We start from the raw sequence: 143,362 nt of genomic DNA on the forward strand, positions 1-143,362 counted from the left end.
CTAAGAGTAAACACCTCCTACCCAAGCCAGCACATGGACATTCAAAATCAGAGGCCCATCCAGTGCCTGATGCTCTTTGCCCCCAAAATGAGACTTTAAAATAAAAGAGCAGGAACCTAAGAGAAGCAGCCAGGATGCAAACGTTGCTCAAAAGCAGGATGGTGATCAACAGCAAAATCTAAAATTCTTAAAATCACTTAAAATCAGCAGCAACCACCTGAGATGCGCTAAATTTCTGGGATTAAATGCATGTTCTTTCTTTTCTTAAGCTTAATACTGTCTAAGCCTCCTGTGTCCAGCAAGAAATTAATGAGGATTGACAGAAATCAAAGGGTCTTCTCAATGTAACTATCTTTCAGCACTTGATCGTAGATTAATAATTTATTAATTATGAACAGAACACAGAAGGATTATCTTAATTATGTTTTGAATTTAGAGGCCCTTTCACATAAGTAACAGCAGGAAATTGCTTGTTGCCTCCTTAATTTCTTTTAACTTCACAGCTAAAAGGACTTTGGAATGTCCTCACTTCCAAACCACAACGTTTCTGCTGGCTCCTGATTGATAAATGTGCAGAACACATACAAAACATGACAAAGCAGGACAGAAAACATTTATCACTCAAAATTGCTCCTTAAGCATATAAACCATAATTCAAACACTTGCTTTCAAATGCTGAACTGATGTGTCCTGCTAACTCAGTATTTACATCCATCCACTTTTCTAACTGAAATAGCTGTTTTCCTTCAAAGCTGCTCTGAAGTGGGTTGGATAGAGTACAGAAAGATCCACAACCCCAGCCTGAAGCCCAGCAAAAGAGTAACACACACAGAACTCCAACCACAACAGTCCTGAACTGTATAATTTGGTTCTTTAACTGTATTATATTCTGTAATATATAACTTGGAAGAAACGCCATATTTTAACAAAAAGCCTACAAAAAAAGACCAGTTTAGAAAGAACCGTCTTACCAAGAAGATGGACAGGCTATTAGCCTTTGGAAAGCTGGGCAATGATTCTACACAAAACAAGCTGTAGAGAACCAAAAGGAGATGGTAGAGATCTGTAAGGCTTTCTACACTTTTATTCTTCTTCTGGTCCAACACATCTTCTTATCTCATTCAGCTTCAAGGTCATGTCAAAACAGTCACAAATTCATCTCCAGTATGTGCAAAATTCAAAAATATTTACATAGATAAAACTGCAAAGGTAAAACCAAAATTAACAGCCAGGGTCATGGGTTAAAATATTTCTTCAGAACCAAAGAGACAACAGTTTGGATGTATTTGAAAGCATATTCCAACCTTTTAAACCGAAGAAGTTTGTTTCCACTGATAAAAAGGTTTTTTTGTTGAGGAAAATTAAAAGAGGATCTTTCTTGTGAACATCAACTTTTTCCTTTCCACTACAGTCCCATTCGCTGACTTGTTCACACAGTGACTTTCTGTATCTCCTCTCCCTCTCTCCCATGGTCACTCACTCTGTTACAGCAAAAAAACACCTTGACTCTCACCCTGTATTTGACAGCAACCTGACATGGATATGAGATACAGTAACTCCAGTATCAAAGACACCACCCTGAGTCACTAGGTAACAGTAGTGACAAGGCAGAGGCCAGTAAAAGGAGACATCTCCATGACTTTGAAAAGCCACTGAATAACCCCTTCCAAGCAACTTGCCCTGCTTAATGAAGATCCAGGATAACTGCTTTGTCTACAGCTGAAAATGCACAGGAACTGTATCTGCCAAAAGTCCTCTGGACGCAAAAAGAACAAAGAATGGTAAGACATTTCTTAAATCATCAATTCCAAAGAACATGAATTTACACATCTGGATTGAAACATTTTGTTTTGAAGGTACAGCATGTTTTTTTTTCTGTGGAATTTCTACCCAGACATTGCAGTGCTGACCCTGGAGAAGCAAGGGCAGAACCCAGTCCAATCCCAAGCCATGGCTGGGGTTAGGCAGCCTCAGGTGGTTGGCTGGATGGAGGATGACAACAGGCTCTGGGAAGTTGTAAGAAAGTGATCCATGTTGAAAATAGTGTTCACAGCTGATCCTGTGTCTGCTTTGGAGACGGAGCTGTTGTCACAACCACAGTGGACACAGCTTTAGTAGAGCCAGAGACTGTTCCCTGCTGGAGATGGGAGGCTGGAACTGTTTGAATTCGTACCTGTGTGAAACGAAAAGAAAGAAACCTGGTCTCAAGAACAAGCTCGTGACACAATGACTGCACCTGCACTGTGCACTGGTAAAGTACCTGCTCCTGCTGCCAACAAAAACTCAGTTATCGGAACAACACCAAGCACCAAAAACACTGCCAGAACAGAACCTGTTATAAGATGACCATTCCATCCACTGCCCACATGAGATGGTGACAGGAGATTTCCAGAACAGAGAGGAAGGCCTGAAAACTAGTTTGAATAAAAGCCTGTATGTCAGCTGCTTTTACACATTTTCAGAAAGACTTGGATCCATTGGATACCTCACTTCTACAGACTTGTTACTATCAACTGTCAGTGTAGATTAATTATTTGGAATTATGGAACACTAAGCTTCCAGACAGAAAGATGGACATGCAAAGCAGTTATGTGATTTCTTCCAGAAAAAGTGACTCACAGAAGTGAATGTACAAAGCACTACAAAGATGGCTGAGTGTACACAAAAATCTTGAATGAACCTTTGGTTTTACATTCACTAATTATACTGGCAGTGCTCCAAAAACATTTTAAAACTTTATTTGGATAGAGAAAAGGTAATGATAGATTCCCATGTCCTTAATGCAGACACTACAACCAAGCTGTTCTTTTTGTAACCCCATGCATCCAGTGTAAAGTTCTCATGGAGATGTTACGTCATCAAAAAGCAAATAGATTGAACATTCTAGGTGCCCTTACCTGTGTGGCTTGGCCTTGCTGCTGCAGCTGCTGCAGTTGCTGTGCAGTCAGGAAACTCACAGGCTTGTTCCCAGCAATCAGTTTAGTGCCCGCTGGCATTGTAGTCAGGATGATATTTCTGCCTAATCCACTGATGCTATGGAAAAAATAATTGTTGGAAGATTAGTATACAGCACAGCAGGTTTAATCATTCCAACTCCAAACCACTCTTCAATGACTAGTAGATTATAGTTCTACCACATGTACTAACCATTTTAAGTAGTGGGTTTTTTCCCTCCATAAAACTGGCAAATACACTAGCAACAAATTTATGTCAAATTTATATATTTATAACTGATGGAGAATTAATTTAGCACACAAAATCACACCCATTAACTCTGGACCATGCACATCACTGGGTTAGCCTGATCAGATCTGAACACTTCTCAATGCAGAAAACAGCTGAGCACTTGAAATATTAACCAAGGGAGACACCATCATAATTTATGGAAGAATAATAAAAAAAACCCCTTCAATATCTGAATGTCAGAAGAATTCTCACTAAGGCATTTAACTTCTTTTGAATAAAGGGATGGCTTCAGATCACAGATATATTTCAGTGCGTTAATTCTTGCTCAAACACAGAGAACTAATAGAACAGCTGGTTTCAAGGCACAGAATGTTTTTTCTTTGGTGTATTTGCTAAATACAAATCTGTGTCTCAAATTACATAACTAAAACTTACAATCTCATTGCAGACAAGATACCCACTCAGTTTCTTGCACCTGATGGACCTGTTAAGACTGTAATCATATTCCAGTCTCTGCTTGCTTGCTCCCCAGGAACCCACTGAATGCAAACATTCCTCGGCTGATTTCTAAAGAACTATGAGATGCAAAGCACTCACTTGGCACCGAGGTTGCCCTTGATGATGGGAGCAGTGACCACGCTCTTGCCCTTCACTGGCTGGCTGATCACTGACAGGGGCACTGTGATCCGTGCTGGAAGTTTGCCCTGGGGAATGGGAAGAACATGAGAAGCCATGGGGAGCTCAGCAGAGTAACTGCCCGAGAACCCTGGCTGCTTTGTGGGAGTCCTGTGAGCAGAAACCAGCAGCAGCATTACTGGTGAAATCTGTGCTCCAGTTCAGGCTCCTTAAAATTCACCACCCTCTCATTCACTACACAGTTGCCTGAACCCCGAAAATCCACATCATCTTTGCACCACAGGATCCATGATTTTTATCCTTAGGAAAATACCATAGTGTCATTTAGCTTATGTAACCACAATAAAGTTTATGGTGCCTTCAGATTTGGGCATTAAAATAGCATTAAAGGGGGAAATCAGTAAAAAAGTTAATACAAGTAACAAGCACTTCTAGTTTTGCATGTTCTATGGCACCATTCCAAGAGAAATTATTGCCAAGGTACAGGGCAAGACAGAGCTGCACGAGGCAGGACTTCAGATATGCAAAGTTTATTTCATTCGCTTGCAAGAAGAGATAAGGAAGTATCTGACTTTTTGGGGGCATTTAGCTGTGATTTGAATACCATAAAATGAGTTGCAGACCTATACCCAGAACACAAGTTGTGGCTGCCCCATCCCCAGAAGTGTTTAAGGCCAGGTTGGATGAGGCTTGGAGCAACCTGATCTAGTGGAAGGTATCCCTGCCCATGACAAAGGGTGGACTGACGGACCCTTAATGTCCTTTACAACCTAAATCATTGTACGACTCTGCCATAATAATTTGAGTCTCTGTGGATGCAAAGAACAGTTTTCAGCCATAAAACATCAGTGTACTTTGGTACCCCCCTTCTTTCCCCTTCCCCAGTGAGAGCTCAGCATTACTCACTGCCTGGGACGTAGATACCACTGTGGTGCTGACGGGCACCTGGCGCACAGCCGTGGCTCCTGTGCCAATGGTTATGGGGGTCCCTGCAGCTCCTGAGGCCACAGCAACTGCTTTGGACACTGTGGCACTCACGGTGGGTAAGGAAGTGTGGCCTGTGCCAGCAACACTCACTGCCGAGGACGATGGCACCTGCTTAGCATGAGTGGCTACAGTGATGGTCTGCCCAGCTTTTGGGGGTATCACTCCCAGTCCCTGCACAATTCTGATCGTGGCGGCTGGCTTGGCCTCTGGGGATGCCACCGTGCTTATGGCTTTGCTGTTCTGATCTGCCACAGTCATGCCCAGGGCAGGCATCAGGCGGAAAGCAGAGCTTGTTGGCTCTGCAGTCTTTAAGTCAGGAGTCACTTTAACCATGGTGCTTCCAGCTGGGCTGGAAGAGGCAGGAGACACCGTGCTTGTCTTGGCTGGAGACTCAGCAGTCTGGATAGGGTTGGATGTCATGTGCAAAGTTGCGGAGATGCCTTTCCCACCAGCACTGCTTCCCGCAGCTGCTGTGAAGAGGTCCTGAGTCAGTTTGACAGTAGTGACTTGAGACTTGGCCAGAGTGGCCATCATGTCTGGAGTAATGCGCAGCACCGTTTGTCCCTTCGCATCTGTGGTGATGGAGGATGGGGGCAGGCGCAACACGTCCTTTCCTTGGATCCGAAAATTGGTCGCTGTGAGTGGGATGCCACTTCCAGCCTGGGTCTTCACACCAAGCTGTCCTGTAATAGCCACCTAGAAGAGATCAGAAAAACGGTTCTGTCAAACTAAGACGAGGTTCAAGGCACACTCAAAGCAGAACTTTCTGACAGGATGGTATTTTTCTCCCACTGGAATGCAAGTGGAATAAGACTAGCACTCAGTAGACTACTGAAAGTGGTTCTGGTTGTGTATGAGATGGCATTCCCAATTCCATGTGAAATAGGAAATACTTGTGGGGCTGGTTTCTTTTCCAAACAAAATGAAGGAGAGATCACTAAAGACCCTGCACAAACACATCTTGCACCTATGTGGAAATGGGGCTCAAACACACAAAACCAGCACTGCCCATCAACTCATAACATTACAGCTCCCAAGTGTTCACATCTGCACAACAAACAGGAAACAATCAGGTCAGTGAAGCCCAATTCCTTTTCTCTCCCTCCCTCTCACCTGCTTGATAATGTTCTGGCCAGCCACATTCTGAATAACAGTGGTGGAGGACGTGCTGGCAGTAGAACTGCCTGGAGAGCTGGTCACTGGCTTCACAGCAGTGCTGGGCACAGCAGGCAGCCCCGTCACAGTGATACCCGCCTGGCTGGCCATGGAGCATCCTGCTCTCGGCACCTGCACAGGGCTACTTTGAGCTTTTACAGGCAGAGTCATCACAGCCTACAGAAGAGAGGAGGAAGACTATAAGCAGACTATCACAGTAGGAACAGTCTAGTGATTCTTTTTTGTATTGTGTTAGCTTGCAAGTTCAGGAGAGGTCACAAGAATTCCCTTGCAAGGATTCCAATTGTATGGAATTGAAGTGAGGTGGGTGCCTGTCTCTTCTTCCTGGTAACAAATGACAGGACAAGAGGAATTGGCCTTAGGTTGTACCAGGGAGGTAAACTTGGATAGCAGGACATTTTTTTCACCAAAAGGATTGTAAGGCACTGGAACAGACTGCCCAGGGCAGTGGTGAAGTCACCATCCTTGGAAGCATTCAAAAAAATGTGTGGATGATGCATGTGAGGATATGGTTTAGTAGAGAGCATGGTGGTGTTGCTGTGTTCATGGCTGGACTTGATGATTTTGACAGTCTTTCCAAGCTTAACAATTCTGCAATACTAAGTTCTATGGACATTTTATGTAATGAACAATTTAATGACGTCAGGTAAATAAGTGAAAAACAGAGCATTGAACAGTATTGCATATGTAAATCTATTTCTGTGCTCTTGCCTGCAACTAGTGCATGCTCCAAATGAGCACAGAATGTCTGTGCATCACACCAAAACACCACAAGTCAGATCAGCTGCCAGAGCTACTCTACACCTTCCAACTCACCTGAGGGAGCACTTTGGTTTGTGTGGCTGTAGCTGGAACACGAATTTGAGGCACTGATGTGGGCTGCTGCTGCTGGGTAACCACGGGGGCTTGCTGGGAGATGGCCGGGAGGCTGGACTGGGCAGTGACCATGCGGACCTGTGGCAGGCCTGAGGAGCTGCTGTGACTGACCACACGTGGGGTGGGCGCTGGCCCTGGCTGCGCCTGTGAGCTCTGAGCTGGGGACAGTAACGTCCCCAGCTGGGGCATGGTGGGGGAAGACACCAGGAGAACACTATGGAAAAGACAGAGCCAGTAGGTCAGCAAAAATGTAGGAAATTCACACAATCACAGAATCACTGAGGCTGGAAAAGACCTCTCAGATCATCGAGTCCAATCTGTGACTGATCCCCATCTTGTCACCCAGCCCAGAATACCAAGTGCCATGTCCACTTGCTCCTTGGACACCTCCAGGGAGGGGGACTCAACCACCTCCCTGGGCAACCTCTTTCAATGTCTAATCACGCTTTCTGTGAAGAAATTTCTCTTGATGCCCAACCTGAACCTCCCCTGGCACAGCCTGGGACTGTGCTCTCTTGTCCTGTTGCTGTTTCCTGGGTAAAGACTCCAACTCTCACCAGCCTCCAACCTCCCTTCAGAGAATTGTAGAGAGTGATAAGGTCACCCCTGAGCCTCCTCTTCTCCAGGCTAAATAATCCTAACTTCCTCATTACTGAATTATACAAATTATTGAAAAACAGCAGCATTTCCAAGAGACATAGGGGACAGAAGCAGTACCTCTGGCTGGGTTTTGCTGGCTCTGACCCAGCACCAGATACACTCTTGGTGACAACAGACCCAGGTGGGGATGAGATGGCCGTTGCTGGCAATGCAGGTGCAGTCGGTGTCACAGGAGTCACAGGAGTTGGTGGCATGCTGGAGTCACTGAGGCTCAGCTGACTAGGCTCTGCTGCACTGGTAGGGAAGGCTTTCACAGCACCCTCCTTGCTACTTGACTTCTACAAAGAAATCATATCCAGCATCACAAAATTTGGGGTTGATTGCTGCACCCTACAGTAGGCTGAGCACTTCAATCTGAGTTCTGTTTGGTGGTGAATAATGCCCTGCTGCTACATCCTGAAATCAAACACGACTGCCTTTCCCCAGCTGCAGCCATGGATGAATTGGTATGTTTGGCTGCTCCTGCTCTCAGGGAAAAGTGCACCTCAGTTGTGACAAACATTTCCACCTTGGTTAATGTGCCAACAGACAAGTACTTCAAACATATTTAATTCAGACATCCAAACCCTGATGGCTTCAGCACAGCAAAGGGGAGAACAGAGGTGTTCCACACACTCTGTTACAAATTAACCTCAAAACTAGATCTGAAAGAACATCCCTTTGATAGGGAGCACAAATGAGAGGAGAGCCTTGGAAAATGGGTAGAGGAAAATTTCTCTCTCTCCCTGTTCATTTTGTGCATTGACATTTATATACATTATGAACTGCTAACTCACACATGGTAATTTTCATCACCTGCTATGGACGCAGAATTTATGGATTAAATTAAGACTAATCTCCTTCTCAATCCCAAAAGCAGCTGTGCAACCCTGAGCAAAGAAATCTACCATTTTAGCTGGAGGTTTTGGCTTCTGAAGAGCTTTCTTGGCCTTTGCTGCAGCAGCTTGAGCATGATGGATCCGTTCTGCAAGGACAAATTAATGGTTAGAGCTCCTGAACACAAGCAAATAGATTTAAGGAAGAGGCTAAGTAAGAGCTGCAGATTCTTCTTCAGACATGGAATTAAACAGATACAGTATGCTTAACAGTGCAAAGAAAAACATCAAGTAAATTAGCTAAAAAGGCTGAAAATATGACCCATAAGAACATACACCTGCAGTTGTTGCACGTGGGATGGTATTTTTCAAACAAATGCTTCAAGATGACACACTGCCTCCTAAGACTGGGTTTAAGTGCTTGAAGGACTAACATGAACAAACTGACTAGAAAAAAAGCTAGAATGACAAACTAATGTTCATTATCCATCTTTATAAACATTTTTGATTCTTAAGATATCACCAACCCGGGCTTACCAAATTCTTCCTCACTCCTGTCCCGGTGCAGGTATATCCACAACTTCCGCCCAATATCGTATTTCACACAGGGATCTTTCTCATAATGCAATCGGTCCAGAGCACCACTAACAACAGTGTTTACCTGAAGTTTAGAATTCACAGATTACAAGATATCCCTCGCTGGACTAGCCAAAACTGATGAATACAAAAGTGATCCTATTTGGTATAAAACCTGAGTAAGCTTTGAGGACTCTCCAGCTGAGTGAGAACTGACTGAAGGCAGATGTTGCAGCACAGGATGGTGTTTGCCACCTTGGGTTAAATGGAGCTTCCACCAAAGCTCTGAAAATTGACTGTTCCTCAATCTAAAATGTGAGCAGCTCTATAACAGTGTTAACTGTGGCTTTTCTAGATGCTTTTTCATCATCCAAAGTTGGTGCAGATTTGCAGCAGCTTGCCTCAGTAGTACACAGCTCCCTTTTGCTCATCACAGAAGCATAAAAACTATTGGGCCTTTGCCACTGAATATTGCCTGGTTCCATGCAGTGTATTTTTATGAGAATCTGAGGCCAGCAGGATATCCAACTTACCTGAGCACTTGTGACATCTGGAGCTAGGAACTGGGAATCTTTGAGCAGCTCACAGATTTCAGCTCGAGTTCCTTCTCCGTTAGGAAGGCGAGCAGCAGCATCACGAACTAAAATAAAAAACCAGAGCTTAAGTTTCCAGCTGTTACTGGGCAGTGGTACTCAGGTGCTCCATCAGATACATTTTGGGATTGCTCTATTACCCTTGCTCTGACAGTGCCTACTTGCTCACTAAAATCCAGCCCCTAAAATCCCACAAAAACATGAGTAGAGATTATAAAGGACCATTTTAACGTACATCAACTGTGCTAACTTTGTACTAATAGTGATGAACTTCGGGAACAGCATTCAACCCCAATATAGGTTCCTAACGTTGTTGTTTGAGGGGTCAATGAGAGTAATGTTTTTCTTCTTTGAAAAAGTTATTTTGGCTATGACCTTACCAAGGGACAAAATGGTGACATATGCTGGTCTGTCCGAGCGCAGGAGAGAATGTTCCCGGGCTTTGTTCAAGGAGGTTTCCTTGTCAAACACTCCCTTCACGGGACCAACAACTGACTCGAAGCCGTGCATCCGGAAGGTAAAGGCTTTGTGGGGCTGGCTGTAACGGTAACGCTCCTGGAGGTGGACACAAGAGCACTGACTTTACCAGGAAACACATAGCAAAGCCTTATGCTATATTATGAGGTAAGTTGTTATCATTCTCTAGAGAAAGCCTTTTTAAACTAAAGGCTCAAACAGTGCTGTATAAACTTAGTCTAGATCAAGAAAATCACAAACTACTTCATGCTCCACCTAAGCACGGTGTGCAGGTGCAATGCATTCACTGTCAAGCAGTTGCACAGACTAGAGAAGTGCCAGAAATACAAGTGATATACTTTCTGTCCCCTTCCCCTTCCTCCCTTTACCTGGCTAAAGAGTGATTTACAAAGTTTAACTTATAAATTCTGTCCTGCAGACAGCACATGGAGAGAAAGGGAAGAAATCTGCATGATGTGTTTTCCCTCTAATTTCCACTTGCATCTACTACAGGTAACTAAGTGGATGGGTGCACTTATTGACATTTTTTGCTTGCACACATACATTCCCAAAAAACATAGAGACAAGTTATCCACTGATGGTGGGGGATGGCAAAGGAGACAGCGGGGTTGGCACAATCAACCAACACTATCAATTTTGTTAATTTTTATCCAATTACTTTTTACCAAATTAATTTTACCCACTGGAAATACTGATGGTTTTGAAATAAGCAGCTAGGCTATGTCATTACCAAGTTTTATGCAAGGCCAAGATACTGACTTCAAGGCAGAAGCAACATATCAATTCTTCACATTAAGTACATTTGTGTTGAGTATAAAACTGCCATCCCACATAAATTCTCCTGGTTTAGTGGCCAACTGTTTCAGCAAGTGCCTTTAAAATGAAGATTCTCTTCCTACCTGTTCTTGAAACACTCGTTTCTCCTCTCCAGTGCTAGGCCGGACTACATAGTCAGTCCTTCTGAAACAAAGGGCACCATCAGTTCTGAGCACAAAAAAGCCCACAACAGTCCCAAAGGATGAATCCCCTCATCCTTCTGAACTCTTCGGAACAAATTCTGAAAGCATTTATGGTAACAAAAGAAAGCCCTGCAGAGACCTTAAAATATGTTGCATGCACTACCTGAAGGCAAGCAAGGACTATAAATAATCTCATTAGCAAACCTAAGATAGATTGCAGCTTTGCTCTGATAATATATGTGAACTTGGATAAAATCAGTTGACTTTATGAAGTCCAGTTACTGCATTTATAAAATCAATCTATCAAATTTTCTCCTGCCCCACGTACAATTGTTTTATTTTAAGATCCAGAGGTACAAGGCCCAAACCTCACAGCTTCAGCAGCACTACAAAGGTCTTCAAGCAGTGTTACACACTTACACTCTGGGCAGTGGCATGGCATCGGAACTGTCTTCATTTTCCTATTGAGAAAGAAATGTCAGTGTTGGGTAGAACACAGTCAGGTTTTGTGCTCCTAGAAGATGATTTTTGTCTGACTCACTTTGAAAAAAGTCTGGTCTTTGGTCTCCAGCCAGAGATGAAACAGTGCTGCCAGTTCCTTCTCATGATCTTGGTAACTACCTAGGAAGAAATCATGAAAATGTAAAAATGTTAAGTCTTTTAATAGTTAGGAAGCCAGCTGCTTGCAACTCCCAGTCCTCTCCTGTTTCCTTCCCTCCTTGCTGCATCACCAATCACAGATGTTCAAACTGCAATATTTGAACACCTCCAGGTTTAGGAATTGCTAAATCCCAGTGATTCCCCTGCACTGGTACAAAGGATGGTGCTTCAACTCCTTGCAAAGAAGGCAAGATGCTGTTTGGGACACGTCCCCTGTTCCCACTCTCCAAAGTAAACCCAGTTACTAAATCCATGAGCAGAAATACTTGCCTACACAACCTCCACCAAAAACTGAAAGGGATCACAGGATAAGCTTCCTTACTCCAAATCTCTGCCAGTTTAAGTGTGCAAATATGATCCCTAGAATCACCATAGTTAAGAATGGAAAATTCTGTGTAATAACTAAAGGAATGAACATAAACACATAACATCTGTAATTAAAACATTATGAGCCTGAGCACATTGATCACCAATTTGCTCTTTGGTTCCCACTTTTAAAAATGAGAATAGTATCAGTTTGCCCTACAGAGAAGCTTAATTCCTTTGCAATTGTAATAATTACTAATTACTCTGAATCAAGAGAAGGTATGCTCTACAGAAGGGAAAATATGAAAGTGTTCAGACAAATTTGAAGGCTGACAAACTGGTTAAGTCAGCAACAGAAAGAAATACAGCCCAGCGTATTTGTTTCATTTATTTTTATGTCTGCTGCCGATACTGATGTCTTGTGAACACCTCAAATCCAAAACACATATTAGCTCAGCTAAAAGAAAAGAAAATGCCTAACCATGGAATTAACAGTTCTGTTTGTGTTTCTCTCCAGGCTGCAGCAAGATGAAAAGTAAAGTCCTGGAGAAAACAACAAACCTTCACTATAGTACACATCATAGAAGAACACAAGATACTCACCAAGCAATTTCCACTGCTGAGTTTTTTCCTTGAATTCAACAAAAGGTGAGAAGCTGGAAGGAGCATCTACAGTGACAAATGTGCATGTCAGGGTCATACAATTGTCCAACCTCAAAATCCTACTGTGGTAATGCAAACTGTCAAGTTAGAGACTCACAGTGACAGAGCATTTTAAATGATTATGTAAATACATTTCTAAATTTATCCTCTCCCAAAGGGAAGCTGAGCATCTGAAAGTATAAGGGCAAACACAAGGAAAGAACACAACAGGACAATGAGCCTTCCAACAACAGGCTGTCAGCTGTTCACCACGTTCAGACCAGCTATTAATGCACTGGGATGAGAGAATTGCCAGCTGAGAACTTTATCTTCAAGCTGAAGAGGAAAAAGAAATATGAGGCCCCAGGGACTGTTATTGTACAGTGAAAATTCATGGGGTTGTGGGAAGAGAACTTGGGATTTACAGTATTCACCAGCACTATAGATAGAATGCTGCAAGGCCACCACAATCTACTCTGTCTCTGCCTTTAAAACTTCCCACTAAGCAAATCAGAACCACAGCATAATTCAATTTGAAAGGAATGGCTGAAACTCAGCTAGCCCAAGCCCAAGGTGGGCCAACATCATGTTTCAGTGGATTGCTCAGGGCATCATCTAGTTAATTTCTTATTATCTCCAAAGACAGCTACAACTTCACACTGTGGGGGAAGAGACTAAGTCCTTCCTGCTTCAAACACCCTGCCTGAAGCCACAATCTGAACACGAGAAATTCTCTGTCTAGAGGCAACTTCACAGACATTTTCACATACTTGGGAATCACACTGGGTCTCATGTAGATAATACCACATGTATCCACATACAAAACAAGTGGACAACCACAACCAAATGTATCAGACAAACAGTCCATCACAGAAACACTGCCAGCAATATAAGAAATATTGTGGCGATGAATGAAAAGTTGATTGCAGCTATAATGCAAACCAGCACTGACTAGACAGAGGAACAAGCACCATTAGTATTTTTAACAACTCTTCTTACCTCTGCTGTCACCTGCCATATACTGCAAGGCAGGTAAAACCAATTCGGACCAATTAGGGGCAAAGGAGAACCAGTTATTTAGTGCACTGGCATGAGAAGATTGCCAGTCGAGAACTTTGTCTTCAAGCTGAAGAGGAAAAAGAATTATTTTATTAATGATCTTACTCTTTAAACTACTACTGTTTTCACAGAAGACAAACCGGCTGAATATATGCAGGGGACAAAAAGGCTTTTAGGCATGTGAAATAATCGCCTGACTTTTTCAAGTAACCACAGCACCAAAGAAGGGGAGAACACTTTCCCATCTCTGCCCTTAATATATAAAATATATCTAACTATGATCTATAGAATGGGTATGGAAAGACTCACAGATTCAACTCACTAAACTCATGAAACATGTTAAAACCAGAATGTGGTAGCACTTCCACTGGATTTAATTTCTTTAATATGTAATCTAAATGTTATTATAATTTACAGCAGAGAAAGTCTGGAGAAAAATCACTATTACAAAGCTACAAGCTCCTCTATTCTTTGATTTTGTTTCCTGCAAAGATTCCTAGATATATGGATGGTTCCTTACCACAGAGAGAGTAGCAGGTCCTTCCAGAAACAGTATCTCCAAAAGAAGGAAAAAGAAGCTGGATGATATTTCATTTATTTCAAGACATGGTTTCATGTCTTCAAAAGGTCTTCAGATGAAAGAGAACACAAGCAGAGTAAATACCCTGAGGAAATATTCATCTCCACATACAAAGATGGACACCACACATTTCACACATCCCAAACCGAATAAAAACACAGCCTGCAACAGTCCCACAAAACTGTGAGGTGAAGCATGTTGCTTTTTCCATCCATGCAAGGTATTCAGGACCCTCTGAAGCACTTACTCCTCTTTGACAGACGACAGAGGAAGGGGGGAAAAATCCTGAGACATTGATGGGAGTCCATCTGCATTGCCAAGAGAGTCAGCCAAATCTTCCACCTCAGATTTAATAATCTTCGGCTTCTTTTTTTTCTTATCTTCCTTGTCCTTCACCTTTTTCTTGAGGGTTGCAAGGTCAAATAAGGCTTTAGATATGATAAAAGTTAAAAAGAAAATTAGACAGCTTCCTCCTATACCTTAATGAGAATTATAAACTATTTAAGTATGTATCTAGAAATATATGTTGTGCACACTCATTCACACCTCAATCATTCCACCTTCCAGATCCTGTCATAGATCTTTACCTTTCCCCTCAACAGAAAACCCCTAGTTTTTAGACCTGCATATATGAAATTAAAAAGGCAAAGGATCCACTGACTTGCTAAGGAACCTTTCCTGCCAGCATTCACTCGAGTCATGATGTCCTCAAGGGTCAGGTCTGTCGTGACTAGATCAGGGTGATCCTACACAGGACAGTGGGAGAGAAATTAAACTGAGAAAGGACAAAGCGTTAAGACAGCAACAAGGTGAAGAAGTACCCAAGTACTAAAATGCACCAAACTCAATCAGGATCACCTTATTAAATTATTGACTGCAATAAAAGTTGGAAGGTCTTCTAAGCTTGAAATCAAAAATTCTGTCTCCCCAAAACACATAACCAAAATTACAAAAAACCCTCTATCCAGATAAACACCGCCAGGAGATGCATCTATACACTGACAATTAAACCCAGGTTACCATAAAGGGTTGATGGGTGGGTGCACACAAAAAATAGCAATCATTTTGTCACCCAGAATTACCATGATCTTTAAGTCAAATAGATAAAAACACCAAAGACAAAATGTGATCCCACCCCCCAAGACTTTTTGACATCTTACAGGCTGACGTTTTCGTTTCTCATGGTGTTTCTTCAACATCACCTTTAAATCATTTTCCCCAAGTTCTATCTTGTCTGGAATGAAAATAATTATTTGCAGTTTTTCACTACTGTTACCTTCCACACTTCTTAGAATGCCATTTTCTATCCATTTAGAATTCCAGCAATCTCCAAATTTCAGTAACTAATTTCTACATATATGAATTTCATTCATTTGAATGCTTCATCAGATTTTACTGCTGATGCAAGCATGTAAGAGAAAAGAAGCCAGAAGCAGCTCAAAAGAGTTTGCAGAATTGATTACAGTCACTTTAAAAGAGATTCTCAAGTATTTTGTACAGGACTATGCTAATGCTTCAACCACTAATGGCAAAAAACAACAGAGGAATCAGTAGCATTACAAAAACTATGACTCTTGTGTTCAAATGCTGGCCTTGCAAAAAGAAAAAGATTAAACTGTGAAAAAAGCCAACTGCTGTGAAGACTGCAAAAATGAAGCATTACAAGATTTCCCATCAACCAACAAATTTTAAAGGTGATTTCTTGCAAGGTCTCCAGGTAATTCTCCCCCTTCTATTCATACTGACCCCTTTTTTGGTCCTCACCTGCAGTTTTCATGTCCAAGGTTGACAGTGTGGGGATCACTCTCAGGGGAACTGGTGGACTTGAACAACGTGCTGGAGAACTTGGAGGCCAAGAGATTAGATCTAAAACAGAGATATAAATTTACTTCTGCAAGACTCATCACCAATCTGTGTAACTGTTACCATGTGTTCATTAGATCCCAGCCAGTGGAAGTAGAGCCCAGAATCCAATCTTATCAAAGGCTCTGTCCCCACATCAAAAATATGTCTTTTTCCATTCATGCCTTGAGTCTTTAGCTCAGCCCAGGGCATTACCTTCTTCATCAGAAGACAAGGTAGTGTCTCCACATTCCTCTTTCACTTCCCTCAGGATCTTCAAGTAGCGTCGATGTGTCCGTCTGTCTCGTTCTTCCGAGTCATATGATGGTGGGAAGTGCTTTCTCCTTAGGGTCATGTCAGGGCCTCCTTTCCTAGCCAATTCCAGCAAGTGCTAAAAGGAGAGATTCATGTGACATTAGCTATGTCAGCTACAGTGCTGTAAGCCAGGAGAGGCAAGCCGACCTCAGATACTTCCCAGCAAGGTTACCATGCGGCGCCATCAGCACCTCAGATCTGTGCGAGAAAAACCTTAGGAAGGATTACTATCTGCCACACAGGGTTTTCAACCTAGCATTTTAGACCATCATTTAAAGGGGAGAAAAAAACCCAAGTGAAATTTCTGCACCTTCTGCACACATAATCTATCATTTTATGTGGACTGTTGAGAAGAACTTAAATCATTGGTGTGAGGTGTAGTTTCCACAAAAATATTTAACAACAACAAGGAACACTGTCTCTTTTGAAAAACCCATTTTACCTCTCATGGCTACAGAGGAAATAACTTTCTACGTATTCCTACGTATTCCATATTGCTGCCCAATGAAGTTGTGGATGTCCCATCCCTGGAAGTGTTCAAGACCATGAGCAACCTGGTCTAGTGAAGGGTGCTCTTGCCCATGCCACGGGATTGGAATGAGACGAACTTAATGTTTCTTCCTACCCAAACCATTTTGTGATTCTTTATTCCCCACAACATTGTAGAGCATTTTAAAATGACAGACTTCATAGACAGACTTCTTCATCCCTACATGCCATATGTTTCAATGTCTAAGTGTAAGGAAAAATAAATGAACAGCAAACACATTTCAGTTGGCAACAATTTACTCACAGAAGCATCGATAGAGGAAGACTTTACCTGGGATTTGCAGGCATGAGAATCAGAGGTTTGGATCCACGTATTTTCTAACTGTATTTAGCAACCATGCTTGTTTCAGAAATGGTAAACAAAGGCAGAATGACTTATTAACAAAACAGTAAGTTGTTAAGGGACAAATGCAAGAAATGGGTACAAGGCGTACATTAAAAGAAGACAGGTACACACAAGTGAGAATCACACTACTGAAATCTGCAAATATGGCAACAGGTCTGGAGTTCTCTTTGGGCCACTGGAAAATCCAGAAGCATTACTCGTTCAGCTCATTAAAGGAAAGGCCTCAGAGAACTGTGACTGCACCAAGACACTTTTTATAAAGACAAGTTATTCATCCCAGAATAACTCACATTGCGGGAAGCGAGGATCTGCTTGAGCAGCCTGTAGAAGTACTGCTGCTGGGCACTCAGGTAGCGCTTGTACTGGGACTTGTAACAGAGCTGCCGGTACTTCACCACCTCGGGATTGAAGTGTCCATCTGTAACAATGACAAAACACACACCTGGGTTTTCAGCTGCTAGCTGAGAACTTGCTCCAAACCCACAGGGAAGCTCATGAGGCTGACTGACCACGGAAGAGTTTCTGGGCAATGTGTAACGGGTTCCCAAACCGAAAGTTCTCCCCACTGAACAGCGCTGAGATGAGTTTGTTCTGATGCTCTCGATTGTTCTCAGGGAAGTGAGGCAGGAATTTCTTTAGGTGCTCTTGCTGCTCATCTGTCAGTACCTCCTGCCACGTTGACAAGCTAACAACCTCAAAGAAGACCTCAGGCTGAAGAAAGCAAGAAATAACAGTAAAGAAAATGCAGCCACGCCCTTGACCATTTTCTAGCCCTTGATGCTTTTTAAGTAACACCAGTCATGAGATAGTATTCTGTGAAACACAGGAAACAACAGAGCATAAAAAGGAAGGGTCAAGAAATTGACACTACTAACAAAAAAATAAATTCAAAGCTTGTAGCAATCTTCTTAAAGGCAATTTAAAGATAATAAGAACATAAGAGAATTGATTTAAAAGATATTGTCCTAAGACAATCAAAGGCCTTCCAAAGACCTTTCTGACACTTTTTCCAAGGCAGTCAGGAACACCTCCCCTCTTCAGTTTGCTCTGAAAGCCCCAAAAAGGGACTTAAACATGCTGTTTATATAGAGGTTGTGATAAGGTGAAATGTCTCAGAACTACTCACATCCTCCAGGAGGTCCTCAGGCAGACTGACCCGGGTGGTGCCCAGCATGCAGTCCTCCATGATCCGTGTGCAATTGCCCTCCAGATCCAGGGGGTCTGTGAGCATGTGATCCAGGGAATCCATCCTCCACCCCTCCCGCTCCTGGACAAGGACAGCAAAACCCTCAACAAACAAAAATTCCAAACACAGATACATCCATCCTGATGCAAGGAGTGACGGAGGAGCCACCTCGGATGGGTGGTTGTTTAAATGGAAGCTATAGCGTTTGCCTGCAATATCTATATACATATATAGCAAGGCTATACATATATATATATATATATGTATATATACATGCATACGTGTATATATACACATATGACCCATACATAAACACATATATATATATATATATGCATATATATATATATACACACATATATATAAAACACACATACAGAAGCATTTACTCTTCAATTACAACACACGTCATGCCAATGGAGAAGTGCGTTTCCAGACAGGTAGACTGGGAAGTACAGCTGACCCATCTAACTTTCCTTCCCACCTGCAGGAACTGTTTTCAACTCCAGGACAGAATACATTTAAATACTGAAGGTGGTTTTAAGGTGCAGAACCGAAGGTCAGGTCTAAGGTGGGGTTTGTCTCAGATTGAACGTGTGACAGGGCCAGGAGCCCCGTCCCCTCCAGCGCGACACAGCCGGGCCGCTCTATGCTGCGAAGAAACGCATGAAACACGCGAAATAAGAAAAGGGCAATAAAAACCCCCTAAAAACCGGGTGGGATAGCGAAGAAAACAGAGAAAACAGGTTTATTTCATACCCCTCACGCGGCCCGGCCGAAAGCGGAAAGTGGCGGCGCTACCGCGCCTGCGCGAACGCCCCACCCCGCCGTACTGCGCCTGCGCGTGACCCCCGAGTGGCGACAAGCCGTGGTAGTGCCCTGAACTCCGAGAGGAGCCCTGAAAATACGATATTGTGGAATGCTGAAGCCACCTTTCAGTTCCAGATTTATAGAGTTTGACTGCATCCTGTGGAAGGGAGTAGTCATTGAGATGCTGTGCAGATACTACAGTGAAGTGGTGAAAGGCTGAGCATTTTGAATTTTAATGCAGCAAATTCTCATACAGCAAACGGAGGTTCTTCCTGGCTCTCCTCGCCTTTACCCACTGCCAGCCCCCTCCAAGGGACTCACATGAGCAGTTTCCGGAGTAACACTTATTTAATAAAATCTTGGCAGGTTAGTGTTCAGGATTGCAAGTGACAGTAAAGCAAGGTACAGACAAGCTCAAATCCATGACAAAATCTGGCCCACTATAAATCAGAGTGCAGGCCTGATCCAATGAGCAAGAGACAGATTCAGTGCAGAACTTACAATGGACTCTTCCTTAACTTCTCTGTGTTTTTAAACTTGTTCTTACACTTCCTTTACACAGGGCATGCCAATGGAGAAGTGGAGTGTTCAGGTGGAGCTTGAGTCACTTGAATCATACATCTTAGTGATGGTCATACCTTGGGAGTGCACAGGTCAGGATAGTACCTGAGATAACCTTGGGATGGGGACTTGAGTAACTCCTAGAGGAATTTTTTCATGGTTTGCTATCCAATGGACCTCATCTTTATCTCCCTCAGTTTTCAGATGTTGTGCAGCTGATCAGCTAGAAAGTACTACCTTTTAAATTTAAAAATAGGTTTAAAAAATCCTTACTTTGCAAGGGTTTCAACAGACAGAGGCTCCACTCCACTCTCCATTTACCCTCCCCTGGCTTGTGTTGTGGAAGGTCAGATACTCTGTGTTCCATCCAGACAGTAGCATATGTGTTTTCCCCTGTAACTTCTATACTGTTATCATTCCACTTATGCACACCCCACTTCACTCACCCTCCACTGAATACCTTACCCCAGTAAACAGACTGGTCATCACAAGTGATTAAAAAAAAAAAAAAAAAAAAAAAAAAAAAAGAGAGAGAGAAAAACAGATTTATTTTCAGGTTGGTTCGATTTTTTTTTTTTAAACCTGCCAGGTTGCACGAGACTCTGAAAACAACAACAGTTATCAAATGTACAATAAACATACACAGTTAAATAATAGATGGGGCCCAAGCAGTCCAAGAGGTGCAAGATCAGGGTGCGCGGGCTAGGGTGGTTTTCTTTTTCCTCCAAGAAAATACAGAATCTGACCCAAAACGCCTCCAAGAGACAGCATCTCCAAACAAACATGGACCTTACAGGCAACTGAGAGGACTCTGGATTTACACTTACTTCTGTGGGACATGACTTAGAGAGAGAGAGATATCTTTGGGCTGCTCTGGTTTAAAACAGTAATAATACATCCTTCTGCGCTGCAGAAATGGAGGAAAAAAATCCATGCAATCTTTGCCATCTGTCCAATCACTTTAGTTCGTTAATTTTGGAAGGAAAATCTGTGGTACTTCCATTTCCAGACATGCTTCTTTCAGAGGCAATTCCTTCAACTTGGGACACTAAATTTACTTTACCTGGAGTCAGGCCAATAGCCCAAGTGTGCTGCTACTACAGGGCAGAGAAATTGTGATTAAGACGCTTTGAGTTCAAAAAGGCTGTTTTAAAGTGGTTTTCTATTTTAAATAGTTTTCAATTAAATAACTGGTACAACTGTCCTCATTTCATGAACCGCTCCAACAAAGGTGAACAGAGCAAAATAGTTTTTAAGCCACTCATCTGCAACATCATTAATGGGACTGTATTTGATGTTCATCTATTGTCAAACTTTTAAGACTCTTAAAATTGATCCTACAGGGCAGTATCCCAGTCTCCCATTTCCAAGTCTGTTATTTTCCTACTGCTTCTAGCATTTCTGGCTTGTTATTAAATCGGCAGCAGCTTGAAAAAAGCCAAGACAAAATTCTCCCTACTCTCTTCCCACATGAGTAACATTTCAAGGCCTAACATTGTAATTCTAAAGTCCTCAGCAATATGAATTTGAGTTGCTTACTAGGCATTGTGGTTGCTTGCCCATGCTGCCACAGTGGGTGGGCTGCCAAAGCCACAGAATTCAATGTCACTCATCTCTGCACTTGACCAAATAGGAGCTCTGGTCCACATTAATTCTACCTGGCTCATTAGTGTCCCAGTATGGTGGTACAGCAAGAGAAGAGAAATCCCAGAAACAAAGTAATCCACATTTTAACAAGTTACTTCGAAGCTACCTCAGAGCACTTCTGAGCTGGCCAGTATTTGCCAACTGATTTATCTCAATACTATTTCCATGCCACAGTAACAGATATGTTAATTACCAAAGCAATATGTGCTACAAGGCTTTGCCCACAAGGAACCAGATTTGCTCTTGTGTAGCCTGAGCGTGGAGTTCCCTTATGCCAAAGAGCTTTAACTCCATAAAACCTGATACCACAACTTGTAGTTCTTATTGACGTGGGTAATCCACACCTGAATCCACAGGAATACCTATGGAAGAGTCCCACATACACACTCAGTGCAGTACAGGAGAAAACAAATCAAAAAAACCCTCTCAAGTTGTCCTGTCCCAAGGGCCTCTAAGACACAGCACCCTTCTTTGCATTTGTTTTATAAATAAATGTATCCTGTTATGCACAGATGTTCTGGGATGAGTTTTCCAGCAATGAATGGGAATTCAGACATACATGGTATATCCCATCAGGAGTCAATGGAGTTCTTAGTCATATTCTTGCAATCACCAGAATGCCTTAAACAACCAAGACGACCTGTGAAGAACTATGTAAGGAAAAACATATTACATGGCCTAAAAAGATAAACCTTCTCTTTCCCTTTCTCCTGGTCCCTAAATGCAATATGGATTCTGTGTGTAGACCAGGTTGATCACATCAGGCAACCCTCATGGATGCCTTTCCATGACCCATAAATAGTGGTCCACTAGCATGTTTCTTCTGTGTTTTCTGAGTCCAGGGCTAGTTGTTTTCTGGAACTGTCCAAAGGAATTACAGTGCATTGTTAACAAGGTTATTTGGGGGGGGGAGGGGGTCAAAGTAACCAACTGTCCATCTAGTCTTGAAGAGGAAAAATATGTTACTTTGAGGTGGCCACAGAGATAATGACCCTGTCCCTTCAGAGGAGTGCTCTGTATCCTTGTTTTCTCCTGGCACAACTACCTTGGATCACAGCAGAAGCTGCTGTGCAGGTTTAGCTGAGCCCTTTTTTTTTTTTGTTTTGTTTACAGGCAAAAAAGAAATTTTCCCTGCAAACACTGGAGGGAAAAGAAGTAACAGTGGCTCTGTACTACCCTTAGGTGCTCCTAGTATTTCAGTCAGTTTCTTCCAAACAACATGGGTTTAAGACTGTGCTTTTCCTGCTTTCTGCACTGCTGGGTAAAACAGGGCAGAGCAGACAGCATGTAAACAGTTCTGGAGGGCTGCAAAAATAATTTAATGGACTGCTTCAGCACATCTTCACAGCTTCATTGTTCAATCCATCCCCATACAGGGACATCAGGAGCCACTGCTTGGCTACTGCTGCTGCTCCTTTCTGCAAGCAGTCTGCTCCTATAGCACAGGGACACTCCCCTTCACCTTGACTGCTAAAAGCCACAGGAAGCAGTTCTGCTATATTGTAGCAATTTACATGATGCTCTCCTGTTTAATGGCTCCTGTTAAAAATATAAATACAACAATCTGCCAGGAAGCCTTCAGTTAGGCAATTATTTTTCCCATACAGTTGAAATAAAATTGTTTGCTGGACACACTTCCAAAAAGGAAAAATAAGGGTCAGCAGACATGCTAAAAATTAAGTCCAGGGCCAACAGAGGTTTCACTTCTCTTGTCCTTTTTCTTAAAAGCTGCATAAAAAGCATCCCAGAAGGATTTTGAGGGTATTTCATAGTCACTGTGAATTAAACCCTCTTAAAGCATTAACAAGAGCTCCAGGATTTTAGTGGAAGGTAAGTGAGCATATACATTAAAACATATAGAGCCCCAGGGTACCCCCACATCTGGGCTGTCAGGGAGGTGATAAGGACAAGAAAATGGCACCATGAGGCTCTTTCACTCATGCTCTGCTGAGAAAGTCCTGGGTTTGGAGATGTGTACTTCACTCCCACCACTCCCGTTGGTAGTGGTCGTGATGATGTACTGGGTGGTTTGCTGCTGGTTGCTCGTCTGGGATTCCAAGGGATCCGTGTGGGCTGTGGGCTGGGAAACGCCCACCTGAACCTCGCTGGAGAGTGAGGAGTTTTGTTTACCATCCAGATCAGGCTGACCTTCAGATATCACATAGTGAGTCTGCATGGGGAATACAGATAATAATAATTAACCACTGTATCTTCTGTAACTTCTCTGTTCTAGTAGTCTGCTGACAGACATTTTGGTGTGAACAAGGAACTTTTAAATTAAGCTCTGTTTCATTTAAATGTATTCAAGAGCAACATAACACCCATCTTTTGATTTGAAGGACATTAGACTTACTTGGCTTTTGGCTAATATACAAATGGTTAAACTCATTACACAATTAGACCATCATTACAGATTAAAATAGCAATTTTCAATTCAACTATTTTGAAAGGTGTTTTCCTGTATTACATATGTTCTAGCAGAAGTTGCGCTCCCAGTGACCAAGATCAACACAGGCCAATGACCTGTCTCCTTAGGCTGGATTGCTTACAAGGAATAGCAGGAACTCTTCTTATTTTCTGAATGCTACAGATAACAGAAAGCTACTGAAATGTTTCCAGAAGTTGTTCTGGAATTTGGTTTAATGGATATTCTTAATCATAAATGTTTTTAAGACTAAGCAGTACCACTAAATAATTTTGTTCTGCAAATATGATTAAGTGAAGATTTTAAATTGGAAGGAGTCATATATACAAGAGCCAGACAACGTGAGCCTTTTAAATGGTCACATGCAGCCTATACTGTGCAGTCTGCACCTCTTTAGGTACCTCCACTCTGTGCCGCAGTCAGGATTTTGGCATTCTTTAAACCTTCAAGCTGAAGAGCTTTATGCCTGATAATATTCTGGATGAAAAAAGCCATGATGATTTTCCTTCCTTACCTGAGTAACTGCTTTCACTTGCCCTGTGTTGACAGTGGTGACTGGGGTACCCACAGCAGTCTCTGTGATTACGTACTGCCCTTGGGGGATGGTCATCATCTGAATCTCTGATGCTAAAAAAAATCGCAAATTGGATATTCAAAACCTCAAGTAAAACTCAATTACAACCTTCAAAGATCATATCTTATGTCAGAAAGATTTAAATTCTGAAACAGTGTGTATTGAATAGAAATTCAGGTGATACAAGGCCTTATAGAACCCTACAGGCCTCAGCAGAATTATGCCAGTTAACATCAGCTGCCAGTTAACATCAGCTGGAGATTTTGCAATTCATGCAGAGAAAACACATCCTGTTCGCACTCAAATCATCACAGAATTACCATCCAGAACTGCATGGACATGAGAAATGATCCTCATGTCACGCTCCTCTTCCACACAATTCTTTCAAGCATGCATCCAAATTTGAACAAGTAGCTGTCCAACACATGGATTCTTGCTGTATGCAAGTTCCTTGGAATAAAGGAGCCCAGTGTGCCTGCCCAAACCATATACTGGATCAGTGTGGATGATAGTGGAAAAGTTGGTACAATCATTCACATTTGTTTGAAGCTTTATCTTCTTGATATCTATGAATATTAGCCACAAAGCTGAATGAACTCTGAAAACACTGTCCTATTTGGTAGCTAGAGACATGAGGCACATGTTAAAGTAAGACACACTTGCCAGACAAGTAGTTAGAGCCACTGCTGACACTTACAGTAGCTCCGAAATGAGTTCCAGTTGCTGGGGAGATATGTGTGCTGGACTGAGGAGCTTTGCTGCTGCTGGAGGGCTTGGTTTGGGGTCGATGTAGTTGTCTGCATCTGTGAGGGGCTGAGTTCCTGCTGAGGTTGTTGCGAGGAGGGACTCAAAGTCTGACCCCCAACCTACATTAAAAAAAATGGTGCAAGTGCTCTTGGTGTAATAAAGATTGCACAGCTCTGTGCTGTCACAAACACAACCCTCTCATTAAGGGAAAACACAGGACAGGTTATAAAGAATATCAAGCACACAAACTCTCTTCTCTCTCCTCCAGCTTGCTTCACTCTATGGTCTGTAAGCTCAGACCAGGAAACTGAAATAGTGATACTATTGCTTGCCAAAGTGAGTCTGTGGCAGAGACCTGAGATTAGAGGATCTATTGTACCCAAGACCACGAAGAACTGCACTTCAAATATTTGAGGAATGCCAGTTTCCATTTGCATTGTCCGACTGACAAACTTCATTTAGCTGCCAATGTGTCTATTTCCAATCATTTCTCTCTCCTTTGCACATACTGCTGGGGGGAAAAAAACCCACACCAAAAAACCCACACAACAAATACCCAAACAACCCCACAAGAAAAGAGTCATAAACCCCAAGACACTTGGGCACTGCTTGATGATCTCAATGGGAGAGTCATTTCATGTGCAGTCCTTTAAATGATAAAGAAAGCACTATCCCGTGCATCAGCATATACAACATGCCAGCTGAGCAGGCTGGTAGGGAATGCATTTTCCAAAGAGAAGAGGGAAATACCTGTGATGATGACTGAGTTGCTGGTGATGGCTCTGTGACCTGGATGTGCTGCACCTGGATGGCATGTTGGGTGTATGTCTGGGAGTCATGGAGCTGCCCAACATCCACTGTGGAGTGCTGGGACTGGTGAGGTGAGGTAGCCTGGGAAAAGAATTAAGCAGAGGTCTATACCTCAAATTCTTTACAAAAGCAGTCATGTAAACCTCTTCTGGGACACAAGGTCTGGAATAATGAAGTAGAAGCCTTAGTTGGAGCCAACAGGAGCACACCTGTTGAACCTTTTTGAGTTTCTTTGCACCCTGGGAGATAAGTACACTTAACAGATGTAATGGCACGGAGATGGTTCTACCTCAGTGATACCAATGGAAAGGACTTGCCTAACATCATACAAGCTGTTTGTGGCAGTGGCTAGACTAAACCAAAGGGTTCAAAAGCCAGCATTAGTGTTAACCACTTCTCTGTAAGCATCTTTCTCTACAATGTATACATACTTGAGGTCTGCATATCCAATTCTGTAGCTTGACACAGCTCTGCATCAAGACAAGTGCCCAGAGGTTTTTAAAGGTTTTTTTTGAGCAACACTTGCTAATGATGTCAATTGCAGTAATTGAATTACAAGTCTTGGATATTTATAAAATTAAGATCTTGCTATATATTACCTGCAGGAATCACAGTTTATGCTCTTGTATCGTTACAACAGCCATGGTCACTGTCAACTGGGGCCATAGCTTAGGCCTTTATTAACCAAATTCATAACCTGATTTGTAATAAGGGGCCAGAGAGAACACAGAATTTCAGATTAAAATATAAACACATGGTAGTTTCAGCTTCCTCTAGTGGGTATCAGATTTCTTACAGCTGCCTGAGATATCTTCCTCAGACCAGTAACTCTAGTTATACTCTGGTTTCATATTTAGGAGGCTGTTGAGCATCAAGAGAATGAATATTCTAATAGATGCTATGAAGGGAACAAGCAACTACTCTCTGTACTCCCAGATTTTGGCTCTGACTCACTGAGGACAAGGAAATACAAATCAGTCTTGAACTGCAGAAAATGGATCACCCAGTGGTGCACATTCCTAGAGCAGACTTGAGCAAGGCTGCCCAGATGGGTAGAATTAAGACTGTCAATGTCTCTCCAGCAAGCTGACCAAGGCTTGCAGGGCTATTTATGCCCAGTACAAGTGCTTAAGAAGGGAACCCTAAGCCTTGTCAGTTGATTTATCTGTAAAAAGTAGCTCAGCACTTTTTGTAAGTACTCTTTACCACACTTCTGTGTGCTAGAGCCCAAGGAACACACAAGCTTGGTAGGGAAGGGGTCAAAAGCACAGCAAGATACCCACCAGGTTACTCACCTGAGCCACTTGAACAACCTGCAGCTGTATGTGCTGAGGCTGCTGCAAGCCAGTTGTGGATTGAGACACAGGGATGTACTGGATGCGCTGGTAATCTCCCTGGGGAGTCCGGTAGTCTGTAGTGAGGGTCTGGGATATCTCTGTCATTGCTTGGGTCAGTAAATCTGTTGTCTGAGCAGGGGGAGAGAGAGAGAGATACAGAGACACAGATGATCATCATACTGATATACTACTTCAGGGCTGTAGTTCTTTTATCTACACTTCAGTGGGTCTGGTCATTTATTTACAGGATCCTAATGTGTACAGAGGTTGGGGTCACAAGTAGTCACCAGGGATCATCAACTACAATTGCTGTCTTCTGCCCAAATCCTAGTCAGGACCATTAATGGCTAACTTATCATAATAAAAATAACTTTCATCTTGTGATGCACCAGTATTCTGTTAAACAATGGAAGTCCTGTATTTGTGAAAAGCTGACTTGGTTTCTAAGTAAAAAAAGTGATTCATGGACGTAATCCACCTTTCTTCCTCCCCTATCAGAGTGACAACTGTATTTCTAATATGTAAAGACATTTAGTACATAGCTTAATCATGTTTATGAAGCTTAATCAGGTTCAGCATCCTGATTGAACCTCTCAATTTTCAAGCAAAACTATCTTTTATCCAATTAGTCTTTAGATAGGAAGTTTTAAACTGATCAATAGGACTTTTAAAACTACATGGTATCCTGCAACACTGAAGGGGACATTTTCTAGTCTCAGCTTTCACTTCTGTGGCAGCTGATCTATTAACAGAGAGAGCCACTGGATATTCATCTTGCTCAGTGCTGTGCTGTCCAAAGGATGACAAAAAGATCTGAATCCCTGAACACAGTTTGATCCAGTCCCCAGATACTGTTAAACTTGTCCTCTTGATGCCAGGAACTGCATCTCCCAGTTCAGGAGAAAATTCCCTGCGAAAAACTAAGAGATGTGTATCCCCAATTTCATTATGTGGAGTCAGTAGGTCTGAATGAAACAAAGAAATTGATTTGCAGATAAAAGACAAATCCTTAACAATCCAGAAAGAAATTAACAGCTCCTGACAGTGGAACACTGGACAACGCAGGCTCAAAGAGAGAAGTGATCTCAAATAACAGGTTTTAAAGCGATGTCTGCCAAACAAACCAGAAGGCTCCTTTCAGTGTGTTTCCCTGCACTGCCCTTGTGAGCCTCCAGCCCTTACCACAACAGTTTCTCCGGTTGTGCTGTCAGTGGTGAGAACAGCCGGTGTGGAACTGATGACAGCTGTCGCCAGTGGTGCATGGATTGTGTTCGGGAGCTGAGCAAACTCTGGGTGCTTCTTGCGGATGTGCTGCACCATCTTCGTCTGCAGAGAGAAGCAAAGGAGCATTGGATGCATGGTCAGTAACTCTGCTCAGCGCCATATGAAATCCAACAGCCTGGCCAACAGCTTTTAGGTTTCTCTCAGTAAAGCAGTATCAAGAAACACACTGTGAGATCCTTTGGTTAACAAAGTTGAAAATAAGGATCACAAACCTGCTGCTGATTAGAGCTGACACTGAAGTATTGTCAACAGCTTTTTACCCCAACATAGCCAAGTGTTTTATGACTTTTTTCAAAGGTCATCTTTTCTGTGTTTTGTTTCCCTGCTCATCTCCACTGTAACTATCAGAGAGCAGTTTCCAAGCCCTTCCATTCATGATCGTGCTCTGGTAACTTTTCAGCACAAACCCTCTATTCATGGCATCTTTTGGCCCTAAAACAACCAGACTGTGCCTGCACAGTCAGCACACAGCATAAAACTAGCACTCTGACTGAGAAGAGAGCTCTGCTTGTAGACAGACAGGTGACAGAGACCATGGTGAAAATGCATGCCCAGGAGAGGCTGTCTGAGGCCAGAACCCCCCATACCTTACTGCTGTATTGCTTGGAGCAGTGAGGACAGCACACTGGAGGAGTGGCAATGGTGCCTGTCAGCTGGGTGTGGGTACTCAGCATGGGATCTGGCTCTCCTGGGCCTGCAGGACGCAGTTTCCGGATGCTTGGAGGTAGCTCAGCACCAGGATGGTTTTTCAGGATGTGTGCTTTGCGCTTGCTGGCACTTTTGTACACCTGCAGGGCAAAGATTTGGAAATAAAATGGTGCAACCCTAGTGTCTGCACAGGAAACAGCTACTGGTTATCTTGATCTGGAAAGTCTGCATGTAGCTGGATAACAGTATTCAACTTTTCCAATGCCAAACACAGTAGAAAGGGGAAAACTGCAGCTTTCAATTAGCATTTCACTACCTTGGCCTAAGTGCATTTTTTTTTCTTTTTTTGTTTTGTTTTGGAAAGTACTGCAGGACTGTTGCTGGCAAGCACCTCAGAAAAGCTACAAGCCCCACCAGAGATTTCTATGCAGAGACAAACTGATTGCATCCAGGACCGGGACTGAGCTATCCTCCAATGGGTGACTTCCCACACACCTTATCGCAGTATTGACAGAAGTAATCTCTGTTGGGTTTTATGATGGGCAACGTGAGCTCTGGCACCTCTTCTATTTTCATGTCTGGATGTCTCTTTGATAAATGATTCACCTTAGAAGAAACAGAGAACAAGAACATTATTACAGCTGGAAGCCAAATGATTGGTGATGCTTCTTCCAGACATGGGTAACAGCCAAACCAAAACTCAACAATGCAAGCCAGCAGCACTGGAAGCATTTGCTGCTGCAAGGGTTATTGTGCACTCACATTTAACTGCTGAAGGTAAATGTGGTCTTGCTAGGTCTCCTTTACAGTTTCTCTAACCAAAATTAGATAGGAAGGGGGGAAATAGCTTGCCAGAACTGTTTTGTAGCTGATACCTGCAAATGAGGTAGTGAGGTAAAGTAGCCTCTGCCTAGATGAGAATGCCCACAAAACCTTTGCAAATAATTTCTTGCTGCAGAACAGCAAGGCAAACAGAACAGCATTTACCCAGAGGCAGTGACAAGACACGGCCAGAAGAGTCCCTCGAGAAGGGGGAGAAACAAAAACCAGGGAAGAGTCAAAAACTAAGGCAGTAAGGCAGAACAAGGCAGTATTTTCATCTCACGTCCAGTTAAATACAGTACACATCAGTCAGCATTACTTAGTGTTGAAATGTGGTACTGACAACCAGATGTACAGAGAAGGCAGTAAAAATGTGCAAATTCACTGAAGAGGTAAAACACACAGGTTTAAAAAAAAGACTAATCACCTCAACTCAGCTAAAATTTGCCAAAATTTGTTTCCCAGCATCCTGGCTGGATAAGACCAGATTGGATGGGGCTTGGAACAACCTGGTGTAGTGGAAAGTGTCCCTGCCCATGGCAGGCAGGCAAAACAAGATGAGCTCTAAGGTCCCTTCCAGCCAAACCCTTTTTCGATCCTTGTGTTCTAACGCTGGAATTCCATCTTTATTCCTTATCTATTCATCAGAATAGAGTAAAAAGGCTGTAACAGCACCCAGCACTCACCAACATGCCCCTGCGGCGGAAGCCCATCATGCAGAGGCGGCACTTGAACATGAAGCTCTCATAGTCAGTGGATGCAATCCGGGGCTTGAAGGTTTTGGAGCGGCTGATCCGATCAGCCTTCTTGGCCTCCCTCTCTGGGTTGTGCATCCTCTGCATGTGCTCTCGCAGCTTGTCCTTCCTCTGGGAAGGAGAAATTGGAGAAAAAAATTTCAGCAACATCACAGAAACTGCCATACTGCCTGATATGTGTAAGAGCCACAGTTAGAGTTGTTCAGGGATGTCTCTCCAGAGAGAGAAATTTTGCTTTCAGAAAAATGTATTCCTTCACTCAGAAGTATCCAGTCCCTCAGTGTCCCATTACAAACTCACTGACAGGGAGCAGGCTGCTGCCACCACGGTTTACCTGGCTCACAGTCTGCTCCATGTTCCAGTGGGATTTGGAAAGGCATCTGGATGACATTTACTGACAAGATGGATGCCATGGACACAGGCATCTTGGCCAGGAACATTATTAATTCACTAGTATCAGAAAGAAGTTTCATAACTGAACTGATATAAACAATGTAACCCAAACACCTGGCAATGGAGGTGTATGATGTCCCAGTTCTTAATGAGCAGATAGAAAGTTAAATTATTAGAAATAAGATCTGTTTGAATAAGATGCTGAGGTGACCTTGCCCCTTGTCCTTCAGAAATGGATGTCAAAGCTTACACAGGACACCAAGCAATGCATACAGCTCACAGGCAAGTCTAGCATGTTTACATGTGTTATTTTCTTTCACCTTTGAGAACATGAGCTTATCTCCTTGAAGGAGGGTAAGGAATAGATGTTTTTGTACTAGTAATGATCCAGCCAAGAGCCACCTCACTTTGAACTGCTTGCCACAAGTGGAGCACAGGAAGTCTTTGCGGTCTGAGTGCCGCAGCATGTGGAGTCGCAGCTTGTCAGGGCGGCAGAAAGCCTTGTCACACTCTGTACACTGGTAAATCTTCTCAGAATGGAAACTGCGCACATGTTTCTTGACCTAAAATGGGAGATCACAGAAAAATTAAGTTTATTTAAGAGAAAAGTGAGTGGTAACACAGTCTACGACACTCTTTGCAATATGAAAGAAAAGGAAAAGGTTTTGAAGGTGTCTAATCTGCTTTGGTTTAAGAATTATTTGATCAGAACAGATCGTATCTCAGTAATAGTTTCTATAAAGCCATAACATCTTTGTTATTCATCTGGATGGGTGATTTGATCTCCTTAAGGCTGATTCTTGAAGGTATCAGCTATTGCACAGTTGCACTTAATAGGCAGCAAAAGTCCACAATGTACCATTTGCACAGAACCATCCTCAAGTTAACACATTCATCTGAGGTTCAGTATCTTCCTTTCATTTATAAGAAACCAAAACATGGGGACTAATTCCTTTCAATCAGATACAATGAGCTTGCAATTACAATTCGCAAAGGAAAAAAAAAAACTTAATCAGAAGAACATTTGCACACCATTCCTCAATAGCAATTACTTTTCCATACTCTGGGACTATCTTTCACCTCTTCAAACATTTAGCAGGCTTTTTTTTTTCTTCCCTCCAATAAAGGAACTAATGAGGTTTGACATTTGAAATGCAAGCACTACTCAAGAAATGGATCTCTAATTAAATCCTTACCATCTTATAACACTGTACACAGAACAACTTGGCATCTCTACCTGTTCCACCTAGAAGTATTTCAGTAGGCAGCAGTCACTAGTCATAATTATTCACGTGGCAAGAAGAGACAAAAAAATCATTGTTAAATGTCAAAACTACAACTGAGTAGTTGGAAAAAAGCCTTGGGATTTTCAATTGTTTGCATGGGAAAGTTTACAGGGAATTAAGTTGCAGCACAGCATTTCTGAATCATCAACATTCTTTCTTGTTGAACATTCACAGAAGATAAAGGACTTCTGCCAGGATGGAATTGTATTAGTAAATCACTTTTGCCCATCCTCTCCTTTTTAGTCTAGTGGATAGTCTATCTGTTCCTATTACTGATCTAAACTGGATTTCTACATTACAATTTCAGTCAGGCAGCTCAGTAAGACACATCAATTGCTTTGTCCCTAGGAAAGATAATGAATATGTGCATGGTCCATCTCAGTTTTTTTCTGACTGGACATGGAAATAGAATCTTTAAATTCTACTAATGACCTTGTCCAAGTGCTCAAGCATAGTGCAGAGTAGCTGCATTACTCACTGCTCCAGTGCAGTGTGCAGGGAAGGAGAATAAAGTGCCCAGCTGAAGCCCAGGGGGGAAGTCAGGAAGCAGAGTATCCTGATCTGTTCTGGCATTTCTTCAAGCTGTTCAAATGAATTATCCTGACAGAAAACAGGCAAGGGATTAAAGATGTAAAACCACTCATTTTTTTTGTTCAGAGTTTTAATGACAAAGGGTAAGGTGTGCTCAAGTACAAGCTGAATACAGCAAAAGACAATTCCTTTTTGTGTCATGGAGATGATGTAGTCAGGATCTCTGCTTCAGGCATTTTTCTGGGAATAAGGAACCCATCCTTTTGCACTACAGTGCCTTCTAATGCCAGATTGAAGCATCACATCTGATGATAGTGGACAGAGCACTTCAGTGTCTTAAGACACCAACATGCCTAGCAGTGTCTAGCGTGCTTGGTCACTCTTCAATTTCTGACTGTGGTAGACTCCCTGCAGCTTCTGAGAATGAACTGCTGTGCAGTTACACAGGGAGAGCACTGAGAAACCCACAGCCTTTTGAGAGACCCCCCCCAAAGCAGTTGCTTCAAATCAGTACAACATCTCACCTGGATAAAATCTGGGAATCGTTTCTTGCAGGTGGGGCAGGTGAAATAGCCATCATTGACATGGATGGCCACATGATCCTTAAGCAGATCCAAGCGGTCAAAGGACTCAGGGCAGAAAATGCAGGAGTATGTTTTCTGGTCCATGTGGAACTTCATGTGGCTCTCGAGGGCACTGCTGTTGATGAAGCCCTTGTTGCAGATGTCACAGGTCAAAGGGCAGTTCCCTTCCCGCCCATGGAACCGCAGGTGCTGGTCCAGCTTGTCCTTCTCCCGGAAGGCCTTCCCACACTGCAGGCATTTGAATGGACGGAAGGATTTTCGGATGAACAGGTGCTGCAGAGCTGCATTCTGAAAGAACCATCCAAGAGACCACTGGCTTTCATTACCATGTACAGATGCCACATCCATATATATTCAGGATAAAATATATTGGATGATCAGTGAACCTAAACTTCAAGAAATTATTTTCCATCATATGCTGCCTCCAATTTACAGCAGGGGAGGCTGTGACAGGCAGAAGTTGGGGAACATACCTGCAGTTACCCCCTGAATTAGCAGAACACAGTGCAGGAGTTTTTTCCATCCCTGATTTTTTCTGATTTAGCCAACTTGTCTTTAAGCATGCCATTTTGCTGTAAAATAAAACTAAGCCCTCCCTGAAGCACAGATCTGGGCCTGAGAAAAGCTGCAACTCCAGCTGAGTATTGGGCATCACATCATAAGATCAGTAACCACACAAAGGAATGGTGAGCCACCACCCTGTGTTTCCCTCAGAAGCAGGGAAATACAAAATTCTACAGCCCTTTACAAGAACGCCTTCTGCATCAAAAATCACCACAGAGATGTGCAGCAGTGGTTTAGCACTGGCTGGAGAACTTCTACTGGAACATAAATTCAAGAAATGCTTTTTTACTATTGCCAAAAGGAAGAACAGAGTTTCAAAACATGATGGCAATGGCAGAATGGCAGCTTTATGAGCAGTAGGTAAGAACTTGTGAGCAATTCTCCACTCCTACTGTGCACAATGTCTCTTCTCAACCCCTATTTTGTTTTGGTGTGTGTTTGCCTTCACTCTGCCTTTTCTGTAGCATTTCATGATCGTTCTGTCTTCGTTTTCTCCCCTTACCCTTCAGATAAATGTTATAGAGCCATCCCAGTCCTGACCCAGCACTCTCTGCTGGAGGAACAGATGCTGCTGGATGTACTGCCTGTAGAAAGAGAAAAGAGGGTCCTCCACCTGCATGTCAATATTGGATGAGAATTTCATGCTGGATAGTTGCAAAGCTAGAATTGAGTCCTATGAAATTCCACAGCACATTGTCACCCATACTGCACTCAAACTACACTGTAATGTTCCATTCCTCTTCAAGTCTAAGCAATATCCACTCTTCTCTCAAATACTTCTATAAACCATTATTTATTGATGGTTTATTGATCTTCTAAAGAGATCATGTCACACACAAAATCTACATTATGATAGGTAGAGAAATATTGCGGAAAAGCGTCAGTTTAGGTTGCTTATTAGGAAGAAATTCTCAGCTGTGGGGGTGGTGAGGCTTGACACAGGTTGCCCAGAGAAGCCGCAGCTGCCCCATCCCTGGAAGTGTTCAAGGCTAGGTTGGACGGAGCCTGGAGCAACCTGGGATAGTGGAAGGTGTCCCTGTCCATAGCAGAGGGGTGGAACTGGATGAGTTTTAAGGTCCTTCTCAACCCAAACCACATGGATTCCACTAGAATACTGCTGATACTTCTGCTCACATATGTTCCATATGACCCACTTCTCCATGAGACACATTCAAGACTTCTGCAAACAAATTTCCCTGGTTTCCTGTCTCCTTTGCTTGTGGGAACATGGTAGCTGATACAACTGACATTTGCTATGTTCCTTAAGTGCAGGCCAACAGCTGACACTGATTCAGCAAAGTTAGGAGCTCTTTTGCTGGAATGAGGGAACAGCTTGGGAATACTGTGAAATGCTGTACCAAGAATTAAATTGGTGAACCTGAAAAATCATTTTCACCATCTGAACTGCAGAGGGAAAACTAGACTTTCATTCCAGGGTAGAACAGGAGAGCAAATGTTTTGCTACTGAAAAAAAAAAATTTACACTTTAATACAGGAGTTCCAAATAGGACTTCCCAGGAGCTGTCATCATCACTATTTTACAAGTGGAGACAATGGGAGACACAGGGATCTTCTGTAATTCACACTGGGAATTGGAAAGACAGCCACTGTGCAAAAACTGATGCGCTGCTTAAGAGTCCAAAGGATATAATTACCCCCTTAATCACAGGAGATGATAATAAAACATAGGTGAAAAGATGTATTTCAAATCCTGAACTGCACTATTAATTTGAGTTTTGATCACTGGTACCTTAGCAGGGAGCTGACCACTAATACAGCAGGCCAGACTCAACATAGCCCTGTTGTTATCTCAAGGGCTACAGAAGATGAAATGTTTTACTGCTCTTTGCCTAGGTAATTTATTGACTACAAAAACAGAACAAAAAAAACTAAGTGCTGTCTCATTAACTTGTAATATTGATCTGGCACAAACAATTGCACAAACAAATCCTCCAAAACTTTAGAACTGACATTCCCGCTCTTCATCCAAGCAATTTACTCCTGTAAAATCCACCTTAAATCTACAAGGAACTGGTATGAAAAGAACTAGAAAAATGCAAATTGTTATTCAGGTAACACTTAGTTTTGGACAGTGGTTACCTAAAGAACAATGGATATGACGATTTATGGTGCAGGGTCAATCAGGAAACACTAAACAGGAGCTGGACAAAACAACATGGTGGTGTTGATACGTTCCATTGGATTAGATACAGCAAAAACCCAATGAAACAAAAACCCAAACCTACCTGCAGCTCCAGCTGAGCAGGCAGCATTGAGAGAGAGAGAAATACTTATGTTATGCAATGGACTTGAAAAAAACAGAAGCCTTGACTTCTGCAGGTCACTACAAGGGCTCTTCCAACTAAAGTTTACTGCTTTAAGGTTTTTGCTTCAGGAAACACTAAACAGATCTTCAAGGTTTACTCTGTAGTTAGTAAATGCTTAAGAGGAGAGTTAAAGTGCAATGATAAAAATCACGGATAATCTTATAGTTGTTTTGTGACCTTTCCTGTTTTCCTAGGGCTCATTAACAAGGATGCAATGTGCACTGCAGAACCACAGTGACAACAGAATGCTTTCAGCAGAAGGGAATAATTAGGGCAGGATGACAACAGGGTAGGGATAGGGAGAGTAAAACAGTTAAGGAGAAGGGACTTTTTCTAACCTCATTTTACTGGCTGTGCTCCTTGTTACACAACCAGTTGCATTTCTTTCACCATGAAGGAAGTGACTGTTTTCCAAATCATATTCCTATCCCTCCTGTTTCTGGCATTAGCACAAAGACACCCTACATACTGCCCAAAACTGAACTAAAACCAAATATTCATTCCTCTAATTTTCTACAAGAGTTCTTGAAGGGTGGGTGTATCTCTTTTCAATAGTAAGGATACAACTGCCATAGTTAAGGTCTAATCTCCAAGGAAACCCCACAGGCTCTAAAGTGAGGCTGAAAAATCAACTGATCATATCGGGACTTGAATCCTGGAGCAGGACAGATCAGTACTTCCAGCTAGCATGAAGAGAGTCTCACAGTACCACTGTCTTCTGCCTTAGAAATTCCGAAGCAATTCACAAAGAACAACTGGTTTTGAAAACTAAATCCTATCTAAGTAATAAGAAATAATTAGAGCTACACTGGTTTCAGAATCATAACCAGAAGTCAAGACTTTCTATCTGTTTTTTGGAAGTGAATAATGTACCACATACCTAAAAATGAAATGTTTGCTTGCTTTTATTATGAAGTGCACATGATTGTAGGCAGGTGCTGTGTTAGTGATTATTCAGACGGTGGTTTCTCAGTGTTTAAAAAGTGATGCTTGCTGGTTTAGTCTTATCTCAAGTGCTCATTGCTCTCAATCTGATGCAATATGGAAAAGCCTGTGCAACCTTCCATCTGCCATTCTGTCAATGCTCCTGGCTTGAAACATCTCCAGGACTCTTCTGAACACAAGCTGTCAGATACAGGGAAAGTTCAGAAGACTCGAGATACAAACGTATCACTGAACCACCACTGCACTCCTCTGAGTTGCCATCCATTTCTGATGAATTTACAGAGAACAAAAGCTAAGTCACAAGAGAAACAAGTGACTTCAGAACTTCTGTCCTTTTCTTCATACATTCATTATTTTAGAGGACCCTAAGTTCACTTACTGGGTTCATAAGTTCAGGGAAATGGCCAGCACTTTTCTTACTGAGGATGCTGTAGCACACTGTAAGCTGAACACCCCCATGTTCTGTCAAAACTTCAGCATCTCTCTGCATTCTATCATACAACCTTCAATACACTCAGCAAAAAATTCCCCAAGTTTTTAACATATGAAAATAAAATCAGTGGTAGAAACTTGCCATTCAGACACTGCAAGCATTTCTTATTGTTAAAAACTGTGCAGTCTTAATGCGCCCAAGCTAAACTCTTCCTTCAAGACATGCCACAGCATTTTTGGGGTAACACCACCATTGGTCTTGCATATATATTTCTGTAAATTGGAAGCAAAATTTGGCTTAACATATTCCTATACAGAATAGTTACTCAACTCTTTTCTAATTCTTCCTCATCCCCTAAACATGAGCCCTTACCCCCACTGCAGCTGTTTCTTTCCTTAATCCAAAGTTAACACATGTAAGAAAAAGATTTTAAGCTAAATAAACTGATCTCCCAGTTACAAAGCTCCAAGGATTATCTGCTTGAATCATTTCCCACACACAGTAGAGAAGAAACAGCTCAGCCAGTTGACACAGAGCTCAGGCTCAAAGTGTTTGCTCTTAACATATGTTTTACTCACAAAGGCAGGGTTTTCTACCCCAAAAAAGGACTTTATCACTAAGTATCATAATCATCTAAGTGGATCCAAACTGAGGTTGTGGTTTTTCTTTGGCAATTATTTGCAAGAGAGTTCTGAGAGACACAGATGGTACTGTGAGCAAGTAATTATTTTGTGCCACAGCACCACAAGTCTGCCAGCTCTTTTGAAGCACCCCTGCTTGCCAGCTTGGAGGGACTGTGTTTCCATGCAAGAATTACTGTGATAGAATTCAATCAGCTCCAGCTCCTGACCAGTTCTCACTAGCAGCTATGACATACTGGTCCTTTAGGTGAGATCTGTCGTCTTCTCAGAGCAAAGAAAACTGTTAGGAACTAGATGTTTTATTAGGGATTTGGAAATGGATATGACAGTGAAAGGAGGACCAGCTGGCCCTGGCAGGCAGGCCCGGTGTTCCCTGGTTTTACAGTGGATGTCATACCCTGTGATCTCTATGCTTACCCTGATGCGCTTTGCTCGTCTCATGTCATCTGCTGTCATGGTGCTCTGTGTGGCCACCGTGCTCCCCTCGTGCTGTGGCTGTATGTTAAGCACGTGGTTTTCCTGCTGCTCCAGTGCTGCCTGAGGCTCTGGTGGCACTGGAGTCTGTTCCTGCTGCTCCAACCCATTCAATGGGGTTTGTCTGGCCTCATCAAACTGCCCCTTGCTGGAAAAATGCAGCAAGTCCTGAAATTGCAAATCATACAACCAGTGATTATTCTCCCCACCCACTGAAAAAAACACTTTAATGATAACAAAGTTGGGGGTTTTTTTCAGCAGAAAATGAGATTTGTATATACTTTTCACAAGCTATAAACAACACAGCGTAGTTTAGTGTCTATACTAACTCCTTGTCCTGGTTTACAATACAAGATGTCTTCTATTACCATCTGATAAGGGTGATCATTCTTATCTCTGTGGGAAGTATCTTCTGTTAATGGGCCATTGAGTCCCACTGTATAACTGATAATATTACATCATCCCATTGGGAGATGCTCCAGCCAGGAGGACAAGCACAAGCCTTTCCTACCTAGATAAAAACTGAGGTTTAGAACGCCAAAGGCAGCCTTTTTCCACTGGATTCCAGAGGAAGAACTAGGTTTTTATCCACATCATCGCTGGACCCTTTGGAGGAAAACTGCACCAGCACCCTGACTGACAGGGTATCAGGTTGTATTCTGACTCTGTCAGTCGTTTTATTTTTATTATTGCATGTATTTTGTTTTTCTCCTTTTTTTTTTCTCTTTCCTATTAAAAATTGTATTACTGACTTGAAGTCTCACTGGTTTTGCTTTTCAAACCAGTACACTCCTACAGTTCTCCTGCTGTGTCCACTACTGCATTCAGCACATCACCTTCACCTATAGCAGCATCACCCAGAGAACCAGGCAGACAGTGATGCAGGTAAGCGACTCTCCATGGGGCATCCCTTTGTCTGACCAGCCACAGACAGTCAGCATTATCCGGCTGTTAACAGCCATCTTGCCTTGCAAAGCAGGATGTAACTAAAAGTATGTATTCTATCACCATCTGTTGAAACCAGGTGGGGCAGTGATCTTTCTTTTCCACAACCCATCCTTCCTCCAGGAGATATCTCCTGTTAATGGGCCATTGAGTCCCACTGCATGACTGAAAATTCCATCATCCCATTGGGAGATGCTCCACCCAGGGGAAGGAGCCAAGCATTTCCTACCCAGAAAAAAATCTGAGATTCGGAACATCAGAGCAGCCTTTTTCCACTGGATTCCAGAGGAAAACCAGACCTTTCCACATCATCACTGGACCTTCAGAGGAAAACTGCACCCTTCTACAGGATCACTGCTTCAACAGAACCACATCTGTCACTGCAGGAGGACTGCAGCCACCATTTAATGGGACTGCTGCCAACACCCTGACTGACAGGGTGTCAGCTTGGATTCTGACTCTGCCAATATTTTGGGTTTGGGGTTTTTTTCATATTTTATTTTTATTTTAATTTTTTTCCTAGTAAAGAACTGTTATTCCTATTGCCATATATTTGCCTGAGAGCTCTTTAATTTCAAAATCATAATAATTTGGAGAGAGGGGGTTTACACTGTCCATTTCAAGAGAGACTTCTGCCTTTCTTAACAAACACCTGTCTTTCAAACCAAGACAATAGCCAAGAAGGCTCTTCTGCACTCAGGACTATTTCTGCTTTTACCAAAGTGACTAATGCAGTCCCAGAAAAGAAGAGAATTTCTGTCTCATGGAAACTGTTGTCACTTTGAAACATTGTGTCATTTTGCAGTGTCTTCTCCTTTCTAACAAACTATCTGGAGTGCTGAACTGGAGAGTGACAAACCAAGTGATCACGCTGGACACCATGTGGTTTTTGAATCCAGTTTCCAGCTCTGCACACATCACTTCCACGTATCACACAAAGCTGTTTTTCCTCTCCTTTTGCATTAGCATAAAAAGGGAGGTGGTATGAGCAGGAAGCACATGCCAAAAAATCTGCATTCTCTCCCTGTACATCCCAATAACTGTTCTGGAATGGAATAATCTTCCATTACATGAAAAACACACATAGATCCTCATTTGACGTAATGCAACTGATGAAACTTAAAAGCACAAGCTAGGGACACAGAGCACCAGAATTTATCTTGAGTTATGTCAGCTGAAGGCTGGCGCTATCAAAACACAAAAACAGGTGTGGGAGAAGGAAAATCAAAGAATGAGGCCCTTACAGACTGAGTGCTTAGAGCACTTTAGTAAAAAATACACCACCTCAGTGTCCAGCCCAGGTGTGGATGGCAAGTTTCCACCTTGTTTACACTCAGCTGTGCTCTCAGCATCCTGACTCTCCAGTTGCCAGGCAGAACTCATAGCCCAGCTTTAGTGAGGTCAGCAGACCTCCAACAGCTTGGGACATCACCCTGTTCCACTGCACAGACACACATGAGCCGGCCCTGGGCCATGCTTCAAACTGGCAGGACACAAGCCACCCCCAGTCCAGATGCCACTCACACATTGGACTGCACCATCTCCCCAGAGTGAAGGGTTTGGATCCAGCATTAGGTTTATTTGTCTAAATGAGGCTGGCATGTGTCAAGTCAGCCTGAAGAAAGGGTGAGCTCACCACTGCCTGCACCTAAAGCAGCATTTAGGGCATTGCAGCAGGAATTCACAGGCAGAGTACACATTGCTTCCTCTGAGTCAGCATAGAGCCATGACCCAGTGAGGTGCCAGAGGAAAATTACCACTACAGATATTAGGTTTCAGCTAAGTCAGGAACTGGAACACTGATCCCTTCTGTCATTCTCATAAAATGACTTAGTGGTAACCCAAACATAGTCAGCACCAGAGAATTTAGCTTTTTACTTAAATGCATTATATAAATGCAGACTATAACCAACAGCTACAAGCAAAAGAATATTTTGCAATAAGCCTGCCTACAGGCAGCCCTTCTGTTAATATTAAAACACCATAGAGAATCATATCTCAAACTGATTTAATTCCACCAATAACAGTTGTAAGAGCAGGCTGATCTCACATTCCAGAAAGGACAAATAGGAACCTAAATCCCTTCACAGTTTTACTGTCTAAATTACTTCTGGGAGGCTGCTAGACTGCCACAATAACCCACCTCACTGCTAAGTGCTTTGGAGTGAAACTTACTGCAGAAATCCAAGTAATTTTACAGGGGTTTTATAGAAGGGAAGTACTGTGCTCTCCTGACACAGCTAGAAATCATGTGTAAGTTCAAAGCATACCCCCAGTATGCACTGATGCCCCACATTCTTTTAGTCAAGAGTTTACATTCCATGTGCTATTTTTTCCTCCTCCATCTCCAAAAATATACCTGTGTCCCTTCTCCACACTTTTCACCATTTTCACTGGTTACTTCCATGCGCATGAATTTAGGAGGGCGCCCAGGGCGTCTGCCAGGTCCAAATCTCCTCTTTCCTCGCCCACGACCACGGCCTCTGGCTCTGCAGAATATAAGAGTGCTCCAGGTTAGACACAAAGATGCATTTGGATTCTCCACTGATTTTATACTTTCTCTCTCAGCACCTAGTCACACCATTCAACTCAGTAACAATGATGCAGTAAATAATAAAATGCAGTAAATAATACAACTGAAGAAATTCTGGCAGCAAAAACAAAGGGTTTCTGACTGGTATCAATTTATTTTGTGCTTTATGAGAAACCAAGGTTCAGAGTACATTAACATTTCTATCAGTAATCATGGGACCAAGAGGACTACTTGCTTCCATCCAGCCCTCTGCCACACCAAGTCTCCCACTTCTAACACTCCAGTTTATGGTGTGCTGGAAGCATTTTCAGCATGATGTAACAAGTGCACACAGAAACCCATTTAAAATCTGAAGCCGTAACATTGGTCCCCAAAAAGCACTCAGCCACTGATGTCAGGCACTAAGGAAAAGGGAACAATTTTGTGGCAAAAAGGCAAAAATAAAACAGTCACTTGCTACATTTCAGGAGAAAGACAGCACCAATGTCTTCTGTGACAAGTATTTGTAGATTCAGTTTTTAATAAGTCACGATAAACCATCTTACCAGGCCAATGAGGCACTAGAAGCCTTGTTTTCCAAGCTCTGTACTTCCATATGAGAAACACAGTATTTCAATAACTGTGATACTGAAACATTGCAATTATTTAAAGTCATTGTCAAAAAAAAAAGGCAAAACAAAAAAACCTCACCAATTTCAACAGAGTATTTATTTCTCTCAAGCAACTTCTTTCACAGAATCTCTTATACCAGTCAGCCTTCTGCTGCCATGATTTTTCCTTCTGGTGCTGAGCTGATCTCTCCTGAGCTGATCACTAAGATTTACAGGACAAAGCCCCTCCTTTATCCACGTTTGGGGAAGCACCACAGTGATCCACAAGTGAAGCTAAGGCTCAGTACCTGCTGAAGAAGTCCAGCTTCTCGTCATGGGAGTTGAGGTGCTGCTGGAGCTGCTCTGAGCTCACGAAACGCCGATTGCACTCGTAACACGGCCAGTTCTTTTCCTGTTCCCTGAGCACTATCAGAAATGTTAATAACACCATTTCAGTCATCACCAATTAAGCACCTAATCTTTTTGCCCCCAGCCTCTCTTTCCTCTGTGGGCCATATTTCTCCCCTGAAGGTTAGACAGGCTGCACAATACCCAGCCCTGCTCCACAGGTCTTTGCTTTTATGTCCTCTGCACTTTGCCATGACCATAACTCATCACAGAGACACAGAAAGATCACTAGAGGCAATTCCCATGGACTATCAATTCCCATGGACTATCAACACTGTTAGAAATTCAGGGGGATTCTGAAATTCACTCTTGTATGGAAGAGCCTACAGGGTTGTGCCACTGGCTTAAGTTAAGGGAGACCAAGGGAAATTTCTATATCTAAAGCAGTCACACCTCAGTTTATAACACACAGTAGACACTGAGTACAGAAACAGATCTCTTCCTGGGAGGAAGCAATCTTATGCTTCCTGGAAACTGAAGTAAATGCTTAAATTAAAGTATCATTCTCATGAGAAGAGCTATTGAAAATAAGCCCCAATAACACCATCTAGATCTGTTTTAACTTTTCACAACCCAGCAAGAATTTGGGAGCGCTATACAGGCCATATACTTTTAAGTAAGGAGTACAACTCGCAACCACCACCACAATGAAAGCAGAAGATCCCAAGTTACCCTTCCTTTCCTCCTCAGTTATGTCATGGATCTTCTGGTTCACAAACTCAGCATAGGAGGCAGCATACCACACCTGCAGCAGGAGCACAAGGTAATAGGACACTTAGGTGGAGCCAAAACTAACGGAAATTTATTTGAAAATGGGTTTTAAGCAACACATTTACTTCACTTGCCTCAACCACTAACTCTTATTGTTCCTTTTACCCTTGATAACAAATGTTGATAAAATCAAAGTGCCCCCACTGAGGAATGAAAGAGCTTTGCTCAGGAAGTATTTAATTTTAAGGTTTAGCTTCCTAACACAAATGCTAATCTCACACATGGCTACCAGTAGCTGTAAAGGAAATGAGATGAATCTCTTCAAACCCAGCTACATGACTGTAAAGGAAGGATGTCAGCAGATTCCTGATACTTGTACCAAGAGGAATGGAAATGTTATTATCTATGGGGATTTCCCCTTTCTTTCCTCGTCTCCTTACACAGACAATAGGCAGCACCACCCACATAGAGTAATTTAAAATGCTTCTGAAGGATTAGAGCAATATAGTCCTGCATCCCAAAACAAAGATCAGCTAGGCACCAGCATGATGGACCTACTTTTGTCAAACAAGGAATTCAAGTCTTTAGCAAAGACTACCACAAGAGTCAGGAAGACAAAGTTTATTAAAAAGCAGATGCTCACATTTAGCTCAGAATTCTTCCATAATTTCATTTGTTTGATGAAAAAGAGTTGATTTTAGAAGAGATTTCTCAAAGAACACATCAGCATTTTCAAGATTTTCAGCATAAAAAACTCAAATTTTGAGTTTGAACTTGCAGGGGGCCACAGGCAGCCGTGAGTAGGATTTCAAGGACTCTCCAGTAGGTGTGTCACTCTGCAGGAATCTCACCAGCTGGACAAAGACAAAAGCCTGGAGCTCCTGGACTACACACCTGGCAGGCAAATTGGAACTTCCCAGCTTCAACTAGCTCAACCTCTGGACAAAATGTACATGAATGCTCTACAGCCACTTGGGAGGAAATCCTATTACCAAGCCTTTCATTTAGCAAACCATTTGACCCCAAAAGACACTACTAACACAAAGTAAGCAAAATGATGCTCCCACAGGGAGGTCTGTACAGATTTAAAGTCAAATTTCAAATTGTTTCAAAAACTTGAGAAAATGATGTTTGACTACCCTTAAAATGGATTTGTAAGATTTCTAATAATCCAGCTTAAAAAAAAATATCAAGGATTGATTTCAGATAGTCCTGCTCTTAAAAGCTATTAAGTAGGCTTTTGCCCTGATTTAGTAAGTACACTTATTAAACAATTCTTTCTCCAGACAAATTGTTGAAATCTACATGCAATAAGAAATTTGAAGAACAACAAAATTTCCTGATATCAAAGTTTTTTGGTGCTTCCCCCAGTGCCCCAAAAAATGTTGAATATTAAGGCCATCTCCGCCAGCCACGCTGCCTTGAGCTCAAGGTAAACAACACATTTTTAGAGGGAAGAAAAAGCAAACCACAGGGAAGTCACAATTTTCTTCATCATTTTTCACATGCAAAGTTTCAAAAGCTCCAGGGAAGCCAGGAAAAAGGAGAGACCATATTCACTTAAGGCACCAGAAAACAAGCCAGGAACACACAAGTATAACTGGAAAGGGCATCCAGAATTAAAAAAAAAAAAAAATGATGGCTGCAATACAAATTAGATTGTATCATCAAAATGTATGTTCTATAAAGCATGACAGGGAGAGACAAATAATTTACATATTTTTATTTTAAACTTCCTCATGATCCAAAGCTCATTAAAATACCTATGTTGGTCACTACCTACTTACTGACTTCAGTGATATTCAATTCAGGCCATCAGCAGAAAAAAGCTCTAAAACTATTCATAGCAGTAGTTTCTGGCACTTATTAGGCAGCAACTTTTGAGGTACTATTTAATCAGCAGAAAAAGAGAATCCTGACACACAAGCAATACCATACCTTGAGTTCCTGCTTGGGCTCCACGTTTTTAATGGTGGTGTAATAAATGTGGTGGCCATACTGATAGGCCACCAGGTTCTGCTCCAGGTGGTTTTGAGCTGGACGCACAAACATCATCCAGTTACACAGAGCCTCACTGGAAAGTTCAAACCACAGGTCCTCTTGCAAGTCCCTGTCTTTTCTGTCACCCTTATCAAGAGAAACCTGTAGCAAAATCCAATTACATGTGACTATAACTGTCTGGCAGCACATTCAAAAGAATTTGAGTTACTAGGAAAACTACTGTGCCCATGCAACTGTTCCATTAAGGGAGCAATGAAGGCATAGCTAGTTTTCTCTCTTTACTGACATGGATCCAGAAACAGGTAGAAAAAATATTTAGCAACAGGTAAAGATTAACTAGGGATGCACAATGGATCCTTCCAAGGCTTTCAGGGACAAGAATCATTCATTAAAGGGGTCAGGCACAGTATGAACATGTGACTATAACAAATGACACACAAGTAGCTGTAGCTTTCGTAGGCTACAAAAACATCTGTCAGAAGTTTCTAACTGGCAGACCCACTTTTCCTTTCATTTCTTGACTCATGACATTGCCTCAAGCAGGAAGCAGCACTTCTTTAGCTGAACTTCTCTTGGTTGCTGAATCTGCCTATAGTCACAATTTGCTTGTCAGACACTGACCATCAGAGCCCTCCTAAGACTGTGGATCTAAACCCCAACAAATAAAGGACCAATTTTTTATAGTGAAACCAGTAAATAAATGAATAAAAGTCACTCAAATCCATTTTGCCACATGCCAATTACTTGGCAAGAGGAAGGGAATAAAATATCTCCTCTCCCCTACATCTTATGGACAGAAAGGTAAGAAAAATATTTTGAACTGAGGTTACAACATGACACAAAAGAATGGCTGCAGAACATCCTCAGAAGGGGCTGCTATTTTTATGTCCAGATGCTGCTTCAGCTCATGTGAGAGTGATTCACAGCCTTCCATGTTATGCACCCTACATATACATATATATATATCCTACCACCATAACACCAGAACATTCACCAGGATTAGTATGTCACCCTGAGTAACAGCAGATTCAAAGTCAAAGAAATCTGGGTATTTCTTAGTTACCTTCAGAGATGGAAGTAACGAAATGTCTAGTGAATTGATCAAGGTAGAATGACAAATTAATGAAAAACAAATCTTAGGCACAAATCAATTGCCCCTTTTCTCACCCTTACCTTCAAATGGATATAGCAGTCTTTGAGCTCAGTCTGTCTGACCAGGGGTCCTTCCACAGGCCCAAACTGTGTACGCTTTGGGATACGCCTTTTGGAGAACACACCTCCCAGAAACCTGTCTATATAGAGCACCAGGGGAAGGCTGGCCCTCGCCCTTGTCAGCACAGGCCGGTTTGGGATGGGATGCAAAGGTCCATGTTTTGGACACACTGAGGGATGTGCATTATTACACTCTTCACACCCTGCAACACAAAGGCAGAGAGGATGTGACTTTCAGGCAGACACACACCTCAGAGACAGCCTTATCTCTCTCTAAACATCTCTGGCTCAGCTGTGGGAACACTTATGCCAATAGTCTGTCTACATTTCAAAATATTAGTCAGGCCAGTGTCCAGCAATATAGGAACAAAGCAGCTTGGAGACTTCACTAAGGATAGTCTTTTCAGTAAAGCAGCCCAATTTTGAGTTTACATTTCCAGGAATAAAGACTCACATTTACTCCTTACTGTTAAAATCTGAATGGTTTTTGCCTCTCTTTACTGAAGGGCTGGTGGAGAGGGAAGAGGTAGTACACTACATATTACTGCACATGCTTACACAAATCATTGGGATCAAAGGGTCGAGGTGGATCTGGATCCCATTCATCCATGTCAGTGTCTTCCCCTTCTTCATCCTCATCTTCATCATCTTCCTCTTTTGTTTCTATCCTTTCCATTTGATTCTGCAGAGGTGCTAAAGGATCAGAATCATCCACAGCCTCCATGGGAGGCAATACCTGGTTATGCACCGGTAATGATGCCTGAGGAGAGAATTCATCAACAATTCAAGCTGATTAATGAAGAAAACTACAAGGAAAAGCAATGAAGGTCCTTGCTAGTCTACCCTTCCTGCTGCCTTTGGTAATGGAGAGGAGGACAAGGGAAGGTGCTAAATGTTTGCCAAGGGATGTTTTGCATGAGTCACTGCTACTGATGCCCTCACTCAAAACACTTGTATTACACCCTGGCTCTACCCTGCCAAGGACACAGTTCTCAGAAGAAACTGAACTCAGAGGAAGTACTGGACCTTTGCAGAAAGTTCAAAACAAAGTCCAGGCTCTGTGAATATTGCCTAGAGCCTAAAGCTGTATTTTAACTTCTTTTGTAAAAGTGAGAGAATCCTGAACTTTGGCACATGATCTTTTCTTTACAATCCAACAAAACCAATCTCCAGAGTACAAAGGCAGAGGCCAATAAGGGGTGAGGTAACGTGGAGACTAGATATAAACAACAGGACAAAAAAACAGTTCAGGGCATTGCATTCTTCCACTAATTTTCAAGTTTAGCCCCCTTTCTTTCCTTAAAAAAAACCCACAACATTTGAAGTTTGGCACATATTCCATCAACCACACAGATTTCTCAGGTAGAGAACAAGAAATACTAAACCCAGCAGAGCTGTCTGGAAACAATAGCGAGCAAATCCAGTAGATGTTGCTGTGACAGTCAGCACTACACTTTCTATGAACTTCACTTTTCAGCACTGACAGAATTTTAAGGTGGCCAATCCTTTAATATACAGGCTTCCCTACATATTAAATACATGATCTCCTAAGCCCCCATACATTCTATGATGAGACTATAGAAGACGGTACAAATCTGCACTACAGCTTTCTCACATTTCCTCCCAGATCACTCAGCTACATTTCATACCCAGAGATGATGGAGCAACGGAATCAGTGAATTTGTACATGGAAAAGGAAAGGGTGCCTGGCAACTTACTCTAGCTGCTTGTGGCCCCTGCTCCAGAGCCACTGGCTGGGGGGCTTCAGCAACGCTGCTGAGCACGGACAGGTTGGTGGGATTCATGCTCTGAGCAGCAGCAGGCAAGAGCACAGTTACCTAAAAATCACAGGCACTGATTTAGCACTGCAGCATTTCCATCAGTCACTTAGCACATGGGCATGGCCCAGCATGCACAGCTCCCATGAGCCTTGCACTCACTCTAAAACTGCAGCATTCCCGTCATTTTGGGGGGATAGGGATGATGGGCTTAGACAGAACCTGCAGCTCCTGGGACAAAGGGAAAGGCTTCAAATCTATGGATTTCGCAAATTGTGAATAACCTACTACACATTTTTAAATTAAGGTCCTACCCAGTCTGGGCTCAAATTGCATTAAAAACCAATGTTAGGAGCTCTTTAGCTCTTGGCAAAACCAGTGATTTGTGGTCTCTTTTCCTCTATGCCCAAATTTATTTTCATTTTCAAGGGAAAAGGTAGAGAAGGACTACAAAACATTTCCTCTTTTTCTGACTTTTTTTTCTCAAGCAAACCCTGCCAATGGCTGAGGGGATGGAACTAGATATGCTTTAAGGTCCCTTCCAATCCAAATCATTCAGTGATTCTATGATCCAGGATCCATTAAAATATCAAGATGGTGTACTGACCTCATGCGAAGATCAAGCTCTCAAGAGGATCACAATTACTTTTCTTTACATTTGGTCACACTGCACATTTTGTTTACATACACATTTTTTGTGCTGTAACAACTGAATTAATGCATATTACCACACTGTTCTCATCCACTCAACAATAAAACAAAGCACAACTAAGACACTAGGAATCACCTTTCCTGCCTTTTGTTTCCTGTTTATCTATACAGGAATTTGCACCATTAGTGCACATGACTTTTCATCCTTCTCTACAGCTGACATCATGTGGCTTCTAGTTTGTGCCTCTGACTGTTAAGCAGCTTTTATGCTAAAATCCAAGCTCTTGCCTCTCTGCAGAGTGCTTAATAAATATCAGATAAAACTGAGAACAGTGAATTGGGCCAGTAGTGAGGGAGCAGACAAAATCCATAATGTAAGCACTTGGTCTTAGAACACCTAACTAGCTGCTTTGTTTAAAGTTGTTTTAAGAATAATTTATGAAATTCCTGAAAAACAACAACAAAAAGACTTCAAGGAGTGGTGTGACAGCAAGGAGGAAACCACCATGACAGTGTGGTATTGACACTTCTGATGCCAATGGAAGAGGCATCATTATTCCTCCAGCAAGGAGGAATTACTGTGCTAGCAAGGAGAGGGTCACACAGACTTGGATCTATTTGTACCTCCTATTAGTATTGCCTACTACTAATCATACCAAACATACCCTTACTTGCACTTCCATGTTAGGCACTGCATGGATTATGGGCATTATTTTTATAAACCTCTCACTTTCTTTCTACAGTGGAGTTTCTTCTGAAAGACAAGAGGAGCTTTAACTACTATTTTATCATTAGTTGTGAGTTCAGGGATATCCCATATGAAATGCTGATGTAAAAACAGCTGCAAAGGCAGGAGTTTATATAATGAGGGATTAACCGTTCACCAAAAAATTAACATGTGCTCGGACTGCTGTCAGAAAGTGTTGGAAGGGAGGACAGGCTGAGGACACACAGACAAGTGCTTCTGGGATAATAACAGCAGATCACCTCTGTTGTCACCGCTATCTGCACTGCACACAAGTAATCTCTATTTTTTATTAATCATATATTTGTTAAATGAGCTTTAAGACAATTAAATAGGAATTTCTGGCTTCTAAATGCAGGGAAATTGATGAAGCAAAAAATCCCAGAACAAAACTCCGGGGAAAGAGAAGAATGCGAAGACAGATAACACCTTTATTGTGCCAGTCATTGCTTCCCATTTGTGCCTCAACCATTTAGAAGGTCTTTTAGCAAGAAAATTTGTTTCCAGCACACATTCAATCCCTCACTTTGCCTCAAGACTGCCAGTAAACACACATTTTAATGATGGCTCTCCTGATGATTTGGATCTAACACATCCATTCACACGTCATTAAAGATCCACCAAGCAGTAAGGATTTTAAGTCTATGACAGAGAATTCCAACCAGAGAGATTTGAAAGCACCTGTCTACAGCTGATCTGACCTGTCTACTGACTGCACAGTGTAGTGCCCAAAGACACCAGAGAGTTAACAACAAAACCTCCCCATCCATGGATGTAAAAAATAATAAGGAAAAATCATCATATCCTTATAAACACAGGCTGCAGTTTTATTCTCTTCCCAGCCCACCTCACACTAGCAAGCCCAGCACCTGATAAGGGAGCCAGTCACTGAACTTCTTCAAGTTCTGCACCTAATTTCCTGTGATGTTTCTAGTAAACCTAGAATTTAATCCAATTTTTCTATTGCTCGATAGAAGGATATCGAAGTCCCATTGCAGACTTAAAGGTACTTGGACCAGAAGCTGTATGAGGACATGAAAAGGCTGGAAATCTAGCCTTTCCAAAAAGGGCACATTCAGATGACATCAGCCACATCTGCTGCAGGGTCACTGTTGAAAGACTCTGCACACTACCTGGGGCAATAAATTACAGTTCTTGTTGAATATGAATTAGAGAATAAACCCAAAATCATTTGTAACTTTTATGGTCATTCATGCTCAACCTGGCCATTGGTCTTGATCAGGGTGACAGCACAAGATTGTCACTGGACAACTTCAGAGACAGCTCATTACCCTCGATCACCACATGAATGTCCCTTTACCTTTCCTAACTGTTCCCTCACAGTTTTAGGCCCAAAATGAGTAATATCTCTTCCTTACCTGCTGGGTGGTAGCATCCTGTTGCACGTAAGCCACTTGGGATGGATCTGTAAACAGAGTCTAGACAAAGTGAAAAAGGCTTATCAAACCAGCCCCTGGGGGCTTTTACTCCCAACTCACATAAAAGTTACCCTGCCACCATGAAAAAACCCACATTTGAGCCTTTGTCAGCTTCTAACCTGCCTGTTATCACTGCAAATTAAACTTACCCAAGCAGACCTATACACATAGAAAACAAAAATTAGGTAATGCTCCATAAAGAGTTAATATATTTATGCACTTCACATCTGTACAGCGAAAGTGTTTCACAGGGTTCATTTTTTTTTATTTACCAGAATCACTTTGTCAGTTGTTAATTTGATAAAATCTACAGCATGAAATTCAATAGCTCTATCTATGCCCTTAATATGTAACATTTAAGGGGCACAGCTTAAGGATAACACTTAAGGATAGAAGGTAACTGTGAGCTTTTTCTTCCTGAAAATTCACAAGCCTGCTGCAAGCTTTCTTTTGAGGAACTATCATGCACACCCTATATGGGACTTTGATATGGTAAGGATGCTGTTTAATTTCATAGAAGCCATGCCAACTTCAATATTCTGCAAGAACAGGGACAGAATCCCAGGAAAAGCAAGACTAAGGACTGACTGAAGCTAGCCTTACTTAGCCGAAACTTGAAATGTCTGACCTTGTAGCAGCCTGGCTACAACAAAATAAAGCATGGTATAATACAAATTCCTTCAGCATTGTGATAATTTCATCTTAGATGCAGAAGAGTGTCAGAATATTACACATCTTTTGACACAATGACAGCATTCAGAGTTTTGGAGTTAGTTGGCCAGTAAATTCCTGGGAGATATCCTCTCAGGACATGCCCCCACACAGAAGCTGGTTTTCTGGGACAGCTGAGAGCTGCACAAGACACACTGTGCCACATGAAGCCCCACCAGTGTGACGGGAGTATCAGGTACATGCACTCTGCAGCACAGCTAATCTGTCCTGTCAGCAAAGGTATTATAAAACACTCTCGACAAAGCAAGCCCATTCCTTTTTAATCTGTCCACACAGAGGCAGAGATGCATAGCATATTGACCCCATACAAACATGCGCTGCAAGGGAATAAAGGCGACTTGCTATGATTATGCAGAAGAATATAAAAGGTCTATAAAATTAGCAACTCTGCAGAGACTACAAAATTACATTGAATAAACAAAGATGCTCTTCAAAAAGACACAACTGTTCCTGTAACTTATCAGTTATGACAACTGTACTACACAAAACACAGACTCTTCCAGAAGGAACATAGACAGCTCTTAGCTTTTTATTGGATACAAGAGGCAGAATTTCTGGTGAGATTATCCTTTTTCTGGAAAACACCTTTGAGTAAATTATAATCTCATCCACCTTCAGTGAAGTAACCAGCACTTCATAATTCATAGCCTCACCAGCCTTTGATAAGCGGATTTGCACATGAGACAAATGAGCAGCATGAAGTCCCTGCTCAGCAGTGGGCAGAGAAAACTGCTGAGAGCGACTGCCTGCTATCTTCCAGTCATACCACTTGGCTGGTAACTGGCTTTCATCCCAAACAAGACTGTTGTGTTTTCTAGGTGCCAAAACCAGGGTGGGCTCAGAACCACACATGCCTGCGTAGCTTCCACGGGGTGGATGTAAACGAGGGTGTGCTCCGAGGTGTCCACAGAGGTGTAGGAGGTGCCATCAGCCGTGTAAACCACCTGCTGTGTGGGGCCGCGCTCCTGCTCGTCACTGTACATGATCTGGGCCACTGCTCCCCCCTCGGGGACAAAGCGCACCTGGGGAACAAACAGATCCTGGACTCGCACCAAAACAAGCCAGTGGGACCAGAGTCACGGGGTGCCTTGGGAAGCAGAGAGAACTTGCGTCCCAATTAATCTGAATGCATTGGAAAACACATATTTCAAATCTCAGTTATTCTACCAATAGAAATCTGGACATAACTCCCATCAGTGTCTGGTTTTACTCTGCACTGCAACTCAAGACGTGACTGCAACAAAGGACATCCACCCATACTTAGTTCTTGCACGATAGAAAATTTGTAAGGGAACAAGCTCATATTTGAACTGATGTATCTACTAAATTTATTGGAATATTGTTTCCATTCATGCTTATATCCCTTTCAAGATTTATGCTAATGACTTCATTCAGCTTGTTCTGTAGATGGAGGTAATTTTTGCTGTCTGATGAGAGGCTAACAGAACTTATTAACTCTCATACTCCTCAAGTTATAGCACAGTAGTTCTCAGAGGCAGCAGTAGGGCATATTAGACTGGTTCTCTGTAGTGTGTATGTGCAGCACCAGTAGAAAATTCAAATATTTGAAACAGACAAACCCATACCTGAAAACATTAGGCAAAAAATCCAAGGACTACTGGAAAAAGTTATGTTTAGGGCAGCATTTTTAAATTGAAACAAGTCAATGTTACCAGAACATCATGATCATAACTGATGATCAGAGGCCTATATCAAATGAACCAGAATACGCAATTCCAGTGAAAACAGGAACATGCTTAGTTTTGCCATCCTTTACATGCTGAAAAGCATTTTCAGTGTAAGGGAAAAACAGGACAGTGAGCAGGAAACCTACTTGAGTACAAGTACTTACAGTCACATAAAATTCTTTCACATAGAATGATGCCACAGTTACATATTTTATTTTGTTTCACTTTATAGCTTATGCTTCAGAAGACACCTGGTACTTCCCCATGGATGCTCAGTGCTAATTCTGTACAATAAATCCTCTCACAAACACTACAATTTCACATTTGAAGAGCACTCTGCAAATACTCATTAAGCCTAAAATTGCCGAGTGCAAACAGCAGCATGGTTATTCAATTGTAGAAAGAAGGGAACACAGGCCCTTGAAAATTGCCTTTCTTTGCAAATTTCAAAGCTAGAAATTACTAAGAGAGGCAGAATTTCTCAGCTTATGGGTCAAATACCATGCAGCACCTTTTTCCTACAATACTTAACATAATAAATCAATTTAAAGAATTCTAGAAATTCCCAGCTGCGTTGTCTCAGAGGCAGAGGGACAAACTGCATACAGCAGAACCTGACTGCATTAGTCACTTACAATTAACATTTCTCCATTCCTCACTACCCAGATGTCTGGCTGGAAAAAATTGCTGGTATTACTTTCCCCAAGGTCCACCCACAGTTCCAACTGATTTGAATTATGCCATCAAAAGCAGCTGCCACAGAGCACAGATTTTGTTCATGTTCATTACTCTGAACACCCTTTACTCTCCCACATGGTTAGAAATATATTTGGACACTGAAACTTCTACAGCCACTGCCTGACTTCGTTCATCTCATTTCAGAACTCTCTGCAGTTTGCACAGCTCAGTTTCTGAGGTTTTAATCCCAAATCACCACAGAAATGTTTGTATTTCTGCTCAAATGAAAGCTGAGCTTCTAGACTAAATCAGGGCCAAACAGGAACTAACCCTCCTCACCAATCCCAATCTAGCCTGAGCAGAGGTAGAGGTCTGGCTAATCACCTGAGCAGTGTTCTGTTCCTGTGCTGCAGACTCAGTCCACACCTGAGGACTTTCCTCTTTCAAGTCCATCTCCTCCCTGCCTGGGTGCTCCATGAGGAGAAAGATCTACTGGAGGAATGTCTGGCTGAAAGGATTCATCTGCTCATTGTGTTTCTGCTTCCAGAAGACAAGGTGATCTTCAGCAACATGGCTGTAAAAAAAACAGAAGAGAGACATTAAAACCAGCATGACACATGGCATGGACCTATGAGGGATTTATCATCAGCTACCACTCTTCAGTAACACAAAGTAAAGCAGGTTTGGCTTTACAAACACTTCCTGCAAGACCCAAACACCTTAAGTTATGGGAATAAGGGAACAGAAATCTTATCTCACTGAGCAAGGTCAAGTCTTGCTGTTCACCACTTTCCATGTCCCATTAAGGAGGAAACAAATCAACCATTGCATTAATTGCACTGAAAGATTACATTGAATTCTTTCTGCATATCTTTCCTTGGCCACAGGCCATCCACACCACCTTCTCATTGTTCTTTAGGCACCTAAAGGCCTAGGAATCAGTAAATAATGCAAAAAATGGACCTGAGGCTTCCAGCTGGGAAACAACTATGCACAGAGATGCATCACCAGTTCCTCAGTTTGCCTGAATGAAGTTTTGTTTGAGCACCAACTGGTTTTCCATGTTCAGACAGATCTGACCTTAGACAAACCCCCAGTCCCAGGTTAGTACAGTGTTAGAATAGCCAACTACTAAAAAGGAACAATGAAACTTAAACTCTCAAAGATCCTGACAAGCTGTTCCAAGCTCGGTTTTATTCACCTCTTGCAATTTTATTGGGGCTTCTCAATCTGCCATTGCAATCCCAGAAGGGTAATTTACAGCTTTGGTGATTGGTTTAGTTGGTGGTTCAGCACCTTCCCAATCCTTCGTCTCTAATGTCATATTAAATCACAGGCCAGGAACTAGCATGATGCTGAGCCCATTTCATTTCTCAGCTACTCCAATTAACTTTAGATCTAGTGCCTTGCTGGGCTGATCCAATGCCAGTATCCATCTCTGCACCAGGAAGGAAGCAGAGGGCTCCTTGCTGATGCTTTCATTTTAAATGCAAATTATTTTAGTAGCAATTTATCCCTATAAATGCTAGCACTTGGCTTGTCATTGACAAACTGAAAAATAATGAGAGGCAAAAAAAGCAGCAGGCACTTTCTGTCTCCTCCTAATTTTGCCAGCAAGGACTAATCTGTGCAAACCTGAGCACTGGCTGTTCCACTGGGCCTGGCAAGCATGGATAAATCACAAGGGCAGGGAAGTCTCGGGTTAACATCACTGAACTGCGTGGTGGAGCAAAAAAAAAAAAAAAAAAAAAAAAAAAACATGCTGAGCAACCCAGCACACGTGAGGCCCACAAAAGCAGACACTGAGGAACTCTAACTTTCTCTTATAACCAAACATCTCCAGTTATGGGAATACAGAGACAGAAATCTCATCTCCATTAATATTGCTTGATACAAAACATCCCCAAAAAAGCACTTAGGATAAAAATTAAAATGAAATCCATGTACTAGCATTCAATGCCTAAGCTTAGTATGAACAAATTAACTGCAGCAAACATTCTGGAGTGACACCAGTCTTGTTCTCCAAGTGTGGAAAGTCAGGGCAATTTACAGATAAATATTATTTATTTATATATCCAAGTGCACACATGTGCTGATCTATTAATAAATACCATCCATCCCTACACAGAACCATTCTCCTAGCTACTTGTTATGTTATTAAGTATTAAATTAAGGATTTTCTCCTATCTAATCCTACCTCATTCACTGACCTCCTTCACTCCTTTTATCAGGTTCTTTATTCAGAATATATAGCTATATAAGTACATCAGGTATATGATCATATCTACCCATGCAAAATATGACTGCATTTATGTCAGTAACACATTGTGAACAACTTCTTTGCAAAATTTAACACTTATCCTGTTGATATTCTTCAGCTAGTTTATCCACAATAGCTCTTCTCCTAGACTGCCATTATTAATCAAAAGCCAATTCAGGTAATTCCACTAACAGTAGCCAGACGTTTAATCAATTACCTAACTACTTGGAAAACAAAAAATAAAAACAAACACTAGAGGTTTCAATATGCAGTGGTTTGATTTTTTTTAAAAAAATGTAATTACCTGCTAAAAAGAATGCAACTACATTAACTAAGGGAAAGGCACAGCTCCAGCTAATTCCACATGGTGCAACAAGTAGCAGAAATTCTGGCTGATCTTCACCACCTGCAGACATTGAAGGTCTGAAGGAAGATGCTGACTCACTCCTGCAGAGTCATTTTGGCACAGATAACTTACAACTTGAGTACAAAGGAGATGGAAAGGTTCAGGCAGGGCCTTTAAAAGACAAAACTGGATATTAAGATTCATCTCTGAAAAAAAGATGTACCATAAAGCTGGAAAGGAAAGCAAAAGACAGTCATTTCATCATTCTGAAAGTTAGCACTAACTTAAAATCTTGGGGGGGGAAAAAAAGCAAGACTGAGCCAAACTCAGTGGCCCAGTGCTGCAGATTCTATAAACAGTCCGGCTATTGCTGTTCTTGACAGAAATAAAAATAATAAACAACTCAGGCAAGCCAACCATGCAGCAGTAAGGGACAATAGTAGGAATTGCAGGATTTGCTGATGCTTTCAAATTCTGTACTTCCAAATTCATCCTAGGATTTGCCTCTGGCATGCATTTCCTCAGTATGTCTAATCATGAAAACACACTTTCCCTGGAAAATGGAATAATGAAAAGCACATTTCCCTGGAATAATAGATGTGCTGAGAGCAAAGACAATGCAGGAGAAGACAGGCCACACCCCAGAGAGGTCCCAGGGATGAGCAATAAACAAGGTGGGAGGCAGGAGCAAGTGTTGAAATTCAGCTGTGAAACAAGCCCTGCAGTCAAGGCCAGGCACTGCAAAACTCTTATCCAAAGCCATTGACAACAGAACTGCCACAAAACACCAACACCTGAGCAAGTTTTCAGACACTGTCGACAAGACCAAGCTAACTTTGCTCACTGGTCCTCCATGGGATGCTGCAGCTCGTTAATCCTGCACCATCTTATTTCCTTCCCTAGATCCCACTCTCAATACCCATTACAGCCCTGACACTGACAGCCACAGTGTCTTGAAATTTTAACCACTTCCCTGTGGTATTCTCTCAGCTTCGGTAGTTTTCTAGCAGAAATAAATGTGAAACTTTGTTCATAAGCATTGTCAAATCACTGGCATGCAGAGAGTGCTCTCTGCTTGTTCTTCACACTGTTTAAACGCCCATGGATTATCCTTTGCAACTGTTGATTTTTCTCACTGTACTGAACACATCAGACATTTTCAGACAAGCTAAATAAACACCAAGACATGCACCTCAACGGGAAGCTCTGCTATGTCCAAGTGATTACCATAAAAATCTGTGTAAAACAAATTGAAACTCCATTGTAGAAATTCTAAAAGAAAAAAAAGATAATTAAAGATAAAAGGCATCAGGATAGGATAAACTCAGGTTTTTTTCTCAGTATGAAGAAAGTAGGCTATATTTTGAAATAAAAATCCATACAGAGGTTTAGTAAAACAGTAATCCAAACAGCTTGCTTAAACCTATGTTAAATTTACGTGTTATGTTTGTCACAACTATATTCTCTCCACTACAAAATATAAGAAGCCTGGCTAAAATATTACTCAATATAACATCTTTTTTTTTTTTTTTTTGCTTTTGTATGCTCATAGCATGTACCTCAGTAACTTGAAGATGGTGAAATTTCACTTTTCTGGAAGTTGAAAGATTAGTCAATTATGACATATCACCCATTAGTCATCCAAAATTCTGCCAGCACGCTAATGCTTTCATACAACACAATGAGCATCACAAATATGAGCAAGAAGCAATGCCAGCAGGAGATATTAAAGCAGTTACAGTAACTGCAGATGTAGCATTTTCCTCCCCAAATAACAGGCATGCCTCACCCCGTCTGTGCTGGGTGATGTCACAAGCTGAAACAGTAACAGGCATAATCAGAGAGTACAAATATAGTCCAGTACCACTCCAGTATGGCAGTGGTGAAGCAGTGACTGTCTTCACTATACATTGTACAAATCACAACACAACAGGACCCAAAAAACCAGCACAGCTCCTTTGACTTCGAAATATCTCTTCTAGTGAAACATTAGCTCATTCTGAGTTGTGCAAGTAAATTAACCATCCCCTCAAGACAACATAGATTTGTCTCAGAATACCATTCACATTCACCTTCCTTTTCTAAATGCCTTCTGGGACCTACTGCTGTCACAGACCTACAGCCATCTCTCTTTAGTTTTTGCATTTTACATCCAATCCAGAAAACGTCATTAATGACTTATCATTAACTCCTCTACTGCTCCTGATAGCTGGAAAGCACCTCGGTGTCACTGTCTGACATCTTTTTTTTTTTCTTTAAATCTTACTTAAAACCTCCTTTTGACCTCTGCGGCACTCTCCAACTCCTCCCTCCTGTTCCTGTGGGATGCTGTTTTCTCTGGAGCTGTGTGACTAAATCAGCAGCTTCCCTGTGCAATGCATTCAGCTCCAGAGGATAGGAAAGCACTGCTCAGAAGGGCAAAGTGCCTTATTGTCTATCCAACACCAATGTTAGCTTTGCTGCCTCAGCATTAGACACCCTGAGCCACCACAGCTCCACGTGCGGCCCCTCACAGATGCAACCATGATCCCCCCACAAACAGGCAGGAGTGAATGGTGATGCAAGAGAAAATCAATAACAGCTAAGTCATTGCTGGTTTTTGTTTGGTGTCTTAATTGTTTTAAACTCAAGTTAAACCCAGTGAACTCACCTAGGGCTTCAAGGGTAAGCTCTGAAAGTCAGAAAAATGCACCACCAAAAAAATTAAAATCAACAATAACCATATTTTCTTCGCAAACCTGATATTAAAGAACGACGATTTCTTGCAACGCTGCGACTACACAAGAAAATACAGAGACAAGCTCTGAGGACTTCATCTGCAGCAACCTCTGCGAGGCTCACTAAGGGCATTCTACAGAAAAATCCAAGCCAGTGGCTGCCAAACACTAATTTTTGTCCCTTCTCCAAATGAGAAAGGGGGAATACTAAAGCTGAGCAAGGGGAAAAGACCACCTCCCTGCTCAGAGAGCAATAAAGCCAGTCAGTACCTCAAACAAGAACCCACTTTGAAATAATGGTGCATAAACTAGCTAATGTGATTTATTCCCCAGTGTAAAAGAGCCTTGCCATAGCCTGAGGTTCCCTGCAGCAGTAACGGCAGGGACTACTGGATAATCCTCCCACAGCTGAGCTCACTGACATCTGTATGTCACCCCAGCCATGTACAAGGGCAGTAAGATCGGCACAAAATGGGTTTTACAACTCTGAGTCTTCCTCCACCTTTTAATAAGAAAATTATTTATTATGCTCAAAAGGAACATCACATGTGCCTGCAAAAAGCTTTATCCCACACTTAAAAGTTAATTATCCCAGTTTGCCTAGAAGGCAGAGCCAGTGCATTTCCTGAAATCCTTTAGTAGGAACATGCTTTCATTGCAGCAAGAAGGTCTCTAACCTCATCTAGGAGTGAGTCAGGACCTCAGTCTCATCACCTCCTCTGCATTCCCATCCATCACAGGCACATACCGTTTCAAGGAACTCTGGCCCTGGTGCATTTTGTGTGAATGTTAACAATTAGGTCATGTAAACCACAATATTTATGTTTTACTGGTGAGTTAAAAATGGAAATCATACTAGGGCAGGGACAGCAAGAATGACTTATTTCCACAAAGGTAAAAATGGCTTCAATTTATTTTGTCGTACAATTAATAGAAGAGCTCAGCCAAACAACTCACTCTTTACTGCCATTGTGCATAATGAATCTATGTATATCCATATCTTTCTGGCATATCCATCATCAAAGCAACAATGAGCTGGAAAAGGTCTTAGACAAAGGCCAGTCCTCTGCTGCTGTGCCCATCACATGTTACAGTCCTTATCCTAAAAGGACAGTGCCCTGGTACTGAAGGTACTGAAGGTACAACAGTCCAATGTAACTATTCTCTCACAATTTATCAGGTAAGTAGCTGAAAATCCATTTCTACCACAGAATAAAGGAGAGAATCCAGCCTGAGCAGAGGTTAACATCCTCCTAGGGACTATGAAGGCTGGGTTTAGACACCTACTCAGAGATGCTCCAAGGACATCTCTCTTGAGTCCTAATTCTTGTAAAATAAAATGTTTATCATATGGGCCTCTCTCAGTGGGCAAAGACTCAACTTCATTACTGTCTATATATGCAGATCTCGTCTTTAGTCACTTCTCTTCCCATTTGCTTAACATCTATATACCCACTCCAGCAACTGACTTCTTCCTCCCACTCTCAGCTTCTTTAATCTATGGCCACATTTTAATCTATGTTCCTCATGTTATCGTCTCAATGTTTCATCCTCTGAGGCACCTGTGATATCACAGGCTGTTGAATCACATACTGCAGTTCTTGGGCTCCAGCTGCTTGAGGGAGTGACCCTGCCTTCCTAAAGGATTTGGTTTATAAATCACAGAGAGAGAGGTCTGATAAAGCAAGGAAGCAGGGAACACATGCATTTAAAGTACAGGATGACACAAAAGGAAAATAAATGTCTGTATCAGTGTCTTCTACAGTTCTGCCCACACAACTGTCACGATGGCTTTGTTAGGGGTTACTGAAAGTAAACAAACCATTCCCCTTCAGCTTCTTTCTGCCAATTTTTTGTCTCACATCCATTCTCCTCCTCCAGTAAACTCTTCCCAAAAGAACTGTCAGTTGCAGGGGATTCTTCCCCTCTTACTTGTGGGTAGTGCTGTTTCCTCTCTCCCTCTCCCACCCTCCTCCATCTTTCCTCTGAATTTCCATCACCTGCCATATAACTCAAAAAACCATAACTACCTTGTTTCTGCACATAAAAACACATACCTGAGATGGCTACTTCAGAATAGCTGCTGCTGCTCTGCACTACCGCAGAGAACAAATGGACTATCTGCACCTTCAAACATGTGGGGACTGACATATAGAGCCATTTCAGGGCTACAATACAAATACATGTTTTACTAGCTGGAGATAAAAGTGACAAATAGACCCAATCTCATGTTCAAGTCCAAACAAAATTTGCCACACAAAACTAGTCCCCTTAATTAGATACACTTAGAAGTCCATCAGAATTCAGTACACAGCTGCCAGCAGCTGCAGGTGGTCAGGAACACACTGGAAGAGGCTGCTCACCCCAGAGCAGTTTACCCCAGGAAAGCTCATCCAGGGGTTTTCTGCAAACGGTAGGACTAAGGGTGCCAGAGGAGAGCAGAAAATACTACAGACCCATTTCTCTCTAAAATCAAATTGTCAATTATTCTATCAGATAACAACAATTACATCAATATCTCATCCTATAAACAAGGTAATAAAGCTGTCTCTTTTCACACAAGAGAAGCACCCATGTAGCAAAGTGCCAAAAACTATCACAATTTCAGAGAGACGTTTTACATTTAAGAACAGACTAGAGCAATACACGCTCCTGTATCACTTTTCTTAGAAATGAAGACATCAGAAGGGTCAATACTGACAATTATTTTATTGTGTCCACACAAGATGCAAAGAATCCTCTTGTAAAATCAGCTGGTGATTCATTATGATTTCATCTTCTAACTGAACTACAAGAAAAAAACTGAATTATAAAAAACTGACAGAAGAAAGCAAAAGTTCAGTACAGTTTTTACTCCCATTGAAACTCACAGGGAAACACTGAGAGGCATTTTGCACACCCACCTTTGCACTTGATCATTCCTTAAAGGTCTGCAAGAACCATAAATATATAGCAATACACTAGACAGGTTGATGCCAAGGTACCAAAAAGTGGATCACAAATGCTGACCCTTCTTTTCACTATCAGGACCATGACTACTATCAGTAGCCTAAATCAAGTTTAGGTTCTAATTCAGGGACCCTGTAAGAGCCCTCCTGAGGCTCTGCAATGTATAGTTGAGAGGTAAAAGGCAACCACATATAGCTCTTGTACAGGGAAATACCCCTAAAAATGTTAATTATCCCTTTAGGAGGAGTAATTCTTAAAGGTACAGCATCAGGACCTCATTCGTCCATTCCAACTCAACCATTTAACAAACTCACATCAACTCACTTTTAATGGAACTGGGGCACAAGATGGAAAACAGGACAACTCAACACAAACACCCACAGAGCAAGCGAGCTGTAAGGGCAAGTATCCACTTGCTAAAACTGCACCCCAAGACCACAGGGAAAAGAGTTTTTGGCACCAAGACCACTGTCAGGAGAGCAGTAAACCCCACAGCTTGCAACCGATGCTACTCACACCAAGACCTTCATGAATGGAACCATCTTAGGGCAGTGGGGAGGGGCCTAACTTCCCTCCACACCAAGCCTCAGCGCCACCCAGCCAGGAGCCTTGCCCTGCTGGGGCCACACTGACGTCTATCAAGCCCCCTGGGGCATGAGATCCTCATGAAGGTAGGACCCCGAAAATACACCCCACCACAACTGCTCACAGGGCATACTGGGGGACCCCAACCCACTCCCCCTAATATAGTCTCCACGGCCATCAACAGCCAATCCGAAGACGGGGTGAGACATCCCCCCTCCCCTAATTAGACCAATAGGAGGTAGGGGTGCGAGGCACGGGGCCAATCAGCAGGCGCGAGTGTCCCCCCACTCACACCTCCGCTTCCCGCCGCCTCGCCCCAGCGCGAGGCAACGCCGCGCCCCCCCCCATCCGCCCCCGCCTGAGGGCAGCGGCGCCGTCAGCCCCCGTAAGAGCGCCCGGCAGCCAGCAAGCCTCAACCACTAAGGGCCATGGGGGAACATGGGCGGGCGGCCTGAGCGGACGGGCCGGGTCGGTCGCCCAGGGCGGGGCAGCTGGGCCGAGCGCGGGGCGAACGACCCAGAATTATGGTGGAGAGATGAGACCCCCCCACGAAGTGCTTGGGGGTGGGGGGGGGAAAGATGTCTTCGGCACCCTCCCCGCTGCTTAGGTGCCGGGGTCCGGACCGTACCACGCAGGGAGGGGGGAACAAGGGTGGGGGCGCCCCCTTCTCCCCGTGTCCGGGGCGGGCGGGGGATCTTGCTGGGGCGGTGAGGGGGGGAAGCGGACTGTACCTCTCCCGCGGGATGGGGGGGGAAGGGGAATGAGGACGCCTACTTCCCCTTCCCCCCCCCCCCCCACTACTGGGAGCGAACGGTTTATCCCGGCCCCGCACCGCCAGCTCCGGGCGCCATCTTGGGTGCGACTAAAACAACAAGTCTAAACCCCCGGCGGGTCCCCGCGGCGTCCTCGGGCCGCGCTGCCCTCCCGGACCGTCCCATCGCGTTACCTGAGGGGGTCCCGTGCGGGTGCCGCGCCCCGGCCGCCGCCGCCGGCTCCGCGGCGGCCCCGAACCCCCCCACCTGTCCTCACCTCACAATGGTAGCTGCAGAGCGGGGGGGGAGGGGGGAAATGGCCGTCCTAGCCTCATTACCATATTCTGCCTGGCAACAACCCGCGGCGTCGCGTGCTGATTGGCTGAAACTCCTCCGTCAGTCACGATGGGACACATAACTCCTCAAGGAAAGACTCCGAGCGCCCAGGTCAATGGGGGGGGGGGGGGGGGGGCGTGGAAACACCCCTATCCGCGAGGAGGGGAACAGGGTAGGGGTCCTCTGCCCGGGTTTCTGCTCCCACCTTCGAGTGCTGGCGACCAATCAGAGGCCCGCTCTCATCCCCGCCACGGGTATCTCCGTCAATCAGAGCGCGCCTTTCATCGCGGCGCTCCGCCCCCCCGGGAGGCGGTGTGGGCGCCACGCGCAGTGCCCCCTACTGGGGGGGTGGGGGGGCGCCGGGCGCCTCCTAGTGGCGGGAAGGGGCGGAGCGGCGATACCCCGCGCCCCTCGCTCCCAATTTTCCAGGACAAGTGGGGCCGGGCTCATCCCCCCTACCTCCTGGATAAGGAGGTGACTCCCAAACGTCTCATGGGTACCCATCAACAATGCTTTGTAGCCTCGTGGAGCATAATTACCTGAAGTCATGTCAAAAGCAGCGGATTCACCTGGAATTGTACTTAGAGCTGATAAACGGAAAGTTGAAACGTGAGCTATTATGTCTGTCGAATGTCAACCCGTAAGAAAATGCCGACTAAAGAGCTTCTTCTGCCTAAAACAACCTTAAATGTTGCTATATAACTTTTTTCATGGTACATGTGTGTGAGTACTAAATGTCTGCTCAAAGAAGGATAATAATTACTATTGTTCAAAAATGTAACTAACTGGTCATTCCAATGCGGTTACTGCCATATTTGTGTTTAGCATTTATCCATTTTTATTATGGTGGCAAGGAAAAACATCCCTTTCTTATCACTCATTTGCCATTGGCACACACTAGTAGTTCTTTAATCAAGTAGGTCAGTGGATATTTAAGCCAGACAATCCCTGTGTTTAGGATCTTTTAGTTTTATTCTAAATAGCTTTATGGACTGTGTGTAAACCACTGTTCACTGCAGTGTGGGCAGCTACAGATCCCGCAATGGGCCATTGTGGCCAACTGACCAAATCCCATGACAGGAAGGGGAAATTTGGGTTAAATATTAATCACTACTTTTACAGAACTGATTCTGCTCCGTCTCTGTGCTGGGAGAACAGTGAGAGGGTCGGATCTTGGTGCCATTAAGTGTAATTCTCCATTAGGTCTGTCCTTTTAAAGTCTGGACTAGTCTTTTAAGTTAAGAGCTGCTGTTGCAAATTGAAATCATCCCCCTCTATCATAAGCAATCAAAATTTCAAAAACAGCCCACGGAGATACAAATTTTTAAAATTGTGTTTATGAACTTGATCTTAAAATGTTATATATGGGTTTTAAACCTCAAGTTAACAGAATTAATTTAATTTAGAAGTTTGTTGGGTTTTTTTTCCCCTTAACTATACTTCTTTACGCCTCTAGCCAGTTTTCTTAATTTAAATCATGGCAGTCATGGAACCAATTCATTTCTCTGTCCATAGAACCAGTTTCAATTTCATTATACTGTGCTGAAGCTTCAGATTAACAACTCCTACAAGGAAATATGTAAAAGCAAACAAAACTGCTTTATTTCTTATAAATTTCAAAAGCTGCATGTATTACTTTTCTAAAAATCAAAGTGCATTTTTATTTGGGTTTTCCAAGAGTCTCCCTAACATTTTTCAAGACTTGGTGGCTCCACCACAAGAGATATAGTCCCGTGGTGGAATACAGAATAATGCCCTTTCCTGAAACAGGGCTCACATTGGAAGTTGTTCCACAGGTTATTTTTTAACCCTTTGTAGTCAAATCAGTGCAAGTTCACGGTGGATGCACCATGCTGCCAGATGCTGCCCTGTAATGTAATGCCTATTGTAATTCCCACATTTCATGTGTTGTTTCTGATGCTCCAGCACAGGCTTTGTTTCCCCCACAGCCTTGTGCTGGCAGAGAGAGAGGCCTTCACATGAGGTTAATGTATTTATTTCTAATCTGCATAGTTCAAGTGACCTACATGAAATACCCCCCCTTCACCTCCAGTCTGGAAGGTGCTGTAACTCTCCTGACAATCCTCCTTTCCTGCTCAGCTCCCAGGCCATCAGATCCGTGTCTCCATCTGTACATCATCTCATTTGGATGCTGCTGCAGCAACAATTTCTCTCATCTTGCCTATTCTGTCTCTTCCCTCTGGTCACTCCAATGTTAATTTTTCCACTAGTTCCCACATGGAAGCAAGTGTACTGAGAGTCTTCTCCCCCCTTTTCAGATTCCAGGTAGAAAAGCACACTGGAACTCCACCCCATTTAATTTACTCATGAGTATCTTTTTTGCCCTCTTTCCCTTGAACCTCCTCACTCTGTCCTTTCACCTAGAAAAACCTAGAAACTGCTAAGTTTATGCCTTATAAACAAGTTTCTCACACCTGGACCCCACTCCCCAAATCTGCTCCCCAATCCTCTTTCAGACCCCCTAGAAAGATTTTCTGTTTTTTCCCCATCTATATGGATGTTTCAGGTTTTGTTTGGGTTATTGGATTTTTCTCCATGACATAATCCCATTTTGAGGAAAATACAGATTAAACATGACAAAGAAAAATGCTCAAGTGCTCTAAACTCATTTGAGTTATAGAAGCTGCCACTGCCTCTCTGGCCCTGGTGACCTCCCAGTCTCGTTCTGTGCATGACAAGTAGGTACTTAGGTCTAGATTCTCAAATTAAACTGCACATGGAATTGGGCTATGCTTTGTGGCACCCACTTCCTCCCCCCATAAAAGTCAGCAGCTGGTTGTGATTTAAAACTCCAATCTAGAAGATGAAAAAATTTCAGCTCTGTTGTCTGTTACAACCTGCTAAATTATAATGCAACTGAAATCTAATTACTTTTTCATCCTACACAGAGAATACAAAACATGAATTCACTAGTTTAGAGTAAGCCACAATAAATTTAATTAATGTGGCCTCATGTAAAATACATACAAGTATAAGAAAGTTATTTTATTTTGGTTTTCAGTATTGCTTCTCCCCAGAAAAATTAGTATTTTTTTAAACATGCTGAATTAATTCCTTTAACTGCAAGAAAAAAATTGACTTAAAACAAGTTTAAGGGTGTAGTAATAGCATCTGCATCAACTCAAAAATTTAAATTTTATTTTAAATTAAAAACATACCATTAGCTGGAGCATTTCACCTCATTCATTCACCATTGGTTCTCTTTTTGCCTGATTTGTACCCAGCTAAGTGGCATTTATCCTCCAATATTTAATTATAAAGAGGCACAAAAATAAGGCAGGAAACAACTTTCATCACTCCCCCCCCCCCCCCCCCCCCACCAGCCCCTTAATTTTCACTGGTCAATTGGTAAAAGATACAGCAAGTTTTAGGAAAAGGCAGGTTTTCAGTTCACTGAAAATCCATTTAGCAAAGCCCTGCTGGGGTGTTGGGATAGGAAAAGTGAGTCCTGATGCCAAAATGCCTGCAGGGAAAATATTTTGCCACTCACACAGCCATATCTCCCCGACTCCATTAAAATAATATTTATAAAGGCATCTGCTGTTCCTGATGATTCCTTGAGATCCCATGGTTTAAAGGAGACAGAAATCAACCGGGAGTTTGGCATTTCACAGCTTTTGCTGCAAACTGTCTCTTTGGAAGATTTTGCAGGGTTAGAAAGGGATTTTTTTCTTTCTTGTGCTCGGCTGCTCCTGTGGAGCCCCAGCCTTTCTGCAGGCAGCAGGCTGTGGTTCCAGTCAGCCCAGTTTAGGCAAATACAGGAACTCCAGTGCAACCCAGTTCTTCTCTGCACTGCCAGACTTGTTCATTCTTGGAGCATTTCCCAGAAATCTGTGCTGGACAGATGTAGTTCAAATCCAGGTCAGCTACTTCTTTAGCTGGGATTACTGTTAATTTAGTGCACACATTTCTTCTCTGGGAAGGATCTTAGCTACCATGATTCTGACAGCACTAAACTGCTGCTTACCCAACACTACTGGCTGATTTCCCACTGGAGTTCAGGTGTCTCCATGGCCCAGCTCTGGTTGTGTAGAAGCATTGCCATTAGTAGGAAATAATTTGTGCATCAACTACAAAGTAAACACAGAGGATGTTTGGGTTTCCTTTCCATTAAGCAGGCCAGAATTACTCAGGAAACTCTCCATGCTTTGGGATATTTCTGAGTTCACTAGAAAGTTAAATAAAGGTTTAATAGTCTCTATTAAAGTAATTCTTATTGTGTATTATACAAGATTTTTAATTTTTCCAGAAGATTTATCTCCAGCACTGGGAAAGGCTTTTGACAACCTTTTCAAAACGAGGTGATGAGATGACAGTGAGCTTTTCCCTACCTCTGTTGGGAAAGAAGGGATCTTCAGAGATCCTCCTCCTGTACCTGCATACATTTGGTAGATGAATAAAAGAGGCAACATAAAAACACTTCCAGTGATAACTTATGGTAGATGTTTAGACAGCAGCCACATTTTCCTTTTTAAAAAATCATATTTTAAGATATAATTTAGTACATGTACTAACTGTATACTCTGTTTATCTTGGCATTTTGTAGAACAGCTAAAAGTACATCTCCTAGCTGGGAAAACTCTGTATTCTTTTTCAGTATGTATAAGGATAAAAATACTTATCTGTCAAATGGTCAGTCTTCCTCTTCTGTAGAAGTTAGAAATTAGAAGTCTGACCTTCTCATGGTTGTAGGAGCTGGCAGAGGGTTTCCAAGTTACCAAGTCCTCTCCATCACAGATACCTCAGTGTATAACCTGAGCTGGCTTTCCCTGATGAGAAACAGAGACTTTTATTCTTGCAGTTTTGAACAAGAGGCTAAAAACATCATTGAAGATAAGTTGGTTCTTTTTTCTAAAGTCTATTCCTACATATTTCATGCCTTTTGAGTAGGGTCTTTATCTTTACCTCAGTGTTTACTCCCCCAATGTATTTATAGAGAGCAATCACCTTCAAGAGGGTAGTTGTCCGGGTAGAAGAGAAGTGTTTGTTTAGTGTTGTTTATTAGTTTAAAAGGAGGGAATGTTTTCCAACTTAACTGAGTTGGAAGGTAAGTGTATTCTACTCATGCTGTAGACAGATACCTGAATGCCTTTGACAACAACTAGCTTAGGAGACCAGAAGGAATCAAATGGAGCAAGTACCAGGATTTTTCAGGGAGTTAATGCTGGCCTTATTTCTGAAAATGATAAAAAACTAAATGATATGATCCCTGACAGCCATTAAGATGGAAGCTGAAGCCTCTGCCTGGGTGCAGATGGCTACAAATAAGAAACTTCTGTAGTCACACAGACAGGGAAAACATAAGAATGTGCTGTTCAGGGGAAAAGCACAGAGCTGCCCAGAGCATGGAATGCTGGCAGGGCTTCTGCTCTCTTCAGTGAAACAACACTAGAGGAAGGATGCAAACACTGTAGCCTAGGAAGAAATAACAAATTTGCTTCCTCAAAATCTTTTAGTGAACAGAACATAACCTAATTATTTTGAGCCAGTCTTTTTTCAGGAGATAATCCTCGTTGTCAAAGCTCAGGTGATGCTATCCAGGTGCACCCAAATGTTTTCCAGGTATGCCCAGGCACCTGGCAAGCCTGACCCAAAATAAAGGTGTTTTCTTCAAAGCCGCAGATTTACATGGTAAAGTTGTGACAGGACTTTGCACTTCTCTGCTACTATGGAATTGTTAAACTGCTGCTTTGAACTCCTGTAACCCCAGCCTGCACATAATGGAAAAATTCCAGATTTGCTTGCCTGAGCAAGAGGCTGCATTTCACAATAAAAGGTTTGCTGCAGTTCCAGCTGAGAGTGCTCATGTGTCCTGCATCATATTGGGTTTGCCCTGCCTTCATTTTGCAGAGATCCCCCTGGAGACTTATTTCTAGAGTTTTGTTGTTAGAGTACCATTGGTATTTCCCAGGGCTCTAAAGTCTGTTTGCTTGTGAGCTTGTCTCTAAAGCCAGTACACCCCACTAGGAGCTCATGTAGGATCTGAACTCTCCAGGTTTATCAAAAGATCCCAGACACTGATCTCTGATTTCCAAAATCAGCTGCTTAGTGATTTGCCTGAATAATAGAGCATGGTAATAGCAATGACATTTTTCAAAGCAAAATTTGAGTAATTTTAATCTAGAGACTTGCCAGCTGCAGGCCCAGCCCCTCAGAATCTGATTTTTACACTGAAATGTCTTTGCTGCTGTGGTAAGATTATCTTGAAAGTTATTCTTATAGTTGCTGAGGTATTCAGGAAGGCAAAGGAAGGAATAGGCCTAAGATGACAAAGTCATTTTTCACTACTGGGGTCAGCTTGATATAAGCTGAATTCATCTCCCTAGTGAGTTCTGTTTCACCCGAGAGTACCCTAGAAGTTGAATAAGCTGCTTCACATCCTAGTGGTTCTCCTCAACCTCAAAAGATTGTAAATGAGCAGAGAAGAGAGGCTGTGGCTGCCCCATCCTTGGAAGTGTTCACAGCCATGTTGGACGGGGCTTGGAGCAACCTGGCCTAGTGGAATGTGTCCCTGCCCATGGCAGGGGTGGGGTGGGATGTGATGAGCCTTGAGGTCCCTTCCAATCCAAACCATTCTGGGATTCTGGGATTTCCTGTATTCATCTTTGCACTGAATTCCACATCCTGGCTCCCCTTCTCTGCTCTTTCCTCATTAATTCCTTGTAGAACTTTTAGGAACTGTGCTGGTGATGCCTGTTTCTCTTTTTTCCCCTATCACTTACCTAGTTTTATTTTGACCTGTTCACTTTCTCTTTTAATGTATAAAAAAGTATTTTAAAATAACACTATTTCATTTAGTACAGAGCAACAGAAACACAGTGAAACCACAGGGAAGGTGTAATTAAGACTAAAAGTAAATTCAGTATTTCTGTGACACCTGCTGGGAATTTATCTCCTTTCAAAGTTTTTCTCCAGGTTTTATTTCACAGCTGACATGTTGGTTGATAACAGAAATATTAAATAAAAAGGAATGAAAGAACCCTGTGCTGTACAGAATACTGGCTTCTCTCAGCATGGAATACTCAATAGTGAATCATGCAATTGTTGAAAAGCTATTGGTAAACACTGGAGTTGAAGGTGGAAAAAAGACATAATGTACAACATTTTTCCTTCCCTGACTTTAAAGAAACATTTTCCCAACAAAGACAACAACTTACATAGACATAAATTAATTTGAATCTTATTTTTTGTTGCTGTACTTCTTGGATGCTTCTTTGGTAAATTATTTCCTGCCTCATGCTGTTTCCATTCACAATAAAATAACAGTCCTCTGTGAGTGATATCACAGTACCATACCACAGCCCTTATTGTGACTTCTCAAATTTAAGTCACTGAAATACATTCTTTGTTGATTGTTTGGGGACTTTCAGATCTAGTGTTTGACTGAAATCAGTTTAACAAAAAACAAAACAAACAAACAAAAAAAAAAAAAACAAAAAAAACCACCTGTAGAGGAGACGAATCCCTCTGCAGACACCTTTGTGAGGGCCCCCTGGCACTTTCTTTGAGATAAGAAAAACTACTTGCTTAGAATGATTTATGCTAGAAAAAAAATGTAAGGGTTTTTTTTTTAATTTTTTTAGGATGTTATTGGTTAGGTTTGATTTTTTATAACTGGTTGTCCCAAACAAAGAAAGATAATATAGTTGGCCAAAATGCGTTAAGTCTGTTTTCCATTGGTTTACCTGTGATCCCCCCAAACCCTATAAAATCACATGTGCGATCTCCCATTTTTTGATATATTTGATATAGTTCATCAACCTGATCCCAGGTTTACACCCCTCTAAACATAGACCAGGAGCTTAGCAGTTACGTGCTGTGATCTGTAGTTTTCATCTCATGCTGATGCAGTTCCATCCTTTGCTGGGACAAGGTTTATGAAAACTGGTGGATGTGACTGTGTCAGTGTTCATGTGCATAGAAGTGATTCTTTTGAAGGGTTATGTAAAGATACATTTTCCAGAAGACAGAAGAAATAGAAAGAATCCGATTGTGTTACTTAAGGCCTGATCATGCAAGGAGTGGAGCACTCTGAATTTTAAATGCATATTAGAGCACTTGCATGCCCTGGTCCCTGTAAGGTTGCAGGGGTGTATCTCTGTGTGTATGTGTTTAAGCATAAATTGACCTAAGGACATAATTATATATGCTTATTTTTCCCGCCATAAGAAGTAAAATGGTAGTTATGAAAAAGAAAGAGAGAAAGGGAGATGGAAGACTTTTGCAATTGGGTAGTGAATATTGATTTAACATCTTTGCTAAGCAGTTCCTTTTTTTGATTGCTTTTTAGCCTTCCCAGTTGACAAGGAGCTGGCAAATGGGCCCGTCATCCAACTGTATTTTCAGTAAGTATGTAAAAGGTCTCATTAGACTTCTTAACAGAAATGAGGGTGTTATTTATCATACCCAGTAAAATATTGATGTGTTTAAATATGCTGATCTATGAGATTTTAAGAAATAGAAAACCTGGTAAAATTTTGCCCCTGTTGTTTTCCACTGAGAGTAAACCAGGTAGTATGTTGAGGAAGAATTAAGGCAGAAGCAGTTTTGAGGGAAACAATTAAAATACAGATAAATTAAGATGTCTGCTGACCCCAAGAGTCTGCATTCATGTGGCAAAGGATTGATTACTCACACTGCAGTGCTTTCTGATGTATATTTTTCCATCATAATTTCTCATTTTAAATTCAGCTCTTAACTCCCAGAAGGGAATTAACTACCAGCCATTTGCATTTTGAAGTAAAAGCTCAAACCTCAATAGAGTGATCTACTTAAGAATCTTTTTCTATAACTTAGCCAATGAGCTACATCTTGGTGGAGACCTTGGGGAGTCAACCAAGTGACTTGGACAAGGCAGGAAAGCCTAGAGTTGGAGGAAGCCTTTTAATTTGCTTCCAAAACTGCTGAATACACTGATATCAATGTGAAGCTCTCCTGAAAAATGGTGTTTTTCATTATTTTGGGGCAAAATGTCTTTAATGTTGGGGGAGAAAAGGGATCTTCAAGCCTTGGCAGGCTGTGATGGTAAAAGGCACAGGCTGTTCTCTCTTCCCATGAGGGAAAATAATGGTAAAATAAAAGGAGCAACTTCAAATTCAGCCTTTGCAAGATATGGGAAAAAGACTATTGGAAAGTTGCAGGACAGGGATTTTGTTAAAGATCTCTCAGGAGCTGACTCATCTTCTTAGAAAATGTGATTCAGGAAGAGGCTGTTCTCCCCCTCAGGCCACAGGTTTGGGGTGGAAGTTGTAGGCAGTCCCCTCCTTCCCTTGGAGACATTGGCATTCAGTTCCTACTTACATGACCTAGTTCTTTCCAGCTGTGTCCTGCTCTTTGCCTTTATTCAACTGACACTGACTTCAAATACATGTATTTCTTTATTTCTTACTGCCAAGAGAACCTATCTTCAAACTTCTTGCTGCCTTAGGAGTTTAAAAGCTGCCAAAGTTCTGCTGCATCTTATTTCTTGTGGGACTCCAAAGAGCTCTCTTTCAAAGGTTATAAAAACCCTGAAGCACAATATAAAGCCTCTCTCTTGAATGAGTTTGTAAGTCAATAGTGCTGTAGAGCCCTGGGTGTATTTGGGGCACTGAAATAAAAATCTTGTAGGTCTGCAAATATTAATTCCTGTGCCTGGGAATTCCTGTTTCCCACTGATTTTCCTCCAACTCTCAGTTGAAGACCAGGCTGCTACTCAGAAAAGCCTGTAAAGCTCCTTCCCAGCGCCCATCTGGTGACAATGCTAGAGGGCAAAGCTGCAGGTCCTGTGTCTCCAGGTGTTGAATTTCCAGCACCTAAAGTCAATATTCCCCTATTGAAATAAGAAGGATGACTCGATGTTTGAGAACTGTGAGGCCCCAATGATGATTGTAACAGGAAATGTCTTAATAATTGTTTAAATAGAATGCTACATTCTGCAGCCTTCTGTGCTGATACCAAATTAAAGTAAGGAGGGGATTTTTTGAGTTATTCTGCTTTTAAGTGCTACAGGAACAAAAAGCGCTTAAAGGTACCATGCAACTGATGGAAAACTACAGTTCCCAGTAATACGTATTATCAGACATGATGTGTCTCCTGGACATTTTAAATTCCTTATTGCCTGTTCCTGTGTTATAAGTGCCTTCCTCATAAACCCTGTTCTTACAAACTGAGTAACTGCTCAAACAAGTGATTGCGGGTGAAAAAAAGGCAACTTTGGTGTGCCATGAAACAGCTTGTTAGCACAGGCAATTCCAGGATGTCTGATGGAACAGGTGATGAATCAGACCTGACTGCAGAGGGAGGGATCAATTTTTTGCTGTTGAATTACACTTATCTTCAAAGATGCAAATGATTCCACATTTATTCAGCAGGACAAGTCTTGAGGTTTTTATATTCCATGTTGTTCATTGCTGTGCCATTTGTTACAATGATTTGGCTTTTAATCTACCAATGACTACTGAATGAAGAATTAATCATGAATCAGACCTCTTCTGTTGCTTGCCAATAACATAAGACATTTTTATTTTCAGTTTCAGGTTTCTTTTATAGTAGAGGACAAAATAACTTCCGAATGAAAAGAAGTTAAAATTATTCTTCTCAAACAAGTCTCCTGCATCAATGCTTAATCCTTCCATTATGTCTGATATCATTAATCATTCTGCTGTAATATTTGACACATAAATTTGTGGGACAAATTAGGATCTAATATAAAAGCTGCAATAATACTGACTTATGTGGAACTGCAGCTAATTATAACATATTTGAATTTTCATCTTTCATGAAAGACCTCTATAGAATGAACAACTTTTCATACTGCTGAAATGACTGAGATGGGCAAGCAGAGGAGGAGTGAGGGAAGGAACATCCAAGGACAACAGGAGAAATCTCAGCACCATAATGAGCCGGTATCAGTTGTTGATGGATTCTTTTTAATTGTGGGCTTTTTGTCTTTCAGATGGCTTATCTACCACAGCCGTGGGATTCAGCTTATTGGAGTGGTTTGGTTGCCTTGATACAAGGATGACTGATTCTGCCATCTTCAGAGGTTAAACATAGCATTAGTCTTCACAGATGGACTAGAATAGATAAAAGAGACAGGATGCCATTGCAGGAAGATATGTCACCAAGCAAGAGGATGACAGTTAAATATTTTCTGCAAAGCAACCTCTCCTTCCTCTCTCCCCACTGCATCTTTACTGTGCCTTTACTTGTAGACCTCTAGACCCTTGGTCTTTTGAGTTCTCTGTGTCAGGTTCAATGTTTGTGTTCAGTTCCTTGGAGAAGCATCAGGCATTACTCTGCCAGTGAGATCCTGCCAGTGCTCAAAGCCTTGGATCCATCTGGAGAGAGAAAATGAGCAGCATAAATTCCCAGTTTGTGTATTAGCTAAAAAGTTGGTTAGTTTCTGCTATTTCTGCATTTGGGAATCCTCAGTCTGAGTGTGGGCTCATTACTTTATTGAATTATATACTACTGAATTATCAGAAGTAATTTCTTTTCCTGGGAAGTGAATTCTATATATGTGCAACTCTATTCCCAAATGGGTTCCTTGTGTCTCTCAGATGTTGCTTTTGCCTTGGATAGTCTTCAGAAAACCAAATTGTCCTGTTAAGTTCACCATTGGTTTTGCCCCTCATCCAAAAATGTGAGAAGATCATAGATTTAACAAATTTTCTGGATGCTGAGATTCATATGCAGAGTGTTGAAGAAGCAGCAGCTTTCTTTATCAGCCACTGTCTTTTGTGCTGCCCTTAAGCATTCTGGATTGATGTATTTTTAATTTTCCAATGGAATTGCACCCTTCTGTACTAGTGCTTCAGCAAAGTCATAATATCTCCAAACCTAACAGAAGGGTTATTTTTAAGTTTTCAGTTTTACAGGAGTATTAATGCCAGGCTTGTTTCCTTAGCAGTCTGTTACATGCTGTAGGCAAGGATTGTGCTGTTTGAGATGAACACAGCACAAACTGCTGTGAAGATCTGCCCACTTCAAACACCTCAGTGGACACCAGAGGAATGGCGCTGTTTAGGCATGGACTCGGGCAGTGGGAAAATGGCCATCAAGACTTAAGGGTTTATAGGTATAATGAAGGTTAGATTTTTCTCCCTTCCTCACCAATCCCTTTTGAAGAAGTCTCTGGGCAGAAACAGAAAGTCTTGCTGTCCAGCACCATTTACTCTGTCACTTCTTTTCACAGATTTCTGTGCTGCTTTTCTTCACATCTGCAGTTACTCAATTTATCCCTGTTTTTATGGTATGGCCCCACTTGCAGTGCATCTGTTCTTAGTTATTCTCCATCCTTTCACTCTTTTAAACTTCACCGTATTCCCCTCGAAATCACCTTTATATGTTTTAGGCTCCTGTCTGCCTCTCAAGCCTTCTGTATTTTGTTACCCTCTTTCTATAGAGCATCTTTATTCTCACTGTGTTTCTTAAGCCCAGTTTCTTCAGCAGTTTCCTTCATCTCACTGCTGCTGGACTTTCTACATCTTGTCCCCAGTGTATTGTCATTTTGAGTCACAGATGGAAGACTGAGCTGCAAGGGTGCAGGAACCCTGGACTTCCCCACAGAAGTGCTGCAGCCAAATACAGATGTCCAATTGCAGACCAGACTGGCAATCTTCTGATGTTATTTATGGGTCTCGAGAAATATTATGTCCCACATGCACTTAAATAGCTGGATGTTGGATCAAGTTTGAGTTGGCTAATAACAGTTTTGCATTGCTTTCTGCCCCTTACACAGCTTTGGTGACAGGTAGAGGTCTTTTCTGAAGGGCAGGATGGCTCCAGGTGAATTCGGGCAGTTAGTTGGGCATCATTTGTGCAAGTTGTGCACTATATTTTTCCTAGAAGCTTAATATTTCTTATATTGCTGAATTGTGTTCAGCAGTAAGAATATTGGAGTATGATTATGATACTCCAATAATAAGCAATAGGGAGTTCTTTACTTAATCCCACCACATTCTTTAGTTGTTTCTAATTTCAGTTTTCATTCTACCTCCTAGACCCCAGACTGACTCAATTCCACCTCTGCAAGCTCTACCTTGCACATACCTGTCAGAACTATTTACAAATTATGTGAACCCCCATTTAAATCTTTAATCAAGTTTAGCTGTATAGGACTACAGTTCACTGGCTAGACTAATTTTACGCTTTAATTTCAGGAGAATGGTGGGAATCTTCAAAGATTTTCTCACATCTCTGAACTCATTCTCTGGGTACTGACAGGATCTCAATGCATCAGTTTGCTAAAGTTTCTGCTCCCAGAAACTTTAATGGTACCAAATGCATTCCTTGATGACTTCTGTTTCCTCCATTTATCAAGATTTTAACAGTACTCTTACAGAGCACTGTTACGGAGGAATTTGGAGAGGGAAGAATGTAATTAATCAGTCAGGATGGCAAGCTCTGCTCTATAGGGTCAGCCCAGGCACGGAGCCACTGTGTATGCCTGCATACAGTGGTCTTTTGCCCTCCGTGCGCTGCTTCTCGGAGCTTGCCCGCTCACTTACCTCCCACAGTGGGTTGAATCGAAGGTCCCTGTTCAGGCGCCACTTGTTACGAGGAGCGACCAGAGTCAGACACGTAACACTCATAGAGTTATGGTGAATGCTCCACTTTATTATACAAGCTGTTGTCTTTTACAGAGTTCTGACATACGTGCATGCGCTCATGCGCCTAATACTATTTATTGGCTACAAGTAACTGTTCATGCCCCACGACTACCCTACTAATTGGTTACAGCATTTTATGTTTACGTTCTACTTTCTTGCTCTTGTGATTAGCACATCCTGGCTTGCTTTCTCACTCTTGCCACCTGTTTATCTCATTCTCAGTCCAAGGCCAGCATGCCTTTGCTAGCACTAAAATAGCCCAATTTATCCCAACACTGCAAAGCAAGCTCTCTGTGGCCTCACTGGCCCAAAACTCCTCCACAGAGCACATTTTTGCAATCATAAATATGTGCTTTCTGTTTACACAGTCATGGTCTTGCAAATGATAAGGGGCAAAGATGTTCACTTGAAACATTTCTTACAGAATAAACACTGGCAGCCAAAGGTGAGGATGAGATTCTCAGTGCTTCATTAGCACAGATATCCTGGAAAAGGGCACTAAGAGCTCCAGTACTTGGGTAAAATGGGATTCTTGGAAGTAAATATAAGCTGTCACCTACCTAACAGGATTAACAGGAGGAGAGGTGTCCTAGGGAATGCTGCAGCCTTGTAGCATTGATTCAAACTGGTGCTGTTGTCACAGGCAACAGACAAGTACCAGTGCTCATCTGAAATAGACGTGCACTGAATTAAACAGCCATCATGAGTGTCACCATGCTTGCAGTGACCTGCTGCTTCTGTGTGGATGGGAGGCACCTGAAAACTTCCCCAAAGCCTTGCCATGCTGAAAGCCTGCAGGGTGCTGCCAACTCGTGGAATTCCGTTTGCATCTTGCTGGAGGCACTTATTTCAATCTCTCTTCCTGCCACCCTGCAATCATATGAGTTTAATTGCATGTAGAGCTCCTGATCATCACCAAGGAATGACCAAGATTTTGGAGATTAAACCTTTTTTTCTGGGGACTTTTTGCCCTGGTAGGGCTGATCTCTGTATGAAGGGAAATGTGTTATTCTTCAAACCTTGTTTTCTCACTTGCTTTTTAGGTAGTGAACTGAGCACCGATGGCCTTGCTCTTAAAGAGGAATATCCTGTGTTGAAGCCTCTCTGCAGGACTTCAGCTCTTACACCCCGGTGTATCTCAGTGCAGGACTAGGAGCAGGTGAGAATGTAGTTGAGGTTGTACCTCATACTTATCTGAGAGACTTCCCCAAGACTCACCAGATTTAAAGTTTTTCAGAAAAACAAGGATAACACTTTTGAGTCAGTGCTGTGAACATAAATTCTCACTAAGCACTACATAAATATTAGAAATAAATTAATTTATGTAGCACTTTAAATACTATATAAATTCAACCTCAAATGAAAGCCCCTACCAAAGATTTATAAAGAACTTGTACATTTTGGACTGCGTAGGAAAAAAATCCCTCCTTTTTAAGTAAAGGGAAAAGCCTGTCTCAGAATGTCTTGTTATTTACTCCTGTATTCATATTGCACATTAAAATATTTACATTAAAATGTGTCCATTTTTAAAAGCAACCTGTTACTTCATTTTTCAACAGAACTTGGCCAGGCTAAAAAGAAAATTATATATTCCAGAAGACTGCAGTAAAAGAGATTTAAGGATTTTCAAGTAGTATAAGAAAGAGACTATAATAAGTGACCAGTGGACCAGTCAGCACTTTTAATTAAAACTGAGCTGCTTATTGATCTGTTGTACAGATTCACTGCATCTGCAATATTTCAGCAATGTTCCTATTTCAGAAAACAGCATTTGTAAGAGCCAGAAAAGAATATGGAAGTTTAGAATGGAAATATTTTATAACTGTGACGTTTTATACTAAGGTCTTTTCTATCCCATTTGAGAACCCATATCTTCACACAAAAATGAAAACAAACATATGGAATCTCTAGGATATTCTATCCTTGTCTAGTGGAAGGTGTCCCTGCCCATGGCACGGGCATGGAACAAAATGAGCTTTTACAACCCAAACCATTCTGTGATTTCATGATACTGCTTTTCTAAATTAAAGCCAATGGATTCACTGCATGTCAGTGTGGAAAAAAAAATCCAAGGAGTATAACATATATTAGCATTTTTAAAGATCTCATGTTCTTGAAAACAGTGGGATCTTTAGCAGTTGCATCTTCAGTGTGGACATTTCTCATCCCTGAACTGACCGATGTACATTTCCATTGGGAAAACCTAAAAAGGGGCTAATAAATGGTCTGCACAGATGTGCAAGGTCTGTGGTATCAGCAACTGCACCTGGTAGATTTGCTTTGTTCCTGAAGGGTTTGCTTATTTTAAAATTCTAATTATTTAAAATTTCTGAGTGACATAGTAGAATTAAAATACCCTCAATGCAAATTTGGCACAAAAACCTGGGTTTAAAGCCAGAAATGTGTCCTGAAATAGCAGCACCAGCAGTGACAGAACATCTGCACTGGAAGGAACTGCTGCCATGCTCTGATTGAAAAGAAACACAAACTGGAGGTGGTGATGGCAATGTGTCTGTTTTTTTATTAAACACGTGCATGTTGTTTAAAGTTTATGGAGAGCTGTGCTGTGTTTACAGAACAGCATGTGTGGCAGCACATAAATATCTTCCAGGTAGTGCCTGTTGAGCACCCAGTGTTGGCAGCAAGGAATCATCAATGAATATCGTTTTTGTGTCATTCAATAGCTGCATTTTAAGGGGGGGGGAAGAAAAAAGAAGAAAGACGTGTTGAGGTTTATTACGGCTGAGAACTTGCTGCTTGCATACGGGTCCAGGGCTTTGAGACTTCGAGGACAGATGCAGAGATGGTTTTTCGAGTGGGAAACATAATTGTATTATTTTTATATGAGGAAAACGTCTCATTCTGCTTTTATTACCCCAGAGTGTTCTTGCTCACCGCAGTGTTGGGGTGAGGCGTTTTGCCTGCAGACGGCCACAGAGGCCACGGCCTTTTCGGGTCTCGCTATGCGGAGTTTCACCGGGAGACTGTTTTTTTTTGGTTTTTTTTTGTTTTTTTTTTTTGGTGGCAGTCTGGGGTGACAGAGGTGACAAGGAGCGGCCACGCCCCAGCCCCGGCTGTCCCACTCACGGCTCCCGGCAGCCATTTCCCATCGGGGGGGGCGGTGCCACCCTCCATGCGCCTCGTCCCATTGGCTGATAGCGTCGCGGGGGTGCGGTCTCTCGATTGGTGCATGCGGCTGTCACTCTAGGAGGGGGAGTGGCCTGGCGAGGCGGGTCCCCGCGGGGGCGCTACGGCCGCAGTTGCGCTCGGGCGGCGGCGGGTGATGGCGGCCGCTATGAGCTTTGCGCTTTTGCTGCTCCTTGCGCTCCTCGGGCCCGCGGCCGCGCTCGCCGGATACATCGAGGTGTGTGGGGGTGTGCGGGGGCGAGCAGGGTTTTCCCGGGGGTACTCGATGCGCAAGCGGGAGGTAAGCGGGATTTGGGCTGTCTCTGCTGGTGTGGAGCCACCTGGAGATTGTCCAGCCTCTCGGAGTCCTTCCCGGGGTGGTGAGTTCGTGTTTTACCCGTGTTTTCGGGAAAGCTGTATCCCTCAGGCCGCTCATCTGGACAGGAGTTCCGTCTTACCGGGATGCTTGTGCTTGTTTTCTTGGGGACGTAACCTCGGCATTCTTGGCACGGGAGCAGGAGCGGCCGGCTTCGGGTGCGTCCAGAAGCTTAGAAGACTGTTAGAGGACTATTCCCTAGAGAAAAACCTCGGTTAAACGAATGCATTTGGTTACTGATGCATCCATAATAAATCTTTGGGTTGGAACTGGTACCTCGGCTTTCAGGGAGGGTGCTTCAGCCAAGTAAAAAGGCGATGCATTTCATATAGAAATGGCTTAAGTGCTCGTAGAGGTCTGTGTATATGTGTGTGCATATATATACACACACATGCACACATACACGGCTATATATTACCTCTGTACGTGCGGAATACGTATTGTATTTGCATATATGAAAATAAATATATGGACAGAGGGAATTCCAGCTTTATCCTAAATCCAAAATCTTGGTGTAATCTAGCTCTCCAAACAACTAGATGAGTAGGAGGAAATCTTGTGCGTTTAAAAACTTGACACTATAACCTGTCTTATTAGAGGGAAGGAGCAAAGTATGTGCTGAGCTTCAGAAATGGTATGTAAACAGAATTTAATAATCTACGCCTGAATGTTTTTTGGAAATGCAAAACAGCTGCATCTGTCTTGTGCAGGTTCTGGGTTATTTAGGGATGGATAAAGAACGGGCTTGTGGCTATTAGAGCAAGCTTGGTTAAGCAGAACTTCTATCTCAGTGTGATGCAAAATTCTAAAGCTCTAAGCTAGTGGTAATTCCTAACTCGCAGTAAACGTGGTTCTTGGGTATTTTTAGTGTGTGTTGTATGGAATTGGTCTAGTCCATGATTTCTGCTTGTTTGGTTGCTATTGAGGAATAATATTCCACATACTTTGTGTACCCATCCTTCTGTTAAATTTCTGTAAATCAATGGAATGTGATTGATAACTATTTGTGTAATAACTTGCGTGGAGGTTATCTTTTAGGAAGGATAGTGGAACTGCTGAGAGAGCATGGAGCTAATGGCCACATCAGGTTCCTTGCATTGCCTTCATTGAAGGGGACTGTCGTGGCTGCCACTGATCAAATATCTTGCACCTGTTTGGCAGCTCCTTTAGTTGTAGGTCAATTCCTCTCTTACATCCGAGACAAATTTGGCTGCTATGCACATCCGTTCTGGAATCTGCTCCTTAGAGACATGTGCCATGAAAAATCAGCTTGGAAAACAAATCTAGTTGTCATTTTATTCCAAAGCCTGGTGTTTGTGTGATCAAACAGATCCTGGGTTTTGCCCGTCCCAGGACAGGCATCGAGGGAGGGTAGCCGTGTCACACCTTGACACTCCAGGAGGGGCCAGCAGCCCCGGAGAGCGGGTCACTGACCTTTTTGATAAGGATTAAAATGAAAACGTTCCTGCAATTCAGTTTGCATCCTCTAAAGGCATGATAGCTACCTTTGTTTGCTGGCATAATATGTCAGCTGTGGCATTTTAATCCTTATTTTTTTTTTGCATCCTCTCCCATTGTCTTGTCGGTGGGGGGACTGCAGCTCTCAAGTCTCTGCTGCTGCCAGGTTTGCTCAAGAACAGCTCTCGATGCCGAGTTTAGGAAGTAAATGCTTCTGTTCTGGGTCTTACACTGTGGTCATTACTAGATTTTAACAGATAATGTGATGAAAAATATACAAGCAATTTATTTTTTTCAATAATCAAGATGTCGTTTGAAATTTATGGAAAGCATGGAAAAAATGTCTGCAATTACTAGTTCAGCTGGATTGGCACCGTCCCATTAGGTAGATTTTCTGTCTCTTAGCTCCCATTCCCTGTCCCTGGAACGCCTGGTAATCTTCTTGTAGACTACAATGCTTTTCTTTCTGCCCTGCCCAGAAGAAGGGGAGTGGCAGTTTCTTTTTTTCTCTGAAATTGTTGTATCCGAACTCTTGACACTCTTGGGTGTTCCCAAGGGCTGGTGCTGGTGACAGTCGGTCTCCCTTTCAGATCATAGTGTGGGGATGGTTGATAACCTCTGACAGTCTCTCTTCCAAATGAATATGAATAGAAGAGTTTAGAGAAATCATGTATCCCAACAATTAATGTGTTTCCATAGCAGTATATGTCTGAATTTTACTTGTTTTGCTTGTGAAGTCCCCAAGAACCTCAAACAGGATACTGATGCCAACTGGAAAAAGAAAACAAATCTATGCTAATTAGATCTGTGTTCCAGTGATAAACTACTTCTGCTGTGTCCTCAAGGCCTTTATTGAAGGTGCAAAGGTTTTTTATTACTTGACCTTTTGTGTAATCAGATCTAAGGCAATGCAGACTTGATACTGCCTTGTTTTTCTTTTTTTTTTTTTTTTAATAAGGTTTGCTGTTTTTGCAAAGCTCTCTTGGATGTTTATATCTGTTACCTGCCTGCTTGAAATCACCAGGATTTGGGGGAGGGGAAAAAAAAGGTGTGCTTTGCAGCAGAATTTCATGTTATTATTTTTGTCTTGTATTGCTTAAATTCTCCTTGATAAAAATATCAGCCTTCTGCCATTTCTGCAGACCTTGGGGACTTCTAATTGCCTGCTGCATCAAACAAAGAACTCCACCTAGGGAAATTTCCACTTTGGTGTTTGAGTCCTGAGCAGAAGCAGCTCAGGAAAATTCCAGTCTTGAGCCTGTGGTCTTTAGTTTGCTCTCAGTTCCTAAAGCTTCCCAGTGTTAGTAAATGCAGCTTCCTATGAAGGTTATTATATGCAGTGCCTCTTCTAAGCTTCAATAAGCTTCTCTGAAGCAAAGATATGGAAATAAAGCAAATCTGATACTGCAGAGAGGATCTGAATTTTCTGCTGCAGTGTACGATGGCACATGAAGGTAAGTGTTCCTTTTTGGAGGATGCCTTCAGCTCTCCTTGTTTCACCTGTGAAATAATTATCACCTCTGTTAAATGTTATTTAGGCATTAATAGTTCTACCAGGGATTTAATGACTTTTTTGTTAATGTGGTCATTGCATCACCTGTGAGTTACTCAAAAGCTGTTCTGTAGGTGGCTTTATCTGTATTATAATTACGCACTGGTGCTCCTCTAACACCTGGGAGTGAAGGAAGGATTACTGCAGTTCCCTGTGCTCTGCACCAGTTGTGCTTCTCTCTTAGATATGCCTTGTAAAACCTCTGCCATTGCTTTTACCTCTGTGTGTGTCTTTTGGAGGCATATGGGCTCAATCTTGGAAGCATAAGTCACTTTGACTGCAGCATCAGCTTCTACACATGCACTTAAACCAAAGCCTTCTTCCTCAGCTGAAAACAGAAGAGAAATACACCATCCCGAACTATTTCTTGTTAGAAGGCAAGGCCTTTCCCTCTCTTTCTACACTTGGGCATTTCACACTCCGCTCCTTAACTCCTCAGGCTTTCGAAATTGATGCAGTCCCTCAGACTCTTGGTCTTGTGCTTCTTCTGTGCAGTAAAATCAGGTGTCATTGTTAAGTTCAGGCAGTCAGCACCTCTGAAACATGGTATTAATTTAAGATGATGCTTGCTCTTAATTGGAAGGCTTTGAATACACAATGGCCTAGAAACCCTTCTGGTGAGGCTCTTAATTCAGAACTGTACTGGAACTTGCAGGATTGCCCCCTTTTTTGTTTTCCCGAAACTGTTGTCTGCACCCATTATGAACATGTTCTACTTTCTCTACTTGCAGTGAGTTTGTCACAGTGAAATGGCATCTCCTACCTCAGGTTTTACTTGCTGGGTGTCTTAAATGGAGTACTTCGAGCTCTGTGACTATGCATTAGCTATATTAACTTTATAATTTGCTTTTGGATTTTTTCCTATAGGTGCCAGTAAGTCTCAGGTTTGTGGGGAGAAATAGGTTGACAGTGTTGTGCAAACTCTTACAATTTTTCCATATATGTAGATATATATCTACATTTCCGTATGTAAATATATGTATCTACATATATGTAGATATATAGTTATTGTGTGCTTAATAGTGTGAATTAGAAAGTAGTAAGAAGGAAGATGTGAGTGGAGTAAATTGTCAGGTTCTCTTCACTGTGAATTAACCAATATTACCCTCAGAATAGGATAGAAGCAACTTTAGCCTGTTAGTACTGTTGGTTATATAGAGCAAGTGGTAATTCAGGGTTGGTGCTGTAGGAGCAACACTCACTCCTGAGGGGCAGTGCACAGGGAGAAGTGTGTTTTGGCATACATAATTTGGCTGGGGTTTTCTTTGAGAGCAATTTCTTAATATGAGATTAGATGTCTTTTAATTTATTAATTCCTGCAGCTGTAAGCAGGGAGATACATATACATGCACACAGACACATTTCACATGGAGATCTAGCTTTTGAATGACACTTTTTTTTTCATTTGTTCAGCACTAGATTTACTACTTTCACCTCCATCTGCCTTCTCAGTTGAAGTTAAATATGTACTTGTGATTGAGTGTTCTCTAAGCTATACTACCTTATATGAGAACATGGAAAACCCACGTACCAAAGAATACAGGAGAGTACAGAAATCCACCTTTTAGCCTGGCTTTTTAATGTCTATGAGTTCTAATGCTTGCTCTGAAGGATTGATGTTTAAAATGCGAAATTTTTTCCTTATGTGCATTTGTAGGAGTTTTAAGTTCTGACGTGAGATGAATGATCAAAACACCAGTGTTCTGCAAATGATGGTAAACTAATCTCTCTAGCAGCCAAACCCAGCCTGCTTGGCTTTATGTAATCAGGTGTCCACCTGATCAGGAGCACATGTGGCTAAGCTGCTTACCAGCTCCTCATTTGGAGGTATTACAGGAATGTTTTCTATACAGCCAGTGGGGAAAAGGGTGTACTCCTTATTCTTGAAAGAGCAACCTGTAGATGAACTAAATTGAATTCTAACTCCTTGTTGTCATGTTTGTCTGCTGTGATAATGCTCTTGGACAAATGAATGTATTTGCAGACCTTCATTTTGGTTAATATCTTCAGTAACCTCCTAGTCACTCTTAACTAATGTGCACAGTCAAATGCTGGTAGTTCACGTGGCATTTGGTGATTTATTTCACTTTCCATTTCGCTGGTGACAATGGGAAGTCAAATCATGAGTTGGCACTCCGTTTCCTGATGGAAAGCTGGATGAAGCATGGTCCAGAAAGCCTTTTGTTCTCTGCAACAGGCAGTCCTGGTTCATGTACATATGTATGTATTTATTTGATTTAGAGATCTCTTTTGGCAAGACAGCCTAGTAGTCTGTGAGGACTGGAGCAGCTGGGGTGTCCTGATGTTGGTGTATTTACTGCAATGATAGTGGCTTCACTTGAGCTGTTTTTTTACTGATGATTTGTTTCTCAATATGACTCCGTTGGATTGTACGGTAACATCTGTTAGCAGTGGTTTGAGGGAATTTTTAGTTCTCAACCTGCAGATCAGTTTAGTCTAATCTTCTTTGCCAGTGCTTTCTTGGGGGATTCTTCCTCTGTACCTTCAAAAGTCTCGTCAGTTATTTCTAGTGCCAGTATTTCCTGTACAGATGAGCTGTGGGGTAGAATGCTATGGCTAGACAAGGCCTTCAGCTGATGAAGCAGGGTCTGAAGTTGTTATTCCATGCAGCGTGTGAGCTTCAGAGGAGCTTATGGAGAAGACAAGTCAATAATTGTTTGGCTTGGATGGCTTCACTGTGCTTTGAGACTAACAGAAAATCATTATCAAATGATGACTTTGAGCTCAAGTTTTTCAAGCTACTAAGTATAAAGGGCATTAAAATTGTCAGCATAACTGCAGCCTGGAAAAAACCCAACAAAACCCATAGAAGGTGGGAGCTGTGCCTTGGTTCCCATTTGTGCTGGAGAAGCATTGGGGTGAGGCACTGAGTCATTGGTGTCTTATAGCTGTTGGCAGTGTCACCGAGCCATGGTATTGTGCTGTGGTCCAGCAGATGATAAACATGCCTTAGCATTCAGATCCTAGGCTCTGGCTCCGTGACAGGGATGCATTTAGGTAATTTCATACAGTAAGCTTCTCTCTAATAAAATTACAGCAGTGCAAAGTCTGTTTTGATCCAGGTCAAGGAGAGGGACAGACAGACACAGGCATACCAAGCTGGCTGGTGCTTCACTTGGCTCTAACAGCAGGTTGAAACTCTGTGAAATTTCCATTAAAAAGTAGCTAAGTATCACCTCCTTATGGATGACTTCATGTTTAAATAAAAGCAGTGTTTAATATTGAAAATTCCTGTTCTAATTTAGGTCTCTTTTCCTCTAGCAAACATTTTCTGGTTATGTTATATTTTCAAATGTCTGAGATGTTCTGAGGTGTGGGTTGGAGGGTTGGTTTCTTTCAATTCTTGCCTTAGTGAGAATTTTGTTGTTCTGTTAACATTCTACTATAGCAGGGCTTGCATTTTCTCATGAAGATACTGTGCTTGGGTTCTTTAACTCATCACCACAAAGCTCTAAATGGAACCAATGAGGTGAACTCAAAAATCTTCATCTGGTGATGTTGCAGTCATGAAACAGAGGTTTAGTAAACTACTTGGTACTTTTCAGTAGTTGCCTTATGCTAAACTAACTTCAGTACTGAGATGCTTAAATCAAAAGCCAAATATTTGCATTTTTAATCTTTGGGCTTTTCTTTAAAGACTCTCATGTTATTTTTAGCTCTAGCTCCCTGCCAAAAGCTTTGTTCCTTTTCTTTTGGATTTTTAGTTGATGAATCCCACTAGTTATGATGTCATTGCATAGTGTGAAATGATAGCAACAAAGAGAAAAATCTTACCCATACCATCTGTTACATAAATATTACGTACTCCTGTTAGATTCCAAGCGGATTTGGATTGCATATTCGCAACAGCAGCTGTCTCTGCTTAGATGTATGGTGCCCTCTAGCATAAAGCTTTTAATCACCGAATTCTCTGTATGGTTTTGGATTTGATGTGACACATTGCCAGGTCCAAGTTTAGTTGTGTTTTTTTTTAAATCAGTGTTTAATCTCCTGTCATTCATATCAAGCCTAGTAACTTGCCAAAAATGGTCCTAGAGAAATCTGTATGAATTAGGATAATTCACTAATACCAAGCATTGGTTGACTTCTTACACTGGTTGTCTTACAGTAATTGTGTCCTGAAATAGAGAGAGGCAGATTTGCTTTAATACCATATGTCTTCATCTCAAAAGATGCAAAATGTTGATTCAAACTTGTGGTCTGTGTTCTGAGAGAGTGTATTGGCATTTGAACGTGTCTATCCCTATATAATTTATCAATATCCTCACTGAATAAATTGAATTTGATAGGTGTTTTGTTTTATGCTGCGAGATCACAAACGTGTTTAGAAACGCTAAAGACGAACGAAATGGTGTCAGGATCCAAGCAGAGCACTGAGCCTTCCTTAGCAGCCTTGGTCAAAGATGAATTCTGAAATGCAGGATACAGCAGTGTTTGTGCATGGGCTAAAATGTGTTGCCTGCCAGGAAAAAAGGAGACTGAGAAATTGTTGAGGGTGCATGTTATTGTGGAAACTGGTTATTACTCTTGGATAGAGCAGGATGCTTACAGCTCCCATTTGGACTTGGGATAAGATTTAAGTACCTCTTAAGTAGTTTTGAGTTGCAGGGTTTCAATAACCACTTAATTTCCAGAGGCTTTAAGTAGAGCCTCAGTGCTGGAAATGTCAGGCAGTGGAGAAGGTTTTCCCTTGGTAACCAGCCAAAAAATTGAGACTTTTGCATTTACAGTGTATTGATGTTAGAGCTCAGCCTTTGGGTATGGATGTAAATGATGTTGTGGCTTTCCTGGGCAAGAGCCATATCCCAGGAGAGGCTGAGGGAATTCTTGAGGGCGTCACAGAATGAAGTTGTGGTGCTCCTGTGGGTGTGTGAAGTTTGGACTTGGGACAGAGTATTGCGTCACTGCAAGAGACACTGGGGAAACAAGGGAATAAGCATGTTCCTGCCCCTGCCACTCCTGATAAATGCTGTCTTGTTCAAATTGCATCAGTACTTGCCCTGCGACAAAGCCACTCAGTATGTGGATGTCCTGTTTAGGGCACAACCGCTTTCTCGGAAGCAATTTCCCAATAGTTGAGGCAGAGATGAATGACCTGCCAGAGCAAAGGCTAGATGTGATGGAAGAGTTTGCACTTCTGTATCCCTGCCTTGGCCGCAGCTGGCTTTGTGGGCTGGATCACCACTTGTCACCTGTTCCGTCCCTCTTCTTCTGCCTATGTACTTATGCACTTGTCTTTTTTGTTATGCACGTTTGAGTTTGTGAATAAGGACTTGCATTAATCACAAGAGCTGAAATCTACTACCTGTGTTTGAATCCATAGTTCTGTGTTTTATGTATAGTGGTTTTAATTAATCCCTAATTTTAAATCCTTGTATCTTGCTGCAGAGTATATCTTTGTTTCTCAGGTTAAGAGACAAAAAAAGCATAAACCAGCTGAACTCTCCCTGCATAACAGGTCTTTCCCTTTGCATCCTGGATGCCAGGAAGAGGAACTAGAAGAGCTGAATTCCTCACATAGTAGGGCTTTTAAATGGCAGGAAATCTTCTTTTAAATTTGTTTAAATGTAAAACCCACAGTATAGACAAAAGGCATTTTGAAGTTGAGGCTGAAATTCCTGAGTTTGGATGGATTTGTTGCACTCCATTCTACTGAGCAAGCTTTTGCAACTTGCTTCACATGGGAATTAGTGTGATGAGGAGAATACTTTTCAAAGTATGACTGTATGGGGGGCCTTTGACAGAGCATCTACAGCATGCTAATTCCCTCTTTCACTGTAGGGCCCTGAGTAGAATGCAGCATTGTAGTCCTTTTGTAATAGATGCTGATGGATTTCAGGAGTGATGCTGTTCTGAAATGGCCACTGTCATGCTTTTACTGGTGCGCGTGCTAACTGCTAAACTGGGTGCTCAAAGGAAAAATATTATGAATACACCAAGGAAAATTTTGGGCTGCAAGCCTCATGTGTAGTGTAGCAGAGACATGAGGAGCATTGCTTTCCAAGACTCTAAGTGGCCTTTTGCTCCAGGCAAAAGCAAAGATGGCTTGACTTCATTTGCATTGCTGTCCTTAGTTTGGCTTTTTGAGTTTTATGTCATAGTGTTTAAAGATTTTTGCAAAAATCTGAATCATTATTCCTCCTTTTTAGTTGGCTGATAACTTTACTCATAATTTTCTGTTATTTTATTTATTAGGATGTGATTCTTACATTTATTTTGATCTTATAACTGGGGGCATAACAAACCTTTAGCCGCAGCTGGCAGCAGCATTAGAAAAGATGAATTTAATGTGCTAAACTTTCAGCAGCTCTTCCCCTCATGTTGACTTGGAGATGTATTGCCACTAAGAGTCCTTTGTCTTTTTTTTTTAAGAGGATGCTGCTGACCTGCTGCAAGCTGTTTCTCAGGCCATAAAAGGGGCTGATTTTTGCTGTTTATAACAGCAAGCTTTAGATACACCAGATTAAGCAAAACAGATTTCTTTTTGTTTTGTGGTATTTGTCTTGGAATGACTGCTGTGCTTTGGAGTGGCTCTTCAGATAGATCTCTGAACAGCATCCATCTCACATTTTCTATCTACAGCTTGTTCAGGATGATGCTCTTCACTGATGAAGAGGATTAAAATAGTCATTAAGCTGCCGAATATACCAAATATCCTGTAAGTAAAGATATAGACAGAGTGAACATGCTGTAGTGATAGTCTGTTGGAATGCATCAGGATGGGAACATCTTTAACTTGAGCCAGATTTGAAGTGCTCGTATCACAGAAAGATGAAACCAGGGCTTAGTTTGCATATGGAAATGCTTGGCATGGTGCTGTCTGTAGACGCACTTTCTTGCTTTCATTTTTCTCTGCTGTGTTTGAGTGGATAGTTGATCCCATCTGCTTCACCTTGACTTCCAAGTGCCACTCAAAAGGGTGTGCTTGGCACTATTTGTTTGGATGCTTCCTGCAGTGAATTAACTTTGGGAACAAGCCAAAGCAGAGGACTGTTCTTACTTATTCCAGCCTCTCTTGGTTAGCATTCGCATCCTTTAATTGACAGGCATAACTATGAAAATACAGACAGCCTCTAATGCAATTGTGTGACAGAATAGTTGCTCCATTTGCCTTTATTGTCCAGGCTGTAGAGTCGCCCCACAGCCTTGACACCCACAAATCCATTTTGTGCTGGTTACCAAACCTGTTTTCCTCCTCCAGCAGGTACTGCAATGAGATGCAGAAGTTCTCCGTGCAATATTCTCAGAATATTCCAGCCTCATAACACAAATCCATGCAGTACTGGTCCCAGTACTGCCCAGGCAGTCTGGGAATTGTGCAGGGAGAGACAGCCTCCAGGATAATTGAAGCATGGTCTGATAAGGAATTCATTTGGGCTCTCAGTGATTTTTTTTTTTGTTTTGTTTTGTAAGGTATCCAAAGTCAGTATATTAGAATGAGATATGCTTCTGGCTGTCTCATGCTATTGCATCATCAAGCTAGGATTTTAGCATAGCTTTCTCATGTGCTGCTCTCTTATGATTTGAGACATCTGAATAGATTCTGTGGGGCTAATCCACATCAGTGATTTGCCAGATTCTGGCGAAGTTAATATTTGCAGCTGAAATGTGTGCATAGCAGGGTTTCTCAACTGAAAAAACACCTTTGTGTGGGCCATGTCTGAAGTCAACCAGTGAAACACAAAACCACCACTCCCTAGGGTTAGAACTTTATGCAACATTTTTGTCCTTTGACTTTGAGAAAGCACTACTGAAATGACTCAGCCCATGGGTAGGAAAATGGTGAGTGGCCAATTGCATCAATAGGCAGATCAATCTACCCTCCAACCACTGTCCCAGCGATTGGATTTGCATGTTAAGTCACCATTTCCATTGCTGTCCTTGTCTGCTTGTGGGGTTAAGGAAATCAAAACTTGTTAATGGTCAAGGCTGACCATTTATTTCTTTTTTGTTCAAGCATGTCTCCTAAAAGCATATGAGCAGGTAAAGAAAAAGCATCTCTAAGAAAAAGTCAATAGTCACTCCTTTCCCTTTTCCAAGAAGAAAAATAAAGAATTATTTTGAATGCTTGTGTTCAAAACAACATATCTTCACAGTTTTCTTTACAGTTCGTCCAGCTGATCTTTATACCAAAAAAAAATTTAAAAAAAAAACCTGCTATGATGGATGGCCTGAGCAAAGGGTTTAAAAAAGAAATCAAAAAACACTAGTACATTCAGAGGCTTTGAAGTGATGGAAGTTCTCGGTGGACACCGCATCTTTAAGGCATAACAAGATTGTCTAAAATTGTTCCGCCTGCTCTTTTTCAGAGAGTGATTTCCCGTGCTGTTACAGAACAGGCAGTTTTTGCTTCCACCTTTGGAATAAAGCTTTCAGCGCCTGATGGCTGTATGCTTAGAAGCCCTCAGTGAAGTGTCAGATTATTTAAAACTCATTGAGCACCTGACCATGAGGTGGGTGTAGCTGCAGCATGTAAATACTTCCACTAATCTTATGGTCAATTGTATTTCAGCTAAGCAGACAGAAAAGAACCATGTTCTCTACCCTACCTTGAAATTTTTCAGAAAACGCATAAAGAAACATCAAGAAAAAATTATCAGTGTACACAGGGTTCATTCTTCCCACTGAAACCTGGGAGAGACTATTAACAAGTTAAAATCTCATTTTATCCAAGATAAAAATCACCTCTCCCATTTTATTTTATTTCCATGCAGTGCTACACAATCTGATACAGCTCAGTAGAGTGAAGAGCTATAAAATTCAGCATAAGAAATTCAGGTGTTCAACATGTGAAGCCGGGTAAATATTCTGCAGTGGTACTCCTGAAGTACTGGAGGTTCTAGGCTTGCTTCTGTGGAGCTAGTTTTACTTTCTGGATCAGCAAAATCAGTAATGGGCATCTAAGTCCAGCCATCTTGAGTCTATTCTATAAATTACCACTTAATTTTCTAATAGCATTAGGCAGCTACTCTAAGTAGAGCTCTGCTGCTTCCTGTGAAGGAACTAGTTAATATGTCCATTAGAGCTTGTGTGCAAGCCTAGCTGTGGGGTAGTGCTGTGACTGTTAAACCCCAGCTGATGAATTAATACTTCAGAAATAAAATGCTGCTAAATTAGTAAGGATTGCTTTGAAAGAGTGGGAAAAATTGAAATACATTAAGCCATTGCTGAGGTCCTTTACTTTCTGTGACCCTGCTGCTGACAAATTTTGGGGTACTTTAGAAGGCTTTTTGTCATTTGACTTCTCATGTGTCAGACTATTTAATGCAAGTGTTTGAGTTGTAGGGAATGAATGGAAGTCTCCTTTTCACCCTCTGCTTTCGAAGAAGGTAAATTGGGAGATTTGAGCCTGAATTCTGCTGATAGTCACAGGTTTTTTGAGGACTGTTTGTCTGTGTGTGATAAGCTTAAAAATGAACAAGAAAGTCTTTTGCCCTCGGACTCCTGGAAGTAAGAAGTAATGCTCGGAGCCTTCTTCCTGCACTCCAGCCTCTTCCATACTGAACCAGGGTGGTGCTTGGCATTCTTCATTCTGCCCTTGCTTGAGGACTTGCTCCCTCACCTTCAGTTTGATGGCAGTAGTGGAAGGCAGCTGACAGCCTTTCACCACTTTTATTGCTGGGATCAGAAATAGCTGCAGTCAGGAAAATGGAATACTGTTTTGGTGACAATTTGAGATGGTTTTGCAAAGTTAATTCTCTTGCATTTGTTTTTTTTGCTGTGAGTGGTGGGAACTTTTCCTAATGGGCAGCTAACTGTAAACTAAACTTTGTTGGCACAGTGTTCACATTGAAGTTTTCTTCAAGGAAGAATACTTTGTTTACAGGAGCTGAACAAACTTATAGCATCAGTATGGGAATCTCTTTTAAAAAGTGATTTCTGCATATCCAGACATTAAAGGTTCTTAAAAGATTTTGTTTTGTATGGAGCAGTCATGTAAGCTGCTGCCTGAAAGATGCTGCATACCAACTCTGAATAAATAACAGGGGGAGGTGTATGGGAAGATAGTTTTGGTTTAAAATCCCAATTTCCATTATTTTTAAATAGATTTACGAAGAGCCAGAGTTGTCCTGAGTATGTTTTCTCAGTAACGTGTACTGCCTGCTGACTATTTTCATAGACTTGAAACTTGTAGAAGTAACCTGTGCTTTTGGGTTGACTCACAAAGTTTAAAGTATCCTCAGTTTTTATGTTGAAAACAACAAGGCTATTCCATAGTTTTTTTGGTAACTTGTTAGTTTTGGTCTGGATCAGTGTAAGTTTGGCAGAGCTCAGGGGGCACCAGCAAGGACAAAAAGAAGCCCTGTGTTTTAACTGTGTTTTCCAGTTTTCAAAAGGTGATCATTAGCATGGTTGGAAAGCAAAGACTTAAAAAACCTCATGGTTTCCTCTGCTGATCTGAATTGTTTGGAGGACAGAATTACCGATTAATTGGGTTGAGTTTTGGGTGGTGTTTTTTTTTGTTTTTTTTTTTTTGTTTTTTTTTGTTTTTTTAAACAGAAGATTGTGAATTTAAGGGTGGAAAGCAATAGGCATGACCCGCGGAGCTCCAGCATGGTCAGAGCAGGACCTGTTGGAATCTTTCCTGTGTGTGTTGGGAAGTTGCTGTGTAGCCTAATTGCAGGGCTTGAAAGTCCCGAGTAAGTATTTTATCATGTTTAAAAACAAATGCCGTCTGCACATAAATAATCAATCTGTGATGCTGAAAACCATCAGTAAGGGGAGGGATACTTGAACCAAACTCAGACTGCATTGCAAACCACATTCGTGCTTGTTGCCCTTCTTTTGTCATGCTTTTCTCCCCACCCCCCAGGAATTTTTTCACATCTGCATGTGCTGGTCTCAGTGATCCTTTGTGCTATCATCAGTTCATATTAACAATCAGCTCAGAAAAGAAAGACCTGAGGGTTAAACTTTTCAGACACCATTAGACCATAGCTGCTGTCCTTAAGTTTTGGTTTGGATCTCCCTTCTGGTAGTCCAGGAAGGCAAAATTGCCCCATGCCCATTTTCTTGGTAGAATATTGGTGAATGTGTAAACATTAACTTGTACTCAAATTTTTACTTGCTGACTGGCTAACAGGACATCTTGGGTCTTGGTGCCTCAGATGCCCAAATAATTAATGTGGGAAAGCAGTAATTAGTAGGGCCATGCAAGACACAGTGATGACACAGATTAGAGGAAGGAGATGAGCATTAAACCGAGCTGAGATTATTGCTGGGTGACCTTAGGTGAGTCACTTGACTTTGTGCCTCAATTAAGCCCAGTGATAAATAGGCCTGGCTCCCTGTGCTGGGATAGGACTTAAGGTGGCACCGTAAAAAGGGAACTTTAAATACTACCGTGGCAGTGTTCTGCTACAAGGGGAAGGAAGTGGCCATGACTCTCTGTCTGACACAGCTTGGAAATTGTCCCTGACAACCTTGTGACACATGGAAAGCAACCTGGCTGATTAAACCCTATTTCGAACTACCTGTATGCTGTGCGAGGATTTATCAGTGTTCATGCTTTCCTCTTCTCTCACCCTTATTTTCAAGGAGGCTTTGTATTAAACTGTTCCAGTCCCAGCCATTACACCCAAGCTGTATTTTTGAAAGCTTGAGGCCCTGAAATTAATCTTTTTCAAAGGACACAGTTCTGGGTACAGTAACATTTGTTCAGGGAATATTCCAGTGGAGTTATGAACTTTGTCTCTCCAGGGATAGAAAAGAAGATGCTAAAGGCAGTTGTGTTGTACAGGCAATTTCAGGAAACTGAGGCAGTGCTGAGTTGTGGCTTTCCTGGATTTGATCACCACACCCCCAGCCTAGCTGTGCACCAGCACTGCCTGCAGTGTGGCACTCCCTATCGAAATGCAGCAGTTCACAGTGCAAATATCTCACATGCAGATTACATACCCATGTACGCTGTTAAGGGAGCATGATAAACTTGAGGGGAGGGGGAAGTAATCCGATACCTCCTAAGTCCAAATTCCAAGGGCAAAAGGCTGCCCACGAGTCGAAGGTACTTGGAAATCTCCCCTTTTCCTTGTAGAAAGGTGGTGGAATGTGCAAAGTGGTAAGGAATGCTTCAGGCTGCAGCTGGTCTTTGTAATCGTACTGTTGCTGTCTGCACATATGGAAGTATGTGAATTATTGTCACTGAACTTCCGAGTGTTCAAGGCTTCATGTCAGCCATAAACACAGGCATCTAAATATAAACTGCACTCCAGCTACCACTGCAGCTCCTGCCTTGGCTCCTACTTCTCTGCTGGTGCAGACTCCTCTACCACAGAAGTCAATAAAGGACAAGCAGATGAGAACTCCACCCCTTCCAGCAAGTTAAAGCAAGCCAAAGGCTGCTTTAGTGAGATTTCTGCCATTTAAATTCAAAAGCAAACACAGGCTGGTATTATCAGCTCACACCAGATCTGCCTGCAAACAGCAGTTCTTCCTGTCTTGGACCCCTGCCCATGTGCATTATTGTAATTATCAGCAATTTTAAAAAAATAAAGCAATAAAGCTAGGATGAGCTGCTAGTCTGTAGATTTACTGCCTGCTGTGTCAGGCATTCATTAGCCTTCCTGGGTTCAAGCCACCTATCTGCTGAATAAAAGCAGGAAGAGGAGCTAGGGAAAACAAAGCATGAAAAACCATTTGAAGCATGAATTGAGAGCTCTGCTTGCATTTACAAGTTAGAAATCCAAAACCAGGGGAATTTTAAGTCTTCTGTCCAGAAATTCTTGTGTGTAAAGTCCTTCTGCCAACTTCCCTCACTTTTTAGTTGAAGTGTTGGTTTTCTGAATACTGACCTACCACTAATTCCCAGGTGAGATTCATGGCAATGAGTGCTAGATTTAAGGGCCCTGTAGCATGTGGTGATACAGGAGGCCTGAGCTTTACAATGCCAGCCCAGCTGTTCTCCTTCCAATAGCTTGCTTGTGACTGTAGGTCTTCTTAAGTTTCATTTTGCCAAGGTCTGGCTTCTCCTTGTGGAAGGAAAAAGGCCCATGGATGTCAGCTGCAAGCAACAGTAATATGGGGGGTGCAGCTGAAGCAGTTGAGTCCCTGCACAAATACTCACAAAGATTTTTCAGCCCAGAAAGGGAAAACATTAGAATCCTCACACACTCAAAAGCAGCAGCCATAGAGGGTTGTTTTCATAGGCAGGCTGATAAGGTAGCAGGGCTCATTTTTGTGTCAAAGGAGCTGTTAGAATTCCTCAGTGGTCTTGAAAGCCTTCAATTTATATCCTCCATGTCTGTGGCTATTGCACTGACATGGGGAGATTTGCAGAGTTGATTAGGTAGAGTAGGAAATGTAATTAAAAAAAAAAATCCAGAAAAATTTCTTCTGTCCCTTTAAAGTGGGCAGTGCTGAACAGCCTGTTCGGGAGTCCCATGTGGTTCTTGTGGACCCTGAATTAATAACCAGTATTGCCTTCAAGGGCCTTTGCTTAATTAAAAATAAACAGCACAAGTAATCTTTCCAAGTGCTGCCTGTCCTCTTTTTGTCTTTTTTTTTTTTGGCCAGTGTTGCAGCAACTGGTTGTAGAATACATGTAGCTCTCAGGAGCAGGAAGTCTGATCTGTCCTTTACAGAATCCTACAGAGGGCCCTGCCTTGTTACTTAAGGCAGGGTATGCCCTCAGCAGCCAGTGATCTGTTCTCTGGCCACCAAGTCAATGCAGTTCTCCATTGGAGCTTTCTTCAGCAGCTGATAAATTCTGGAGGTTGGAGTTTCAGTCTTAAACCATCTTAATCTTCCACGGTTTTGTGCAGAGAGCTACTCGTGTTGCTGCAGAGGAAGCCTAATGGAAAGCATGGGTGGTGTGGGTTCTCCTCACAGGCTTTCTATGCTTCTAAAGTTCCCATCTGCTCTGGTTTTGCTGGAATAAAGGGTCATTCTGGCTAATCTGATCAGATGGACGAGGGTATGGTCATGTTTGACCTCATTTAAAATGCAGAATTCAGTTAAATATGATATTTTGCAGATACCTTTGTGCTATTAAGGAAGGTGCTCAGGAACTAATTTCTGTGAATTGCCAGCTCCTCTTCACAAGAGAAGCATCAATCACCCTTCAATCCTTAAGTCCCCAGCAGCATGCCAGAAGGTTTTCCAGAACAGCATTCTATATGGAGCTGTATGGACAGCATGTGAAATAAGTTTTGTTGTGATGAGGTTTAACAGATCTTGGCAAAAAAAGGCAAAGGGCATGGATATGGTTTTCATGTTTAGGTCTGTATGAACCAGAACTGCAATGTGCTGCTTGTGTTTCAGGTGTAGATGTAAAAATATATATTTTTTTAAACTAAATCTTTGTGTCCCTCTTTTGTGATGGGGTGTACTTGCAGGAAGAACAGATATGACCCTTTTTAGCACCTGGAGCCCAGACCTCCAGGTAGGTAATGCTCACACATCAAACCCTGTGTCACAAGCTGAAGAGGCCAGTAGTAAATAAAAGCCAGGATACTTGTGCAGACATTTCCATCAAAGAAAAGGAAGATTTAGAGCCTTGAATTCCAGTTTCAGGACCATAAATCAGGCAGAGTGAAGAATTTAGCTGACCTTAACTGGCCAGAGATTTATATGTTTATGGAATCAAAAACTTGTTTGGTCTTGGAAAGAAAACTGGATTATAGAGTTATACCAAAAGACAGAGCCCAGTTTACAAATGCAAGTTCCAGTGAGGAAAGTAATGGTTTATGGAACAGTCTTTTCTCAGATAACATTTTTCTTGCTCTCGTATTGTGGGTATTTATTAATAGTATAATAGCTACTAAAATAATGTTCAGCAAGGACATGCACAACTGGATGAACTCTCTTCCATCATGTGTGTTGCCCCTCCTGATCTGTCAGGCTGCTTATTTAAGGGATTGAATCGTTGCTCCCCAGCACTAAAAGAAACAGCTGCTTCCATTTATGGCTGGGAAATTCCCACAGAAAAATGTGCTGTCGGTTTGTTCATCCATTTGCAGTGTGGAATGGGTGAATTATCTGAAGTACTAAAGAGCTTAACTAAAGAGATTGCTTTATCCCAGGCTTCGTGCTGGTTTACATGTTCCGCAGACTTTCTTTTGCAGAGTGGTGCTTCAGTGTAGCCTGAGGGATCCGCTTCCAGTTTTCATACACCGAAGGCAGTTGTGGGAAACATCAGAAAGTTACTTGGTCCCAAGAGGTTCTTGTTGATGACCTCTTTCTCTGTTTAAATGTCAGTGTTAAAGATGTTGTCTCCATGAAGTTTGGAGGTCCTGTATTCTCTCATTACAGCTAAAATGAGATTACAGTACTAAATTAAATAACTGATATGATTGAGGGTTGGGGTTGGCTCCACTGGACTGCCAGTGGAGGAAAAATCGAAGCCCATTGCTCAAAAATCTTGCCGGTCAGGTCCTGGGGTTAAAGAATCAACTGGTGTATCTTGAAGATAATTAACTCACCAACAACACAATTCAAGACAAGATTTCTGCTGGTTGATTGAAAGTGATAAAATCAAGCAATTAGTCTTGTTTGTTCAGCTGTGAATTGGGGCTTAGCATGTTCTGGTAGCCGTGGCAACAGCACTCGACTGATATGCAAACTATGTGAGCAATCCAAGAAGGAGGAATGATACCTTTGCAGGGAGCAAGCGGGAGAGAGCAAAAACAAACACTGGCTCACATCAGTATGTAAACAGGGGGTGGTCATGATTTCAGGAGGCTGGTATGTGTTCGAACAGAAGTTCTTCTCGTGCAAGAGGTGTGATGAATGGATTACTTATGGATGTTTCTGCCTCTCGAAGGAGCCTGCACCTCTCCTGCTCAGGAAGTTCCTTTGTTGTGCTGCAGACTTGTTAAGTTTGCTTCGAAGGAGCCAGGTTTCAGGCGTCAGCAGTGCTATCATAGCAGATACATTTATTCACTTTTGATGCCCTATATTCTTACAAGGGTTATTGCTTCCTGAGTTCTTGATCTCGCATTTCTTTTCACTTTTTTTTTTTTTTGTCCCCCAGGGGTGAACTTGGATGTGGTTGCAATGTTGTCATCAAACAAAATTGTTTTGGGGATTGTTTGCTTTAGCATGTCAGGTCCCCTGCTCTCTGGTTGTTGGTACCAAAGTGGTGTTTGTTTGGAGAGAGCTAAAAAGGGCCTCTTAAAAAGTTTGTGCATGTTTAGAGAGTTCTGAAGGATAATTCTACTTTTGCTTCTTTCTTCTGAAGACACATCAGGGAAGGAGGGTGGTGCAAGACCTGTCACAGGTTCTGCTGTGTGCACTTGTAAGATGTTTATTAAAGGCTAGATTTCTGATAGAACCAAGTTAATGCACCATTATTACCGGCCTCAGTCTGTTCCTCAGAGTTCCTCCTGTACCTGAACTACATGATTCTTTTTCCTTAGGACAGAGTGTACAGTAAACATACCAGCAGTAAACTTGAAAATACACATGAACTTGGAAGCGTTTTGATATTGGGTCATCAATGCTGCTATCTCTTACATATAATTTGGTATTTCATTATTTTGTGGTCTGTGCTAAAAAATACTGTCATGAGCATCTGTTGGTTAGAAGGGTCAGAGTAAGTAGAAATCAACTGTATCAGACTGTTTCTCTTAAATGATGCACAGGTGAATAATACTTAAAACTCAAGGGGTCATTTTTCTGCAGTTAATACTTGAATTTATGCTTTTGTGCCTCAGCTTGGTTTTCTCCCCCAAGTACTAATCTTGTGTTTAGTACTAAACAGTCTTTGATTTTCTGAGTGTTGAAATGTCTTATCTCCAGGCAGAGAGATAAGGGGAGGGGGAGAAATGATCTAGTTGTAATGGAGTTACTCTTTTTCCTAATATCCAGTAACTAAGAGCTGCACAAAGAAGTTGTCCAGTTGAATTCTGCTCTTTGCTCCTTTATTTCCTTTAAGCATACAAATATTGATATGAATTGATGGGTGACTACAGGCAATAGGGAATGAGCAGTGCCCACACCAATTCATGCATTTACCAGTGCACAAAAAGTTAAATATGAAGGCAGAACTGGGAACCTGGGGTTGTGTTGCCTGCCAGTGGAAAAGCAGCTTAAGGCCAGCAGACTCTGTGCATTGCTCCTTTCTATCTGGAGTAGCTGAAATGGATTCCGTTCCCTTAAACACTTTAAAGAGCTTCTGAAGTTCATCTGTTCTTTTTACCTTATACCTCTTTCTGTTTTACAGCAGCTAGTAGTTATTTAAGCATGTTCAGCTCCCAGCATCCACTTGGTTTCCTCAGGGAAAAAAAAAAAGTCTGCAATTTAATTTACTCCTCTTTTCTTCTTTTGGTCAGCCAGCAAGATTTCAGAAAGGGGCCCTGACCAAACTGTACCAGCAGAAAAGAACCTGACAGCCCAGGCCCACATTTGGGGAGTGCACAGAATGGATATCTGAAAGAGCTCCCCGTAAGAGTGCACTGAATGGGACACAACAGGCTTTGAGAAGCTGGTTGTCACAGCTGTGTTTTCTGATTCAGCAGAAATTATCTTTATTTGTATGTTTGAGCAAAAGTCCTAGGTCTTTCTGTCCCAAATATTCAATGACGTTAGGATAAACGCATAGCTTTTAACATTGAGCAGGATTCTTGCACTAGGACACAATTTATCTGTAGTAGTAATACCTGCTTATGTGTAACCTCACAGAGGTCCTCTGCTAAAAGTTACTAGTATTAGTTATTTAGTAAATTTTTCAGACATCTAGTTTAGCCTTTCAGCGGGAGTTACTCTTGGGTTTGGTAAGCTGTTGTTTCAATTATAAAAATAGGGTTTGGGAAAACAAAGGCCTTGCTGGTGAAAACTTGGGGTGGGTTCAGCATCTCAAGGAATGTTGTTACAAAATAGTTTACAAGACTCCACTGATATCCTATTCAAGCAGGAGCTGTCTGAGAAGATGCCAGAGGGTTTCTGGTTCTTTGAGTTGTTGAGCCTTTGACCAGATAATGCAGTCAAGGTGTTTTGTTTTGGTTTGTCTTCCCAGGCCCTTGCAGCCAATGCTGGGACAGGGTTTGCGGTGGCAGAACCTCAAATTGCCATGCTCTGCGGGAAGCTAAATATGCATGTGAACATCCAGACTGGGAAATGGGAACCTGACACTTCCAGGACCAAGAGCTGCTTTGGAAGAAAGGAGGAGATTCTGCAATACTGCCAGGAGGTGAGATTTTTCTGTATAATCCTGAATCTTCACTGCTGTGAAGGAATTGGATTAGAATTTATTTGCTCAGTAGCAAACTAACTCTGCAGGAGATGAGCTTGCTTTTGCCTAGTCCAATTCTCTGCACTGTCCTGCTGTGTTATTGTCCAGGAAGAGCAGGGAGGACACTGCAGTGGGACTTAGAAGTTATGTCATATCAGCTCACACTGCCACAGAAGGTCCTTGGTCTGTAAGTCAGAGGTATCTTACATGTTTGCAGAGCTTTACCCTGATGTTCTGCTGCTGAGCTGGTTAACCAGTATCTGCTCCCTATTTTGTAAAATGGAGCCTGACACCTATTCTAGGTAGAATACAGCTGTGCTGTTCTCAGTGACATGTTCAGATTAGCCAGAATATTAGAAAAACATTTTCCAAGTTTGTCAGTATTTTTAAACTCTTGGGGTTTTATTGAAAAATATATATCTTCTAGTGCATTCCAGATACACTGTAACATATTGGTCTTTTCCAGTGTCTGTAATTGCTCCTCTGAGGTGGCAGGCATATAAAATACTACAAGGAATGTATTTTTTTTTTTTTTAAATGGGATAGAAACAGAATTTACCATGACTGGACTGGAAGATTTTTTTGACCTGTTTTACAAGGCTGATATAACAGAGGCTGCATTTTTTTCATGTGGTAGAAGCCTAAACAGAAGTCAGTGTCTGGACTTGAGAACTTGAGCAGGGCATAAGGATCCAATTAATATATTGTAAATGGACCAGGCATGAGGAAACCTGAGGAGGTGGGGGCATAACTTGACAAGTGACGAGAGAGTCTGAAGATGTTACTGCACGCTGTTTGTTGGTGATTGCTGTTCCAGGGAGTATTGTGCTGCTCCAGAAAGAATTAAATGGCGATATCTCCTCCAAACCCAAATACCCAAATGCTCCTCCTCCAATGCTGTGCAAATCCAGACCTCTCAGACAGTGATGACTCTTGCCCTGACCTGGCTTTCTTCTGCCTCAAAGCAGTGGCTTTCTATTTCTGAAACCCTGTGTGCCAGACAGCTGGAGCTTTTTTTATGTCTCCCTCTGTTCTGAGCTTGATCCAAAGCGGAGTGTATGTCCATGTGCAAACTCCAACTTGTTCCTCTGTAGAAAATCAGCCTTACTACTCTGGTGGGAGCTGCTCTTCACATTCTCTGTTCTTTCTGAAGAGAAACCTCTCTGTGCTGCTCCCCAGATGTACCCAGACCTTCAGATCACCAACGTGGTAGAAGCCAACCAGCCTGTCAGCATTGACAGCTGGTGCAAGCGTGGGAAGAAGCAGTGCAAGGACCACGCTCATGTCGTCGTGCCCTACAAGTGCCTGGGTAAGTGTGTGCTCTGGGTGTTCTGTGCATTCCTGTGGGAGAAGCAAGGAGTTGCCTTCTGGATTCTTATAGAGAGAACAACTCAGTTTGTAGGATTTGTCTTGTGTCAGGTTGTCATTTCCACGATTCCTCTGAAGTGTTTTCCTTTCCACAAGATGGAACTCTGCCTTCTGGAGCAGATCGACAGCTTGGTAACAGCTGTGATAGAATAATGGTGGCTGGCATGAAAAACAAATCCCCATTCTTTCTGCAACTGCCATAAAAACCTGAAGGCTATTGTATCTGAGTACCAAAAAGGCACTGGGATTTAATACTTTGATCCTATTTTTGTGAAGCTTTAATATTTTGTTGCCTTGGAGACTTAAATGCTTAGTGTGCTCAGGCTTCCTGCTTGGTCTTGGCAAGAGATCTCTATTCTGTTTCAATGACTATATTTAAACTTTGCTGTTTCAAAGAGGCCCTTTTTCTTGCAGCTGTATCCCCTGTCCCGGTTTTGAACTGTGATAGTTAAGTGCAGATAAGCTGTGAAAGATGAAATAAACTGTGATGGATTTCTTTTTGCTTTCCAGAATCTCCCCACCCACTGGAATCAGGCAGCATGTTTTAACTGGTTAACTTGTAACTTCTGACCTGTGGGTTGTGGGTGACACTGCGCTGCCACACATATGTTCTTAGGAGTGAGCTTAGTCTCAGCTGACTGACTTTTTCAGTTATCTGCTGGAAAAGACTTGAAAGAGGTCTTGGCAGAGTCTGATTGCTGGGAGCATTCACTAGGAACCAGTTTTCATAATTTGTGTCCGTATCTCTGGTTGCCCTATGATTTGACATGGGAGAACACCAGCAAAGCAGCAGAACTTTGTGTGTACTTTGTCCTCTGTGTAAAGCCTTCCACTAGACAATCATAAAGCACTTCATTAAACATAAAATTTATTGTGGACACATGCTGGGAGAAAGGTGCTTGTCTTTATAGATGTGGAAATGGAGGTTTGGGAAACAACCATAATCATAAGGAGAACCTCTGATGGAAATAAGGATGAAAGCAAAATCCCTGGATTTGTATTTATCTCTTTTAGAAATAATCCTTCTGCAAGCCTATTCTCCAGCTGAGAAATAAGATGATTTTACTGACACTGCCCCAAAATTTTGTAAGCATTAAACTATTTATTCAGGTTTTTCATTAGTGTATTTCACAGTGTTCATGACTTACAGACCCCAGCCTGTGAGGCAGCTTTGGTTTTCAGATCTGAGTTGCATGTCTGGAGTCCATATATCTATAAAATCTCTTTGTCTTTAGCATTCCACAAGTTGCTTGTTGTAAATGGATGGTGCGTTTCTCTGGTATTGTAGTCAAACTGTGGGATTTTGTTCCCTTTCTTAGTTGTGTTTTCCTCAGTACATTAATGCAGAGAGTACTTTGAGGCAGAATCTTGTCACCATACCCTGTTTAATCTTCTCTGCCCCTCCCTACCAAGGAGAGCTCCTTTGTATTTCAAAGGTGAAGAGAAGAACCTGTGAATCTTCTGTCCCAGCCCCCAGAACCACAGTCTCTTGGTTTTAAAGTTTGCTCAGTTTTACTTTCCTTACCGAAGCATTTGAACCTTTGCTGATAGAGTAGGATGAAAGATTATTAACGAAAAATTCTATCTGGCCTATTTTGAGATAAGAAAAGGGGGAAAATACAACCTCTGTTAATTTAAAATGTAAGTAATTGCAAAGGGGTGATGAAGGTAATTTGATTTCATTGCCTTCAATTATCAGGCAATCTTAAACTATTTAACTTCTCTGTACTTTGTGGATGCGTCCATGATCTTTTAGTATCAACAGTAAGGAGCTGCAAAATTTGGTCATGCAATCAATATTTAAAATATATTTTGAAAAGGTTGTGTGAAAGATTGGTTGGACAAGAATTGTGCTTTGTGGAGACTGTGAGAAAAAGTCTTTGACTTCAAAGCTTTTCTCCAATTTTAACAAATTACTCCTAAAGCTTCTGGTAATCTCTGAAGGGAATGCTGCTTTGAAACACTTGGGCTGAAGATCTTTTCCTGGTCTTCTGAGAATGTTTAGCTCTCCTTATTTTAAAATTACTGAATGCAGCATTTGAATCTTCAAGAAAGAAAGAAAAAGCTAATCTTGGAGAAAATTTCACATTTGGATTCCAGTGGCAGTTTTTGCTTGGACTTGCAGGGTTGAGAACAGTAAGTGATGCTCATTTAGTTCTGATCCGTAATTCATACGTGTTGGTACCAAATTGAATGATGATGGAAATTCAGGATAAATAGCTTTTAAGTCCAACTAGAGTCTGTACAGCAGAGAAATTCTCTCCTTCGTCAAAAGCAAAAGTCTGGGTTTTGCACAAAGATGGTGCTAAAGCTTCCCCATGCTGGTGAGGTTGTGGTTATCTAGATATTGGAATGCAGTGTATTTGCTGACTCTGGTTGTACTCTGATATTTAGGCTGCACAGTTTTTATTTTCCAGCCCTCTGTGTTTTGGTTAGAGCAGTGAATGTGCTGCAATTGGTCTTGATTAAACCATCTGGAAAAAAACAAAACCAAACGAGACTTGCTCAAATACTGAAAACATAGATAATACTCTTGGCATATGAAATTTTCCAGGCTGTTATAGCAGCAGACAGCATGAAGGAACTTTAGTATGATGAAGTTCATTTGAAAATAGGCAATTAAGTAGATGAAACTTGCTGGTACACACACAGTCTTCACAAAGATTTGAGTGAAATCTGTTTATTCAGTTCTTTCATAGAAGAACAATTATTTATTAACATGAACTATAAACTCTGCCTTCAGTTCAGCTTTAGGGGTCAGCAAGATCACCTTGTGGTCAGGGTTTCTTACCTTGAAATCCCTGAGGTTTTTTTTAGATTCTCTGAAACAATTTTCAAACTGGTGTGACTTGTCTCCTTTAAGAATATACTAAAACCTCAAGGCACATTGTCGGGATTTAACGTAATTTGGTTTTTAGTTAAGGATAAAATCCAGGAGTTATGGGAGTGATTCTCTGTGAGGACTGCTGGCACTGTGGAAAACCATGTGGCCAAGAACAGAGGCAGCCCTGCAACCCCAGAGCCCCATGCAGAAACAGCCCCGTGGCTGGAATTGACCACGGCAGGGGCTGGCAAACAGCCATGCAGGCAGAGCGGGCGCCTGGCAGAGACCACATGGCCGTGCGCAGGCCCTGGCGAGGTACTGACTGTTTGAGTGCATAGCTGAAACTTGCAGCCATCAGTCTTCTCTCGAGGGAGAGAAAAAGGAAAGGTGAAGACACGTGAAGAAAACAAGGTGGAGATGCCGAGGTCGGTGAAGAAGGAGTCAAATCCCAGATGGGAGGAGACTGAGGAGATGCCTTAGTCTTGGACTGAAATTCTCTTGTAAGGCTATGGTGAAGATTGATACATTGATTGATACATCAGATGTTTTGTTTCCCCTGTAACTCACGGAATGCCCTGGGGGGATGTAGCATTCTAAGCGCAGGTATGAGCAGAGGCACCCGTGTTGAACCAAGCAGATGTCGAAGTAGCTGTGATCCAATGAGGAGCGTGAATAGAGAGAGACAGAAAGTAGAGAGACGAGAAACCTTGCCCCAGGGATGGAAGAAGAAAAACTCTGTTGCCAGAGATAAAAGAAGAGAATCTTTTGTTTCTGTACGAGAACAGGTCATCCTTAAAATTGCACCCCCATAAGCTGAAATGACCCATGGTGGTAGCTGTGGGAAAACTACCAAATCGTGGGAGGGACTTGATGATTGCAGATTTCCAGGCGGCTGCTATTTGTGAAGATTAAAACTGCGAGAGAGCTGTTTCTTAAGAAACAGTCTCCATGGCATGGCAGGAGAGATTCCCTAAGTGGAGTGAAGAAAGATTATTTAAAAAGTGGTGAACTGACTGAAAATAGCACATTTGTCTTTTTACATTCTCAGTGGGAAAAAGAAAGAAAAGTTGGGGGGAGAAGAAGTGTTCTGAAGGTTTATTCTGATTTCTTACTATTATTGCTTTTAATTCTGTTGATAAAGTTTTCTTTGTACCGTTTAAAGTTTTGAGCCGGCTTTGCTCTGCTCCTAATCCATGTCTTGCAGCAGAAAATGAGTAAATAATTCTAGTGGGTGCACTGGTGTTTTGCCAGTGCCAGACCCAGTATGTTAATTGGCACATTGGCTGGGAAACTTGTATTGGTGAACCAAAATTGGCTCCACTTAATTTGGTATTTCTGCCCGGTTTACTGAAACCACCACACACATGCGCAGAGTGCACTTTGGGGGGATTTCTGATGGAGTCTTTAATTGCTGTTGGAAGCTGGACAAGTGTGAACTGTGGTCGTTGTGTTTTTCAGTGGGTGAGTTTGTAAGTGACGTCCTGCTTGTTCCCGAGAAATGCCGGTTCTTCCACAAGGAGCGCATGGATGTGTGTGAAAGCCACCAGCACTGGCACACTGTGGCAAAGGAGGTAATGGAGCTGCTAGGACAGGAGTGTGTATTCTGGATCTGTCCACTTAGATGCTTCTAGCGTTGGCACATAGCAGTGTTTCTCTTTGTATTGCTAATTCCCATGTTCCAGTCAATGAACTGAGGCAGATAGCAAGAAAATAAAAATTTAAAAGTACTGAGTTGAGTTAAAAGCCCTTTGTAGCAATTGAGTTTTTCTTCTTGAAAAACTGTCCTAAATAGCTTATCCATATCACAGAGCTAGGAATTGAAATCAGCTCTCTGGGATACTACTTTAACCAATGGTTCATGCCTCTTTCTTTTCTCTTTCCTGGGAGATACAGTGGGCAGAGGATAGCTCCTGTTTTTCTTGCACATTTTGCTTTAATGTGCCTTCTGCTGCTGAGGATTTGGTTGGGAGAGCTTGCCTGGGAGGAATCTGTGTTTTGTTGGCACTGAAAGCGGAGGTTTTACGTAAGAGGTGGATTACAGTCTCAGAATAAATCTGGCCCATGGTTTTGGGGGGGTGGTTTTGTGGTTTTTTTTTTTTTTTTTATCTTACTAGCTAAACTGTTGCAAAAGCTCTGCACTCCTATTTCAAGCTGTGGTAATAAAAACAAGATCATGACAGAATGTGCATGTTTTCCATTTTGTAGCAGCACCGATTGTAGAAACAGCAACACAAAGACCAGTTGTTAACCAGATGAGGTTAAGGATGCTCTGCTTAAAATTCCTATTTCTTTGAAATGCTGTGTGCAAGAATCCATCTAAACAAAGCTGTACTGGAGGAATTGTCTTTTAATTGAGGGTAAACTTGTTAATGTCTAGCAAACTGGAAAATAATTTACTTTAAATGTAGTTGGAGATCTTTTCCAGCAATATTTGGCTCATTTAAAATCCGTGCTGTAACAAAGCAAAGCACAAAATGGTTCTGATGGGTATAATAAAGCTTTTCTGCATTCTTTTCTGGGCACCTCAAAGCCAAGTATTTCCTTAGCTTAAGAGAAGTGTATAGACATAATGTCTAAGCGTAGTTTGCATTTGACTTGTTCTTGAATTATGTGATTGATTTTGATCTACAGCATGGTAAAATAATCTTGACACAAAATCCATTTGAGTAATTATTCACTTGCTCCAATGTGAAATTTAACAGATAAAGTTTATTGAAATGGCCAGCCCAGAAGAGCAAACACCCCTTCTGGTTCTCTCAAGTTCACATCCCTTGAGTCGGCACAAAACGTTCAGGTTTTCTCCCCTGAGTTTTGCCGGGTTGACAAACCAGTAGCTGTTGGGGCCAGGGTGTAAAGTGTTAATACCAGGAAGTACTGGGTCTTTTTGAATCTAGGACTTCTATTTTTTTTTTTTTTTTAAATACACTACAGGTTTCAAATCCACTTTTCTGTGATGTTCAGATTTAGGTCATATGTTGCTGTTGTTTATGTTATAAAACTGAAACCATTCTTGGGGTCTCTGATAGACTAACTTGATCTTTATCCAAAGGAAGAGCATGATGCTGAGCTGACATGAATGGGCTCCCCTTTCAGGCCTGTCTTACAGAAGGGATGATCCTGCACAGCTACGGGATGCTGCTGCCCTGCGGAGTGGACCAGTTTCACGGAACAGAATATGTGTGCTGTCCTCAGACGAAGGTGGTGGATGAGGCTCTGTCTAAAGAGGATGAGGATGAAGACTATGACCTTTACAAGAGGTAGAGTTCTTACTGGTGTAAATGTTGACAGTTTTGTATAGTGAAGCTGCTGCTTGGAAATATTTCGCACAGTAAGTCTCTTGTGGTGAGGATTGAGCAAATTTCTGTGCTTCTGAGTTTCCTAAAGGAGTGTCCTGAGCCTGAAGAAGACAATTGACTTTGAAGTGCCCCTTTTACTAGAGGAACTAAATACCTGCTCTCCCTTCATCCCTGCAGAGAGTTGGGATCATTCAGCCTCGAGAAGAGGAGGCTCCAGGGAGACCTTAGAGCCCCTTTCAGTACCTAAATAGCCTCAAGGACAAGGGCATGCAGGGGCAGGACAAAGGGGAATGGCTTCACCCTGCCAGAGGACAGGGTTGGATGGGAAACTGGGAGGGAATTCTTCCCTGTGAGGGATGGTGAGGCCCTAGTACAGACTGCCTAGAGAAGCTGTGGCTGACCCTGGATCCCTGGAAGTGTCCAAGGCCGGGTTGGATGGGACTTGGAGCAGCCTGGGATAGTGGAATGCCCAGGGGAGGATGTGGAACAAGATGGGTTTTAAGGTCCTTCCCAACCCCAACCATTCTGGGATTCTACAGTAGGAACCTGTCCTAAGGTTAGACTTTCACTTACTGAAAAATGGAAAGAGGCCAGATGAAGACAGAGCTGTGGAGAAACTCTGCCTGTAGCAGCAGGAGTGTCTGTAGTGAGGGATGTGCCCTTGCTGTGAGTGATGGGCTAATCAATAGTTGGTACACTTATTTTTCCCATTTCTGGTGTTTCTGGAACAGATGGAAAGAATCATTATTCTGGTACATCCAAGTGATTAGCCTTAACTTTACTCCCTAATTTATCTGTGTCCCTCCAGTGAGTTCCCTACAGAGGCGGGTATAGAAGACTTCACAGGAACAGCTGTGGAGGAAGATGACGATGATGATGATGAAGGGGAAGAGGAGGAGGACTTGGTAGAAGACCATGATTACTACTATGACAGCTACAAGGTTGATGACTACAATGAAGAGACCCCCACAGAGCCCAGCAGTGATAAGGCTATGACTGAAAAAGAAGTGAGCAGTGACATGAAATGTAAGACGCATTCCAGTCCACAGGCCTCCTGCTCCCCTAAGATCATTCCTGTTGGCTGTCAGTTAGTGATGGGGTTTTGATCAAGTCTATAAGTACCACTTGGAAGTTTTATTTGCCAGATAAGTTAGCAAACAGAGGAAAGCTGACAATGCTCGTTTTAAATGTTGAATTAACTCTCTAGAGCGTGGGCCATATGGTTTCCAGATACAGTTCTGCAGTAAACAGCAGTTCTGCTGGCAGGAAGCCCAGTGTTTGGCATGTTGAACATGCTACCTCATGAAGGTGCAGTGATGAGTCAGAAAAGACATACCTGCAAATTTTGGGAAAATCTTAAAGGGATATTTGGGGTACATGGTAAATTTAAAATCTAGTGGTTTATACCAGCTTAAAACAAGGAAGCTGAAAGTGGTAGGCCATACTCTGCAGAAGTGCCATCTGGTCATTTAAGGGTGAGGAGCATCCTTGGTGCTGCCTTGCATAAACACTTCTCTTCCACAAAAGAAAGCCAGCCAGCGCAACTGCCCCAACTTTATTATATTTTAAGGTATACTTTCTGCAATAGTAGAGTCTACTGTTCTGGTGGCAGCTTTTTTGGAGTGGTAGGTGCCCTTGCAGAAGGCTCACAGTGTGGTGCCTCAGCATTATGTGGTGTCCTGTATGTAGAAGTGTCTGCAGAGGAGGGAGGAGCAGAAAGGGAATGAAATTCAATTAGCTACAGATCACTGAATCATTGCCAGCAGTTCTCACATCTTTTTGGTAAAATGCCAGCATGCTGCAGATAATTTTCCTTGCTGAAACAAGGCTAAGCTCGTATGTGTACAGGGCTGTTGCAGATCTGCAAGTGTTGTAAGAGGCTTGGAGGAATATGATTGGGGTGTCTGTTTTGGGGGTATACAGTCTTTTTTCCCTGAAGTACCATGAACAGTTGCTAATTTATACACTGCTTTCTTGCCTCAAAACAATCCAGCTGCTCTTTCTGGCTCACCATGAAGCATTCCCTGTGCCATAGCTACATGAAGTTTTAATGTTTGGTAGATGAAACCTAGATGTTTCAAACCTTAAAACCTCAGTATCTGAGGCTGGCATGGAGATCACTCCCTTTCTTTAGCCTGCTTTTTCACTTGCTCCTACACCTGCCCTGTAAGATGTGGGGTGTCTGTCCAGGCAGAGTGCTGTGAACTGGACATCCTTTGATGCTTTAAGCAGCCTTAATTGACTGGCTTTCCATGCTGTTGGTTTTATATAGTGGAGGCTCTCCCACTGAGAGCATTATGCAGGGCATAATGCTGTGGCATCAGCAGAACAGATTCCTGCTGGCTTTGGAGAAATCTCTCGTAGATGAGAGCTCCATGTAGAGACAGAGTGAGCTGCTTGGCTATCTCCAAAGCACCACGTGCAGGCATCTTCCTGACCAGTTTGTGATGGAGATGCTTTGGAATGTTAAACCCCCCAAAACTGACAGAAGCCCTTGGGTTGGTGCACCAGAGATGCTGAGGCTTTTGCCTCAGAGGAAGGGGCGAGGTAGAGCCACCTCTGCATCATTTAAATCGCTCGGCAAGGCCTATGCTCCTCACCAGCTGATGTTCTCACCCATCTCCACACAGCTGTCTGCTCCCAGGAGGCCATGACAGGGCCCTGCCGGGCTGTGATGCCTCGTTGGTACTTCGATCCTAGCAAGAGAAAATGCATTCGCTTTATATATGGAGGCTGCGGAGGCAACAGGAACAATTTTGAGTCAGAGGAGTATTGTATGGCTGTGTGTAAAATGATGAGTAAGTCCTGCCTCCCACTGGCCTTTTGCAGCTGGCTGCTGTCTGTCTGGCGTGGTGTCTCTTCCTCCTTCCCTTGGGCAATACAGGACCTGTCTGTAGCTTATTCCTTTGGTTCTGGTGTCTGTCCCTCTGCAGCAGCCTCCTCCTGTCTCCGTTTCCCTAGGTCCATAGGGTGATTGTTGCTGGGGAAAGTGCCCCTCACCATATGCTGTCTGTGCTCCCTGGTGACTTGAAGCTCTTGCTGAGGGCTTAGCTGTCCTCTTCCAGATCTATAGCAGGGACCAGGAGCTGTCTCTGACCTCTTGCCTGACTGGCTTTTTAATCAAAATATGTGTAAGGGAGACCTTGTTTTCTCCAGTTACATTACCATGCCTACTTTTGACAGTACATCCTGAAAAGCAGGCTACTGTTCTCCTGGTAGTAGGCATTTTCTTGCTATTTTAATTTTGGAAATTAAAGACCAGACCAGTAGTATAGAATTCAGATTCCTATTTTTCAGCTTGGTATGAAATACAAATCACAACTCAGTCCCTGTGTTTTTGAGTGCTTAAGGATTTTGGCACAAATTTCAACTGGGTTTTATGTCAGGTGATAAAACTACCAAAACATTTTAACCTCCTTATTAATCTTACTGTTGAACTCCAGCACTTCCACTTCAGCTACCATTAAAGCTTTTGAAAGGCTTTTTGTGTTATCTGGGGCTTGGCAGCCTGACTATACAGCTGTAATCCTGTTTACAAAATGTGCTTCATGCAAGTGCTTTAGATTAGGCTGATCTAACTGAGATGGTGAAAGAAATGATGTGGATGTCAGGAGCTTTTTGTACAGAAGATTGTCCTGTTACTGAAGGTTTTGGGGCTGGGAAGACAGTTCTCTGTGTCCAAGCCTGGTTCAGAAATGCCAGGTGCAGGGCCAGAATATGGGACTGATATGACGTTGTCCCTTGCATGCAACAATAGTGCCTGTGTTGTATGTTGTCATTATTTCCCCCTAGTTAGAGGGAAGGTTGGTGGGTGCAGTGCATGCTAAACTCTTACCCATTGTTCATGCTGAAGTGCCAGGTCATTTTTTTCTGAAGCATGCTGTCTTCAATGACATGCCAGAGTTTTTTCCACCCTAATAACCAATATGGATGACAGGTTGCCTTAACTGTCCCTTTGTGCTTTCACTCAGGCAAAGGGCAACAACAGAGTCCATCATGTTTGTGACAGATCTTTCAGAAAGGCTCTGGGATGTGCAGTTCCTAAAACTGTAGTAGGAGCATTTTCAACACTTCCTGAACTGCAGTATATGGAATGCAGAGCCCCTGGTGTGGATTGTGTATACACTTAAAGTTTACTAGTTCTGAAATTTTGTTTTTCGCCTTGTTGAATTTGGGTGTCTTGAAGTTACAAACCATCCAGTGTATTGGATAAGTCACTTTGTCACACTCAGCTTCCTTCTGTTGCTGTCTTGTCTAGTATCATTGCCTGTAAGTCCTGCATGGTGCGCCTGGTAGGGAAGGTAGGTTTAAATTGTAAAATAACTGGTTTTGTTCTGATTTATTGTCAAACTCCCTAGTTGTATTAATGATGTCTGGAGCCAGCTTGTCAGCAAACAGCAAATGCACAGAATGTCACTTAAACCACCCAAAGCCAATATGGAAGGGGAGGGAAGGGAAAAGGGGTTCTTTATCCTATCATGCCAGGTGTTGTTTCTGGAGCTGCATGCTGTTCACCTCAGCACTGTGTAGGCCAAACAGTGTTGGGAGCTGTGGTCATCACTGTCATTTGGGCTGATGGAGCTGGTGTTGGACAGGAAATTGGCACCGTAAAGATTCCAAAACAGACTCTGAAAGGTGGTGGTTCAGTAGGCTCAGCTTACCAGACTAGTGATTAGGCAGGTGTGGAGATTCCTCTCCTTGCCCTCTGCAATCCAGGATTCGGTTTCTTGACACTCTGGTTACCCTTCCCTCTTCATTCAGTGCCAACTGATGATGTGGATGTCTATTTTGAAACCCCTGCTGATGACAATGAGCATGCCCGCTTCCAGAAGGCCAAGGAGCAGCTGGAGGTTAGGCACCACAACCGCATGGACCGGGTGAGTGTCAGCCTTCAGGCTTTGTGCTGTGCCATTGTTAGTGTGTTGGGTTGCTGCCCCTGTTTTACTGGAAAAATGGGTGGTAGAGTGATTTGCTTTCCAGTTTCTAGTCTTCTGTGTGTTTCTTTCAGTGTGACCACACCATGGGAGTCTGATTTTTATTTCTCTAGTGTTGGGAGAGAGGAATATAGATTAGTTGCTGGGAAGAAATACTTTACTCAGAGAGTGCTGAAACCCTGGCTGCAGCAGGTTACCCAGAGAGGTTGTGGATTCCCCATACCTGGAAATGTTTAAGGCCAGGCTGGACAGAGCTTGGAGCCATCTGGTCTAGTAGAAGGTGTCCCTGACCATGGCAGGGGGTGGAACAAGATGAGCTTTAAGGTGCCTTCCAGCCCAAACCCTTCTGGGATTCTGTGAAGCTTGGCTTGTTACTCAGAGGGATTAACTGCTAGGCTTAAACCCCACGACAGCTTTTTTGTGCCTTCAAAACCCAGCCAGGCTGTGCTAGGATCTGCATGTCAAAGCAAATCAGCTCATAAAGATAAGATTTAAATTTGTGTCTTGTTCATGTGTTCTGTCCTTTTCCTGTCCAGGTGAAAAAGGAGTGGGAGGAAGCGGAGCACCAGGCTGTAAATCTCCCCAAGGCAGAAAGGCAGACTCTGATCCAGGTAAGAGTGGAAGGACCTAAAGGGGGAAGTTGCTGAGAGAGAATGCAATATCCAGAGCCAAAAGACAGCTGAAATGCAAGAACAGCCTTCCTGCTCTGTCAACACCTGCTGTTTAGAGGAGGTTTGATTCAATTGCTTGCTTTGTTCTTAAAGCTGGAGATGATCTGATACTATGCCAGGTCCTTTCCTACACACACTAATAGAAAGTGATCTCGCTTCTCCAACATAGCAACAGTGGAGCCAAATTGTCATTTCAGACCTTTGGCCTGTTTTGCACTAACCACTGGCCTCAGAGCCTGTTTCAGAGTCAGCTCTGGCTCTCTGGGCACACATTTCCTGCTCGGGCAGACTTAGTGAAAACAGCTTAGACAGCAGATGAAGCTGGTTTGGTGCCAGAATGCTGATCTTGTGCCTTATGAGGAGAGTTCACTTGGACTGTGAAGTTAATGAGAGATTGCAGTGTCAGATCATTAGGGGAAGACTCTTCTGGCAGTGATACCTCTGTAAATTTCTCTCATACCAATATACAACTAAGTGATTGACTCCAGCTTTAACGCCCACTTTGGATTTTATGCTGGAGCACAGTTTTCCCTCTGCATTTTTAATATAAGGCACTGTTTGGAGCTATGTGCAAATCCAGAAGTTTGTCATTATCTCTGTTGAAACATAACACTTAGTGGACTGTTCTCATTGGTTTGGAAATGAGGGTTATGACCTTGCTAAAAGAATACAGAGAGTTTTGATCCGAAGGTGTGCTGATGGAAAATTCCCTATGCAATGCCTTTGTAAACTTTGGCAAATTCAAATTAATGGCTCCAGGCTGAAGGGATCAATCCTGTTTTCATATTGCAGGGTCAGGGGAAAGAGTTAATATTATGTCAGTTCTTCAGCACAGCCTGGTTCTCCCAGCCTCAACATGGTCTTTATGTGCGAGGTCCTTTTCACTCTTCAGACCACTTAAATGACTTGTGAAGGAAGTTTGGAGGGCAGATTATCATTACTGAATTTGCAGAGATGAAATCTGTATCAGCATTTCTCCATGCCTTTCTCTCCTAACTGTAAATGGGTTGGATATGGAGTTTGACAGTTTTTGTTAGTTCTGTGGAGTTTCAGGAATTGTTTGTGACAGTGTGTTTCACACAGATAACTTCCTTTGTTTTAGCACTTCCAGGCCATGGTGAAATCTCTGGAGAAAGAAGCAGCGAGTGAGAAGCAGCAGCTGGTGGAGACTCACCTGGCTCGTGTGGAAGCCATGCTGAATGATCGCCGTCGCATTGCCCTGGAGAACTACCTGGCTGCCCTGCAGGCTGACCCACCACGTGTGAGTCTCTTCCCAACGCATTCTTCCAGTAGGATAGCACTGGGTGGAATGGCAGGTAGAAATGTCTTGGTGAGCAGATGGCCTGTGACTTGGGGAAACTGGGAATTGGTTCCTAGGAAAGCTTCTGTATTGTGGAAGTTGGTGCTGCAGACTTAGCAGAGGGTCTGTAATTGACTCCCTCTCCTTCCTGCCTGGGGGAAGAAACTCTGCTTTGTTTGGTGTCTGTAAGGCACCATTCATTAGGTGTGGTGTTCTGAGTCATACAGACTTAAAATTGAGTGTTTTGGGTCAAATAGACATAATTGAAAAAATAAATAAATAAAATCCAGGGGGTGAGTGCAGGCGACAGATCTGTCCAGCACCAAAGTAGGTTCACATCTGAAGTGCTGTTTTCAGCTGCGGGTTTGGGTTGACTCCAGTGTTCCAGTGACCTGTTCCCTGCTCCCATCCTGCAGCCCCACCGCATCCTGCAGGCCCTGAAGCGCTATGTCCGTGCTGAGAACAAGGACAGGCTGCACACCATCCGCCATTACCAGCACGTCCTGGCAGTGGATCCAGAGAAGGCTGCACAGATGAAATCCCAGGTATGACAGGGTTTCTGTCAAGGAAGCCATGGTTGCCCAGCCCTGGCTGTCAGAGGCTCTGGAAGCTGTGTTGCTGGGTACTACAGCAACTTCATCCTAGTGGAGCTCTTCCTCTCCTGTGCTTACTTCCTGTCACCAGATGTCCTAGTTTGAAAGAGGGGTGTTTGCTACAGAAAGCAGAAGCCTCCTTTGAACTGAAAAATGTGATCATTCCTTCCTACAGATTATTATGATTTTTGAAATTAAGGGAGCTCTCAGGCAAAGATACTCGCAGGAACTGGATCTCTCGGGCAGGACCTTTGACTTTGCTCCTCTTGATGGCAAAACCAGCTCCCAGCAGAATCTGGATGATCTTCTCTCCTTTCTCAAATACTTCCATTGCCGTGTTCCCCCACACAATGATGTCATCAATGTATTGCAGATGTTCTGGAGCTTCACCCTTTTCCAGTGCAGCCTGGATCAGTCCATGGCAGATGGTGGGGCTGTGCTTCCATCCCTGGGGCAGTCGGTTCCAGGTGTACTGCACGCCCCTCCAGGTGAAAGCAAACTGAGGCCTGCACTCTGCTGCCAGAGGAATGGAGAAAAATGCATTGGCAATGTCAGTGGTGGCGTACCACTTTGCTGCCTTGGACTCCAGCTCGTACTGGAGTTCCAGCATGTCCGGCACGGCAGCGCTCAGCGGTGGAGTCACTTCATTCAATGCACGATAGTCCACAGTCAATCTCCATTCTCCGTCAGACTTGCGCACAGGCCAGATGGGGCTGTTGAAGGGTGAGTGGGTTTTGCTGACCTCCCCTTGGCCCTCCAGCTCACAGATCATCTTGTGGATGGGGATCACGGCATCTCGATTTGTCCTGTACTGCCTGTGGTGCACTGTGGAGGTGGCAATTGGCACTTGCTGCTCCTTCACCTTCAGGAGTCCCACTACAGATGGGTTCTCTGACAGTCCAAGCAAGGTGTTCAATTGCTTAATGTTTTCTGCCTCTACAGCAGCTATTGCAAAAGCCCACCTGAGTCGCTTGGGGTCTTTGTAATAGCCATTCCTCAGGAAGTCTATGCCTAGAATACACAGTGCCTCTGGGCCAGTCACAATTGGATGCTTCTGCCACTCCTTCCCAGTCAGGCTCACCTCAGCCTCCAGCAAAGCCAATTCCTGTGATCCCCCTGTCACCCCAGCAATAGAAACAGGCTCCTCCCCCACATGTTCTGATGGTATTAGGGTGCTCTGTGAACCAGTATCAACTAATGCCCTATGTTTCTGTGGCTCTGATGTGCCAGGCCATCGGATCCACACCATCCAAAAGACCCATTTTTTCCCTGCCTCTCCCTGGCTAGAGGCAGGACCCCTCTAGCACTGGTTATTATTTCCTTCCTGGGCATACATGTTGGAGGTTCCCTCAAGGGGATCTGACAAATCATCCTCCCTTTTGTAATACCCTGCACCTTGGTTATGAGAAGTTGAGGCTACCTTCACTTTAGTGGAGCTCCTTTGGTTAGTGTTTCCCTCCCTGAGTTGACGCAGCTGCGCTGCCAGGGCAGAAGTGGGTTTCCCATCCCACATCCTCATGTCTTCCCCTTGGTCACGCAGAAAGAACCACAGGTCAGCTGGTGGGGTGTACCCTCTATCCCTAGCTGGGGGGCATTCAGCTCTAACTCTAGTATCTGTGACTCGCACTGGTGCTGCACTGACCTTCCCCATCTCCTCTTTGAGCTCCCTAATCACGGCAGAGACTTGAGCCTGTGTTGAGCCATTGATCATACTCTCAAAATTTCTGAGCTTATTGGCAACAGAACCCACTGTCTCGTGGTTGATGTCAGCATTAATGGCTGCAATGAATGTGGTGTATTGAGATGGCCCCAGGTGTGCCAGATTCCACAACATCTGCCCTGTGCACCTGACCTTGTCGGGGTCATTGTCATGTTGTCCACCCTTCCTAAAGAGTATCTCCAGTACTGCCACTTCTCTCAGCTGTTGGATCCCCTCCTCAAGGGTCTTCCAGCGCATTCTATGGTGGTGCTCCTGCATTCTCTCTCTATGGACAAACCTCTCTCTTACACTCATTAAAAGCTGCTCCCAGAGGGAAAGGGGGCCTCGTTCCCTTACGAATATGTGATCCACACCTGAGTCCTGGGTTAGGGGTCCCAAATTCCTTGCCTCAGTACCATCCAGCTGCACACCTGTACCCATAAGGTCCCAGACCCGCAGTAACCACGGTGTAAAAGCCTCACGGCCCCTTCGTACAACATCTTTACACAGATTACAGAGACTCTCGTATGACAGGGACTCTGTGACGATCTCAACCTCTGGCTCCCCTGCTGGTTGTGAGTGCCCTGCTTTCTGATCCTTATTATCTAGGTGCTTTGTTTTCACCCTAGACTTTCTAGTTTCCACGGGGGCAACTGCTGCTGGCTGTGAGTGCCCTTGCAGTTCAGCTGGAACCTGGCGAGATGTAACATCTGTGGGTTCCACTGCTGCACCATCAGGTTCTGCATCTTTAAGGCAGGGGGAGAGTTTCTCAAGAGCTGGGGAAAGGTACTCCTTCAGCATCTGGCCCATCTCCTTCATTAGAAACTCTACCCCATCTGGGTGGTTCCTCTCTGAGGTGGGCTCTGGGGCAGAATCAGGCTCAGGGGCAACATCCTTAACCTCTGGGGCAGGGTCAGGCTCAGGGGCAGCATCCTTAGTCTCTGGGGCAGGGTCAGGCTCTGGGGCAGAATCCCTATTTCCTGGGGTGGGTATCAGGGTTTTCATCCAAGTGAATCTCCCCTCATCTCGGAATGTTAAATAGAACAGGTTTACAAGGCCTATTAGCAATGTCAGCCACTGTATGATATCATTACCACTTAGAAGAGATTTGAACCCTTCAAAAGCTGGTGGAGCAGACCCAAAAAACTGTGTAAGGGATTGGGACAAAATTTTTCCTGGTGTCATATCCTCACAATATGTACCATTATTAAAGTAACCCCCAAAACATACTGTTAGAGTGTGATAGCCCTGAATCCATGTGCCCACCTTCCAGAGGAAGTTAAAAATCCATGAATTTCTCACGTTATCAGCCCACAAAAGGAACTGGATAATAGTTACAGCAGCCTGAGTTATAGGACCCATGTTCAAGGAAGGGATTGCAAATGGGAGAGATAAAGCTGTGGCCACATGGAGCCCAAACCACGGTAAGCTGGACAACATGATGCCACCTAACACAAAACTGAGGTAACTCAAGAACTGTTATTCCTTTTTCAACCTTTCCTCTCAATGCCCTCAGGCCTCACGTTGGGCGCCAAAATTTATCCCGGGTTTTCTAAGGTCCAGGTGTTTGCTAAGGAAGGCAGAAGCCTCCTTTGGGCTGAAAAATGTGATCCTTCCTTCCTACAGATTATTATGATTTTGAAATTAAGGGAGCTCTCAGGCAAAGATGCGGGGATAGAAATACCAGTTCTTTACTAGTATATCTAACAAGACAAACAAGAACAACATCAGCTATGAAATTACCCACAAACAGAACAGTAACTCAGTCCCAGTCCTTTCTGGCTGCAGGTACCTTTTCCCTGAGCTGCAGTTCCTGGTGCTGGGGGCAGGCAGGTCCCGCAGAGCTGCAGGAGGGCTGGGGGTGATGGCAGAGCTGTTCCAGAGGGAGAGAGAGATGGTGAGGGCTTTCTGCTCACGATGTCGGTCCCGGTGCTCAGCAGAGTGCTGGATGGTGGCAGGTTAAAGTGAGAAGGCAGCAGGGCAGGGTCTGACAGCAGTGAGGTGGCTCCCGGCGCTGGGATGGCAGGGATGGGGCAGAGGTGGCGATCGTCCTTCTTGTCCGAACTCCGCGGGGGAAATGGGCCAAGCCAGAGCCTTCTGTCTGCTCTTCTGGCTGTTGAAATCTCGTGGGGTTTCCCTCTTCTCTCCCCTCCCCCTTGCCACCAGGGCCTAGTCAACAGGTAACTTAGCATGACAATGGGGAAAATTCCACAGAGGGAAAAGGTAGAGAACCAACCCCCAACACCAGAGATGCTTGCTGTGTGGTTTTGCAGGGTACCTGACTCAGTGTTAAAAATTGAAGCTCTGTTTTATACATTGTTGGTTTCAGTAACAAGTTGAGGGGTTTAGAACTAGGTTAGTATCAGTTCTGTGTTGCCTTTTATCAAGCACCCCTGAAATTTATTTGCTGGGGACTTGATTATCTTCAACAGACTTCCTCTCTTCATCCAAGTGTCTTCGTGTTTCTTTCTTTAGGCTTGTTCTTCTTAGTGCCTGTGTTTGGGATTTGGGGAATTCTCTCGTGCCTCTGCAGAGTTATTGCCTGGTATCTCAAGCATGATTCATAGCCCTGTCTAAGCACTTGATCAATGTCATCAGCTTTGTCAGAAAGTCTGGGTTTGATGAGTTTATGTTGCAGCATTTGTAAGAGAAAATCCAGGAGTTATGGGAGTGATTCTCTGTGAGGACTGCTAACAGCTTGCTTTGGACCTGACAGAATCAATCAGCTGGCTAGTTTTGAATAATGACACCCTGTTAAACCCTGTTAAGACAGCTGAATTTGCCTCTGTGAAATCACATTTAAAAATGAGCAAACCCCAGGAAAAACACTGTTGCTTGTGGCCTTTGAGCAGGTAACTGGGCGCTGGCCAGAGCAGGCTCACTGAGCCCGCAGCCTGGCCGGCTCAGCCTGCAGGGTGGCTCCCTCCGCTCGGCTGAGATCCGGCTGCCCCTGAATTCCAACCACGGCTGCTAGGCCAGGCTGGTGTGGTTTTGCGCCGAACCGAGCTGGGCCCCACTCTGGCTGTGAGCTGCTGAACTGTCCTTCTGGCACTGTGGAAAGCCATGTGGCCAAGAACAGAGGCAGCCCTGCAGCCCCAGAGCCCCATGCAGAAACAGCCCCGTGGCTGGAATTGACCACGGCAGGGGCTGGCAAACAGCCATGCAGGCAGAGCGGGCGCCTGGCAGAGACCACATGGCCGTGCGCAGGCCCTGGCGAGGTACTGACTGTTTGAGTGCATAGCTGAAACTTGCAGCCATCAGTCTTCTCTCGAGGGAGAGAAAAAGGAAAGGTGAAGACACGTGAAGAAAACAAGGTGGAGATGCCGAGGTCGGTGAAGAAGGAGTCAAATCCCAGATGGGAGGAGACTGAGGAGATGCCTTAGTCTTGGACTGAAATTCTCTTGTAAGGCTATGGTGAAGATTGATACATTGATTGATACATCAGATGTTTTGTTTCCCCTGTAACTCACGGAATGCCCTGGGGGGATGTAGCATTCTAAGCGCAGGTATGAGCAGAGGCACCCGTGTTGAACCAAGCAGATGTCGAAGTAGCTGTGATCCAATGAGGAGCGTGAATAGAGAGAGACAGAAAGTAGAGAGACGAGAAACCTTGCCCCAGGGATGGAAGAAGAAAAACTCTGTTGCCAGAGATAAAAGAAGAGAATCTTTTGTTTCTGTACGAGAACAGGTCATCCTTAAAATTGCACCCCCATAAGCTGAAATGACCCATGGTGGTAGCTGTGGGAAAACTACCAAATCGTGGGAGGGACTTGATGATTGCAGATTTCCAGGCGGCTGCTATTTGTGAAGATTAAAACTGCGAGAGAGCTGTTTCTTAAGAAACAGTCTCCATGGCATGGCAGGAGAGATTCCCTAAGTGGAGTGAAGAAAGATTATTTAAAAAGTGGTGAACTGACTGAAAATAGCACATTTGTCTTTTTACATTCTCAGTGGGAAAAAGAAAGAAAAGTTGGGGGGAGAAGAAGTGTTCTGAAGGTTTATTCTGATTTCTTACTATTATTGCTTTTAATTCTGTTGATAAAGTTTTCTTTGTACCGTTTAAAGTTTTGAGCCGGCTTTGCTCTGCTCCTAATCCATATCTTGCAGCAGAAAATGAGTAAATAATTCTAGTGGGTGCACTGGTGTTTTGCCAGCGCCAGACCCACTACACCATTACACTGTATTTTACTTCTGAACTGCCTGAAAATCTCTCTCTCTCTCTCTCTGCTGGGTAGTGTATGTGAGTATGCTTCAAACCTGATCCTGTAAGAGTACTTGCAGATACTCAAAGTCTTTGGATTTATGTTGTTACTTGTTTTCACTTGTTTTAAAATGTTGAAAGATGTGCTGAAAGGCTCAACTGATTGAAAATTCAGGTTAAGAATGGCTTGTTAACACTGAAAGATGGATTTAGAAGGGTGTGCCCTTGCGTTCTGAGAGATCTCACTGTCTTGTTGCAGCTTCAGGAATGTTTTCTTAGTCCCAGTTGGGGACTGGTATGCTGCTTTGGAGTATCTTTGAATTCTGCAGTGCACAAAAGATAAGTAAGAACAAATGGAGAGCTGCAGGGAGACTGCTGTGGAGCACATCCAGTGCTGCCAAGAGGCAGAAATAGGCACTGAGAAAAAAAATGCATAAAAAAATGTATAACCAGGAGGTGGAAATATCCTGGGTTAAAGGTACAATAGGGGCTGGAGCTTGTTGCTGTCACCTCTGCTGAGGAGCAGAGTGCTGCCACAGTGATTTTCCAGAAGCAAACCTCGCACTATGAGGTGGCAGATTCTATGGGTTCCACCTTGTTTCTGGGTGTTGGCAGTGAGCGTTTACCTCCTGTCTCCAGGTCTCCCACTGCCTGTGGGATTCTTGTTAAGCTGCATATCCCCAGGAGGAGTGGTGGCAGCTGTGGTGGTTATGATGATGCTTGGCTCCCCGTGTGGAATTAGTTTGCACGTGGCAATGTGTTGGGCCATGTTTTCAGAGACATGTCAAGCACAGTCTGGCCCAGCACTTTGTTTTGCTGCTGCCATAGCCCAGGAGAGAGTGTATGAACTGTGTTCTTAAGCTAAGCCCTAAATAGTCCTTAATTAATTCTGAAGGCTGCAGTGTCAACAAATCGACATGCAAAGGTTGTGGGTGGTATAGTTCAATTTCCATTCCCTTTACTTTTCACATGCACTTTAAGCTCCTCAGTCGATTTCTTTGACTGACAAGCTGCCATGTGCAAAATTAAATTGTTTTCGTCCTTGCTCTTAAAGGTCACGCACACATCAGACTGTGAAACAGATCCATCTGACTCTCTAGCTTTTTGCAATGTTTGGCCATCCATATGAATGTTTTTCTTGTACTCCTTGATCCCTGATTATGCAGCACCCTCTTCAGGTCAGGCCTGAGTTCACCACTGGGTTTAATGTGCTTGGGAGGAATGATTTGAGCTTGCCCAGAGCTTGAATGCCTTTCTAAAAGGAAGGGAGAGCACTGCAGCCAAGGAGTGGGTGTAAGACAAATGTAATGCCACAGTTGGTTTGAAAGGCACCTTGGTTCTGAAACCAGAGCTGATAAGATATCCCATCTTCTCCTTTTGCCTGTGTCTTTTCTAGCTGTCAGGAGTGATAATCCATTTAATAAGGCTGCTACAGGAGATGAATTATGGCTATGTTGGGCACATGGGAAATACCAGCTTTGGTGGCATTTTAGTGTTTCCACTGGAGAGCTGCTTACAGTGAGAGCCAGCTGAATCCTTTCTTAATCACAGCATTTCCCAAACTCCTGAGGTACACCTTCTACAGATGTCCAGTTCTAGTGAAGTTGTGAGAGTATTAGTCAGAGAATTGGACTGGATGGATCTGTGTCCTCTATTGCCTGCCATGGCAAATCCACCAGTAATAGATATTTTATTGAGCAAGGAAAGAGCTGGTACCATTAAGTGACTGACAGTTTTTCCTTACTCCAACACACTTCTACATCTGCAGGTGATGACACATCTTCATGTGATTGAGGAACGGATGAATCAAAGCTTGTCTCTGCTCTACAAGGTGCCATATGTGGCTGAAGAAATCCAGGATGAGATTGGTGAGTGTATGTGCCAGCCCCTATGCTGCTGTGTAAAGACTCCTAAGTTTTTGTATCCACTGAGATCCCAAAAGATAGCAGTCTCCTTTGATGGGGTGCCCTTGACAATAACCACTTGAGCCTGGGTTCAGGGAAGATACTGTCTCGATGTTACAAAATAGCCAGTCAGATTAGCTTGTTCCCAAGAATTTTCACTGTCCATTAAAAAAAAAATCAACCATGTTCAGAATAGCAAAGCTGTCTCTCTAAGGGTGATGAAAAAGATTCATAAAAAAACCCTAGATGCTTTTGCCCTTTATAGGTTAGGCCTATCTTGCCAAAACCTCTTGCCACATCAAACCTCTTGGCCTTTATTTGAAAATATTTCTAACCAACGCCTTTACTGAGAATTCCAGATGAGATATGCAAGATAAAATAACCTGGCAGTCTTGAGAACAGTGTTTCCCTGCAGTCCTGCCTCAGCCTGGTTCAAACCATCTGCCCCTCTCTGTTGCTGCCAGGTTTCATACAGTTTGTGTAATAATTTCTCTTATTCCTTTCAGATGAGCTGCTTCAGGAGCAGCGTGCCGACATGGATCAGTTCACATCCTCCATTTCTGAGTCTCAGGTGGATGTCAGAGTGAGCTCTGAAGAGAGTGAAGAAATTCCCCTGGATGGCAAATCTTTCCGCCCATTCCAGGTGAAAACCTTCCCAGCCTTGCCTGAAACTGAAGGTATGTGGAACTGAACATTGGGCTTACTGCTGGTTTTCCTTAGACATTAGACTCATCTGGAACAGAGAAAGCTCCATCCATTTGGGTGATGTAGAGTAAAGCAGTCACCCTGACAGGACCCCTCACTCACTGAAGAAACAGTGCTGCAAGTAATGTCTGCTGAGCTGTTCTAATGACTTTCTAATTCTTCTCTTTGCAAAATAGTCCTCTCTTTTCATTTTGCAGTAAGTGTTTAGTTTTTACGGTATGTCTTGGCTCAGGAATTAATTTTCAGTTTTTAACAGAAAAGTTATTGTGTAATGTTCAGTCTTTGTGCTGTGACCTGCTGAAGGGCTGAAGTAATTCCCTTTTTTTTAATATGTATATCTATTTTTTTGTATCATTGGGTGTTGACAGCTGGTGTGTGAGTGTGTATTTATTTAAAAAATGTTTGAACAGAGTCCTGAGCTTAAAGCTGTAGACTAAAAGCTTTTCCCAGGGTCTGACTCAGAAATCATGCACAAGCCCTTTTTCCTTTCTCTCTTAATCTCCTTTCTCTGCTATTTTTGTTTTTGTTTTCCCTCCTGCTAGATCCTCAGCCGGATTTGTATCATCCAATGAAAAAAGGTTGGTTCTAAGCTGCTCCCTCACAGTGCTTTCAATCACTCTCCTTCCTCTTCAGTGTGTTCGATAGCTTCATTTTAGTTCCATGCTCATCTTAATTTTCATTTCCCTGCTTACACTTAGATCAGTAGTGTTCAGTTTTGCGTGTTTAGGCCTAGTGCTAAAGAAGCCAGCTAGTCTGAGAATCTAATTGTGTGTGTGTGTTCCTCCCTGTTGGGCTCACAAGGGTCTCAGAGCGCCTGGAGTGGCTCTTAGCCCTTGGGAAAGGTGGCCTTGGCCAGTGTCTGCAGTGGTGCTTTGCATCTCTTCATGGGTGATACTTCTCAGATTAAACCCTGCAGTGCTGGTGAGGAATAGTCCAGAGGTGCTCGTGGAACCTGTCCTTGATGCCCCACGACACCACTAAACAAGGAATGGGTGTTCTTCAGGACACAGGCTGCTTCCCATCTAAATGTCCTTATGGAGTACAGCTAATATGGGACAGATAAATCAGGAGATTCCTCCTCCATGTTTGTGCTTTCCTCAACATCACCTTCCCACGTATAGCATCCCTCCATACCAGCAAAGTGTGTGTGGTTTTCTGTTTCTCCCTTAACTCAGGATTAATTCTGCGATAGATTAGTGCCTGGCTAAAAAGCAGCTTTAAAAGCAGCATAGAAATATTATCATTAAATAATGTCTCTGTTAGGGATATGGAATCAGGGGAAGAGAAGGGAGGCTCTTGCAGAGTAATGCTGCATGAACTGCGTGTGGAGTAAACCTAGTGTTTTAATCTGCCTTTGATTCCAAATATATTGTATAGATCTCAAAGGAAAGCAAAAGATTTTCCTAATAACCGTTTCATGTGAGTACACAGTAACATGGTGAAGGCCAAATAGCTTGAAAACTATTCTCATTATCCGCATTTCTCTGCAAATGTAAGTCACCTTCATCCCTCTTGTGGAACAGTGTACAGTGTGCTGACTGCTCTGGCAAGAATTAGGACAGACTTTAGTTTGACTTTTCATTTATTTTCAACAACTGCTTTGTTGACTTGAGGATGATAAATCTGTGCTAGTTCTCAGTACCTGGGTAAATATAAGAGTCTCTGATGACCTGGGGACAGCAATTGTCCTACACTTGTTCCTTCTCTCACTTCCCTTTTCATTGAATTGCTTAAGGACTTCAAAGGAGTTTTGGGTTGGTAGGGGGTGTGTGTGTGGGGGGGGGAATTTTATGCATGTGTGTGTTTTTGGGTTTTTTCCCCTGTGAGGTATATAATTTAAACTATGCCTTTGAGCTACATAGAACTGGGTCTGTTACTAGGTATAGCACACTGAGACAAATAGCAGAGCTCAGTGTAGCTGAACTCTCAGCTCTGGAGACGGTGCTAGGTTGGCTCCTGCGACTGGAATAAAGCAGCTATGGCTCAAAAACTGATAAAATAGTTCTGTATAAACTATTTGTGACTGTTTTTTCCTGAAAATCCCAATTATTGGCTTCCATAATAACATGACCTGCTTCGACAGTTGGGAGAAGTCAGACTGGCTGTGCTTGGAATCTGATTACTGCCTCCAAAGAAAAATGTGATGCACTGAAACCTGAGATGCTTCATAGTGAAATGTTATTTTTGTGGCATTTTCAGGCAATACAAACTTGTCACTGTAAAAAAACTTGCCTTGAAGCCAAGTAGCCTTTACGTGCGTCTCATCAAAGAACATGCTGCCAATTCCAGCAGCAGCTGACATAATGTCTTGGACACCTTGCAAGCTCAGCAGTTGATGCAGAGAGGGGGGTTTGCAGTCACCAGCAAAGCCTGGAGTGCTGTAGTAGAATATCCCCCACATCAATGGAAAGATCCTGCTACACATTTGAGGCTTCACTATCCTACTTTTGCACTAGTGCATCACAGGTCATTACATTGTCCCTATTGCCAGTGGAACACTGGTGTTCTTCTAACATGCTGTGTTGTGTCAGGTCAGGGCAGTTTGCATCAGACTCTGAATGCATACTGATCTGATCTATTTATAAATGCTTTGTATCAAAACAGTTTATGCAGAGCCTTCTGTGAATTGATGTTCTTCTCTTGAGCCAGTGCTGTTTCCAGCCTGGAAATGGGGTAGTAGTGTTCTGAAACCAAGGCTGGTATAGTTCTCTACTCCTCCCTTGCCCTGGGATTTATTGTTTCTGGGCTTGTGCCAGGTATGGGACAGTAGCTCATTACAGAGCCATGCCGGGTGACTTTGGAATTCTTATTCCCGAGGTGCTTGCTGATGCACCTGATTCCAACACAATGGGCAATGCTGGAAGCATTTTCCGTGTGCTGGCTCTTGGCAGACACGTGTCTACTCCTGTCCAGGGTCACAGAGGGGTGTTGGGGACCTGGGGTGACACTTGCAGCTGTTAATGCACTCACTGTGTGTAATGCCTTCTCTGGGGCCATCTAACAGAAGCACTTAACAGTGCGGTTTGTCTGGATTGACACCTCAGCCTGATTTTGGAGATGAGTCCTGTCTCCTCCTCTCATTGCCTCTTCATTTCCCCTCATTAACAGCCCTCCTAATCACTTGTCACTGTATCTTGTGAACTGACATCTGACACAGCAGCATGAGGACAGGTTAATACTCAGCGGTCTGTGCAGTTAAATACACGATCCATGGCAGCTCTACACAGAGTAGATGACCCTTTCAAAATGTTCCTAAAGGCTGATGGGCTCTCCTTGCTCTTTTGGTGCAGGTTCTGGCATGACCGAGCTGGATGGGCTGATTGGTGCTGAAGAAAAAGTGATTAACAGCAAGAGCAAAGTGGATGAAAATATGGTGAGCACTCCACCTTTTTTTTGTGAAGCTAAACCTGCCATGGACACTAATTAATAGCAGTGGCTTGTTTCCATGTCTTGTTCCAGCTCACAGAATGTCAGTGTGTTCATTATCCATATGGTGTGGGGGAGTCAGTTTGGTGACTGTTGTAGGCTCTTAGTACTGATTAGCATCAGAAGAGGGGGAGGGAAGGGGAGAGCTTCAGGTCTCTTGAGTCTGAGAACTCCCTGATTTAGGACTGGTTTTCCCAAGCAGAGACCCTTTGATGTCCCTTTCTTTTTACTGGGTAGCTTACTGTCTAAACACAGTGAATGCTGGTGTGTTCCATTTGTGTTCCCACTTATTTTTCATGACAGGGGAGGCCTGATCTTCCTCTGAAGGTGAGCAACCCAGCAGTAGTTATCTGTATCCACAGAGTGGAAGAATTCTCTAGACTCTAGTGGCAGCGACTTTGCCTCAGTTCCATGGGTTTAAAAATTTAAAGAGTCAGCTTTTGAGTTTCCTTTCAATACTGTTTTAAAGCCACAGGTTAGATCTTACATAACAGAAATGCTGGGTCCAAGTTAACAATTTTGTTTTTCTTTGGGACTTTTGAGGTAGTCTGGAGGTAATTAGCTGTAATACTATCTCTGGTGGCTTTATAAGAGTTGGAGAATGTTCCATGCTGTTGAGAGCAGAGGGGAGATGGTAAGTGGTCCTGAGCCTTTGCTAGTGTTCATTAGAGGTCCCTTGTATTTGTCTTCCTTCTCCTCCCTGTTTTGTGTGGATCCTTCCATAAAACACTTTTGTGGCCATTTTTAGGTAATTGATGAAACCCTTGATGTGAAGGAGATGATTTTCAACGCGGAGCGTGTCGGAGGGTTAGTGGATGAGCCGGTATGTTTGTGGCTGCTGAATCCAGGGACTGGCAAATTCTTAAAGCTGCTTTTTGATTTCCATTTTTACTGAATTCAGGGTTTTGTGCCTGGATGCTGCTCTGGGAGCCCATGCAGAGTGAAACACAGTACAGCCCTTCTGCATAAAGATGTGAACAATGAACACATGTTAGATATTAACTTGACTCCTACTGCAAAAGTGTTTTGTGGGATAGGGAAGTGATGTGGGCCGGTGTCTGTCCAGAGCTGCTAAGTGGGGAAAGAATTTTGTGTTCATTATCCTTTTGATAGAATATTTAGAAGTGAAATATTTAGGGGTATATATTCACTGTCTAGTGTGTAATTGGTCATATGTTGATACCACAGATGGTCAAAGACCTTACTAGAGGCCATGGTTTAAGTGTGTGTTCAGCAGTGCATGGTCCCTCATTGCTCCTCCTCAACCTGCTCTTTTTCTTCCCTCCAGGATAATGACAACTCCCTCCGTGATGACTTCGGCTTCAGCAGCAGTGCCCTTATTGGGCTGTTGGTGATTGCTGTTGCCATAGCTACTGTTATAGTCATCAGCTTGGTGATGCTGAGGAAGAGGCAGTATGGGACCATAAGCCATGGAATTGTGGAGGTGAGAAACAGCTCCTTAGCTGAGGATGAAAATAGTCAGTGTTAATCACATGTGTGTGGGGGTAGAGGATGGCAGGAGCTGCCAGGCCATGGAGAGTTCTGCTTCTGGCTGGGTAGGAATTAACTCTGTCCCTGCTGACACCATCATGGCTCATTCCTCAGTGTGCAATTGCCAGCCCCAGGTGTGCTGTGCTGGCACCTGCCACTCCAGAGTTGCTTTTGCTTATCACTAGGATTCAATTAGGCTTCCCTGGCTGGCTCAGGGTAGGATTTAGCAGTGAATGAGCTTTTCAGGCAATATCTTCAGCAGGCCAGTCAGTCAGTCAATCCATAGCAATTTGTCCTCCCAGATAATTGATGATTAAGATGTTGTGATTGGCCAAATGGTGAAAAGAGCTCCTTCTTCTTTGCACATTTTATGACAACTTAATGGAGCCCAGAGAAAGCTGCTTTTCCTTTTGTCCCACCCATGCAGGAGATCTTAACAAGCTCTTCAATGAGAGAAATGGGTCCCTGATTTGCAGTGTCATTGCAGTGACCAGTGACAGATTTGTGAGAACATCCCCACAGGGGATTGGGTGGGCAGGAGGTGTCAGCTCCTGAACAAGCAGCTCCGTTAAACAAATTACCTTTTGCAGTTTACCTTTTTTCCCTGTTTACTGCTCACCACAGTACTCACTGTTTGTCTGATGCCTCTTGTTCTGTGGAATCAGTCTTGGAAGTGTCTCCTTGATGAGTATCCTGTGTTTTTTCCAAAGGTGGACCCAATGCTCACCCCTGAGGAGCGGCATCTGAGCAAGATGCAAAACCATGGCTATGAGAATCCCACTTACAAATACCTGGAGCAGATGCAGATATAAAAGAGATGAAGATAGAAGAGCCCCGACAGGAAAAGGTGCGGGGTGAAGGGCCAAAGTGGTCCAGTGTTTTGGATCGACTACTGACCAACAATTGCTTCAAGAGGACTTCATCTTACATTCAGAACTCCTGGATCATTAAGACTATAATTACTACTGTAGAGTTGCAATTTCCATTCTTTTAAATGGGTGAAGAAATTATAATATAACAATATGATATATCAATCTCCTTAAATGGGAAAAATGGATCTATTGCAGATATTTGACTGAGATGTAGTTTTCATTTTTATAATAATCTGAAAAATACCAGTTCTGTTGTACTGTTGTCTGATACAAGCTCTATATATGTATAAAAATGGGAAATGTTGATTTTTATTTCTGATAGACCACCTGTATACTGAGGGTCATGTGTACCAGCCCACCTTGAAAAAAGGAGACAGCTGTGGGTCTTCAGTCATTTTGGCTTTTATATATAAAGCATTAATCTTTTTTCCATTTTTTTTTTTAAGTGAATTTCACTGGGAGTTGCAAGGAGATTAATTTAGGAATACGAGCTGTTACAGTGTAAGCAAGGAAGCAATTGGGAATGGTAACTAACAAAATTACTTGTAATGAGAAAAACAAAGAGAACAAAACAGAAAAACACACCCGTCTTCATATGCCAGTGGTGTGTACCCTGCTGCGTAGCAGCTTGGGCTCTAGGAATCAGGACTCCCTAGAGGCAAGGAGTTAAAAGGCTTGTAGCATCTCTGTTTATAGTTATTCTAGTGGAATGTTAGAACATGGTTTGTGCATACTGGGGTCTGCACATTGCCCTTCCACATTCAATTCTGCTCTAGAATTTGAAGTTCTGGTATTGAAATCCTCTGTTCTCAGCCAGTTTCCATCTATACTCACCTGGCATTAACAGCCCCTTCTTGCTACTACTTTCTAATTTCCCCAGCTCTCCTGCCTCACCAACATGGTAAGTAGTTAAGAGCTGCAGGTTTTTGAGCCTTTGCATGTCCCTGGATGGTGTTGGGCCAGAAATGACAAATCACTGCAGTAACTGGGACCTTGGGAGCTGACAAACAGATCTCTCTCAGCTGAGGAGGGAAGAGAGTGACATGTTGGGAAAGGGATGCTGTCTGTTTTAAGGGAAATGGGATGCATAGGCCCCAGGAAAACCAAAAGGGGCATTGTTCCACTCACCATCATAATGTCTTTGTAATGCTTGTATAGTTGGTGTTAATGCTCACGGCTTTTTTAAATCTGGGGGTTCTGGTAACCTGTGGTGTATTTTTTCTATTTTTCCTGTGACTTTATTTTTTCTTCCCCTTTCTGTGTTTCTTCCCACTATGCACAGATTTACCTGCAAACTCCTTAGTGTGGTCTGTGGGGAATGTACAAGGTTTAAACACATCAATAAACACTTTAACTTCCAGACTGTTTTTTCTATTTATTCATGGGCTCGCTCTAATTCCCCCTTCTCCTGTGTCCTGCTGAACTCATGGTGACCTTTCCCTGACAGTGAGAGACTGTACAGGTATTGATGTTTAGCCATGCCTGGAGTCCTTTGTGATATTTCCAGACTCTGATGACCTTTGTGGAGAGGAGGAGGCAGGATGCTAAACCAGTGGCTGGGTCCTGAGTAATGTTAAAGCAGCTGCTGGAGTGCAAGTCGGGGAGAGCTGGGGCTGTCGCTGCCTCTGGCTGCTTGTGGAACATCCTGCAGATGTTTCTCCCTGTTCCCAGGATGGAGGTGGCTGCTGGCACAGCCTGTGGGAGCAAGCAGAGCCACGGCTGTCTGCCGTGACAAACTGTTCTGTCCCTGGCCATCCACCTGCACTTCTTGGGAGCCACAGGGACCCTGTGCTGGCTGTGTGCTCAGAGCCTGTGACACCCACAGGCCTCAGGAATGGGGCTGTCCAGAAGGACAGCAGGAAATCTTAGAATTCCTAGATATGAGGGCATGGAAAAAGGCCTCAGTTCTGTGACAGTTTCTGTGGTTCTTGTGGATGGCCAGATTTGAAATTATTAAAGTAATAGAGCCCATGGCAGGAGTCAGCTAATTAAGGTTAGTGCTCACTGTTACCACTGCTGCTGCTGTTTTATGAGGGGGAATTACTGTTTGGTTTAAGTCTGTCTTGCAGAACACCTAAAACTAACTACCTGTAAAGCTCAAAGCTGTTTCTGCTCCCATGTGTCATCCGTCTCTGTTCTCCTTTGAAGTGTGACCTCAAGCACAGATTCCTTCTCTCTCATCTCAGTGAAATGTCTGAAGAGTCATTGCCACTTGAATGTCATTTTAGAGGTCAATAGACAGAATTAATTTTCTTCCATATTGATCTGTGCAGTTCCCAGTATGTCTGGAGGGATGAGAGGGAGAGGAGGAAACAAGAAAGTTTAGCAATTTTGAGCAGGAAGCACTTGGCGTGTCCTGTTTCTCCTTAAACATGGGCTCCTTGGTTCCACTGAAATCTCCATATTCTGGTTAAGTTATTCAGACACAGAGGAAAGAGCAGATGCTGTCCTAGAAAATGCCATCTGTTGGCTTGTCGCAACTACTTGGGAAAGAGTTTTGATTTTAAACTAAATTTATTTCAAATGATGCCAAAGCCTATCTGTAGCCCAAAGCCATTCTTGGACTGCACCCTCAGGTAGGATGACCTGCAAGTGAAGTGAATTACAGAGGCTGCAGATTGAATTCCAGAACTGAATTTGGGTATTAGATTTTTCCTGTGATAAATTCTATTAGTCCTGCAAAATAAATGCATCAGTCTGGAATCAAAGTCTCTTAGTTCCGTGCTTTGGCACAGACTGCCAAGCACTTTGGATTGATTCTTTAGGATGGATTTTGACGACAGCTTCTGAAAAGTCATGTTGAAACTTAGCTGCTTGAAGATGGATGTTAAGGCATGTCCCAAGTGTTCCTTGTATCAGCTGTGCAAGCGGTGGAGCTAATCCCAGTAGAGAAGCAACTGGGTAGTTTCATTCCAATAAGATGCTTTAAATGATTAAATGATTCAGAGCACAGTGGAGCAGTTGGTTGGGGGAAGAATTTTGCAGTGTGTTGTAGAGAGCTGCATTTCAACAGAAAACTGATTTTAAAGAAAAAGTGCTTTAAGGGGAGCAGTGTAGCTCTCTGGTAAGGAAACAGTATGTTTGAGAAGGGCCTTTGGGAATGCTGAGCAGAGGGAGTGCTGGGTCAGTTTGTCTCTCTTCCCCTGGAGCTGTTTGTAGCCCTTCTGTAAGGGCTCAGTGATGAATGTCAGACTCCTTCTGTGCACAGGAACATGTGGATGGAATGGGAGTGGATTGATTTTGCCAGCCTTACTTGTCTCTGATGTGCAGAGCAACACCTGTGTGAAGTGTGGTTTTGATCATTCAGCCCTGGCCAACAGGAGAGGTTAAAGGTGCTCATGATGAGCTCAAGAAAGTGGTGATGCAGTGCCTTGAGCCTTTCCCTGTTACCCCATCAAAAAGTGACATTTACCTGATGGAGTACATAAACCCTCCTAATCCTTTGACCTGGGGTGTTTCAGGTAGATATTTGAAAGCTGTGAGTCTCAAGGTGAGGTGTCCTTTTGGTCCAGCCTGAGTGTGGTGCTTAAAGTTGGTGCCACCACACAGGAGTTTGGGTGGTCTCCAGAGCAGGTGCAACTCAGTCAGTGGCATCAGGGGCTTTGTTGTGGTGACAAAGGCTGCAAGAATGTACACAGTGAGAGGCAACAGTGATGAGCTGAAAAAAGACAGTTTTTATAGGACATAGTAGAGTAAGGTAGGGAAAGCAAGGCTGAGTGGGGCTGTTCCTGCTTTCAGATCTCAGTGGGACCACATGCAGATCACCTGGCTGTGATCCTTAGCATCATGGGATTGAAGTCTCAGGGAACTAAAGCAGCAGGCTTAAAAGTGGTTTCTCTAGTGCAGGAGTCAGAGCATCTTTAATCTTCTGGGCTCCTCTCCATAAATTCACATTCTGATCCTAGCAGGCACTGGTAGCTTTGCTGCAGAGGCGGGGAGAAGATTCTGCTGAGCACAGCACCTGACAGAGATGAGGGTTTAATTCATGTGGTTCTACAGGAGTGAGTGGGCTAAAAACGTGAGCATTTTGCTGCATTTACCAGTGTATCTGCTCCACCTGTGTGGAGACTGTGCATTGTAGCAGGAGCACTTACCCCTGGCCCAGAGGCTCTCCATGTATGCTGCCAGGATGGGTTAATGAAAAATTTAATTTCCAGCAGTACTGGATTCCTGAGAGCAATTTGAGAACTGGCTGTGGGCTGAACGAGCTGGTTGTTTTAGTATCAGTCTCTGGATGGCATCAGGGAGGTTCCCTGGGCCCATCTCTGAACAGACTCTGGTGATTGGAGTGTGGGGCTGAAGGTGGTGGGAGGGACTGGACCTGAGAAAAGTGGTCCCATCTCCCCAAAACCCTTGCCGTGATGGGTGTCAGTGGGAGGGGGTAAAGACTCTTAAGGGGATGATGTGATGAGACAGAGTCTGTGGAACTTAATACCTGAATTGTTGTGTCTGACTGGAACAGCTTGAGGATATCCCAGTTTTCTGAATGCTTCTTCATCCTCCCATGTTAGAGCTTCATGGAGATCTGGGTCCCACAGCCTGGCTGTGCTGTGAGAATGTTGGAGCCTTAGCCAAAGTTCTATTTCCATGCCTTAGATTTCCTCATATGATCCCTGAATGTGAGAGCAGAAGGAGCAAGGGGACTCAATTTACCTGTGAATGATCCTCCTGACATCCTCAACATCCTTGCAGTCTCCACAGCAACATGAGCTGGTCCAAATCCATCCTCTGGACATGGGCTGGAGGCCACTCTGAAGTCAGGAGCTTCTCAGGAGCATCTTACCCGTTTCATGTGAGAGCAGAGATTTCCTTCATCCTCTTCCTCACCTGCTCCCTGGGAACATTGCCTGGCAGGGACCACATCTCTTCCCTCCTCTGAGTCCCTGCCTGCATATCAGGGGCTTTTCTCTGCCTGACTGTTCAGCAGGAAGTGAAATACCTGACACTTTGAATGTTTTTACTGTTGATTTTGAACTTTCTGCTCATCCCATGTGTGTGTGGCTGTGAAGAATCTCTCTCTGTAAAACATATTGCTCTGATGTTGAAAAGGCTGAGGGTGCTTCTAGTTCTGGTGCTCTGGACAGCGTCAGTGAAATGTAGATGGTTGATTTGGATTTAATATCCCTTCTGGATTATATCATAGCAGCTGTTTGGTGTCCTGTAAGGTCTCTGAGAGGAAGGGCGTTGTCTATGGCAAGCTCAAAAAAGAGGGCAACTCTGGTCTCTTGGATGGCGCCAGGGTGGATCTGTTTTTCCAGCTGAAAGCACATGCACTTCAGAGAAAACACTTGCAGGGAGAAAGTGGTGTAAAGGCTTCTGAGCAGAAGAATTGGCTCCCTCACCTGCTCCCTGAGTGGCTGCTGGGATGGGGACTTGGCACATAGCTGCCTCCTGGAGCTGGGCTTGGTACTTCCAGGTATGTTTGTGAACATCTGTCAGAGGGGCCTGTTCTTAGAGCAACCTGGTTGGGCTTTTTACAGATTGGGCTTTTGGTATTGCTGCCTGGGTTTGCAGGGTGTGTGTGTGAAGGGGAGGGGACAGGCTGTTCTCCTGTGTTGACCAGGGCCTCTGCTTCCTGGAGTGGAGAGCAGAGCAGGGCTGTTTCTCCCAGGGCTGGCACTGCCTCACCAAATGCAAGGGGAGGAATAATTTTTACTCAGTGCGGTGGTCCAGCAGGGAATAATCCTGCACCTGGTGCAGGCTCATGGAGAAATGAAGGCTGGAAGGAACCTCTGGAGGGCATCACACTGAATTCCCAGCTTGGGTCAGAGCAGATCTCTGGGTGGTCGAATGAAATGCTGCCTTTTCCAGAAGCTGCTCTCCTGCCTATATCCATGGGCTCTAGAGAATGAAAATCCTTGTGATTATCTGAGGCTAGGAAAGTCTACAAAGGGATCCCTACTCTGCTTTGAGAGCAGGCCACAGGGAAATACCATTTTTTTCCTCCTCTGGGCAAACTTATTTGTGTCAGCCCTTTTTCTGGGGCTCAGCCTTTGCTGTGCCACCTTTTGGTGCCACTTACGTGTATTGCAACAGGATCATCTGTTTTAGATTTTGTGCTATACTGTGTAGGTATAATTATGGACATGAGATTTCAGCAGGTGCAAGGAAAGAAACATGCCTCATGGCCATGTGAGTATTTGGACACTGGTAAAGGTAAACTTCAGGTAAAGTAATGAGGTAGCCATTCTCTGCTGCGATGGATTCCTGGTGGTTTGAGGTTTTTGAGAGCTGAATTTTGAGTTTACCCCTTGCCGGTGACACACGTAAATTACTGGAGCTCGCTCCAGGTACTGAGAATCAAGAACTAGACTGGGACTATCCCAAGGCTTGGTCATAGACCCAGCCTTCAGCTATTCCAGTTATTTAATTAATAATCCTTGTAATATAATTTCAGACCTATTTGCTCAAGTTTATTTTTTGAAAAAGCAGAGAACACTTGTATTTCCATTGGCTCAGCTTGTGCTCTGAATCACACTCTGGGTTTAGATGATGCATCTATTCCTGTGCTGTCAGTACATATTTTTCCAAGACACTGGGTATTTGAGGATGTTCAAGTGTTCTTTACTTTTACAGACTATCATATATGTATATTTTCATTTGTTATATATATATATGCATGTATACATGCGCATATACTGTATGTAACCTGGCATGTGTCCATCTATCACAACGCTTTACTGATATGTTTGGAATATCTTGCTTAAAAAAGGAGCTTCAGCATAGAAATAATGGTGACTTTTCTGATGAAGAACTTAGAATTTGGCTCACTTGAAAGAATTTTTGATATTCCATGGTTTTGGGTGCCCAGTACACCAGAGGACCACACTCCTAGGTAGCTGGTGTATTACTTCTTTTCCTGGGGGGGGGGAGCTTTTTGTTTTTAAATGTATAAACTCTGGGGGCGGCGGGGGGGGGGGGCTTCAATTTTCATTTTTGTATTAGTAACATCAAGGCTGAACTTCTCTCACCAGTTTGGATTTTGGCTGGGGTGGGACAAGTCTGGGGGGAGCTGGTGGTGCTTGGAATTTTTTAAAATTTTAATTTAAATATATATTTATTTTAAAAATAAAAAGTAGAAGTGAATGTAGAAATAACTGAAAATAGAAACAAAAATAAAAAGGTGAAAATTAAAGTAAATATCAGTAAGCGAAAATAAAAGTAAACAAAGCTTAAAGCAAAAATTCAAAGTAAAGCAGAAGTTACTTTATTTTTACTTTTATTTTCAAAAATTATTTTAAGGGTGTCATGTCTTTCTTGAAGAAAAATCCCATGTACTTGGTCTAAATCATCTTTGATTGTGGATCTGTTCCTCCTCCAATTAAACACAAAATACAGAATAAACTTTCTCTACCCAAAGAAGAACAGGAATTTCTTTCACACACAAAACACCTTTACACTCATTTTTACATGCAGTGCTTGTCTGAGAGGCTCCAGCTCTGCTGTAAAAGCTGGTGTAAAATATAAAACTGGTTTCTACAGAATCTCAGTCAAGTAATTCATGTGCTTAAGTGATAGTTAATCAATTGGTTAATTAAACTCTACAGCTGTTCCTCCAGGAGTTAAGCTGGAAGTGCATCTCCAGCTCTTATTTTGCCATTTAAATCCAAATTTTACCTGGAATTTGCTACAGAACATCAGGAAACTTAAAGTGTACACAGATATGTACATTGTAAGTTAGTTTTCCTTCAGTCTATAATTGAAACCAGCAGCAGAACATGTTCCATTCTTTATTGGATCACTAGGAAAGACAAGGATTTTGGGCCAACTCCTCTTTTCTGCTCCCACCTTTCAAAGGCTTCTGTAGCAAAAATGTTTGATACAACATTAGGTTAAAGCAGAACTACAGCACAAGACTAAAACTTCTTAAATCTAAAAAACTCTCTCTTTTAAACCCCAAACCTCCTCTTTTAAGCCAAACAAACTCAAACTCCTGGCCCTCTGTAGAACATTATACAATCTAAAACAAATACTTTCAAGAGAAACTGAATCAGTTTCACATTTATTTAAGAATTAAAAATTCTGTTTCTGTGACACTGCTGGGTGCCAGAGTTAAGTTAGTTAAGTAAGGTAGTTAAGACCCAGCCCTCACCTGAGCTGTGCCACAGCTTGGCCAGGTAGAATTTTTTTTCTGATAAATTGCAGAATAAAGTAGGTTTGGTCCATTGTGCTGCAAATGAGTCTCCCAGTGAGGAAGAAGCAAAGGAAGGGACAAGAGCTGCACCACGTCTACCAGATGCCAGCAGCCCACAGGGGGAAAAAAGAACCACCTAAACCCAGCAAGAAAGGACATTTTTTCTACCCTTTCATGGCAGTGACAGCACTCAACCAGAACATGGAGCAGCTGATGGAGAACTGGCAGCACACTGTAGGACAACACTTCAGGTCAGCAGAACAGATTAATCACAAAGATGCTGCAAATCAAATAAAAATTATGTTGTTTGATAGATTCAAGTAACACCTCTCTACACACCCCCATCAGTGCAAGAGCTACATACTTTATTTTCTAACAGTATAACCCTGAGAAATGAAGAGCAATGGAACTCACCAGTGTAGGAAGGTGAACAAGAGGCAACTGCTGTTCTTTCAGCATCCCAGCACCAGCTCTGGAGAGCAGCTTTTCCAGGTTTTGCTGTACTGTTGATGGCTTCAGCTAGGTTTCCAAGTAGTGCTGGCAGCTCATGGTTCTAGTCCAGGTAACTCATGCTCCCACCACACTATCACCATATCTGGGTATCTCTACCCAGCACACACAATCAAACCAGAGGAAAGTATTGGATAATGATATTAAGCGTCAGAAAAACCTTTGTTTATTTTTATATCCAACTTTAAACTGAGGCAAGAAGGCAGAGAGAAGCCTGGACTGCTGTTGCAGTTGGAGACTCCAAAGAAAAACTCCGGTTTGCTGAGGTGGCCTGAGGACAAAAGTTTCACTAGATTTAAAGAGTTGCACCAAAGGTGTTTCCAAGTTTCTTTCTGGAGATCAGTAGGGTGCATAATAACAGTCTCACCAGACTCCACTGTGCTGAAAAGGATGCTCCTAGTGAACTCAGAACACCTCGCAGAACCAGCAGAAACTGGGTACAATGAGGCATCTTAACATCAGCCTCAGTACTTACACAGTGCATGAACCTCCCCCTGGCCTTCAGGGAAAAGAAATCTTATTAAGGTTAATATACAAGGAAATTTATTTGGTGAAACACATTGGCACACCTGGATTTTAAGATTTTATTTCTCCCCAACAAAAGAGTCACTGGTCTCTATTTTCAAAGCAGTGCTAGGAAAATAAATACCTAGCAGAAATTCATAGACAGGACGGGGAAAGAAGTGAATGATGTGAGCACTGCCAGACTCCACAGATGATACATCCAGGGGGAAACTCTACCTATTTCAATAAGGCCACTCAAACTCTTAAGATTCATTATATTTGAGCATCTCATTATACACAGGCATTCGGCAAACTGCTGGTCTGAAGCTTTAGGAGTACAGTGGAAATACACTAACAATAAACAGGTTTATCACCCTTGTTACACAGTGTAACTCTTGCTGGAACCCAGAGCCTCCTTGAAGCAGGAGCAGCTTTCTCTCTACCAAACACTTCATGATCACCCCCCAGCCACATCCAAGAACATTCAACCTCCCAAGGAAACTACTCCAGCCAGAGCTGGAAAACTCCTCCCTCCTTGGCAACATGTTTCCAGTTCTGTTCCCTTCTCTGGACGATATCCAGAGATATCGTCCAGAGACATCCACCGCGATGTCTTCCTTGTAGTGAGGGATCCAAACCTGAATGCACTATTCAAGGTGCAGCCTCACCACAACCTTGGATGAGATCCAGATTATGCATCCTCAGAGGAAAATAACCATGTACTGATGACTGTTGTTTCTTAAATCACTTGACTTAATAGACAAGAAATGCATTAAGATTAAAAAAAAAAGGGAAAGTAATGAAAAATTATAAGTTCTGGAAGAGATGAGTGACCTAGAAAATCCAATTTTCCTCTGAACAGCAATTGCATCAAGTTTGGTAGCTAAGTTTAATAATTAAGCTGAAACAATATATTATAGTGGTGCTTAAAGTGCTAATATCAACTCCTCTTAAAACCATGACTCTCCAGCAAATTTCTCAGCAGTAACAATAAAAGGTTTTGCACACAAATCTGAGTACTGAGGGTCTGTAAAGCACCTCAGCTCGTCCAGCAGCACTTTTCCATATGTTCTTTTCCCTCTGGATGAGGCAAGAGGATACCCAAATTACACTCAACCATCCTCCAAAGGCTTCTGTGGCCCGTTCCTCCAGGGTAAAGGCCTGTTTCTGACATTTACCAGCAGCTGAGGATTATGGAAAGGAGAAAACTTATCATGACAATCTCCCAGCCCTTGCTGTGAGAAAACTTGTGAATTCAATCTGGAAGCGCAAAAGTCCCTATTCATTCCAAACCCTTCAGCACATGTGTTCTGGATACCTCAGTCAATTCTCCGAATTTAACTGCTCAGCAGAGGATATTTGTCATCTAAACCACCAGCCTTAGTGTTTCTGTGTCCCAATAGGCAAGAAAAAAGGTAAAATGCAGGTAAGAATTACCTCAGATCCTGGCTTGTGCAGCATCATGTAAAGCTTAGCGATGTGTGGAACAACAAAGATACAGAGCATCACTTCCTGGCCAGGGTATTTTTGGG

The 143,362-nt window shown here is 42.8% G+C and overlaps 3 protein-coding genes across 13 annotated transcripts; 1 reads left to right on the top strand and 2 right to left on the bottom strand.

Moving 5' to 3' along the window:
- Nucleotides 1-1,066: 1,066 nt before the first annotated feature.
- NFRKB (nuclear factor related to kappaB binding protein) lies at nucleotides 1,067-19,058 on the bottom strand. Of its 2 annotated transcripts, none has more exons than XM_062508819.1 (26): nucleotides 18,911-19,058; nucleotides 18,367-18,507; nucleotides 17,750-17,951; nucleotides 17,531-17,658; nucleotides 16,247-16,421; nucleotides 15,953-16,054; nucleotides 15,349-15,422; nucleotides 14,850-14,934; nucleotides 14,436-14,616; nucleotides 14,129-14,237; nucleotides 13,549-13,675; nucleotides 12,511-12,576; nucleotides 11,483-11,562; nucleotides 11,362-11,402; nucleotides 10,882-10,939; nucleotides 9,886-10,060; nucleotides 9,446-9,552; nucleotides 8,874-8,997; nucleotides 8,409-8,485; nucleotides 7,579-7,799; nucleotides 6,802-7,075; nucleotides 5,923-6,141; nucleotides 4,729-5,505; nucleotides 3,784-3,890; nucleotides 2,898-3,033; nucleotides 1,067-2,173 (listed from the first exon to the last, which is right to left on the bottom strand). In XM_062508819.1, exons 2-26 carry the CDS (start codon nucleotides 18,487-18,489, stop codon nucleotides 2,048-2,050), a joined length of 3,894 nt encoding a protein of 1,297 aa, XP_062364803.1. In that variant the 5' UTR covers nucleotides 18,490-18,507; nucleotides 18,911-19,058; the 3' UTR covers nucleotides 1,067-2,047. The 2 variants fall into 2 exon arrangements, with proteins under 2 accessions (XP_062364803.1, XP_062364802.1); XM_062508818.1 differs by having other exon boundaries at nucleotides 10,882-10,942.
- A 1,268-nt stretch (nucleotides 19,059-20,326) lies between these two features.
- PRDM10 (PR/SET domain 10) lies at nucleotides 20,327-65,114 on the bottom strand. Of its 9 annotated transcripts, none has more exons than XM_062508788.1 (24): nucleotides 64,939-64,985; nucleotides 57,700-57,912; nucleotides 55,520-55,709; nucleotides 53,624-53,791; nucleotides 51,978-52,037; nucleotides 49,143-49,262; nucleotides 47,983-48,184; nucleotides 47,386-47,627; nucleotides 46,150-46,353; nucleotides 44,173-44,245; nucleotides 43,401-43,518; nucleotides 42,329-42,458; nucleotides 38,968-39,192; nucleotides 33,581-33,928; nucleotides 31,647-31,802; nucleotides 30,778-30,957; nucleotides 29,765-29,875; nucleotides 29,209-29,409; nucleotides 28,520-28,663; nucleotides 27,296-27,466; nucleotides 25,941-26,081; nucleotides 25,141-25,309; nucleotides 24,384-24,496; nucleotides 20,327-23,614 (listed from the first exon to the last, which is right to left on the bottom strand). In XM_062508788.1, exons 3-24 carry the CDS (start codon nucleotides 55,610-55,612, stop codon nucleotides 23,378-23,380), a joined length of 3,606 nt encoding a protein of 1,201 aa, XP_062364772.1. In that variant the 5' UTR covers nucleotides 55,613-55,709; nucleotides 57,700-57,912; nucleotides 64,939-64,985; the 3' UTR covers nucleotides 20,327-23,377. The 9 variants fall into 9 exon arrangements, with proteins under 9 accessions (XP_062364772.1, XP_062364776.1, XP_062364773.1 ...); XM_062508792.1 differs by lacking the exon at nucleotides 64,939-64,985 and adding an exon at nucleotides 36,451-36,462 and having other exon boundaries at nucleotides 57,700-58,308; XM_062508789.1 differs by lacking the exon at nucleotides 64,939-64,985 and adding an exon at nucleotides 56,771-56,851 and having other exon boundaries at nucleotides 57,700-58,308.
- A 16,259-nt stretch (nucleotides 65,115-81,373) lies between these two features.
- APLP2 (amyloid beta precursor like protein 2) lies at nucleotides 81,374-134,042 on the top strand. Of its 2 annotated transcripts, XM_062508778.1 has the most exons (18): nucleotides 81,374-82,060; nucleotides 103,183-103,356; nucleotides 104,578-104,707; nucleotides 109,049-109,161; nucleotides 110,684-110,847; nucleotides 111,695-111,912; nucleotides 113,517-113,684; nucleotides 115,648-115,763; nucleotides 116,357-116,431; nucleotides 117,594-117,752; nucleotides 118,208-118,336; nucleotides 126,053-126,152; nucleotides 126,695-126,865; nucleotides 127,436-127,471; nucleotides 130,184-130,266; nucleotides 131,068-131,142; nucleotides 131,608-131,763; nucleotides 132,521-134,042. In XM_062508778.1, exons 1-18 carry the CDS (start codon nucleotides 81,980-81,982, stop codon nucleotides 132,620-132,622), a joined length of 2,250 nt encoding a protein of 749 aa, XP_062364762.1. In that variant the 5' UTR covers nucleotides 81,374-81,979; the 3' UTR covers nucleotides 132,623-134,042. The 2 variants fall into 2 exon arrangements, with proteins under 2 accessions (XP_062364762.1, XP_062364763.1); XM_062508779.1 differs by lacking the exon at nucleotides 127,436-127,471 and having other exon boundaries at nucleotides 81,375-82,060.
- Nucleotides 134,043-143,362: the final 9,320 nt, after the last annotated feature.

Source organism: Cinclus cinclus, chromosome 25, assembly GCF_963662255.1.
Source record: "Cinclus cinclus chromosome 25, bCinCin1.1, whole genome shotgun sequence".
NCBI lineage: Eukaryota > Metazoa > Chordata > Aves > Passeriformes > Cinclidae > Cinclus > Cinclus cinclus.

Bases quoted from the DNA above. Each gene is read 5' to 3' on its own strand.
- PRDM10 (XM_062508792.1), bottom strand. From the start codon at position 55,612: ATGGAGCACCCAGGCAGGGAGGAGATGGACTTGAAAGAGGAAAGTCCT. The intron at 30,958-31,646 runs GTGAGGTGGCTC...TCTCCTTCCCAG, and splicing joins CTTGTGGCAAGCAGTTCAAA to AGGAAGGACAAGCTGCGAGA. The intron at 29,876-30,777 runs GTGAGTGCTGGG...GTTTCTTCTAAG, and splicing joins TCCGCCGCAGGGGCATGTTG to GTGAATCATTTATCAAAGAG.
- APLP2 (XM_062508778.1), top strand. From the start codon at position 81,980: ATGGCGGCCGCTATGAGCTTTGCGCTTTTGCTGCTCCTTGCGCTCCTC. The intron at 126,153-126,694 runs GTGAGTGTATGT...TATTCCTTTCAG, and splicing joins AGAAATCCAGGATGAGATTG to ATGAGCTGCTTCAGGAGCAG. The intron at 127,472-130,183 runs GTTGGTTCTAAG...CTTTTGGTGCAG, and splicing joins GTATCATCCAATGAAAAAAG to GTTCTGGCATGACCGAGCTG.
- NFRKB (XM_062508818.1), bottom strand. From the start codon at position 18,489: ATGGATTCCCTGGATCACATGCTCACAGACCCCCTGGATCTGGAGGGC. The intron at 11,563-12,510 runs GTGAGTATCTTG...ATTTCTTCCTAG, and splicing joins TCAGCAGTGGAAATTGCTTG to GTAGTTACCAAGATCATGAG. The intron at 2,174-2,897 runs GTAAGGGCACCT...CGTTTCACACAG, and splicing joins AGCAAGGCCAAGCCACACAG to GTACGAATTCAAACAGTTCC.